This window comes from Gallinula chloropus (genome assembly GCF_964237585.1).
Source record: "Gallinula chloropus genome assembly, chromosome: 1".
Lineage (NCBI taxonomy): Eukaryota > Metazoa > Chordata > Aves > Gruiformes > Rallidae > Gallinula > Gallinula chloropus.
This window is the reverse complement of record NC_140085.1, coordinates 71,564,112-71,672,005: the sequence shown is the minus strand read 5'-3', so window position 1 is coordinate 71,672,005 and position 107,894 is coordinate 71,564,112. Positions and strand designations below refer to the sequence as shown.

The 107,894-nt window shown below is 40.9% G+C and overlaps 1 protein-coding gene across 1 annotated transcript; it reads left to right on the top strand.

Annotated features, from left to right (window-relative positions):
* The first annotated feature begins 21,367 nt into the window (after window positions 1-21,367).
* On the top strand, window positions 21,368-101,447 carry FBLN1 (fibulin 1). The gene is made up of 17 exons (XM_084279559.1): window positions 21,368-21,648; window positions 37,158-37,257; window positions 43,809-43,944; window positions 51,063-51,234; window positions 53,690-53,749; window positions 55,551-55,652; window positions 56,968-57,105; window positions 59,321-59,458; window positions 61,671-61,814; window positions 62,624-62,752; window positions 63,245-63,370; window positions 63,911-64,030; window positions 64,845-64,976; window positions 65,564-65,687; window positions 79,317-79,459; window positions 82,524-82,655; window positions 101,210-101,447. Exons 1-17 carry the CDS (start codon window positions 21,573-21,575, stop codon window positions 101,347-101,349), a joined length of 2,112 nt encoding a protein of 703 aa, XP_084135685.1. The 5' UTR covers window positions 21,368-21,572; the 3' UTR covers window positions 101,350-101,447.
* The last annotated feature ends 6,447 nt before the right edge of the window (window positions 101,448-107,894 follow it).

The following is a 107,894-nucleotide window of genomic DNA, read 5'->3' as shown; positions in this document are numbered from 1 at the left end:
TGTAAAAAGAAATGGCAGTAATGTACTTGGAGTAACAGAGAGCAAGAATCGGCTGCAGGCAGGGAATTTCACTGTGCTGAGGTAAAAATGGTTTTGTGAATTTGCTGAATAGATCAGTCTGATACATTGGCTCCTTACATTATCTCCCTGAGATGTAACACAACCTAAGTGCACCCAGGAAAGCAGCAGTTCACAGTGGGAAGTATTTGCAATTGATTGGCAAGGGGAGTCACTGGTTTTCTATTGTGTAGGGAATAGTCTTTATCTGATGCTGAGGTGCAGTATTTGTACTTTGAGTTACAAGAAAGGAGGGATTCCTAATGGGATTATTCACTTTTAATAAGTTTCTTAAGAAGATTCTTCTCCTCTGGAAAATACTTGAATCTCCCATTATATGGTGTACTGAAGAGACAGGTAAATTGAATTTTAACTTGCACTGGAGATAAGCCTCCCTTATCAGGGACAGGTAAGTATTCCTAATAGATCAGTAACTATAGGTGCAGAATTGTAGCTTAGGCTTTGTGCTCACAGGGTGTTAAAAGCCAAGGACTTCCTTTCCACCACCCAGTGCTTAAATCTAGGTATAAAGAGGTTGTGGGGCGCTGAATGTTAGTTTGGTTTACAGTAGATTAGGTGGAGAACAGACCTTGTCCTGGCTATTTGAATTACTTGAACGAAGTTGAATTGAGAATTGTTGAATTGTTTGTGACTAATTTAAAGTATTTACCTACAACTCATTGCAACCTCACATGATTACAGTATATTGTAAGTTGTTTGGTTTTTTTTTTACAAACAACATTTTTTCCTGTGCAGTGTGTTTAATAGTAACTGTTATTATTATAACCACTAAAGCCCAAAAAGTTCTTCACTCATATGCATAGCTTCTATTGCCAAAGACCCAGAAATTGTCCCTAAAATGTTCTGCTTTTCATGTTCTTGCTGTATCTGCCTCTCTCATCCATGCTGACAAAGGTTATGGTAAGAATGCTGTAATTGTAACATGCCTCTTGCTGTCTTAAGTGGTTTTCACAGCAGTATTTTCAGAGTGTTTGTGAAGCTTACCATATGGTTTCCACACTTCAGCGCTGACCAGTCTGGCTATTACCAACAGACATGAACACCACATCTTCAGAAACTCACGTTCCTTACTCCTTGCTTCTTGCTTCAGTTAATTTTTGCAAAAGATCTGTAATAAACTAGTCCTCATTAAATCAGGAGGAACTGAAATCGACTGTTCTATATAGGTACAGCTGCTGCCCACACCCAGGACATTAATCTGTGGCTGCTTTACTAGTGCTATTTGTCCTTGTACACCTCTTGAATTTAATTTATAGTTACTTTGTTGAATGACTTATTATTTATAAAAGAAAAAAAGATTAAAATATTCACTAAGAGGGTGCTAAGAAGCTCAACTATTATGGCCACTAATTTATGTGGATGCTGCCATCTTTCTATCAGCCTGTCCTCCATTTGTGTGTTCACCTCTTACTGTAGCTTTCTCTTTTTTTCCTACATTTTGATAAGGACTGTTTTGGTACACGTTTGCTTTTCACCTCTAAAAAAACTTCTGTGTCCCATTTTGTGTTACTGGGTGGAGCTTTAAATATATTTAAGTGATAATTCATGTTGAATTCGGAAAGAATTAAATGCCCTAACAAATATCTTTACAACTGTAGCCACCCTTAAAAAAAAAAACTATTTACAAAACTATCCACTAAATTGGGAGTGCCATAATCCAGACAAATTTTTTCCACTCATCTTTCATTTTTCACCATAGATAATTTTCATGGATGGGCCTAAGAGACTAGTTAGTCTTCCTCCAGACAGTAGAAAAATAATAAATAAATCTGTTTAGACTGAACTTTCTAGGGTTTATGAACCAGTGTAATGTATAGAGGGTAGTGGGTAGTACAGCTGGCTGTGAAGCAACGGCTGTGGGTATCGCTTTGAAAGAGTAATTCTAATTAATGCAGTTATTTTTAAATCAAATGCCATCATAGGGAAGGAAAAGATTCACAGTTAAATGCTGTATTTTTCTGTGAAGAATTTCCATGGCACCTTAAGTTAGAAAAGGTTCAAATAATAAATATATGAGTTTGCTTCCTAGACAACTTCAGCTTTCCAGGTTTCTAGTTTTTTCCCAATTCATTATTTAGTTCTTTTCATTCTCATGACTTAAAGAAAAATAATGAATCATCTGACTATATTTTGGTAAAACTTTGGTAAAAAAAAAAAAACTTTGGTAAAGCTTTTGGCTTACAGAATGGTACAGTCCAGTGAAAGTAAAAGACAAGCAATCCTGTTTACCACTGATGTAAATCAGTACAGCTTGATCAGCTGCTGCTTTTGCACATTAAGAAACCTAGTACTTTAGCAGTTTAGAGATTAGAAAGAGCATGGCTTTGTCCACTTCTGAGGCTAGAGTAGCACAGACTGAAGATAGCAGAAACGTTTCTCCACCCTGAAAGATACTAGTGTCTTCTGTTTGAGCTGATTGCAGGTTTCAGAAGCACAGAACGGCCAATTCTGCTTTGTGAACCTGACTCACTGAGTAACAAGGTCTCTTCCATGTGTTCTCAAACCTGAGCAGAAGTTTAGGAGATCATTCTGCATGCATGCATTCAACTGCACGTCTGTGCAAAGAAGTTAAAGGCAGCAAGACCATTCTAGTCTTTCTCAACTTTGGTATCTGACATGTGGATGTGCAGTATACTCATTTCCTCCCCTTCCAGACCAGGCAGCCTGAACATGAATGAAGAGGATTAAATGTAGCTTTGGTGAGCCACTTGCTGAGCTCAGCTACTATTAGCAGATGACTGTGCAAATTTACAGCTGGCACAGCCTGTAAGTCAGTTTGTATTCCTCACAAGTGCAAGATAGCAAGAAGGAATCTTTGATTTGCTGAACTATAATTATTTCCCCAGCAATCTGGCAAGACAAGTCATTACCCCATCCTTTACACCTTGGGCCATTGAAACTATGGCAGGAATGCATTGTCTGACCCTCCTTAGGTCACTGCCTTTCTTTATTTGCTTTATTGCACCCATATTTGTAAAAAAAAATTACCTGTTAGTGTTTGGAAACAGTGTTTCATTAGTGTTTATAAAGTTCAGTAATCTGTTCCATGGAGAATGCTGTTATAAATTCAAAATAAAGATTTAAATGAATGGAAACCTCACTAAATAGGATCTACAAAAGAGACTCAATATGGTTTCTAGAAAGGAAAGTTCTACCTTACGGACCTCTGGGTCATCTCTCAGAGGATCAACACATTTGTGGACAGCGTTGATCCAAGCTATATAGTCTGTGCAGATATGTAATGCTTTCATGAAGCCCTTCACTGAAAGCTTTTAGGAAAATTAATCAGCCATAGAACAAAAATGTAGGTCCTTGTATATCTAAACAGTTGACTGAAATATCAACTAAAGGGATTAAGTGTAAAAAGTCAGTTTTACAATGGACAGTGGTTATTTGCAAAGTTCAGCAGCAACCTATGCAAGGATTTATTCTATTCAACATAATCATAAATCACCTGGAAGCAGAAGTGAACGGTGAGATTAGAAGCTTGTGGATGATACTAGGTTATTCAGGGTACAAAAAAGACTCTGAAGAAGAATTTACAAAACTGAGCGAAAAAATGGGCAAATTTAGTTTCTCATGTAGATAGATATGAAGTGATACACATGGTGAAAACAACTCTAGAGTAGTAAGTAAAATCCAGCCAGCTGTTATAACTCAGGAGCAAGATTCTGAGGTTATGATCTTTAGTTCCATAAAACATCGATTCATTGTTCAGTGACAGTTGAAAAAAACAAATCAGCTGTTAGTCATTTCCAGGACTGAAAACAAAACAGAGACCACCATTGTGCCACACCATTGTGCCACACCATTGTGCCACACCATTGTGCCTCACCATTGTGCCACACCATTGTGTCACACCATCATGCTACACTATTACGCTACCAGGTACATTTCGAGTTTGGCAATGCATTTCTGGTCTTATATGAACCTTATTTCTTTCACTCAGCTGCAGATGCTGAGCAGTCATGCCTGGAATATGAGAAGTGCAACTGATCTGTTTATTTTTTTTTTTTAAAAAAAAGATCTAAGTCACTTAGCTAAATACTGTTGGGCACATAGTGTCTGGTGTTATTGGACTGTTTTGATTACTAAGTCAGAATTTAGAGTTGATATTTTCATTACACATTAAGGGAGCTTGGATTCCAAATCAAACTGAATAGCAGTCAGGTTTAGATATCTCTGTATTTGCTGTCCTTGAAAACTGGGACATAAAATAAGATCCAGGAAATATTAAAGAGTTATGATTCCAGTTAAAATTGTGTTGAGTTTTGAGCTGTAATTAGAAATGAATCTCTTCTCTTGTTCTTTAAGATTATTAGGCTTTCATCCATGCTTTGAATACAGGGTGAGTAGAAATGCATGTTTCTGTTTTAGATTTTCATCCCCAAAGCCTAAAAGGGGAAAAAAAACAGAGTTCAGAACCGAGCTGATGTTAATCATGATTTTCCAGGAAACATGGCTGTTCCATAAACATATTCTGTCATTTGTTCAATCAGAATAGTGTTCTCTGCATTTGCTGATTCACTGAGTCTCCTATAACACCCTGGAATGTGTAACCCTTTAGAATCTCTTTCTGAGGAATCAGATGGGTTGGTTTTTTTCAGCTAAGATTCAACAAAAAATATATGCTTCCTTAACACATATATTTTTAAAAACCTGAAATAAACAGTTTAAGGTCTAGAGGAATATAGTCCAAGATTTTATTAATGCTTTTAAATATTTAATCTGAGAATTTATGTATGAATGGACATTCCCAAAGCACATGCATTAGATTAACATTCAGCCCACCACAGCTACAACACATAACATTTTCTTTAATGAATTCCAGGGATGTAAGAAGAGTATATTTTACATTATTAACTTCAGCTTAATGCTATTACAGCAATTAATCCTCTTTTTTTTTTGTTCAACTTCATAAAGTCTGTACAAGTTTAGGATTTTGAAAATAAAATTGTTATAGTAGTGTAAAACTGCTAATGAAGGGACAAGTAATGAAATCACTATTTATTCATTCTGTCCAGTGAAAATTCACTGTCCATCCAGATGCTGCCATGCTGTCCAAAATTAGCATGCCTACTTTGTTCACAGTTCAGTAAGTCTTCTAGGTAGCACACTAGGACTCTGAATTCCGCTGGAAAGATGATAATCCGCTGCTTACGGATTAGAAAATTCATATTTATATATGTATATAGATGGATGTACTATAGTGATCTAGTACAAAATTTCTGATAAAATTAAGAATTTTCTCTACTACATTAGGGCTTCTGCTTATATTATTTGTTGCTTGTATAACCTTCAATAATCATAATCTTCTGTAAGGTTAGCATATCTCTTTAGTTCTTAATTTCAGATTAATGTACAATAAAACAGCATCAGGTAGTAGACAGCATCTTGTTTCTTGGTCTGTACATCTAGTAAATTACAAAGTGCCAAAATGAAATTTAAAGACATTGAAATAGAAATATTTTTAAAGTTTTGAACAAAGGAGGGAAAAGTCAATAAGAATTTTGTTACCCACATCACTGCATCCATGACTGAAACCTAAGAATACAATTAGTGTGAAAAAGAATTTTGTTATATTTTTTTCTTCCTCTGCTTGTAATATATGCTATTAGCCAGTTTGCTTTATGGGGTTTAGAATTTTTAATACTATAGCACATTACTTAAATCATATGACAGACTGTATCAGTTCCTGAGTGCTGGGCCTTCAGTTGGAAAGATGCTTAATGCACTTTGTCCCTTTAAACATGAGTCTTGTTTGATTAATAGCATTGTTCAGATAGTTATGCTCGTGTTTAAATTCCTTGCTGCATAGGAGGTTTGTTTCTTAAAGTAATGTATGCCACTTTTGACATAACCAAGCAATTTCTACTTTGCCAACAGGTGATATGCATTTGGATTCAGGAAAATTGCCAAAATATCTTTTTCATAGTTGTTAGAAAATTACCCTTAGTACATCAGAGAGCCTAGATCAGGCAAATCTGTTTGAAATTCAGAGTCTAAAGCAGTTGCAAATAGCTAGTTTAGGAGCAATGAAAATTTTCATGTACAATAGAAGTTGCATTGCCTTGTTTTCTTTAGCACTGTAGGACCGATTTGAGATCTATGTCTGTGTGAATGTCTTTTAATATGAACTGAATGTAACCTGAAAATTACACTTCTGATCAGCATAGTAGATTTATTTTTCCTGTTTCTCACTGGGAAGCCAAACTGGCTGTTTGAAAGGAACTGCAGCAGGTACAATCAAAAAGAGTTGTTTTTTAAGTTACTTTGGGATGTTACAGCCTCTTTCTTCTCTCAATACTTCTACAAGGTTGAGAGAATTCTAAAAATGCAGTAACATTGATTTTCATTCTCTAGTACTCTCAGTGTTGGCATGCAATTTCCATCATAAACTTAACGCAGAACTCATAACTACCAGTAATGCTTTGGGCACACCATGGACGTCATAGAAACAGAAGTAGCATTTGTAACTTTTGCCTCCAACAAACTTTTTTCATTCTGATCCCTCTGAGATCCATAATAAAATCATCTTTCACTTCTGCTAGCGCTTCAAACAGAGATCTGATAGACCCTTACAGAGTTGATCCAGACAGTGACAGAGCCAGAAGGGAAGATCTCAAATTGCACTGCAGCAGAGAAAGTACCTCAATGCATTGCTCCTAGCCTTTTGTATACCTGCACTACTTATTGTAAGGCATTGGCCTCTGGCTACGCTTAAGATGTGTGGCTTTCCTGTCAAACAGGGGTACTTCATGTATATCCAGTGTTTGGTCACACTGCTTGGATGTATTTATAACCTGAGAGCTGAGTACCCTGTCAGTGTTCACCTGCTGATGGGAGCTGAGTAAGGTCAGTGTTTGCCTGCTCCAGTTTATAGGGAAACAAAAGAATTGTTGCACTCTGTAGGAATGATGCTCCCTCAGTACATGGCTCCCTCTCTTTCATGAGGACTTAATTAAGTCTTCATGTGAGCTTGTTGCATGCACTGAAGATGTCTACGGCTGTGCTTGCTTCCATCCAAGTCTGGCATGGAAGTGTATGGCTACATAACATAAGGCAGGTATTGCCATTCCTATCAGCTTCCTTTTCTTCCCTCCACAAGTCAAAGTTGCCATGCCTGCTATTGTTCAGGGAGGATACCATTTTGTTTCCTCACTAAATGTTGAAGGAAAGGCATTCTGAGCTTGAAAGAGTAATTTGGATGCTTCCTTCAAGATCCTGAATATCCCCTGAAACACACTGATGAAAACTTATTTGTGGCCTTACTTGCCTGTTTCACCCAATTGTTGTAAGAAGACTGCTCTTTGCTTTTCTCCATTTCACCTACATTGTTAAGCCTCCTCAGCTCCTCTGTTTGAAGATCTAATATGAATGCATTAAAGAAACCAGGGATTAAATGAACAGAAAAACTACAGAACCATTTTATACCATCAGGAAGATGAATGCTTGTTAGAATTCATGTGCAGCTGCCAGTTGCCTTAACTGAAAAATTTGCATTGTTTCCTTTGATGTGGAAACCTCAATTTTAGTTGAAATTCAATTTTTATTTCCATCTCCTCTACTCCTGAGCTCAGGCTTCCAAAGGGTTGTCTGGCACCCGCAATATGTCACAGTATGTCAGTGGGAGCAAACACTAGTTTAAAAGGAAAGAGGGCCAGGCTCCCTAGTGTTGCATATCAGAATGGCTATAATGATCTACGGATCCAGCAATAAAAAGTGAACTTGGAAAAGAAAATGGGATCTCACTATTTAAAGCCTTTCTTTTCAGAACCAGTGTATGTCAACTACAGTATTCAAATGCCGAACTTAATATTCAAAAGACCATGAAATTGAGAGTAAAAAGATTTTATACATTAATAAATGACATCCTAGAATAATAATGTATGATTGCTTGCTATATATGTATATATCAAGTGCCTGCTAGTTTTCATTTTCTTTGAAGGACAGAGTACAACTACAGTCACCTCCACAACATAAAACGTTTTGTGTAACTTAGGTTCAATCCTATTTCCTGTGCGGTCAAGGAGAATTTTGCCATAGATTTCAGTGGACCTAACTCTTGCCAGGATGCTTACATAGTCACTTGAGACAAAGCAAAGAAAATGAAAGAAACACCTCACTGTTATTCTGCCTTACTCGCAATTAGCACCAGTGTTAATGACTAACATGAGACACAGGTCAATGGATAATAAGGCTTACAAAATACAGCAATTTGGAGCATGCCAGAATTTATATATGCAATTACACTGTTACACTATATTGTAGGAAAAAAGCCTCATAAATACTAATTCAATGGCTTTAATTGAGCCCAAATGCTAGTATCTTACTCAATTACGTAATTAGCAGATAGTAAGCTGTATCAGGCAGTTTCAACTAGTAGAAATGTGTTAAGATAGTTGACTTCAGTGGTTTTTGGACCAAGCTTGCCTGTAAACCTACATTGTTTGTAAGTAGGAGGTTTTATTTTTTTTAAAGACTAGATTTCAAAATAAGTATGGCCTATTTTAGCCCTATGTGGAGGCTATGATTTGTTTAGAGCAACTGTAATGTAGTTAGCTTGCTCCTTCTACCCTTGAAATTAATGGCAAAATTCCTGCTGATTCCAGCAGCCAAACCAAGTCTACATCATAACTAACCACAATTCCCTCTACTCCTCCTTCCCTCTCCAAATATCGTTTATTACAGAAAACTAATCTTTAAATGTTCTTTAATAATATGCTGAAAGACATTTAATTTTTTTCAATTTAAATTTACTTTTTAAATGTCAGAAGTTAAGAAACGGGTTGCTTGATATGAGAAACAAAATAATGGATTTCTTTTCCAATCTGTGCATATGCCTTGACCTGTGGATAGAAAGGAGATGTTTACATGGTATATTGTATATTGCAAAAATTAATAGCATTTAGAAAGACCTGTATTAACACAAATTTCCTGCTTGAATTTATCCTCTGTGTTTTGTATGGTACTAGTTAAAGCTTATTATCATACAAACTAAATGAAATAGCCTAGTGAAATAGGCTGTTGTCAGATCCCACATGATGAATTGTAACTTCAGGCATCTCTGTTTAAATCTACTAACCTGTTCCCAATTAGTGACATCTGGGACCAGATTTTCTTTCATTTGAAGCAGAGGCTTTAAGAAGTTTTGACTCTGGGAAAAAAAAAGAGAGAGAGAGAGAGAGAGACATAAAACAAGGAGACGGGAAATGTAATAACAGAAAGAACTTTAAATCCAAGTCCTATATATGATTTTACAAGCAGTGTCAGAATATTTTTAAGTATTACAGCTAAGTGTAGTGCCTTATACCATGATGCATTAAAGGTCTGATTTTACAGTGATTGGTATTTTTCCAAGTCCAAGTTTCAAAACTTTGGCTAGGATTTCTTAAAAGGCTTTTTTTTTTTTTTTTTTTAAATAGATGAACGGGAATATCGTTGAAGAAACTCTAGTAAACTTCCTATCCTACCTTATAGAAATACTGAAAAATTTAGGATACTACACCTTCTTTCTTCCCCCCAAGATTTGGAAATCCTCTTCTGTTGTAAATTGGCACAATTTTGTTGAAATGAGTGGAGCCAGGAGGATTTACACAGTTGAGAATCCTAACGTAACATATATATTTATAAATCCTTTGCATTTTTGGTCATGATATCATTTCTGCTTTTCTTCATGCCATGGATGACTTTTCAGATGTATCTGCTCAGTCTTTCCTGAAATTATGGCTAGAGTGCAGAAGTCCTGAGGCAAAAACATCTGACTTGCTAAAACCTGCAAATGGACTTTTAAACACGAATTCTTCACTTGGAGAGACACTGAACATTAACCTCCCATGCATTTCAGTTGGAACTTGGGATGTCTTCATCCAAAACCCAGAGCAGCATAAAAATGCACGCATATATGCATAAATACATAGACAAGCAAAGAAATACATGCTTAAACTTAGCTTTTTTGTGTTTTATCCACAAATAATTGGGGGGGAGGGGCTTTCCATATGTGTTAGTGTCAAAGAGAAGGTGGTAATTTAAGTAAATGTATGTAATTTTTTGTGTGTGTCCCAGAAAATGCGTCCTTGTGATAACTAAGTGCTTAATTAATTCGTTGTATCAATATAATTATACATGCTATAGTGACACCTCCAATCCCACACTGAAAGGAAATGTCAGCCCTCTGTCCTACGTACAATGGAAAACAGCTATTCCTTTTGTTTTCATTTGGGTCCTCTGAAGTAGAGAGGAGCACCATGAAAATGCCTCCAAACAAAATGCAACCTGGGTGGTAAATAGGAATGCCAAAGCCAAAAGTGGTACAAACTGTGTAAACAGCGAGCCAGACAAATGCACACTGGCTGAGCATTTTCTCATATTCAGGGGGAAAAAAAAAGAAAAAACAGAAAAAACCAAAGAATAAATGTTAAACAGTGTCACATGGGACAGATGGACATAGAAATAATTATGTGAGCATTCTGGTTCTTGAGCAGTATAAGGCCTTTGCAGTTATAACTTGTAACTTGAAATTGCTGCAGGCTGCTGTATATGTTGCTCATTTGTGTCTGTTAAGAAGAAAGATTGTAAACAAAACCCTTTTGTACTACTCTGAACAGAACAAGGAAGGTTTAAAGTGACTTTATTGATCAGTGTGTCACAAAAGTGGAGTAACTGTGGCATACAGGGGTTCTGTGACAACCAAAGCAATCATCCAAATGACCTGTAAATTAAATTAAAATAAAATAAATGCAAAAGCTCAAAAAATAATGGAAACAGCCTGATACTGAAGTACAAATGGCTTGTTCTTCGGTTGTATTCCTAAATGAAAGCTTTATAGATAGTTCTTCAGAGATAGGATAGAAGCTTTCTCTAGGATCTATATTAGTAAAATAAAAATAAACTTTAAGAAGAAGTATTTTGAAGTTCTCCTGCCATCTCATGTTTGGGTATAATGGCCATAGACCTGAGACCATAGGATAATACTGTGAATACTCATAATAAGCTTGAAAGACCCCATGTTGAAAGCAGTGTAAAGGCCGATAGTCTTTCAGATAAGTGCTTTTTAAACTTTTTTTGCTATCCTGCTAGCATAATAGTAAGACTGTATGCAGTCACACAGACAATTAAATTTCACATCCATCCTGGCTGTGCTCTTAAGTGCAGACTTGTCCTTCCAGCAAGAAAGATCTCTAGTTTATCTTCCATCTCTAAAGTCCTCAACCTGGTGAGAAGCTGTTAGCAACTTTGATGACTGAAAGCTCAAGTATTTTGACTGGTACCTAAGGCAAATATTAAGTATATTGTATAAGGAGGAGCCATGGAATGTAAGAAGAGAGAAGCGATGAAGGGTGTTCTTTAGGCTATGAGCGAAAAGAGTCTCCCCCTTTTTTTAATTGAAAGGACATATACCATTAGTACTATTATTAGTTACTCTCAGTATCAAGGCCATATCTATGGGTCTGTCTTACAAATGGGATGCCACAGTGCCAGATACTCTAGCGGCATACAGCTAATTTCTGTGTAATCAAATGAAGGAGTGATTATACCATGTATAACCATGCCTTAAAGAGCTTGCATTTAGCTAACACAATGCACAATTCTCATGGTGATGTGACAGTGTATTTGCTTGTAGTCTACTAAAGTCCCTACTACAGTCTTTCCCCGTGAATATTGGATACACTTCCCTGAGATACAAACACACTCTTGTGTCTGTTCTCCAAGAAAGCAAAGTTCAACGCCAAGTTATCTAGCTCTTTAAAAAGGAATGTCAGAGAAAGAGACCATTCCACCTTTTCAAAATCTAAGGTCAATTTTAGGCATATAAAAGCATTTGCTGACATTATTATTCATGTCCTTGTCCCCAGCATTGAGCTGAACAGAAATCTAGCGGTGAAAACTTTAGGAGCGCCAGCTTGGGTTTTGTCGCTAGGAACAGAACAGCAAAACAGAAGAGAATTTACAAATATTTGTAGTAAGGCTGGCCTTTCTAAAAAAGGAAATAGATCACTGTAAATGAAGCCAAGAGGACCTCAAATTGCATGAGCTGTCAGAAAATACAGAAGGAGGCATGAGTGGTGTGTGTGTGTATGTGAGAAAGATTCTTTTGACCCATGGTGGAGCCTGGCAAATGCTAGCTTTTAAATAGCACTTGAGAAATAGTAGTGAAAAACTACAGTTCCCAACATATGCTTCAGAAAATCAAGAACAAAAGGGAGCTTTTCTGTTTAGGGCACTTTATATAACCCAGTTTGGTAAAGAATTCAAGGATATATATAAATTGAGGTGTGTGAGTAATACAACTAAAGTTAGACTATTAAAAAACAATGAAGTGTTTTACTATATTGAAATCAGACTACATACCATCTCATCAGAACAAGGCTTACAATGCTACAATAGAAATATTAGCATTTACTTCAGTGGCATTTGCTCCCAACCCTAAAACTATTCTTAGCTTTGCTGGTTCAGAGCAAACAGGCAAATCTCTTTCACCTAGGAACAGAACAACAGTACTTTAAGACCTATTGTGAAACTACCAAGAGTTCAAAAGAAAAATGCATCTAAGTGACCAGAAAGGCTTATTAAGGGGACACAGAGATTTGTTCATTCACCACTAACATGTATCTGCATTCAGTAAGATTACCAAAGCGGTTTGAATAGGGAAGATCCTTAGCGTATCATTCTAGAGAACTCTCGATGGTTGGATTTATAGTGGTTTTATTACACTATGACAGTGTTGCTGAATTTTCTGTTACATGTTGGATGTCATTTCTTGCTGTCTGGTGACAGTCAGAATCTGTCTTTCAATCGTTTGTAGCCATCAGGGAACGGGCAGAATTATGTTACACACAATGCGTCATATAAAACATGGTGTGACCAAGCCAGTGGTGTTTGTAATGTACAGCGAAGTAGTAGTCAGTTTAAGGTCAAGTTATGATGGATACTAATGCCCTGACTTCAGTAAATGAAGTCAATTGGCTGACTTTGTTATTTGGCTTTTGGCTTTTGGCTTTTGGCTTTTGGTATTGCTGCCCCTAGGTGGAACTGATCTGTGGAACAAGGCACTTTAAATAAATGTATAAACTTTGGTAGATTACAGAAGTAGATTGCTAAGTGTTTGATGGAAGGTGTGGAGGTGCTATTGGTGTGTCTCCACACTTTGTGCCCATATGTACTTTCAAGTGCTTTTTTTTCCTCTTCACAGTCATCTTTATATTTTGATGGCAACAAGCAAGTATAGTAGTGAATAGTCTGGTGTAAACATATATTTAAATAATTCTTAATTCATATAACTTCAAGAGATACAAAATAATATATCAATATTTTACCAAGTTTGTCTATTTTTGTGTATTTATAGTGAAATGTCAGACCTGAGAGCAAAACATTTCATCAATGTTCATTTAAGAAACATGAGTTTCTTTCTGAAACAATGGTTTGGGTTGGAAAACACTTAAGACCACCTAGTTCCAACCCCCAGCCATGGGCAGGTATACCCTCCACTAGACCAGGCTGCCCAAAGCTCCTTCCAACCTGGCCTTGAGCACTTGCCAGGGAGGGGGCAGCCACAGCTTCTCTGGGCAGCCTGTGCCAGGGCCTCAGTGCCCTCACAGGGAAGAACTTCTCCTCATATCTAATGTAAATCTATCCTACTTCACCTTAAGGCCATCACCCCATGTCCTGTCACTACAGGCTCCTTTAAACAGTCCCTCTCCAACTTTCAATGAAAGAAAAACTATCAGTGAAACCACTGGAAGACACGAGTCTGCATAGGTACTTTCACTTATGAAGTGAGAAGGTATGTTTTACTCCAGGGTAAAAGTTTGGGGATTATTTATGATGCTAGTTTTGTTTTAAGGATTTGGCAAATTCTCAAGAATAACAGCCTTAGTAATTGTACAAGGTCAGTTCAACTTGTAAGCAGTCTGGATCATGGATTTAACAGAGGGAGGGCAGTTTCTTAGGCAATCAGGTTTTTCTTGTAGGGAAGAGTTAACAGCTGAACTGGCCCCACTGAGCCAATTTCACTCATCTTTAGAAGAGATTTCATTCATCTTTACCAGAGCTATTGAATACAGTATATGCATAAATCAAGGGGAAAAGTGAAAGTTACAAATAAAGAAACTTTCTGCTGGATTCATGTTAGTGATTCTGCAAATGCTTTTCTTACTAGCTATCTGAATACATCTATTTACTGGAAAACCTAAAATCTTGAAAGAATCCTGTTTTCTCACTTGCAATGAAGCTATTATTTACATGCACAAGTTAGATTCTGATAATGACTGGCCTGGATGTTTGTGGAACATTCCAGAAGTAAATTATGAATTATGGATTAACCATCAAAGCAAAAGTATATATCTGCTATTCAGCTGGAAGTTGGCCTGTCTGTACATTTCCAAGTTTAGAGAAAAGAATATGAGAGCTATTCTAAACACTGACATTATTCTAACATCGATGTCTACATAGGATGCTGCTTTCAAACACAGAAAACAGAAGTTAAGCTAAAATTTGAGTAAATTACTTCGTACGGCATTCATAGGAAGTTAATGGCTGGAGGTTGCTAGTCTGTAACAGCTAACTGTTAATGCAGCCTGTTTAATTTTATGGACCTCAAAACACTTTACGAATCAGGTTATTCTTGTAGATAAAATGAGGCACAGGGAGGTAAAGCATCTTGCCAAAAGACATCTCCTAAGCCAGAGAGGGAGCTTGAAACAGAACCTCTGTTAAAGTCTGCTCAAGCTTGCTGTTTAGCAGGTCATGTTTCTCCCAGGTAGTTAATTTCTAAATAGATAGGACTTGCAGGGGATGGAGGGTGATTTTTGAGAGATGACTAAGCATGGTTTTTCTACCTCCCTTTGATGTAAGTTGCCGTTGTCTGTATGTCCCATCCCTTCTTTTATATATTGCACTGGGGACTGGTCTTCTCTGTCACAGGGATGTCTCATTGATAGTCCCAAACTCCATGACTAGATCTAAGAATGGCTGTGAGAATACAGCTGAACAGCTGTGAGAATACAGCTGAACAGCTGTAAGAACACAGCCGAAGTAAGAGTGGGAGGAAATAAAATGGCACGTTGGTTTGAGTGGTTGTAGACGGGATGTAAATTCTATTGCCAGTTCTGCTTACAGAGCTCAACCAGGAGCTAAGAAAGGAGTGTCAGAGTAGTCCCTGACAGACAGAAAACTCAGGTTTTATAGAAGAAAATTTCTACAGGTCTTCTCCAAAGACTCTGAGCCAGTATCCTCATCTACATGGGCTGTGGCTAATGATGTGGCATATGCAAATAAAAATGTCTGCCCTGAGACCTGGGAGCCACAGTGTAGATGCAGCATGGAACAGCTTAATGCATTGGTTCATTTAATAGGGCTAATCTGTTTATTTGTTCCTTTTGCAGCTGGCCAAAGATATTCTGATCCATTCAGCCTTCCAATGCAGACCCAGTATCCACCAACTTCATATATCCCAGATGTCAGCCAGTTTCTGTATAATCATGCCAGAAAATTTGGTACGTTTCTGATATTTTTCTTCCAAAGGTTTGCTACACTACAGTAACTTTTAAATTAACTTGTATTAAGATGCCCTCCCATAGCCACTGCTCAGAATTGTCCACATTGTATAAATGCAAGCCCCACTCCCTGCATGTAATATTATTAACATGTGTTTGTAGAATCCGGCCACCAAGGATGATCTTGTGTTCCTGGGACAAAGATATTACAGCCCAAGGCTGTAAAGTCTAACAGTTGTGGTACATGAGTAAATAAAGTTTGGGAACCTCTGTTACAGAAACTGAGACTGAGGGAAAGAAACAGAGGCTTTCTATGAGGCTGAGGGAAAAGGAGTATACATTCATTTCTTGTAGAGTTTTATCAGTGTTCATAGTCTTTCTGCTGACTGTCTGCTTACATTACACTGAGCTTAAATTGTAGTTTCTACTGGTAAGATAAAAGTTTTCTGGCAGGCGAGGACTATTTGCAGATGGACAGGAGAGATTCTCTCTTTATGAGACTCAGTGCAGAAACTTTTTTAAAATAATACAGTAAATCATAAACCAATAATGAAATAGCTCTGAATGAAGCAGATTTTAAGTGATCATGAGGAGACACAGAAAACTGTACTCCTGATTTTAAACTATTACATGCAACAGCTCTGGAATTTTAATTATGCAAACCTGCAATGGCTTTTATTCACTTGTATATTTTCTCTTTCCCAAAGATCATTTGGTCACATACTTGGATATTATTTTTGCTTGACAGGGATGGAGCTCAGATTTATCAGGGATGTCAGGATGGGAAATGGCCTTTTGCCAGAATAGCCATTTACTTTATTGATGGCTTTCCCCCACCCTTTATAATGAGGTTTTTATTTTTGTTTCAACAGTGAAAATAACCATTGGTACAAATGCTAATTGACAACTCGAAGAGTCACCTCTGAGAGACTGCAGCTAAAATAATGACTGATCCCTGCTGCTGTCAGGTTTGGGGAGGCCCCAAGCAGAGTCTAGGGCAGATGCCATTGTCCCCTCCAACCCTTGTGTGCGTGACTCACACTGCTCTTCAACTTACCCAAAGGAGCCCAGCCTCTCTGGGCCTCAGGTCCTGGAAAACGCCTTGCCTGTTCACACATCAGACTAGCTCTGCCTGCAGTGACATGGGAGAGTCTAGAAGGGGAAAGCAAATTTATGGGAAGGGGGAGATCTGAGAGACTGGGAGGATGCATCTCCAGAAGGAGAGGCAGGAAATACCCCATGAATGTCAGATTGAGTTATTCCTGAATTCTACAAGTAATGCCACAAGGGAAATGACATGGATCATCAAAGCATTCCTTTATGCCCCAATAAACTCCTTCTTGTCTTAGAAGCAGACCTTATACATATTAATAGAAAACCAGTGTGTGTTTTGAGTGTCCAAGATAGCTGGATACATTTCTTCTTGATAAGACAGGAAAGAAAAGAAAATGTAGGCCATACTTACAAAATGGACACAAACTCCAAAATGGGTAAAACCTCAAAAATGTTAGAAGCAATGATGCTGAAAAGAGCTCAGTGTTATGACACCCAGTCTGGAACAGTTAAGAACAGCAAAAAAGGTTAAACTCAGCCCTGGTATTCACAGACTGATCCATATGAAGAAGAAAAATATGTTCAGAGATTAGCAGTGAAAGGGTTTTTCTGTACATGGAAAGCTCTATAAAGTAAGCTGGGCCTCTTCTAACAGTCTTTAGCTATTTGAAACATAAAGCCCAGGTGGATACCCTGGTTTCTATACAAGCATCTATATTCCTACCAATATGATAAAGGCAGCTTGGGCTATTGGCATCCATACAATTATATATGCGCATATTATTTATATATGTACTTATATATATATATATGAAATACTATTTTTATGAAGAGAATTCCAAATTTCAGCTAGGTCAACTTCCTTGGTTGGACTAGGGAGGCATAGTTTCATACACACTAGAGAGCAGAAGAGGGCCTCTCTCCTCCCACCTTCCTTTGCTTATCCGTTGCTTATCCTTTTGGTGTGGATAGTCAATAGTTTGGGATTTGAGAATGAAGGTTAGCCTGTGGTGTGGGGAATAAACTAATTTATTTAAAGAGGGGCATTTATTCCAAGCTAATCCCTAACAAGGACATGCTAAAAGCATATGAACTGTCCACCTTATTACCCTGAGGTGCTTTGATGGTCACTGATGATGCACAAAGCACTGAGTACATAATGACAGTAACTTCAGCAGGAATACGAGCCCAGAGATCTACTAAAACCTAAACTAGATTGATTTAGACTCAAAATAAGCAATAATTTGTTATCTGTAATACCATTAACACTTTCAAAAAAACCCCAAGGATTATGGTGCATCTGCCTCTGAAAACTTTGACAAGTTGGTGTTGGTTTTTATTGTAAAGGTGTGTTCTAGTTCAACCAGAAACCTGCCAATCAGAAGGACAGGCAAGATGGTCAGAACGGTGCCCTTAAAAATCCAGTTCCAATATTAAGATGCTAAAACCTAAAAATTTCCCAAATTACAGTATTAAAAAGATTATGTGACACAGTTGTTGTCACATGTCTTTTGGACAGACGTCTTCCTTCTTATTTTAATTAATTTTAAATTCAGCAAAGATTCAGGTAGTGTTATGTCCAGGAAAGAAGCTGAATGCCAATTGTACTTTGCACATATTTGGGGTCATTTGTACCCTGATAACCTACTGTAGAGTTTGGGGTCTTATTTTTACAGTGGGAGATGGTGAGATCCACACAGGGCTTTTCCTAATCCTTCTGCACCCATAGTGGTCAGTGAAATATTCTTTCAATTAAGAAGGAAAGGGGCCTTTTTATGCATCTTTAGTGTGGCACATTACCTCAAAGAGAGCCAAAAAGTAGCTTCAGGTTTTGCTACAGTGGCCAAGGAGTTTCTCTTCAGTAGCTATGAGTAGATTTAATTCCCAGATGAATCTATTATTTGCAACATCCTTCTTGAAAACAGGCAAGATGATACAGCAATTTCTTTAGCCTCTCTTTTGCCCAAATACTGGGACAGATGGGTGAAGGAAAACAAAATCATCAGGATTTGGGAGCTGCAGTCAAAACAGAGGAGCTGGGAGGCACAAAAGCTCGAACTATGGGGCAGCTTTGTTCACCAGGCAGAAGTTGATGTCCTTACATAGGTTTATCTCCAGAATTCCTGTTCCCATGAAAACAAAGTAGCCAAATGACAACTGTGAGCCTGATGCCATAGATGGTAATGGATTTGTTGGAGTAATTCTAAATTCTTCATCAGGCTACTCGCGTGTGTGCCTACTCTCCACAAGACCCTTGGAAGAGACTTGCGCAATGATTTGTTACGCTGTCATTACTCGTTAATCTGAGCTTCTGCAAATTATTTTTATTCTTCTGAAGTAAAACTAAAATCCTCATTAAAGAATTTGTTTGTTTTAAGAGCTACACAAAAGGATTACAGGGCCTTTGCAAACAGATGTAAGAAAAAACGTGGTTATGCAAAATGTTCCCTCTCGTAAGGCCTTTACTTTCCATTGACTTCCAGGAGCTTTGAATCCAGCCTGAAGTGCATGGCTTTGCTCACTACAAAGCTTGGGGTCAGTAATTAGAATCACATGTACTCAAGGCCACTGAATCTGATAGTAGGTGAGAGTGCCAGTTCATTCTGGAAATGTGTTGTTAATATTTTATGCAAAAAACCCCACCCCAAACCAAGGGAAAAAAACTATTATCAGATCTGCAGATGAACACAGCCATGACAGAACTGTTTCTTAAACTGTTACTAGAATTTGTCTCATTTCTGGTAAACAGCTTGTGGTGGCAAACTGAACAGGAAGAAGGAATTCTTACTCTGGAGTAAGATTGTCCACACATGGTGTTAATCAGGATGACTCCATGTGTGGACAGGCTATTATGTATGACTTTACACTGTTTTAGTCAAAATGGTGAACTTTCCTCCCACCTTTAATCAATTAGGAGAGGGTTTCAAGTAAAGTAAACCAAGCCAGTATTGAACTGAATCCAGGGTTTCTATGGGGGGGGGGGGGTTCCACTGGTTCAGTTCAGCTGGTACAAACTTTGGACAAGGTGTGATCTTTGTTTGTTGCCTCCTGCAGCTGTCTAAAACGGGAAAAACAGTAGCTTGGAGGTTGTGATGAAACACTGCCAAGGTCCTGATAGAAGTGATGTAAGATCCTCATAAACTGAGTTTGGGCATTTAACGAAGAGACAGAAATAGACATGTTTGTGCAGAAGAAAGGAAGCAAAAAATACCCCTTCCATTCTTCCTCCCCTTTTTTAGTTGCCTCATCCCAATAAAATAGAGAAAAAGCAACAATAAACAAACAAAAAAGGCATAGCAGTCAAAAACAGACAACCTGGGTAGGATATGACACTGGCATTAAGAGTGTGGAGAGGGGGTCATTTCTTTGATGTCTATTCCTGCAGCAGAGTTGGGAGGCACCTTGAGAAGGTTGGCAGAGTGAGGTTCAAAAGGAACCAAAGGAAATGGCCCTTCACACAGTCAGTGATAGATCCATGAAACCTGGTGCCAAAGGATATGTTGAATGATACAGGTTTACAAGAACTCAGGGGGTGACAGGATAAATACCTGGAATAGAAATTCCCTGGGGACCACTGAGAGTACAGAAACAACATCCCACTGAGGAAATGCTCCAAACTCAAAGCAGCTGGAGGCTGGGAGAGTAGTTGGGAGAATTATCACATGAAGTTTCCTTGTTTGTATTCTTCCCTTGGTGACCACTTCGGATCGTTGATGAAGACAGCTGCTGTAGCCTATTGGGCTAGTTGGACCCTTGGCCATGTGGCCATTTTTATGTTCCTGTGTAAGAAAAGAGCAAGTAACCTGGTGCAGAACAAAACATGCATACTTCTGACTCTTACTGCCTTAAATACTTTTCCCACTTGGACATACTGCAGAAACATGTACAAAGCTTGAGTTATTGAGTAGTTAGATGAATACTCCAATCAGAGTCCATGTGGCACAAGGACCAAATAAACACAAAGTAACTTCCAACTGTTTTTTCTGAGTAAAACCGAGGGCAAAGTATAGAGGGGTGGTGACCTCTCCATTTGTTTCCATGTGACTTTGCCTGCAAACATTATCCCCCACATTATCGTAAAGATCTTGGCGGCAGCATAGCCAACTGGGTGCTTTCAACTCAGGCTCTTCCTTTGACTACTATCAGTGTTTGTGTTCCTGTTTAAATAAGATAAGGAGGGGGTTTTTTTTTGAAAAAAAAAGGGGGGGGGAGGAAGAGGAGAGAGAGCAGAGTAGAAGCTCTTTGGGTTGAAATTCTCATCCTGATTTTTTAGGAGGAGGGGAGGAAAGAAGAGAATTCTTTTCCCCGTTGCATTTCGTTGAATGATTCTAGAATCTCTTTCCCTTTAAAAATCTTTTTATTGACAAAAGTTGTAGTTGTGGAGCAAAATCAACGGAAAGACTAAGAGCAGGGCTTGAAAAATCTCCCCTCCAGAGGTTAAAGGCTTCCTTCTCTGCTAGGTGGTTTCTTTTGTTTTGTTTTTCTTTGCTTTCCCTTTGTTTGTGGCGTTCTCCTACTTGGCACCGAAAGAAGTCGCTGCGTTTCTCCTTCACAGAGTCGGTCACGCCGGCCCTAGGTTCACGCTGAGTATCTGTAAAGTTTTCCGAGCCGAAGGGAGTCACTTTTACAGCGTGTGTGGGGGTGGCGGGGAGAGAGGTAGGGGTATCAGCAGCCACGGGGGCTCTGCCTCCCAGCTCCGTGGCGGCTCCGTTCTGCTAAGCACTTGCGGGCTGTATAATTAACCGGGTAGGCAGTGAATTAAATCTTTGTAAAACCCACTGAGTGGGGGGGTTCCTGCAAGCTCTTTTCCAACCGGTCTCAGGCGGCTGGGATAACAGAAGCAGCAGCAGCAGCAAGCAAAAAGGGGGGAGCCCACTGGACGCTGCTGGAGAGCCAAGCCCCCGCTCCGTGCGAGTGCTCCCGCCGGCTGGGAGCTGCGGGCGGCCGATGGACAACCTCCGCGGGGCCCGGCCGCTGCGGCTGCTCTTGCTCCTGGCGCTGGTGCCTTCGCTCCGGGGCCAAGGTAAGTGCGGGGAGCGGCACCGAGCCGAGCCGCGGGCGTCCGCCGGGCTGCGCTGCGCTCTCCCTCCGGCGCCCAAAGGCCCGGCTCTGCCTCGGGACAGGCGGTGCGGGGGCCCGGCCGCTCCAGCGGGCTGCGGGAGGCTGTTGGCGGCGGGGCGCCTCGCCGGACCCCCGGGGCTGGATGTCCCGGCGCTGCCCGCTCCTGCTTCCCCTCCTGGGGCCGGGGGGAGCGGGCGGCCGCGCTCAGGGCGGTGAGCAGCGTCCCGCGGCTGCAGAGCGGGCCCACGGGGGATGGGGCAGCGAGATGACTGGGCTTCCCATAGTGTGTGTCCCCCTTTCCCGTGCCCCTGGACGTCCCGGGCAGGCTTTAAAGCGCCGCTGCCACGTTCGAGAGAGCAGAAAGGCGTGGCGTGCACCGGCTCCGCCGCAGCTGCTCGTCGCTACCGCCGGCTTCTGCTCGCCCCTCGGGGCCGCTGCCACCCGGGCAGGTTCGCTCCGCTCCGGAGGGTCGGTACGAAGCTGCGCCGGGACAGACTTTGCCGCCGGGACTTGGTGAGTTGGGTCGCCGCGGGGCCGGGCTGCGCTATCCGCCCGGCGCCCCCCACTGACCCCGGGGCCGGGAGTCCCCCCGGGGCTCCTTGAGGCGGAGGCGGCCGGGCCCCCTGGGACGGCTCCGGCGCTTTTGCAGCCCAGTGTCCCGGGAATTGGCGACACGTCGGGGCTGTTGGGGCTGCCGCCCTGCAGCGCAAGGCGCCCCGGTGATGGGCGTCGGGTTAGACTGCACAGCGCGGAGGTGATGTGTCCCGGAACCGGCGGGCGGGAAAGGTGCCAAGTATGATCTTTGGGGACCAGATTATGCCCCATGAAACGCGAACGACAGTTACATGAAACCTCAGTGGCTCAGGGAGAATAGCGAAGCGAAGGGTGCAGGCTTTTTGAAGGCAAAGTGCGAAACGTTTGTGAATGATACTGTGTGATGTGGTTGCTTTTGTGAGGGGGATGGTGTGTCTGGATACGGGCCATGACTCCCTTTCCATACCCTGCGTTTCTTTTCTCTTAATACTGTCTAAAAAGAGGCTATTAATTTGCTTTAACTCCGTGTAGTAATCCAACACAAACATAACCGGTAAGATACGACAAAGAAACTACTTCTCATACGGTGACAATGAATTTATCATAGCTAACAGATAAGGGACGTTTTCTCTCAGAGGAACCCCAAGGGGGCCTTTCAGAGTCGAGGCTTGGTTACGCTATACCCCAGGCAAACACTTACAGACATATGTCCTCAGGCCCGGGCCTAACAGTGGCGGACAAAAGGCAGTGAAGTCAACTATTTGTTACTATCACAGTATTTCGGCTCTTGGAATTTCATATAGTAGAGTACTTGTTGCAGATATCCTTCAAAATACTTGCTTTTGATAGATGTTAGTTGCTCCTTTTAAAGAAAGGGGGGGAACAGAATATGGGTTAGAAAAGCAACATTTAGTGCCAGAGTCCCAAGACAGCTGCTACTTTCTCTCAGGCGACAGGGCACACCAGCAAAACTGTGGCTTTGATGTATCACAGGGAATGGGCATAGGGATTTTAAGCATTCAAAATTACTGTAAAAAGCTGAATAGTTTCATTTTGTGACCTCAGCATACATTTAACCTTAAACACTAGACTAATTTTAAGAAAAACGGTGATGAGATCTCTAAAATCCAGTTTTCTAAGTTTTTGTTAGTGTAAAGTATAGCCAAATTTGTCAGTAAAAGGTGTATCTTTTATTCTCAAAACTCCATGATCTCAGTTTCACCTCGATTTTCTACATCCTCAGAATTTTGAAAACAGTACACTGGACAAAATTAAGGTGTCTAAAAGCAGGTGAAGGATGCTACCTTCTGAGGACTAGACTGCTCAAATACAAAATACAATTAGTAGTAAATGTAATAAATAATTTAATAATTACTACTAGTTGTGCTGTAAGCAAGATTGTTTGTTTTTCTGTGCTATTTCACATGGCCATCTGTGTTTTGCAGGCAAATGAGGTAATTACCATGTGAGATTGTGTTGATTAAGTGGAGACCCCTTGGGGCAGAGCCTGTGTTCCTCCCTGTGACCAGCATGGAGGTGCTTGGGGCAAAGAGAGGCTTCTGAAGTGCTTTAGTGATACAGATGCTACGTTGCTAAGAAACATATTTCCGAAGTGCAGCTTTCTCCTAAGCTTGTTACCAGCAGTTTTCATAACTGACTTTACTAATGAATCTCCAAACTGTTGTTATCTATTAATTAAAGTCCATATTCTGAAAAAAACCAGAAAGGAACTTTCTTCACTGGAACTGCCCAGTGCATGGGAATATAGTTAATGCAGGTCATTATATATATCAATGCAAAGGTAAAGGTCTTCTAAATCCTCTAAATTTTATAATGCAGCTTTGGTTTATTGTATGCATTACAATTTTAATTTTTTTTTTCTTATGATGATGAAAGCTGCCACCTACTGAAGAATACCACATCATTTTGTCCAGTCGGTGTATGAGTAGTTCATCCTCCAGCTGTGCCTTTGGCATGTCCTGGTACTACAGGCACAGAGAGTTTAACTCACTAAACATCTGGAAACATGTCTTTTTCAGGGTGAGCTTACAGTTTGTAATAAAAAAAAATGTTCCACTGACTGTGTGGAATGAGTTTTATTTTAAGATTATGATTTTTACATGTGCTTTTATAGCAGTAAGTTTATAAGAAGTATATGGGTGGAGGTAGGACTTTAAAAAGGCTAAATCTGTGTTTTTGTGTCTGCTGCCATAGATAAAATCTGCCCCAAAATCACATACTACCAAAAAATACAGTTCTAAAATCTGAGTGCAGTCGCTAAATTGGTTTTCAGTTGAGTTTCTTTTTAATAGTTCATTTTCAGACATGACATTTTATTGCAATCAGGGAAGAGCAAGATGTTAAACTCTTGTTTTTCATCTGAGTAATTGAAAGCAGACGTGTTAGTGAAATCCAAGATGAAAATCCATAAGCTAGCTTATCAAGTTACTGCAGTATATTTGTACTATTCTGTCAGATTTCAGGCATTATCTGATAGCAAGTCAGTGCATTTTGAAAAGTTATTTGTTTTTTGTTGCATTTTAACCTGTTCTGCAAGTTTCATACCAGTTTTATACATGTTTTTAATAAATAGTTATGTTCAGACCAACTTATTCTACAAACCTTAGTGTGTTCTGAAATGAAAGATGCTTCTTAGACCTCTGTGACTCGACAGGAGTAGTGTTAGCTGGGACCATAAAGTGAGTTTGGTTTTGTGAGTTGTGGATAGATCTAGAGAAGTCACAAAATCCATTAAGTAAACAGAGAATAGGGGTTTACTAGATGTAGTAAAATATCTGTAGAGAATAAAAGGGGATGAGACAGAGAAGGTCAAGAAAGAGCGAGCTGAAATCCAAATAAGAAAAGAAATCAGGGCACAGGCAAGAATTTTAATGGTAGCATAGAGTGGTTTTGTAGGAAAGAGATAAATGAGCAAAAGCTTTTGTGGAAAAGGTAGCAAAAATTGATGGTTGACCATGACAGGGATTAAGAAAAGTGAGTAAAATTAGGAAAGAACAAAATCAGCAGATAGTTTTTGCCAGAATAGGCAAAGGTTTTTGTAAAGCACTTGTGAAATGTAAGACACAAGTATTTATGTGTGGATTCAATGGAAGTAAACCAGTTAGTAAGATTTTAATAATTCAGTTGTCACATATAATTAAACTAGGAGAGGGGCTAACATTGCTCCAACATAAAATGTAGAAGTGGAGACTGGAGGGTGAGAAAGAATAGAAAAGCTGTCCCCAGAAAAGTCAATGATAGAGTTGTCAGGACCAGGAGGGAAAACAGTGGAAAAAGGGTACAGGATGCAAAAGGACAGAACATGAAGGAGAAGGGACAGTGAAGAGCCCTAGAAGAATGTGAAGCATTACTGGTTGTAATATTTTGTGAGATCAGTTTAGAAATGCTTAATGTCAAGTAAGTGGAGAAGAAATTATCTTCTAGAAGTAGTATTTACAAAGGTGATGTAGTGGGTAATTTGCAGTGGCATGGAGAGTGTGTACAGTAAGGGAAAAATTGACAGTGCTGTTTCTTGTCCTGCTGAAATCATCTCTGGCAAGACACTGGGACAGTCCAGTAAAAGTTCTCTCAGTAATGGCATGCAACAGTTTGGTCAGAGGATCTCCTGTGCTGATGCTTTCCTGAATACACTGGCACATCATTAGCTAACACAGTTGATGAAGCTTCTTACCTCCACTTTTTTCAAATGAGTATCATTTTTTTCCCCCAGCACTCGTGTATCTTGTCATTGTTTTGTCTTTGGTATAATCTCCTTTAGACTTAAAAGTTTTGAGAAATTTGCCATTGGGTTCCAAGTGTGGGCTGTTGGATCTTAAAAAAGACACAGAATTTCTAGATTCTCAGGAATTATCATTCATAAATGTACCAATTCATTTAAAATTTTAATTCACAGAAAGCTGAATGAAGTTTTGAGTACTTACCACACAAGTATAGGAAGTGGGTCATTACTTTCTGGGTTATGGTAGCACCCACAAACAACCCATCCTGCACAAGCGTGTGAGATACTCACTTAGGAGTTTAGTACTGTCAAAATCTGGACTAAGAACTTAAGTACAGTAATAAAGAAAGCTATTTTCTCAGTGTTTTTTTTAATCAATGTTGAAGTAAGGATATTGATATAGAAATACTTTGGTTGGTGTTTCCTAGGATTTAGTAAGCACTGGAAGGATATACTGTACAAATTCTACCAGCAGTACATCTGTTGGAAATACTACAGTCTTCCAGCTTTGAAACTCCTACCACTGACTAAATTCTAAGCTCAGAGTGCTGAGTTCTTTTAACATTAAACACTTAGGCAGAAAATCTGGAAAAGCTAGGTGTATGTTTGCAACTTGGTATCCATAATTTCAATAATGAAGAAAATCTCAGGGAAGAGTTTTAGTAATGTTTTTCTCCAAAAAGAAAACCTTTCCTAAATTATTGCTATATTAATATTTAAAAATAAACCCCAAACCTACCAAAAAACAAAGTATCTTTATTTTCTTTCTGCTCTGTGAAGTCTGAGTTCCTTCTATGTATGTTAGTTACTTGAACCTTGCCCCACTGTGCTATAGATTTTATCCCATCTACATGTTTCCAGACCATCCTTTACATATGGCAGTAGTAGAATATCAGAATCTTTAATAATTGTAAGTATTTTTTAATTCAGCAACAAATATGCCTACGCTGTAGTTGTGTCACTTCAGTGTATGAAAGCAGAGTTATTCCAGTTTTCTGTTCAGCTGAAAATAGAGAAATCCCAGTGTGAAAATATTTTTCCTGTCACCATTTCACATGAGAAGATAGAAAAACGCTTAGTGCATATATATATATATAATTTGAGACATGATGCTCTGTCATATTCTCATATACTTCCTATTTCAATTGCTTTAATTTAAATATATTTTTGGACTAGTTCCAAAGTCCTTTAAGTCTATCTTAAGACTCACTATGGTATATTTTGGATCGTGGTTTTTATACAAAAGAACAGACTAACAATAGATTAGTTGCAAATACTTTTATATAAAACTTTCTAATCACACTTTTTTCAAGATTTGAAAAGAGTCAAGAGAAGATATTTTGTTATATGAGAAAGAAAATGCTCCACTTCAGGCTATCAACACCATGTGAAGTAATTTCATTACTTGAATATTTTTTTTTCATACAGGGAAGGACAAAATTCTTCATGTCTTCTAGAAATCATCAGAATAGCTTTAAGATTTCTTGTTTCAGTATCATTGAAATTCCAGCCTCCTTATATAAGTAAAAATAATATTAATGATAACAAAAAAATCTATCCAGGAATATGAAAAAAAAATCAAGTTAATTTTAAAAGACAGAAAAAAAATCCAGATGAAGTGACAATCTTCAGATATGGGTTGTTGAAGTGTGTAAGAGCCTGTGTGTGAGATGTAGCAACAAAAGAATGGGGTTAAGTGGGGTTTGGAGCAGCCAGGTAACACACATTATTAAAAGTCCTCTCTCATTGGGGATACAAGGGCCCATTGCCTAGAAAGGATGCAGAATCAGCCTCAATATTGTTGTGAACAAAAAAATAGAAACCTGCCTAGGACTGATCAAATTTTAGCAGTTCTTCATGAGAGTAGCAGGTAGGACAATATAACCTCCTGAGGACTCCTATATCCCTATCTTCTGTGGTATTTGATATGGGTCTAGGATGCCTTTTAGTCTTCCTGAGTAACATGCAGCTCTCTTTTCTGATTTTTAGTAGCCTGTTGCTTTTTTTGGAAAGACTTTATTTTTTTTTTAATTAGAACTTAGACAAAATAAAAAAACCCTACCACAATAAAGCCCTTACTGTCCCCACCAAGGAGAATAAGGCACGTTGCAACAGACTGTTGCCTCCTTTAGGCCTGTCCTTATCACCAAATGCTGCAGCTGCCTCCTCACTGGCTCCTGCCATGAATTATTCCAAGGGCTTCTTTCATTAACTGCAAACAGACACCTCATAAAATGAGGTTTGGCCATATCTGAAAAATCCCTCTTGTTGTGTGGTGGCCACTTCTAGTGCTACCAGAGCCACATTCCCCATAAATGAGTGTTCTCCAGACCTAAAAAAGTTTCCAGTAAAATGTTGGCTGCTTTAAAACCAGCCACAAAACACACTGATGTACCAGGCATTTCCTTCAGGGTGCTGCTACTTCGGTGAGTGTGCTAACTGGGTTTCTTCAGTGATTTCAGCTATCCTGAAATAATCATACTCAGCTGAGAATTCCTCTGAAGGTAAAGGTTGAAACCATTTCAGTCTCTTTAGGGAGGATATTGTATTTCTTAGCAACACATGAACTAGGAGTGATTGTCTGTCAAGTCCATAAAGACCTAGTATGACCTCTGCACTTGGGAGGGAGAAGCACCATTGTCATAGGTCCTCCTGAGGACCTACAAGTAGTCTAGGGCAGGTCTGGAGAGGAGTAGCTGGTGATGAATGCAGCCTTGCAGGCTGCAGCAGATATCTTGGAGACTGCCTTCTCTCTTGTGCTGCTGTGGGGATTACAAGAGAGGGCATCCTAGCTCCAAGTGTCATGCATTTGTTAGAGTTCAAGATGGTGTATTCTTTATGGGAACCTGTAAGAACCACCTTGTGGAAGGACTAAGAATAGCTTGATGTCTAAAGGTCACTGATGCCACAGCTCAGCAGTGTCTGTTCATTTTATCCTGTAGGTATATTGGCATATTTCTTGTATGGTCTTGGGGTAAACAAGAATGTCCGCAGAAAAAGAAAAGCTCTTTTGCTGTGTATGAAATGGAGGAGGGACATCTTCATTCCAACTTAAGCCTGAAGAGATCCATCAGATAGTCACATCATCTCAGATGGAGAATGGTGGTGCTTCCTTGCATTGCTCCATTACTCCCAATTCAGAACGTTTGTTTCAGGGAATCACGAGGCCAGATTTTATGTTCTATGTCTTTCTTTTATGATTTTAGCTCTCCTTCACCTTTTCCTCTATTCTGTATGCCTAATCCCTAGGCTTACACACAAGATCAAGACACTGCAAAGCTGTACTTATCATGTTTTTCTATTACCAGGTGGACCTTTGAAGTCAGCTGGCTTCCCTCTTGTCTAAACACGTCTCTGGGTGTATTTGATGCCTTAAGTGGCCAGCCAGAGTGTATTTGCAGTGCCAGAAACAGCATTTACACAGTTTATTGTAAGGACAGCCAAAAAATCAAGACTACAAGTCCCAGCTGCCAGCACTTGACTGCTTCTCCCGCTACAAAGGCAGCTGACTTGTCCACCTAATATTAGCCAGGTGTCACTGTTTCAAGAGCAGTTGGCTTGACATAGCAGCTCAGGCCAAGCACACTTTGTCTGCCCTGAACCTGTAGCACAGTGGAGCCTTGGCCAAGGGGATATGCAGTTGCTCTTCCTTTGTGTCAGGCAAGTACAGATGGAGAGAGGGGGGAGGTTGGAAGACAAAGAATATGACTCTGAATAATGCGGGTGGCCAATCAACAATCTGTTGTTGATCAGATTCTCTAGGTAGACTTCTGGGGGGGATGGTGGTTCAGCTGACAGTTAGATGGATGAGCATCACTACTAAGACAGTTTTCTTGACAGGACAAGAAAGGCTTTGTCAGAAAGGTATGCCATGAAAACTGCAAGTATTTTTCTTACTGGAAACCTAAACCAATGCATGTTGTAAGCTTGAGTTCCAAAAAATGGATGTCATACTGTTACTGAAACACGTTGGACTAGTGTTGAGCTTTCACAGGGTCCATCTGCTGCTTGTATCTGCATGTGCTGAGAAGTGATAATCGTGTTCTGTTTTCTCACATTCCTCAGTGCTGACTTTCTCACAGAGTAAATTGAGTGAAGGGAGAGACCTGCACCACATTTTACAAACCTAAGCAATTAATGTGCTTGAAAACATTTTAACAAGCAGGTGTGACTTTGACCCCTTGACCTGGACTCACTTCCAAATCCATACCTACTTATAACTGGCTATGTGGGCTGGGAAGTCAAGCTCAGAGGGTGGTGATCAGTGGAGCAGAATCTGACTGGAGACCTGTGACTACCAGTGTTCACCAGGGCTCAGTGTTGGGTCCAGTCCTGTTAATATCTTCATAGACAACCTTGATGAGGGAATATCATCCACCCTCAGCAAGTACCTGATGATACAAAGCTGGGAGGAGTGGCTGACACGCAAGAACACTGCGCTGCCATCCAGAGAGACCTGGACAGGCTGGAGAGCTGGGCAGGGAGAAACCAGATGAGGTTCAACAAAAGCAAGTGTAGAGTCTTGCATCTGGGAAGGAATAAATGCTTGTATCAGTACAGGCTGGGGGATGACCTGCTGGAGAAGAGCTCTGTGGAGAAAGACCTGGAGGTCCTGGTTGATGACAGGTTGGCCGTGAGCAAGCAGTGTGCCCTGGTGGCTGAGAGAGCCAATGGGATCCTGGGGTGCATCAGGAGGAGTGTGGCCAGCGGGTCGAAGGAGGTGATCCTCCCCCTCTACTCTGCCCTGGTCAGGCCCCACCTGGAGTATTGTGAACAGTTCTGGGCTCCCTGGTATAAAAAAGACAGGGACCTTCTGGAGAGAGCCCAGAGAAGGGCTACAAAGATGATTAAGGGCCTGGAGCATCTCCCCTATTAGGAAAGGTTGAGTGAGCTGGGGCTGTTCAGCCTAGAGAAAAGAAGACTGAGGGGGCACCTTATTAATGTTCATAAATATCTGAAGCATGGGATGCAGGGGGAAATGGCCAGCCCCTTTTCAGTGGTCTGTGGGGACAGGACAAGGGGCAATGGCTGCGAGTTGGAGCACAGGAAGTTCCGCACCAACATGAGGAAGAACTTTTTCACAGTGAGGGTGACAGAGCCCTGGGACAGGCTGCCCAGGGGGGTGGTGGAGTCTCCATCTCTGGAGATATTCAAGACCCGTCTGGACACCTACCTGTGCAATATGAGCTGGGGAACATGCTCTGGCAGGGGGGTTGGACGCGATGATCTCTCGAGGTCCCTTCCAACCCCTATGATTATATGATTCTATGAATTGACAGTTATGTCACTTACTGCATTGAAGAACTGGAAGGCTTTACTAGGACTAGTTTGATAAGCCCACTAAGGCTCAGGTGTAGCTTTTGGGTTGATATTTTTGTCAGCTTTCTAACTGTTCCATAGATCAGCACTGAGTAATGAACAGCTATCTAATCCTGGATCGTACACAGGTTTTTCCATCATCACCATTCTATACAGGACAGCTGCTATTGTAGATTGTTACTTAAAAGATCACATCCCTTTTTGATCTAGCTGGAATGCTACTGCCATGACAATTATCCAGTTCTTTTTATTTCTGCTTTTTTCTTTGCACAATTCCCAGAAACAATTCAGGGTTTCTCATTCCAGGAATCATGCTTTTGAGTAACATTCTTAAGCTTATCTTTCTTTTGCAGAAAATACTCTCTGTAGCAGCTGAATAAGCAATTATTACATCATAGAAGTCAAAGATTGTACAGTTTTTAACCACATTTCTTGCTTTGAACTCCCACACAGTATGGCAATCCTGTTAAGATTATCAAACTACCTTTTTTTAAAACAACCATATGCTCATACACATTTTGGCTGCATAAGCGTAGTTCATAGCTAGCACATGAATGTGTAGTGCACAAAATGCTTTAATTTGTGTGACCTTTAATCACTTCTTATCTGATAGGTCGTCTTCATGACAGCTTTTGTAAAATTAGAGATCTGAGTTCCAGGTGTCTTTCCACTGTCCTCTTCCTGGAACTCCTGAAGTTCTCCCCCAGAATACTACATATACCATCTTAACATCAGGGCATGCATCCTTGCTGTCATCATACTAACATGACTCAAGTTATTTTTGATGTCTTGCTGCACATACTTTTTTTTACAAAGTACTGATGAAGCTGTGTTTGATTCTATCCAAAACAGACTTGTATATTTCACAATAAGTCAATTAGCATGCAAAATTACTACATCTGAGTGAAAAGGAAGTCAACGTGCTGCCATCTTATCAGATCTCAGGTTTATCTTCGTATTTTTCTGTCTCATGATACCAAAAAGCTGAACAATTGCTTCACAAACTTACAAAATGAACCAGACAGCATATCCCTGCATGCTACAGCTTTCCTGCAGAGTTTCTTCCTCTAAATAAAGGAGCACAGACAGTGTCATCGGCCTTTCCCAGAAGTGTTTTGTATCTTAGACACCTGAGATTTCTCAGGCTGATTTCCATGGAGCGTTGCGCACTTGGCAAAGCAGTTGAAGATGCACCAGGTTCAGAAGAGTGGTACTGTGATTCCTGCTTGATGATCTTTGGCCATGCAGCTCTGAGGGGTACTGTGAGCCCATTGGCCATGGTAAAAGACACACAGCTACATTCAGAGAAAAAAAGAACCATTGTTTTCTGTGCAGTATGTGAGATTCTTCAGGATGATGCAATCAGAGTAGGTTCTGCTGTCTGCTTTCCGCTACCCCTTCCTTTCAGACGCCCTGCATTGCAAACTTCTAGTTATGAGAAACTGAGGAGAGGCCATAGACCACCCTGCCCCCCCACACCTTGCTGTTGGTCTCCTGAAGAGGGTGTATGGAGGCACAAATGGCCTCAGCACGAACTGCTTGTGCAGAGATTGCCACCTGGGAGCCGCATGAACGGGCACATGGACTGTTGAATCCACACCACTGGAAAAATACAGTGAGGAGACAATACGTCTGTCCTATTTCTGAATACTCATTAAAAAACTCTCCATGCCAAAACAGTCAGAATAGATTCCAGCGCAATCAGGCGTTGACACCCAAAGATTTGTCCACAAACTGCCACTTGGAAAAGCAAGCTGCAAAGCCAAGCTAGAGCAAATGTTTTTCACTGTTTTATTGTGATATTTTAGAAGAATGGCCTTGAGGGTGGAGTTCTTCTTTTACTGCTTGTTTTTCACTTCCCTCTATTCTCAAGAGATTTTTGGCAGGATCTTTGGAGGATATGAATTGTGATGTCACTGAAAAAATGAGTCTGGACCACAGTTCTCCCTCAACAAACTATCCGAAATCCTTCTTTGTCTGCTGCACTCCTACAGATGAGCTTGCTTAGCTTGGCCTGCTTTAAATTCTTGAGTTATTTGGTTGGAGTAGAGGTGTGTTGCCAGAGCTGGGAGGGAAGAACTGGTGTCCAGGGCCAGGGATTGTCCTTCTGGGGAGGAACTTGGCTGAAGACCCATTTTGTATAAAGCCCTGCAAAAACCTGCAGCCAGCTCTGCACTTCAGTTAAATGTGTATCATTTTTCAACACGGTTAAGATTAATTGCAGTCAACAGCACTAAAAGTCCAGTTATTTGTAACACATTGTATGAAACTTGATGCATATAATGTTTGTTAGCAGTATGCTGGCAGGCAGCAAGCACCAGACAAGGTCTCTATTCCCAAAGAAGAGATCAGATGCAAATTCATGTCTTTCACCACAGGCAGATATTTATTTACAAGACTGATTTTCTCTGTAGTATTATAAACTACAACTAAGTTTCAGATACTGGCATGAATTCTGGACACACTGTGGAATACAAGAGAATTATTGTCTTGACTTCATATTGACAGAATTTTGACCATTATTTTGGGTAAGTAAGACTAGAAGGATGACCTGGGTCATAGAGTACAGAGCTCCGTTATAAACGAACACTTAGTGTAATGCCATTTATAAGTATAATGATTTTCTTATTAAAAAAAAATTAGTTTACTTGATCCCATAATTTTGATTATTGTTTACTGCGGTAGTATTTGTTGACAGGAACCACATCCTTTCACAATCTTTACTTATGTAGGCTTAAAATGGTCTATTTCTTCCAGTTTTTCCTTCCACAATAGGGCTTTGATTCTCTGGTGCATCATCCTAGCCTTTCTTTACACATTTGCCATTTTGATGTGTCCCTTCCTGAAGAGGAGTAACCAGAATCATACTCAGTACTCTAGAGCTTTGCACAGTAGAATTGGTAACTATCTTAACAGTACCTACCTTAAGATGTAGCTCTTTACTTTTTGCTTGAACTTGTTGGATTGTAATCAGGAGTTGGGAATGTAGGTTGTTCCCTGCAAACAACCAAGTTACTGGTGGGGGTTATCTTCTCTAGTTGCTTTCAGCTGCTTTCTAACTTTCCAACACATGAAGGTCTGCTGGTTGAGGTACTTATATAAACTCTGTCCAATGCATGTCAAAACAAGTGTGATCACAGAGTAGATAGTATTTCCACTTCTTTCAATAACTGCAGTAGGGTAGGAGGAAGATACATGGACAAATGAAAGGAGGTAGCTGTGACACCTGCATATAAGGAGCACTTGGGAAATGACAGCTTTTTAACAGGTATAGGAAAAGCCAGAGGAAGCAGATACTTGTCCTTTGTAGACTCTGCAGGAAATCATTTGAGAAAATGGATAGTCTTGAATATAATGCTGCTACTAACTGATTTTTTTCACATTTTAGAGTGCTTGGAGCAAAACTAAGGATGAGACAAACATGTAAGGCATTTTATGATCCAGCGGAGAGAGATGGTCTGGGAATGACCTGCTGTGCTCTCCCTGTTCTGCCACCAGTTTGCTGTGTAATTTGGGCAAGTCATTTCATTCTTTTGTATTTTAGCTTCTCCATCAAAAAGAAAGAAATGAGATTTGCCTTCCTCTGTGTAGCGCAGCAGCCTTCAAGTGAAAGGGTCTTACTTCTTTTTCATTAAGCAATCAGTCACAGAATGATTTAGGTTGGAAGGGACCTCTTGAGGTCATGCAGTGTTTGAACACTTTCTGTAAAGAACTGTTATCCTGCGTTCGGATGGAACTTCATATGGTGTAATTTGTGTCAGTTGTCTTATCCCCTCAGTGGACACTGTTGAGAGAAAGAGTCTACCTCCCTCTTCTTCATCCCCTCTCTTCAGGTATTTATAAACATCAGTCAGTTCCCTCCAAGCCTTCTTTTTTCCAGGCTAAACAGCCCCAGCTCTCTCTGTCTGTCCTCATGTGAATGATATTCCAGTCCATACATCATGTTGGAAACCCTGCATGGATTCGCTGCAGTAAGTCCCTATCTTTCTTGAACTGGGGAGCCCAGGGCTGAGCACAGCTCTCCAGATGTGGCTTCATTGGTACTGAGCAGAGGGGAAGGATCACATGCCATGACCTGCTGCCAGTGCTCTGTCTAATGTAGCCCAAGATGGCACTGGCTGCCTTTGCTGCAGAAATACAGAGCTGTCTTATGACTAGCTTGGTGTCCACCAGGACACCTTGGTCCTTCTTTGCAGAGCTATTTTCCAACTGATAAGGCCTCAGTGTCTACTTCTGTATAGGCCCTCATCCTCTCCAGTTGCAGGACTTTTCATTTCCCTTTGTTGAAATTTGGGAGGCTCGTTTCTACATCCTATTGGGATTCCTCTGGATGGTGGCACAACCATCTGGTGCATAAGTGACTCCTCCCAGATTTGTATCATCTCTGAATCTGTTGAGCGTGTACTCCTTCCAATGTCCACCTCACTGCCTACTTACCTAACCTGTACATTGTCAGCTTGCCAGTGGGGGTGTTATGGGGGACAGTGTTGAAAGCCTTACTGATGTCAAGGTAAACAAGATCCACTGCTCTCCCCTCATCCGTCAAGCTAGCCACCTCACTTGTAGAAGGCTGTGAGGTTAGTTAAGCGTGGTACCACTTCATAAATCCAAGCTGACTTCTCCCGATCGCCTTCTTGTCCTTCATGTGTTTGGACATTGCTTCCAGGAGGATTTTCTCCACCACCTCCCCAGACAGTGAGAAGAGGTTGACTAGCCTGTAGTTTCCCAGATCTCTCTTGTCCTTGAAGACAAGGAGGCATGTGTTCTCTTCCATTCTTCAGTAACTTCTCTCATTCACCATGACCTCTCAAAGAAAATTCTGAGTAGCCTGGCAAGGGCATCAGCCAGGTCCCTCAACTCTCGTGGGTGCAGTCTGTCAGGGCCATCAGTCAAAAAACGTGGGAAGCTAATAGAAAACATTATAAATCTGTCCTTGATAATCAGATTTTTTTTTTACACAGGTTGCGTATTTGTTACACAAGTGGCTGTTCAGTGTCTGAAGTATGAGATAATTAATAGGAAAATGTGACTCATGTTTTATTCCAAGTTCTGATACACCTGCTGTGCAGTGAACTTTTGCACTTCGAATATGATGCAAACCTGTAGTGCTTGTCAGTTCATTAACAGTATTTAATTTTATTAAATTAGAGACTTGCAAAAATCATACTCAGTACAAATAATAATCTTCAGTATGCTTTTCCCCTTAGTTTCAGGGTTCGTATTAGTTGCTATCATATGAAAAAGCAATAATTTCATATGTTAGAGTCATCAAAACTGGTATATCTTTTGATATATATATTTTGATATGTATTTTGATATACCTTTCAGGCTTTTTGTACAATACTTTTGTACTTACAGACATACTTCTGAGGAAAACAGATTAATTGGATAATAACCTCAGGGAAAATAGTTCTGCAAATTAAAATGTAATGAGATTCATCTGTCTCTTGTATTAGACAGTGATTTATCCTGTATTCAACAGGATTTCAAAAGGCTGGCTATTGCTGCTGCCCCATTTGATAAGAAAGGAGTGCAATCCAATAGATACTTCTATTGTGCAGGCCCTGATCTATCTGAATGGTTTTCTGCTGGAGTGCCAGGCCCTAGACTTTGTCTTTATGTGAAGGATTACGGGAAACTGCAGTTTGCCTCACTGAGGAAGGAATAGCTCCAGCACTTGGGCTGATTGCAAGGTGCTAACAGATGCTTCATGTGACCATGGCTGCCCTTGGGATGGGTGCACCATTCTGTGTGTAGATCAGGGAGGGGAAAATTAACTGACTCTGTTCTGGTTTTGTTTTTTGAACTGGGAGATGAAATACTATTTGCTAAGATTGTATTAAATATATTTTTGTGCTTCTCTTTCCTCATTTCTGCAGATCTTACAATAGAAGAATGCTGTGACAAGGGTATCGAATGGGCAAATCAAAACAGAATATGTCCTCCTTTGACATTAATCTCCGAGTCCAGAGAATGCAGGTATATTGTTATATATTAAACCATAGGTTGTATTTACATGTAAAACCACAGGAATGTCAGGTATGAAAGCTCATTTTGAAGATGAAGCACCCAGCTCTTAAATCCATTTTTCAAATGCACACCTAGCCTTGGGGAGTACCTACTAAGCACCTTCCTTTCTTCCTTTAAGTCCTTTAAATTTTTCTGTTGGTCTAGTGTAAAGTCACACTGCTCTCATCTGTTTGACGTGTGCTGTCTCTTAATCAGAAGCTTTTCCACTGTACTCTGCCCATGGGGCTTGGACTGTGCCTACAGTCAGTAGATCTCAGCGTGGCTCCCCTGATGTCAGCAAAGCTTCTTCAGTTTATACTGATCGTGGATCTATCCCAACGAAGGCCTAAATTCTTTTGTAGCTGTTTATCAAGAAATGCAACAGAACCTGTACCATGAATAATCTATAGATTACTTATGTACATAGCAAATGAAATAATGGCATTAAATGTTAAAATCATTTGCACAGTAGTATTTTGGTTATACTGAATCTCTTATGTGGTTGGGGCATTAGTAAGTTTATGCCAATGACAGTTTGTGGTTTTTTGCTGTTAAAGGCACTTTTTACATTTAATTTGTGGAGGTAACAGTTTGTGATTGGTAGTTTGAGGGGGAAATTCACAGAGGACTTTGTATCTAAAACACTAAATTGCTCTCTTCTGTCTTTTCAAAATGATTGCAAAGTGATTTAAACTTGGTAAATGTCGAAGTGTTGGATTGATCTTTATTACAGAAAGAATGTCTCACAGGCAAGTCTGTCCATGTTTTCTGACTTTTGCATTTATATTGGCATTGAAAGCAGTCTCTTACGCAGAGGAATTGACAGATAGGACTTACATCCTAATTTAGGAAATACTTGAAGAGTCAGAAGAGAGAGACAAAACAGACGCAGGAAAATCAGGAAGCCAAGTTTATTGAACAATCTGGGGGAGAGAATCTTTATGATTTAATGATAATTTCATTAGCATGAGTTGTGCTTGAGTTGTAAATGTAGCTCTTTTAAAGACTGCTGTTTTAGAGAGTCCTTAGGACTTTGTAGGAACTGAAAAATGTTTAATAATACTTTGTCTAGCTTTCGTGCTTAACTGATGTGTAACTAAGAAAATTAGAATGATGTAATGGTAAAGCACAAACAGGTAAACTCACATATTCTGCAAGAGGTGTGAGCACTTACTGACAAAAAAAAGAAGTGGATAGATGCAGTTCACGTAGAATCATAGAATCATGGAATGGTCTGGGTTGGAAGGGACCCCAAGGATCATAGAGCTCCAACCCCTCTGCCACAGGCAGGGCCACCAACCTCCAGGCCTGGATCTACACAACGCTGCCCAGGGCCCCATCCAACCTGGCCTTGAACACCTCCAGGGACGGGGACGTGCATGTGTTCATGAACAATAAAGAAACAGCATCCACTGAAGCTTGGCTTCATTTTAAAAACATTTAAGTAAAAGTGGCACCTTTAATTACTTTCTTTAATGAGAGTATTATTTTGCTCCACTTAACAGTTGCAGACTGGAATATCTGCGAGAGATCACTTTATAATCACTTTAGAATACCACTTCAGACACAACAGTAAGGGCCGAATTCTGCCTCTAATTGCTAGTGAAACTGGAGCCAAATGAAGAGTAAGGGAGCATGGTTCCCTTTGCAGGCATGCAAGGGTAATGACACTGATTTTGTGTGCTTCCTCCTACCACTCAGAGCTGCAAGCAAAACCAGGTTCCACTTGTGTCTGCAGTCTCTTACGGTGGTTGCCTGTCCCACAGAGGAGTATATACCTCGTTGTAGTATCACTCTGGACAATGACAGTATCTGTCCCTTCATGACTTGGTAAACGTGAGCATAGAGTTTTAATGAATGGTATATTTGGCTGTCATAATGGCAGCTTTTTGCCTGTTAATTTCTTGTGATGTGGTTGAACTCACAGCAGCTGGAAACAGCTGCCATTTATTTTTGGAACTAAACCTGACCAGTAAATCTTCTTCCTTTCAAAATGAAGACTTTCACCTGCCCAGAGCTCCTAGCAATTGAACTTAATTCCTGGGCCAGAAACAGTGTATCTCCATATGAGAACTGCATGCCTTTAGCACTGTGTAAAGTCTTTTTGGGAGGTACATTGGGAATAATGTTGTTTATTATAGTGTTGCAAAAATGCATAGGAGAAGCAGCTACAGAAGGATAGGTGCTGTCCTAAAACAGGACAAAGAGGTCATCTGTATTCCCATGCAGAGATAAGTGGCAGCACTTGAATACAGATTCAGCTGGGAACACAAGGAAATAATAAGACAAGAGTATTTGAAGTGATAGGCAGCAGATGCTTAACCACTGATAGATGTTTATTGATTTATGCCATTGTAAGCCTGGAAGAGCTTGAGATTTTGGACATCAAAGTTGTGACAGATTTATGTTTGAAAAAGCTGTTTGAAGTTATTTTTTTGAGAAGTTGTCTTTATTAGTTGGTATCTCTTCTCTGTAGCCTGCTAAGTGTGCCTCACAGTCACCAAGATTATTGGCTTCGCAGTCAGAGGGATAGAACAGTCTGCTATGTTGTCGGGGTTTTACTGCCACTCATTTAGGATAACTTACACAGTTCACTTAATGAATAATGTCAAACTCAGTCCTTTTTCTGCCACAATATTATCAGTGTTGTTTCTGTACATAATATATAATATCAATATAATGTTACTATTTACCTTCAAGAGAACATATTAAGTAAACTACAAAGCTGTTTATGGTTTGCAGCAGATTGATTCTGAGGTTTATTGAATCAGTTGTCCCTTGCTAATTTATAACACGTGTTCAAATACACATTTTTTCACTGTTAAGGCACTAATTATTTTAATTTGTCATATTGCTAAACTCATAATACCAGGTCTTGCTCTTAGTTTTCCTTAGTTCATTTCTGTTGCATGTTAAGCTGCAAACTGAAAGGACAAAGGGTGAATGATTCAGTTTGTTTTTATAAAAGAACTCTGGAGTGGAATAATACCCTTTTTAATTTTTTTAAATATTTTTTGTCAAAGCCCTTCCATTATGCACATGAACAGCAACAAAATAGTTTGAAGGCAGGCTAATAAGTAGAAGGAGAGAGACAGAGGTTACTGAAATTAGGAGGACAACAGAGATGTTTTCAGAGCAAAGTTAAATTTTAATGCTTTCATGGAAAGAAATGAAAGGAAAAATAGGTGATTACAAAATCTGTGCTGGTTTAGAAGCCTGGCCTCTGGGAAGGAGAATAATAAATGTGAAACGATTGTGGAGGTAAATGGACATGTAGCTTCTCGGCTGGAAATGTATTCCATGAAAATCTGTAACATTGGTTAAACTTTAACAGAAAGCAAAAGTAAGAATATAAAACATTATTTCTTAATTTGATTTATAATCAACTCACCTAGAAGTTAAATAACTTCAGCATCTGTAACAAAGAATAAGGATTTTTTAAATGGCTGAGTGATTTCTCTCCACTGTGAGCCATGAATAAAACTCATCTTTTAGAGAAACCAGAAAAGGCATGATTTTACCTGAAATATCCTGAGTGAATGTCAGTTATGAGACCTCACGCTGCTAGAGATTCAGTATTTAATGTTTTAAGATTTCAGCCATATTGTGAATACCTTATTTATTTGAATAAACAGTTTTAGCTGAATATGGCAGATAAGGGGGAAGTAGCCTTTGGATTTTTTAGTTATTAGGATTAATTAAAAACCCAAAACCACGGTAAAGAACTCCTCTACTTTATTGGTTTATTTTTGAGACTGATATTGGAAGCCCTCCTTAGACATGAAGCTAATATTGACGCTACCCAGGAAGAGTTGAAAGGTTTTACATGAAGAGACAAATCTAGATGTCCTGTTAGCTGTTAGAGATGGGTCCTTTACTCTGCTGTGAAGTAGGAAGCAGGTATGTATTATAGTAGGGTCTAAGCCAGGGAGATGCACATATCTTAGTGAGGATGGGGAGAGCTGCTCTTGATCTCAAAAGTCTTGGGGTCTGAAGTAAGTCTTAGAGTCTGGTGTGTAAAGGGAAAAGGATGGTCAGCTGCACAGGTGAAGCTGGAGCTGGAAGGCCAGTACTGTGTAGATTTTTCAAGCATTTTTCTCTGCCATCTTTCAAGGATTTCTACCTCTGTTACAGCCACACAAGTGTTTACAGTCTTAAACAATAATTGGCTACCAGTGCAACTTCTCTGTAGGATCTGGGCAATGAAGTGTGATATTATTGTTGTTGTTCTGAGAATGAACAAATGGTATTTTAATCTAGTATTCAATTGATGCTTAATTCCTTATTACAGTTGGGATGGGCCACATGACTTGTGAATACAGCTGTGGGAAACATTTTAGGAAACTTTTTTGTTTTGGTTGACATTGCCAATTTGTCAGGATTAAAGAGGTGACTTGTATTTGGAAAAATAATAATAATAATTTTAAAAAGGCCACACTGGAAATCAAACAGATCTACTGAAAGAAGGCTGCTGTTTGTTTGTTTGTCTGTGGCTAATGTATCTAGCTCCTCAACAGGACTTGGAGTGCTAAAGGAGCTGGAAAGTCTCAGCTCCCACACTCTTGGGCTTGAAGTTCAGATTTTACAGGCTTCTAAAGTCCTGACAGTCAGACCACCCCAGAGCTGGGCAGGGAATGGAAATTTTGCTTCAGAGGGAATTTCAGCAACAAAAAAGCTACATATTTTTCCAAACTGGAACTAAATCAAATATCAAAACCTTCAAATATTCTGCCAAATAAAGTTACTGTCCTGGGCTTAACTTCTAGCTATGACTTTACATTCTATTTTTGAATATTTTGCTCATGAACGTATCCTGGTTTTTGTTTCTATGCATTGAAATCTCAGAGCTGTTTTTGTCCAAGTGAGATCTGCACAGTCAGACCATTACAAAATCCCATAAATAAGAATAGGGAATCTATAGGAGTGTAACTTGACAACCTCACCTCCAGTATGCACAGAGATGCAGAATCTGAGCCCAGTACCCATGTGTGCCCTGCTTTTAGGTGAGCTGCACTGGATGGCCCCAGCCTTAGAGCTGAGGAGAGCTTGGGGAGCTGAAAGCTTGTCCTCTGGTCAACAAGAGCAGGGAAGCTCCTCCAGAGGTGATGCATGGGAATCCATTTATCTCAGGTGACAGTAGGAAAAGCCTGCAGATTAGTGGTGCAACTAACTCACTCCTCTTCTTTACACTGGCAAAATTTCCAACAGTGCAAATAAAGGATTTCTAAGAGTAAAAGGTATTGGCTTGCTGAATACCTTTACATAGTTTTATGTATTTCTAGGTAACCTTTGAAAATCAGTTCAAATAACTAGCATTGAGGCAGAAAGAAGGTGAATACTCTAAACAGCAAACATTGAGCATTCGATATTGGTCTGATTTCTCATGCTGATGGGTATAAAGGTGCATTTATAGGGTTTTTCTTTGTGTTTCTTACAAAGTTCTAACATATCAGAGTATGACTTTTGGGTACACCTATTCTACTATAAATGGAATTTACCGGTTTGGATTGCCTTTGAGATAGTTTCCTTTTACCATGGTAACTCAGGTAACATAATTCTTAGTGAAATTGGGTTATCATAAAGCACATGGATAAGATAATATCACTACATTTGTAATATGATTTGCTATTCCTCCTTAACTTTGCTCTCTGTTTCCCAGTGTCTGTTACAGTAGATAGTGGTGGAAGAACTTTGAACTGCAAGCTCCACCCACAGTGCTGCCCAGCAAGGCATAGCTGCACATAAAAACAGGGGGGAGATATCTCCTTGAATGAGTTTTCCATGCAAGTGGCAGTAGCTACAGAAGTGGAGGAGATAAAACTTCCTTACACAGATTATTTTTATTTTCCACAGGAAGGAGTTTTCAGTTTATTCACTGAAACCAAGATAAAAAAGAATGATTTTATGAGCAGTGGAACTAAAAAAGCAGATCCCTGCAGACTTTTATCCTGTCTCCTTTCCACGTCTTCCTGCCCTATAATACTTTTATCTCCCTTGTCTGTCTTCACCTCTGGCTTGCAATACACCATTTCTTGCTGTGACTTTTCCTGGTATCTTCATTTCTCCCCTTATCTCCAGTTGTCCCACAGAGCAACACTCTGAGCTTCCTTCAACACACCACATCTGTTTGTTTCAGCAAGGGGCAGCAGGTGCAGAGGTAGACTGGCCATGGGATTGCAGACTTTCACAATGTCCAGGGCCTGACTTCTCCCTTCCATCAGCTGGAGCAGTGATTTGGTTCTCACCATCTTCAGCTACCAGCAAGCCCTGGGGCAAATGTGTTTCACTTAAAAAAATTGTTACAACAGACTGCAAGGTAGACCAGCAGTTAAACTGTATTAAACACATCACCTACACATTCTGCCTCCTTCTAGAGAATAGTTTTGCTTTGCAATTAAAAGGTGTGCCCTCAAGAACCGCTTCCCATCAGCCTGGTACGAGTGCTAATTGTCAAAGCTTGCACTGTCTGCTCTTGACCTACGTATGACGTTCTTCTCCCGTTGCTTCCGCCCTCTTGTCAGCATGACTCAGGTACAGTGCTGCCGCAGCCAGTTGGAGAAGCAGTACTGTTCGGATGGGATCGAATTTGCCAACGTGCGTGAAGAGTGTGACTCACATATTGGTGACAACTCCACCTGTGAAGCTGAATACTTCAAGGTAAGACGTGGGACCTGCTCTGGCTCATCTTTAAGGAATGGTATTACCTGTCTAGATTGGTGTAAAGGGTTGACTGAAGTTCGCCCTACTCTGTTTGATGCACATAAACAGCTTTTTCACACCTACACTGTGTGTGTCTCTGTTAAAGAAACACAAAGTAGACAGCCGTGAGAGAAGCAGCTCCTTGTTGAGTGAAGCAGACCATCTGATATTTTAGCAGAGGTAGAGGGTAGAATGCAAAAAGGTGGAAAGTGTTGAAAAGGTAATTGGCTAGGAAACCGCTTTTGTGCGAGGAAAAGTCATCAATGCTGTAAGAAGGGATGGGTGAAGAACTCAGATGCATTTCAGACTTCAGTTTTCATTAGACCTTCATGGCCTCAGGTCAAATTCGGTGGTTTTCAGTATTGGTGATCCAAAGGCATAGGACTGAAGTTAATCCTCTCAGTGTACTTATAATTCCAGCTTGTGTACATGTTCTTAGTTAACTAACATGACTTTGGTTTACTGCTGAATGAAGATATCTGTAAGCGTGTGATAATGGTGTTTGGTATTAGAATGAAAATGCCTGTTGTTGGCATCTTTAGTTAATTTGTGCCCTGCTCTCCACCTTCATTACCATCTTTGTCTCTCCTTTCTTGAAAGGGAGCATATTCATACAGCTCTGTGGAGTGTTTTGGGAAGAAAATTCCACCAGTAAGATCATGACCTCAACCATGACCCAGTCATGAACAGTTCTGATCCTGTTACGGATTTCTTTTAGTGGTGATAAAAATTGATAAGAGTGCTTTTAGTTCTTCCCACTGCTCAGAGATGGTGAATGTTTTGGTTCATTCATTTAAAAAAAATCTATGATATAGAAGATGAGAGACAATGTCTGACTCACAAGTTCCCTATCTCTTCAAAATGATGGCTTGATCACATTCCTGGCAGTACGATGCCGCTGAGGAAGTAATGTGCATTGTGGCTGTGAGTGGAAGAAAGGTAACAAATGCTGGTGAAGCTGGCATTGTCAAGTTGTCACAGACTGGTCTGCACATGGAGCATGTTTTTTTTTTTCCCATGGTGTAGTGTCTTCTAGAGAGGGGATCTGTCACCTGTTGACCATGTCCAGGGTATGCCTTGCTCTGGTGTCATACCTTAACTCCAGCTGATACTATGTACCACGCAGCTACTTGCTTATCCTTCCCCCCAGAGAGGATGGGCAGGGGAATAGAAAAAGAGCTCATGGGTTGAGATAAAGACAGTTCAGTACAGTAATAAAGGAAGAAAATTGTAATAACAATAATGACAATAAGAACAAGTGCTGCACAAATGTAATTGGTTTATTTTCCTTTTGCGTGTGGTAAGCAATCCGGTGCCCAGTCTATTTCTGAGCAGCAAATCTGCCTCCCAGCCAACCCCCAGTTATTATGGGAACATGACACTCTATTGATGGTTAGGAATATCCCTTTGGCCAGTCTGGGTCAGCTGTCCTGGCTGTGCTCTCCCAGCTGCTTCTGCACCTGGTAGGGCATCTGATGCTGAAGAGTCATTGACTTAGTATAAGCACTCCAACCACCTAGCTACAACTAAAAACATCTGTGTGTTATCAACACCATTCTCACACTAAATCCAAAACACAGCTCTATACCAGCTACTAGAAAGAAAAATTGTCTCACCTGAAACCAGGACATCCTGGCAGAGAGATTCCTCTGTTGCAGCTTTTAGTGTTAGGAAGCCTGACCACCCCAATCTGAATATGGCATGGAAAAGTATTTGTGTCAGTACTTTGGAGAGCTGTGAAATGATGAACAAAGACTGAAGATGAGTACTCTGCAGATTCAAGTGCTTGCTGCCAGAGATGGGTTTATAACAGCAGCACTATTTTAAACACACGGCATGAGACAACCTTAAAACAGAACACAACTGTTGAAGGAAACCCACTTTCCCATCAGTTGACTGATCTTTCCTTATGTGTGCTTGTCAGCCTGAGGAAGAAGAGTTAATGATGTTGTTTTTTTTAAATGTCCAGACTTTATAAAGATGGCAGGTTTTCATGGTGACAGCTATATTAAAGAAGATGGACTGGGCCTTGATCTCTAGCCCTGGGAATAAACAACTCAGCACAGCTCATGTCACATAACTGTCACTTTCCCCTGGAAAACATAGTGCATGAGGGCTGTTGGGAACACTTGCTTGCCTGTGCTAACCCCAAAATAGGCTTCAGCACTGTTTGAGAGGATCTTAGTTGACATTAGAGCTGGCTGATATTTAAACATTAAATACGATTGTGGGATAATGCCTGAGCCCATATTCTGTCCCTGTTTAATTTACTGGAATAGACATAGTCAGTGTATTTAATCTTTGTGAACCATGTTCTGCCCACCCCCACCCATCCCCAGTAGGAATATCCTACACTTAATAACTCTACTGAGGTAGCTGTAGGAGTATCTTTGTAGATAGTCTCTTAGATCCATGATGGACATAGACAATTTATGATCGGCCAACAATTCATCATTTATTTTGTTGAATGCATTTTGAATTTGATGACCTGGAGACATACAATGTACCTGGCAACTGGGCCCTGCTGTGGTAAACAAAAACTACATTCACACCAAGCCAGTATCATGTGGACCTAAATCTCATTTTGCCTGAGTTGGTCTGGTTTTCTTTATCTTAGGTACCAGAAGAAATCTTTTAGATCTTTGTATCCTTCAAGGCAGCAGGAAGAGTGATTTGGTATTTCAGTTAGTGGGATTAATTGCAGCATTTAGCAGCAAATGAGGCAGCTGTTCTTGCTTTTGCATCCAAAACATACAATTAGAAAGAAAATAAGACAACTGTATTTTGAAAACACTTGCCTCAGCTTTTACACTACACTAAAAGCAGCATGCATAGGTAATGATGGGCAGGATTTTACTCCTCCATTTTTTTGGAAGCATAGCTTTTCTTTCCTTGAAAAAAAGGTTGCAAAATTAATCATTAATACTTAAAATCTTCATCAAAAGTCAGTAATAAATTTCTAGATTTGTTGCTGATATGGGAGATGTAGAAATGGTTTTACAAGAGTTTCTACCACAACAGCCCTGCAGAAAGGAGTGAAGCTTGTAGAAATTCTACCTTTAAGGTGCTGGGGCATTTTCACAAAAATTGTTCATAGGTACTTTCTTTTTCCAAAGATCAAGATACAGCTTTGTCTTCACAGTTTTGTTAAGAATACTTTGGTTGTTCGTGTCAGGTGAGCAGAAAAATTATCACAGAATCTCCTGAGTTTGGAGCGACCCATAAGGATCATCAAGTCCAACTCTCTGCTCCACACAGGGCCAGACAAGTCAGAGCATGGGACTGAGTACATTGTCCAGATGCTTCTTGACCTCAGCCAAGCTCAATGCTGTGACCACTTCCCTGGGGAGCCTGTCCAAGTGCCCAACCACCTTCTCAGGAAAGAACCTCTTCCTAATACCCAACCTAAACCTCCCCTTGGTGCAGCTTCATACTGTTCCCTCAGGTCTATCACTGCGCACTAAAGAGAGGAGATCGGCGCCTGTCCCTTCACTCCCCCTCGTCAGGAAGCCACTGACTGTGATAAGGTCTCCCCTCAATCTCCCTTTCTCTGGGATGAACAAACCAAGGGACTTTGACCTCTCCTCATATGTCCCCTCCAGACCCTTCGTCATAGTTGTTGCCCTCCTTTGGACACTCTCCAGTATTTATGTTTGTCTTGTACTGTGGCACCCAAAACTGCACACATTACTCAATTTTCATTGCTTTGGACTATTGAACATATTTTTTATTATTCAGATCTCCAAAAGTTCTGAAAAATTCCACGGAGTTACTTGTATTTTATCAGTCTGTTCATCTGCTATTTAGTCTGGATTTCAGCAAGGGAGAGACCTCTTGTGGACAGATGCACAAAAGTAGTGGTTCCTCCTTCCAGATCTGGTAATTAAACAGTCACATAAATATCAAGGAACTGTTACAAAATTTAACTAAATAAGAGACTTTACTGGTGAAAACAATTTCAGTTGTTTCCTGATCACGCCAAAAATAAATCTTCAGACTTGTCACATGTAACTCTTTTTTCTTTTATTCCTTCTACCTTTATGCCTTTCTGTGGGAAGGCAAGGTATGAGAGCATTCAAAAGATCATAGGCCTTCGGGTAGGACAGAGCTCTCTATCCCAACATGAAGATCAAGGCATAGTTTGAAGCTGCGTGGGATTTTGCTTGTAACATGGGAGAAGCAAAGGGAAAAAATGTTTGAGATTTGTTATTGGTATGGCTTCAGAAGCAAAGGCTCACAGGCAGCGAAGGTGTGTAATAACAACAACAACTCGGTTGCTAGGTTGTACCGTCCACGAAGGAAGCGGTGGTTCTGGCAGTGGGTGAATGGCCATCGTGGTGTCCCTCCGGGCAACTGGTGACCTTTGGAAAATGGCTGCAGACACATCAAGAACTGAACTGATACGGAGTCGAGACTGCACTCCAGACTAGAGGATTAAAGCTGTTCAGAACAGGCTAACAGCCCTGAAAAAATTAGTGTGGGAAAGGAAATGTTGAGAGTAATCTTACCAGGGTAGCGACACAGAGTTGAGGCCTTTTCTGGCTTCTCATATAACTCCACCAGCAAGGAGGCTGAGGGTGCACAAGGAGTTGTGAGGGGGCACAGGTGGGACAGATTACCAAAGGAATATTCCATACAATGTGATGTCATGCTCAGCACAGAAGGCTGGGGAAGAAAAGGAAGAGAGGGACACATACACGTTTCAAGTCTTCCAAAGTAACCATTGTGCATGATGGAGCCTTGCTTTCCTGGGGATGGCTGCCTGTCCATGGGAGGGGGTGAATCAATTCCTTGCCTTGCTTTGCTTGCACACCTGGCTTTTGGTTTCCCTATTAAACTGTCTTTATCTCAACCCACAAGTTTTCTCACTTTCACTCTTTGGATTCTCTCCCCCATCCCGATGCAGGGGGAGGGAGCGAGCCACTGCGTGGTGCTTAGTTTCTGGCCGGGGTTAAACCACAACACTTAGAAAGCTCAGTACTTGAAGATTTACATTAGCTGGGGACAGAGGTCTTTCAAGTGGTGGCTCAACCCGGAAGAAATAAAGGACGTAAGGTTATTCAACACTTCAAGAATGGCAAGATGAATGAATGATCACTCTACAAAAAAATTCCAAGAAACTCTGTAACTCCCAATTCGAGCATTGTTGACAAGACAAAGACATTGATTGAGTCAATTCATACACCTTAGAGTAGAAACCAGTGAGGATGTCCAGAAGTATCCAATGTCAAAATCTGGCAAGGCATCAGCTGTGTTCAGTAACTCAAAATTTGATTATCAAAAATATGCAAGTTTAAGTCAAACAGTGAATCTTTAGCTCAGTTTTCATTTCTGTCTTCTAATTTATGGTTATTAAAATTGGAAATCCAAAAAAAATTACAGACAGATATTAAAAACTTTGAGAAGAATGCCACAGGAAAATGTTAGATATGTTAGAATAATTACTCTGCAATCCAAAATCCCTGGAATATATGATTATTTATTTCTAAAGTCACCCAGAAAAGCCAGAAATCACAGATGTGTTAGTGATGGAACCAGCTGGAAATAGGTGGAGAATCAAATGAAAAAAGTAGATATTGAGGAGCCATCCCACCAAACAGTTTTTAATAAGGGAAGACGTTTCAGTGTTACGGTGAGGATGAAAGAAAAACACCCCAGCACTGGCCAGGAGGGGAGAGTTGGTGCCATACAGCGTTCTGCAGCAAGGAAAAGATTGAGTTGTGTATGTAAAAGGCAAAATACAAAATATCATGCTTACATACAGTGTGGACATCAAAACGCTGCAAGGTAAAAAAAAAAAATATAGAAGAAACAATGAAAAAGGACTTTATTTTATTTCCATGCTGCTCTAGGTTTTAAAAGAACCTCTCTGCAGTACAGAGAGAAAAATGTATATAATATCTTATGAGGGAAAACTTGGACTATAGGCAAGGGTATACATCTCAAAGCAGTGAAAGAAATTTAATAGTTACTTTCTTTTCAGTAGTTGTAGTGCTTAAAGCACCAAATTACAGAAATTTAGTTCAATATTTATTCTGCCTTCTCTCTCTAATGGCACAGACTGTTTTCTTCAAGCAAAAAAGGTCTGCAGGCATAATAAAATTAACAATAAAAGCATAAATCTGCTTTTATGTGTCAGTAGCAATTGGTAGACACCAGTTCTGGAGAATCAAACATCTTTACTGCTTTCTAACAGTGAGGAAGAAAATGCAATAAATTTGCAGTGCCCCCTCAATTTAAAATAAGAAGGGAACTTCCACAGGATTAACCTGTCCTGTGTTCGCTTCTGTGATGTGTTCCTCGGCCGTAGTTCAGCAGGTCTGGAAGAGGCAGATCATTTTTCATTGCTGGAAGCTGTGTCAGGACTGTGATGATTTTAAATAATGTCTGACCATGCAGTTTCTTTTTCAAAACAGAATAGCTTCTCCTTCTGACCGATTAACACTAACCTTGGATGAATCATGTTTGTTCTCTTGCTTGTCTGTTAGTTCAGAGAGGGATATTCTTTGCTGGGAAGTTGAGTAGGCAGTTTAATTATAAACTGAGTCATGCACTTCATTGATCATGTCCCAGTTTAATTGAACTGGACACAAAAGGGAAGCAGAAGTGTTAGGAGTTCCCGCTGTTCGCTGGTGGTTGAATTTGGGCTATGCAAGCAGGGAGCAATGATGTTCCATGTACATAAGCCCCGACTTGTTCAGCCCTTTGTGGAGCCTGGAGTTGGACTTGATGATCCTTATGTGTCCCTTCCAACTCAGGAGATTCTATGGTACCTGGACCATTCTGGCCTTCCACATCACACATTGACACGTACACGGTATTTGTAAGAACTGGATCCAGGGTTTGTGCTTGGCTTTATGTAGGCCAGATGTAGAGCTCACTGAACTCAGCTACAGATTAGAATGTCTGAGCCTGAGTGTACCAAGAGGTCTTAAAGAGTTTCCAGAAAATTTCCATCACTTTGTTACAGTGAGATAATGCTGTTGACACTACTAAGAAAATTTGCATTGATTTGTTTAAGAGCCAGGATTTGACTCCTTTTTCTTTTTCTTTTCTTTATCTTTTCTTTTCAGCAGATATGTTGTTACTGTTGCTTGCTGGGAAAGACTGCCCAAGTTCAAGGTCAGAGTTGTGAACCCAACCCAAAGATAGGATACCAGTGTGGAATTGTCTTCAGAGCTTGCTGTATGAAGGGTCAAGAAGGCATTGATATGTCCATCAGCGATGATGTTCCTAAAAAGGAGCAAGGTATTTTATGTTCCACATGATAAAAGAGTGAGACACAAAATGATATGGGGTACAAGCAGTGTTTTTACTTTAAATTATTTCTGTTAGAATTTTTCTAACGAGGTCTTCTCTGAGTAATTTAATGATGCATGTTTATTGGAGCTCATTTTTCTGGCTAGTGATATTTGAAATGCTGTATGCTACAGGAGGCCAAAGAAGCTCAATAGTGGTCACTCAGTCCATGGTGTCAGAACTGAACTATAAAACAGATTATTGTGGCCATTAATGATTCTTATCTTGGAATCTGAGTATGAGCTATTACTTCTTAATAGCACTTTTCCCACTGATAAATTCCTAATTAAAAAGAAAATTGACAACTGATTCTTTAAATTGGATTTAAAAGCCGGATGGCCTTTGCCAGCTCTGCAGAATTCAAATGTTTGATTTTGTGTGAGAGGCAAATGCCCACAAACTGGGAGTGCTAGACCTGCCTGGACCATCTGGGAGAACTGAGCTTTTCCAGGAAACACAGTATCTGCATTTCTCTCAACATTATAGGAAGAGAGGGGCATCTGGATGCCTCAGCAGCAGCTCCTGACACCCTTCTCCATACCTAGTCCACAGCACAGAAAAGAATGAGTTTGGATGTGCTGACCCTTACAGACCTGGAGTGTTGTGTTTGGGTTTTTTTGCCTCTTTCACTTAGCAGAAACCTGCATCCTTCATGAGCAGCTGAGCACTGAAAACATGCACGGTGACAGATTTTGTGAGACATCATCCTAATCTATCACTTAAACCCAAACCCTACACCACAAAAGCTTGTATGGTATGCTTGAGGCAGGGTGTAATCAGACTTGTTTCAGGTTTTTGGAACCTGGCTTGTGTCAATGTACATCCTTACCAAGTAACATTTAGAAATGCCTTGCCAGTTTCTTTGTGTACTGCTGTCTCAGCGGGTGAATTAGCACTGGTTGAAGTGGCCAGACTGGTAGATATCTTGTACTTAGACCACTCTGCTAATAACAAACATTTGCAGACTCAGAGTACTGGCTTGACATAAGAAATATATCAGTACTTTAAAATCCAGAGCTGTGAGAACAGTGTGCAGTATTTCCCCACTTACCCCTCTGGGCAGGTGGCACGCATAATAACCATTATGCATATGGCTGGTATGGTTATTATGGCACACATAAGAACTATTATGTATTGCAAAGATGGGTCTGTCAACAAGCAGGGCAGGACAATATTCTCATCATTAAAATAAGAAGCAAGCAGGTGGTTGCACATACATCACATATCCCTATCAACAATTAAAATTGCCCGTAGAAAGGCAGGGCAAGCAACACAAATAGATATTTTTGTCAGTCCTGAAGGGGAGATCCGTCTCCATTTTTTAAGGCAGCTTCTTGGACTAGCACCTTGTGTTTGTGTTATGCAATAGCAGGGCATGCAGGGCACTCTGCCACAGAGGATAAGGCAAGCTAACTCCCTGTATGATGCTGTATTAGTCACATAAAGAGTACTTTCTGGTACTGTGTCCCCCAAGACTGCTACAAAATCAGACCAGGCTTGGGCATACTGATTTCATTAGCTTCTGTGTGACCGAAATATACCCCTATGAATTGAGTCTATCCACCAGCCTCAGTGTACCCACCTGGCCTTGTGCCAGTGCACAAAATCTTGCTTTCACATCCATGATGCTTGCGGGTGACCGCTGGTTGAGTAGGCTTATTGACAGTCACTGAAATGAGACTAAGCTTCCTCTTCAATGATCAGAATATTTTGAGATCATGTTTTTACACATCTCACTGCCTACTGTTTCCCCTGCATTCAGAGTGGTGGGATTGGAAGAAGTGTATTAGCTAGTCCTTTGGGCTTGCATGGAGCTCAGGCAGTGGATGAATTCAGCCCTTTTATATCAACTGTTGGGAGGGAAAGAAGTCTCAGGACACAAGCACGTAGCAGAAGTACTGCTCATCAAAACTCTCTGAGTTAAGGCATATGAAGTACATCTGAAAGAATGCCCTAAGTAGGTGCCCAAAAGTTGGGTGTGGAGTTCTTTTTGGAATAAAGTCTAAATAAATAACTGAGGTTAATCTGATTTTCATTAAAACCGTGAGTACTCCAAGCTACTGTAAAGTCAGTGGAAGCCAAGCATGCCTCAACAACATGTTTTATGAAAATGAGTTTAAGCTCTGGTTAAAAGCCTAATGTTAAGAACCTGCATTTGAAAATCTCAGCCCATGTGTAATCTATGATCACAGCATGGCTTTCTTATTGAATGAGTCAGAGGTAAAATGCCCCATGGCCATGTGCATTTGAATGTCAAATTTAACTATGAAACATGTAAATAATTCTCTTTAATTTTGTCCTGGTTTATCCAAAACCATGGTCTGAGCCCCGTCCCAAGCAGGCAGCTTTGTACAGTGAGAAGAAAAGAGTTTTCTCCTCTAATGCCTGTCTCTTCTCTTTTTAGTTGAAATTTCAAAGGAGGAACTAGACCAAGAAGATCCTTATCTGCATGATGGCTGCAGAGGTAAGTCAGGTGACTAGTCCTGTTAGCCAGCTCTTTTGTGATTGCTTCCAATAAAAGTAAAGCAAACTTAGATCTAGAGATTAGCCAAAAATTTTGCCTAGGCTAGTTATGGGTAAAAATAACAGAATGAAGATCCTTTCTAAGAAACAGGTCATTATGTGATGTCTCAGTAGTTCTTGAATATAAGGGAGGCTTTGTCTCCCATAGTGGAGTTTGTCTTACCCAACTGAAGCGCAGAGTGTGCGTTTAACTTGTATTTAGCTTCTGGTGGGTAATACCTCAGAGGTGTTACCTGCTGAATCCGTGGAGAACTCTTTGGAACATGGGGATCCTATGTCAAATATGTGTATTCTTTCATTCTTCTTTTAGGATGGTCAGATTGATTCAATATGAAATGAAACTTGTTTCCTTTTGAGATGCATCACCCGAGAAAAAAAAATAAAAAAAGGAAGAAAAGCAGCTATTGTCCTCATTAGTCAGGCTGTTCTGCCTTCTGGGAAGAATGTGTTATTGGGATATTGTTCTGCTAAGTATTCTGATTTATTGCTTGTCACATGTGATTTACATGTCTATACACTTAGACCAGCAGTGATTTATTATTTTCTACAAGCATTTCAGAGCTAAGTAATGTATTTAGGACAAAATCAATTTAATAGACTTATATTCCAGTTGAGAGATGATTTACTGTGCTGCATGCTGTATAGCTATTACACTCTAGAGAAGATGGAAACGTCTGCTAGGTCATTAGCTAGTCAAAGCCAACACTGGCTCTCCTCCTTGTCTCCAGCTGCTAATTACAAGAGATGACATAGAAAAATGTGTTATATATTTTCCTAGCATTATTTCTTTATGTAATCTGTTGTTGTGTTTGTCAGTTAATCAGCTGCCTGCAAGAGATGGATTGGTATGACTAATTGCAAATTAGATTTTCTGTCTACAGTATATTTTCTGATAAACTTGGCATGCCAAAATTACTTGTGATTTTCCAAACTTCACCAGGGGAACCTTAAATTTCCTAGGCAGTGGGACTTCCAGCAGTTTGTTTTGGAGAACCTTTGTGACATATGAGGAAAATAATACTGTTTTCTACCACCTCCACATTAGGTTTTGCTGTGGCTGACAAGAACTCAGTATTATTAGAGGTTCAGATAGCAGTAGCTGTCCACCTCAACCACAGGACTACATCTCCTAATGTCCTTGCCTTTTCCAGTATGGTGTACAGACCTAAGTTTCTGTGGTGTATTAATGGCCTCATTAGAAATTTTTGCACTTAAAAAAATATTTTAAATCACTCAAAAGTTTATTAGAGCTGCATTTTCCCACATTGATTGTGTTTATCTCAAACCTTTTGTTTAATGCCTCTCCAGCCACTCTGAAAAACGGACAAAGACAGGTTTTATTTGTGCTTACAGTATCAATACTCTTAGAACAAATAGTTGGAAGTATATAACCTTTTGTCTATTGTGAGAATATTAAATTATTTTAATATTTATTTCTTTTTAACAGGTAAGTTTTCTTAATGGTGAACTAAATTTTGCATAAATTTCCTATAGTGTCATATCTTTCCTTCTACCAGAATAACCCTCTATCGCATCCTTTGAGACTCCTGCACACACCTCACTAGGGGCAGTGATTACAAACACTTCTTCCAGAGTTTATCCCTTCCCTTCTTTTGTATATGTGTGTCTTCAGTTATCTGCTTTTCTAAATAAATCAAAAAGCATCCTGTAAATTAATGGTTTGTTTCAGTTCCTGCACAGAACCTCTTAATTATATAAGACTTCTTAAAATACTCAACTAGGTGGTGGTCCCTGCTCTCAGCAGTGCAGAGACACAGGATCCAGTTACGTCTGTTCCTGCTTTGTTGGTTATCAGCTTCAAGCAGATGGTGTCAACTGTGAAGGTAAAAGCAATAAAGCCATTGTCTCCATTACCAGCATCCTTGCTTTAAAAGAGCAAGAATAGATAGAAAAAGATCCAGACAGAAGAGATCAGAATATGCTTATGCCAACTGGCAAAAGAGGTGAGATCATAAAAAGCTGATTTAAACAGAGTGTTGAAATAAGAGTTGTGGGAAGATGGAGTTAAGAAAGAATCAGTAAAAGAGATGGAGGATTTAAAGTGAGAAGAGACAGAAGATGTTGAATATATTATTGTGAATAAAACCCAAATAAAATACATGTTTTCTTTTATAATAATAGTAATTGATAAGACAGATAAAATAGAGTAGGATTCTTCAGCTTGTTAAGGACACAACTGTCAGAAAGGATGAAGATTTTGGATATCATATAAGTGGCATATGAATAGTCAAAGGGGAAGGATAGTTAGTTTCTCCCCGAAGAAGAATTAAAGGGACATAAAATGGAATGGTCTGGGATAGAGCTCACCACACCTGACTTCAGACATGTTCTGTGCTTCTGAGCAAGTCAGCCTAGGCTCCTTTTGTTGCTAACTGAAAGAAAAAAGCACTTCCAGAGCACACTTCATGTTGCCTGTTCCGTGTAGTTATTCTAGGATGAAAAGCGTTCCTCATCAGAGTGCCTCTTTCTGTCATTGGCTGAAAAGGGAGTCTAGGTAAGCAGCTCAGGTGCAAACTTCAGAATATAAAATAGATATTGATGATTGGTCAGATTAACACTAGCCTAGTATGAAATATGAAGAGGAGGACAGAACTTTTACATTTGATACAATTGGACGCCAGATGTTCTTAGGCATTCAAAGAGAAAATGAAACAAATAACAAAAGAGATGTCTATTAGTAGCTATAAAGTGGGAGGTTGCAAGTTGTGGCTCAGGGAGCCCCTAAGCCATGTGTTGGTGAGTGGCAGAGCAAGGGAAGGGTTTCTGAAAGCTTGCATCATTCACACAGTCGCTATAATCACGTGTTCCTGTAATCAGTTACGTGGTTCTGGCCCTTCACTCTCACTCAGTACATCTTCCTCTCTTAACTACAGTGAATCAGCCGTTGTAAGTCATGTTACCAGCAGGGTCAAAATGCCTTTACTGGCTAATGCTCTAACAGCAGAGATGAGTATCCACATAGTGGGTGTGTGAGAGGCCAATTTCACACTGTTCGCTGTGTCCTGATGTTCAAAGTAGTGGCTGGTCGGAGGTGTGCCCACAGCTAGCCTTTGATCTCATATCTTCCCAGTGATTTCATGGTTCTTACTTACTCTCTCTTTTATTCCTTTTGTTTTTTAATAATTTTTCATATTCCAGATATCAATGAATGTATCACTGGCACACACAGCTGTGGGATTGGACAAACCTGTGTCAATACATTAGGATCATTTCGCTGCCAGCGGGACACGAGCTGTGGAACGGGTTATGAACTAACGGATGACAGTCGCTGCAAAGGTACAACCTGTGCAAAGAAACTCAAATCTTCCAGATCTAAGTAAAAAAAAATAAGTACATCATCATGTCGTGCTCGTTTGCTTTCAGAAAATGTCTGTGTAAGCCGAGGTTATATAGGGACATGACGACAGTGCTAGTTCATCTGGGACAGTAGTTTTCCACCTGTCGCCTTGCAGATACCAGATCAGGCCTGTGGGTTACTACAAAGACTTCCAGGAGACAGGACTGCGTTTATTTTACATTGGCAATTTGTGTTGTGTGACAGGAGTTGGCCTGAGGACTGAAACATTTGATTTTGAAGGCCCAGCACTCACAGTATACACATTTTTCTGGTGTTTACCTGTGGCTAGCTCTAGTCTGGTCTCATGAATTGGTCACTCAGTAGTGAGTGGAGTGCCCAAGCCCTGCTCCTGGAGCACATCTAATGGTTTAGTTTCACCTGAAAGAATTAGGTTTGCACACTTCAGAGTGTGAAACAAAGTGTGGCAAGTGGAGTAACCAGGTGTTAACAATTTGAAAATGCTAAGGCATCTTTTAAAAAAAGCGAGCCTTTATCCTCAGGAGGTTTAGGTTTGTTACAAATTTAAGATCATTTCTGAATCACAACAACCTTAAGGATTTACAGGTGAAAAAAGGTTAAAAGCACTGTTCGTGACTAGCTATGTTTGAACACAGGGGTGATAGCCTTTTATTTTTTTACTAAAAAAATGACTGATTTCAGGTTGCATCTAACTCAAAGCATGCTGTTATGTGCATCCGTAACTTCACATGACATTCTTCCTCCAGAGACACAAATTAGCAGCAAACTAGTTGCTGTGGAATTGTTTTCCACTATGATAAAGTCTGTTCCCCCAGAAGTCAGAACTGTTTATAAACGTACTAATTTCACTCTGCTGAGCAAATTAACTCTACCCAAATTCTGGGTAAGGATTTATTGTTTATCACTGATTAGTGATAAATAACAGAGTAAATAAAAACCTGACGAACAAACTCCCAACACAAAACCTGCAGAACATACAGTATTTTTTAAAGTACGATGGTCTAACTTTGATCCCTTCGAAGTAAAATTTCTGCTCATTTGAATGACATGAGATTTAGGCCAACAAATAGCTTCTGAGCAAGTATTAACAATCTTCTCTGGTGGAAATAAAGGAGTACAGACAGTTAATTATGCAGAATGTTAATGTTGGAAATGTCTTATCTGGATAAGGTATGCTAATACTTTTAGTTATTAATGTTATGTTAATAGCAATGAAAATAGAAAATTAATATTATTCCTGTACGATTTTTAAATGCCAAGTAAAATGACTGAGTTGCGCCACATTTAGAGTCCTGCTGATCCCAATTCAGCATTAACCCATCCTAAACTTCATACAGGCTCCACAATCATTATTGAAGTCTCACAAAGCTCTAGGGATAAACAGTTGCATCTGCTGTTGTGTCAGCTGCGTAAATGGGAAATCTGCAGCATCCTATTATTAGAAAGTTTCTGTATTTTTATAGCTTTTCTAGGTGGGAAACATTAAATTTTAGTTGCTTGTATGTGGACAGGGTTATGTTCATGAATGGAGCCTCCTCAGCCCTTCTCTGCTTTACCTGAACCACAGTTTATTCACTGATAGTGTCCATTCTGAACTGGAATGGAATATTAAAGTGAGCAGAAATCATGCTTATGTGCATTTTAAAGCACAGTAATATAAGTATACTGCAAGCCTTAATATGGATGAGAATCAAGGCCAGTCAGTTTAACTTATGAAAGAAATTTACAATGTGTGCATTGGATCTAAGGTTAAAATTAAAATGGTACTTGGACATACAATGAAATCTTACTGACTTCAGAGCTGAGCCCATTGAGAAGTACACTGCCGAGTCAAGGCTGAGCAGAGCTGAACACGGTGCTTCAAGTGCTATATAGTAATTTTGAATCATTTCGTTTTGAGAACTACATATGTAAAGCATAGTAAATAGACACACCCCACCTGTATGTAAAGTTAATAATTAAATAATTAATCCTCCTAATTTATTCTACCTGGTTTTACTGAGTTTGACTCTGTTTGAGGCAGTAAGCCAGATTGATCCCGGGTCACTGCAGTGAATTCCTTGATAGTATGCTGAAGATTAATGTCTGACATTTTTAACTATGTCTTATGTTTTAAATATGATGAAAAAGTTTCTGTCAAACTTCTGCTAACAATTTTTTTTTGTGATGTACCAGATATTGACGAATGTGAGACTGGTACTCATAACTGCCCCCCCGATTTTATCTGTCAGAATACTCCAGGATCTTTCCGTTGCCGACCCAAGCTACAGTGCATGAATGGGTTTATACAAGATGCGCTAGGCAACTGTATTGGTAAGACATATTCTTATCTCAGTGAATACTTAAGGTATATTTGCCTGTGAGATAAGTTGTAGTTTCACTGGCTGGGTTTTGAGCTTCTCAAGTCATTCTTTGTGTGTGTACGTATTGCTCTGCTTTGTGTTTTTTCTGCTCCCTAAAGGCAGGCTTGGTCTCTCAGGTAAGACTCACAGACAAAAAGCATTTAAATAAAAGACTTAACTCTCTGGTTTTAATGAGGTTTGGTTACCTAAGAAACTTAGCTGCATTCGAACATTTTCCTTTGGTCTTTGGGGATTTTATCCGAAACAAAATTTGTAAAAAACTTGCTATAAGTTTTATCTCTCCGTATCCAAAAGGTTTTAGTTAAAGCTTAGTATAAAAAGCTGTAATCTACGATGCCCTCTGTATGACACTTTGTTGATTGTAATAGGTGTGCTTTTACAGCATACATCTATAGGTATATAGATCTTTCCAGACCTGTCCCTGTTACTTATAGCCTATCCATGGATGGCTATATGGATGAGAAGGATGGACAGTCGATGCATTGTGGAGAGGAATTTTAGTTTAAAGACTGATTACCATCTGTTGGGCTAATGCTTTGTTTCCAAGACTCCTACAAAAAAAGAATTATAACCTTTATATAAATATGTTAGAATGACTGGTTTCTAGCAGATCCTAAATGGAATTGTCTAATGTGACCTACAAATCTATCAGTTACTCCCTTGAGTAGTATTTTCAAGTCTCAACTTCACTTTGAATTCCCCCAGCGGCGTAGCGTGCCTTGGACTTGTGGAACTGGCTGAGCGGCAGCAGCTGCCAAGTCTAGCTCATTGTCAGCCCCTCGTTCTCCTGACCATATCACCCTGTAGTGCCGAAATCTGACACTGGAAACACTGAGACTGAAAACACAATTTCAGCCTTTAAAATGAAGGGGGCCAGTGCTTGTGCACAGCAAACCCTTTGAAGGTGTGTGTCTGCCATAGCTAGCACCAGGTCCATGGCAGTTAGTAGTTAGCTTGCCTTCACTGACATCAGTAAAGCCACATCGATTTGCAGCAGCAGTAGTTAGGTGCCCTAAAAAGCATTTGCTCAAAATACCTGCCAAAACAATTTCACAGGCTGATTTTAAACACTGTGAATCAAGTGCTGTCCTGTGTGGTGCTGAGGGAAAAAAGTATGAAATCTCTCTTTTCAGTGTCTTTGTAAGTTGAAAGTTTTAAGCTCTGCTGAGCTGGGATCCCGGTACTGCTGTATGACATTATAATACCCCAGAGAAACAGTTATGGAGAATTTTTAGGCAGAGAAGTGAAGCAGACTTCGCTGGTTTATGGGATGCAAGCCCATGCACAGACAATCAGTGCTGCTCCTATGAACTGTTAGGTCATGGTTGCATTAACGCATCCAGGTGGCAAAGGCTGCCTCAGTACCTCCTGTAGCCACTGGTTCCTGACTCCAAAACTCCTTTCCCCGATACTAACAGCAAATGCTAACCTTGTGTAACAGTGTGTTCCTTACCTTCTCAGCTAGATACACCACATCAGATCATGCTCTGAGACAGCTTAGCCTCATCTCATTACAGTTTCTGAGATTTTACTTTATAGTGGGTTCTGACCAGGCAAAGGATATCTTTGTCACAAAGTGATACGACGTCCAGTTTGTAAAAAACCATACATTTAACGTATCGTAGGGGGCTGCATAGTCTCGTGAATACATACTTCACATTCTTAGGTGTTTACATGGACAGTTTACCACAAGACAAAGGAAGGTATTCCTGGTAAATATCTGTGAGCAGTAGTTTATCCCTTTGTGAAAATGGAATCACCTACTACCTCTGATCACGTATTACCAAATAGCTTTCACCATGAGCCACAACCCACAGGCTGCAGCATAACTGGTTGAGCGGGTGAACTGAATTGTTGGTCACCTCTTGTATGTTTAGGGAAGACTTTCAAAGGCTCTAAGACAAATGCAAGTTCTGTACCTAATTTCATCTGCTTTTCAGTGGGATCTGGTTCTCTCAGACCTCTCCCAATCATCACCTTGGAAATGTTGAATTGGTGAAGCTAAATAGCATGAATAGTTGTATTCTCCCATGGGCAGAACTTTTCAAACTCTGTAGGATTGCATCAGGATGTAAGCCGATGGAGGATTATGCAAGGAAAGCATCTTTCCTTAAACATCTCCAGGCAACTGATAGTTACACTGACTTCTTGTGCTTTTGTAGATATCAATGAATGCCTGAGCACCAACATGCCATGCCCATCTGGGCAGATATGTATTAACACTGATGGCTCATATACCTGCCAGCGAATGTCACCCAGCTGTGGCAGAGGTTATCACCTCAATGAAGATGGGACAAGATGCGTAGGTAAGTAACAGTTTAGGAGAAAAAAAAAACCAACAACCCTAAGTCACATCTGTTGCCTATGTTTACCAGTTTCTTGCACTTTGCCCAATTTTTTCTCATTCCCACAGTCAGTTCTTGATGCTGTTCTTTCCCCCATGGCAGTCCCAACAATCAAAGAATGACAAGGATCCGCTCTCTGTCCTTCACGTAACCCATGAAACCCAATATTGTGAGGAGAAATTATAGTCACTCCCTAAAAATGACATTGTCTGTGACTGTATTAGCGTGTTGGAACAATGCTGAGTGGTTTCAAATCTCCCCAAAACAGAGGTATAACATAAGGCCCACTTAATGTCCCACAGAAGCCATTCAAGTAATGTTGAAGGGCGTATCTGCCTTCGGCTGGCTTTTAACTGAGGTTTTTTTTTGCAGAGAGTGCTACTTTTGCCCATGTTTTAATGGTATTGTAAAGCACCACTGGCTCTGGGTCTCTGGCATCTAATGCTAGCTGGAGATCTGGTCCATGACTATTGAGTATGCATAATAAAACAGTTTTGTACCTGGTATCCTCCAAAGATTGTCCGATTTCCTGATTTCTTTTGCCTCCCAAGTTCATCAGCATAAACAGGACACCTGAGAGAAAGCCTCTTTCAGTAACAGTATTTGTGACTCTGATCTTCTAGTGGAAGCTGAGAGCTAGACCAAAACCTTGCTTTGTGTTTAAAAACTCTTTATGACTACTAGGGGACGCAGAAATACGTTAACATGTTGTTCTCTCTCAGCTTGCATGCTCAGGAGAGTACTTGCAATCACTCCTCTCTGTTTTTTAGATGTGGATGAGTGCTCATCCTCTAATCAGCCCTGTGGAGAAGGACATGTTTGTATAAATGCCCCAGGCAATTACCGTTGTGAGTGCAAATCTGGCTATTCTTTTGATGTCATCAGTAGAACTTGTATCGGTAAGTTGCACCTCTTAAGTACACGCAGCCACGGCATTTAAAAATGATCCTGTGTAAAGAATGTTACTGCTCTCTGCCTAACCTCTTTCATCTGAATGCAAAATTGACTACCATATTATTTGTATAAATCTAATTCCATATTAAAGAGATGCTGATACTTCAAAGGAAGCCGTATTAGTACTGTCAACATGTTATCTGTTATCCTGTTAAAAGGTAAGATTATGAGAGTGTGTGTAATTGTTTTCTGTGATACTTTTATATGCACCTACAGCAAAACATTCCTTTCAAACATCAAAGCAGCTTTCTTCTTTATAGATCTAATTCAATTATGCACTGGGGTGCTTCTAAATGGCCATTTTGAGCAAGTCCTACCCTCTGTAGTATGGAATGTAGAAAATAAAACTCAAACTTTTATGACCATGTTCTTGTCTGGACTACTGCTGCAGTGAAACCAGCCAGGACACAGACCACTGTCAACATTTATCATTGCAGATATCAATGAATGCAGACGCTATCCAGGACGCCTTTGTGCTCACAAGTGTGAGAATACTCCTGGTTCCTATTACTGCACTTGTACCATGGGATTCAAACTTTCAACTGATGGCAGGTCATGTGAAGGTATGTCTGTCATATGCTTTGGCATACAGTGTGAGGTACAGCTCACTGCTGTTTAGCTGTTTCCATTTTAGCTTGTAAGACTGCACTGCTTGTAAGACTGCACTGGAATAGCATGAGAAGTCAACACAGTTATGATTAATCAAGGCCACTGTATCCCACCGTTCCAAAATAGTGCCCTTTGGTGGGATTAGGCAGAGATGTATGGGTCTGCATTTGCTGTATTTTGAAGGGAAATACAAATAGATTGGGTTTGAGACCTTCAAAACCAGCCTTGCTGATAGCCAGATATAAAAATGCAAACATGTTCCCAAAGGCTCCGTCCAAGTCGCACATCTTGAAGGACAGTGGGAAATAATAGCACAGTGCAGATTACTTATCCTGCCAGACCCAAAGCTCTTTATTTCCAGTTTACTCAGCAACATGCATGCTGTCCTTTTTTAATTTAAAAATTTGTTTTACAAAGTTTTGTCTTAGTCCTGTAAGAGGAATGATGAATATAGCAAGAAATATGGGGTTCAGGTATATAATTTTGCATTTCAGATTTAAATGAGTGTGAGAGCAGCCCTTGTAGTCAAGAGTGTGCTAATGTGTATGGCTCCTACCAGTGTTACTGCCGTCGTGGCTTTCAACTTAGTGACATAGATGGGATTTCATGTGAAGGTAAGCAATATCCTTTGCAGGTGGAGGATGAGCGAGCATTTCACTGTAACACACATGAACACTTCTGTGTACCTGTAATTGCTTCCTTTTAACATTTGATTCTCTTTGGTATTTTCCTGTGAAACTATGAAACTTTATTTAACAGAGGTCTTCCACCCATGTCCACCCCATCCATGTCCAGAAACAGCTCTGCTTGTGTAATGTCAGTTTTGCTGTTTAGCTTGGCATACTATTCTGTCTGCCATACTATTTTTTTTTCCAAGAAACAAAATTTCTAGTCTTCTGGAAGTGAAGATACAAATGCATTTATATGTTACGTATGGAATACATAATATTACTAGGTAGTATTTTATATCTCCTCTTTTGGTGGCTGCTTCTGAACTGACGTTTAAGTAGGTTTTCCTCAAATAGAAGGAGGGTGTGGGTGCAACCTCGTGAATTTGGACATAGGTCTCCAGATCTTACTAGATGATAGGATCTTGGACAGAACATTTCATCTTGATTTCATTTTTGTAAGAACAGAGATCAATCTATTTTTCTCCCTCCCTTTTGTTAATTACAACTATGCACATGACTAAAGGACTTGCTCTTATCTGTTTCCTTTGTCTCTTGAGCCCAAAACTTTTAATTTTCTTCTCACTTCCATATATTCCTAACAGCCTTTATTGACTAGAGCCACCTCAGTCTGATCTTTCTCCTTGTTCAGCAATTAGAATCATGAAACTGTTTGAAACTCACAGCGGGAACACTATACCTGTGCACTTGGTTGAATGTCATGAACATGTAGTAAATCAGTGATGTTTTCTTCTTGCAGATATTGATGAATGTGCTTTACCCACTGGAGGGCATATCTGTTCCTTTCGGTGTATTAATATTCCTGGGAGCTTTCAGTGTACTTGTCCCTCCACTGGTTACAGGTTGGCCCCCAATGCACGTAACTGCCAAGGTGAGTTCAGTAACTGCAGGGAGACCTAACTGGATCATGGACTTCTGAAAAGTCCTAGCAAGTTTTTATGTTTTAAAAAAATGCCTTTCTTAAAGCACTATAGCTAAAGCAGTAAACATCAGGTTGAAATCTGAACAAAAACATCCCAGTATTTTACAGTAAACATAGAGAAAATTTCTCACATAAGCTATAGAATGCAGTAGATAGTACTTTTTATAAAATTATTGAATAATCATAAGGAATTCTGAAGAGGAAGATTCCCACTGTAAAGTTGTAGAAGTTACTTTAGCCTTAAGTTAAAGTTTAATTTTAGTTAAAGGGATATGTCATACTGTAAATATTTCAGCAAATATTTAGGTATTGTCCACTTAGTGGCACTGCTGCTCTTCCTTCTCCTGTTCTTGCCTGTTGTTTGTGTTAGTTTTCTTCTTTTTTATTCTCCTGCCCTCCCCTTCCAATCCTGTAATAATGTTTAATTGCACCCCATGTTCTGTCTGTTGTACCTGATGTGATACTTTCATCACCTGGCACCTGCAAGGTAGAGGAAAGGCATGTGTTTAATCCACTCACCTTTCTCCACTTGGCAGATATTGATGAGTGTGTTGCAGAAAGCCACAACTGCTCTTTCAATGAGACCTGCTTTAACATCCAGGGGGGCTTTCGCTGCCTGTCTTTGGAATGTCCAGAGAATTACCGCAAGTCGGGCGATACGTAAGTACTTTCTGCTTCGTGAGGCTGAGCAGTTTTTCAGCGACATGATCTCCTTCCTTTATGTCACGCCACGTCGTGACGGATTCAGGCAAATACGTACTTTGTTGGTAGGTTTTGCACACACAGGTCTGGTCCCTTTCTCATGCTCCTTAAGAAAAAGGTATTCCCTTTTAAAATGGCATCTGTCTGGTTTGCATTGTAATGATCTCTAGAGCCATAAATTGGCGTTCTCTCTCTGGCTACCTTGCAGGCAACCTGATAGGAGGGTTACATTCAGCTTCAGAATTCTGACTTTTATTTCTTCCCCCATGCAGTCTTTTCTTGTATGGCATTCCAATGAAAGGGTTATTTTTAGTTCCCTCTCTGAAGTTTTACCAGACCTGCTGCAAAGCATTGCATGAGTGTCTTAATTTTAGCACCCTTTCACCTTTGTTAAAAAAGCTGGGAGTCCCAGCAGGGGTGGTATGTTACCTTCTGCCCATATTTTGGTGTCTCTTAACCTAGCTCAGAGAAAGTCTGTGTGTTCTGGTGTTGAAAATATGAGACATAGGTATGGGAGGAGGAGCAGCTAGGAGCTGATTAATACCCATCAAATGGTGCTAGAAATATGGAGCAATTGTTCCAGAGTTTCAGTGGCATCACTAGAGTTTATGGCTGATGGGGATGAGTGCTTTTCCTCCCATCTGGGGCATTATGGCCACACTGCACTCCAGCGGTTCTTCTGAAGGCTGCTCCATGGTCCCTCCCATGTGCCCCATGTCAGGTAAGCCTATGCTCCACCAGCTAGGGAGGAAAGCTGATAAATTACATTTGTCATCAGCCTGTTGTTGTTTTTCACAGTCAGTGTTCACATGCCCACCATCGTTTAGATAAAATTGAGTACCTTGTGCCTCAGTTAATGCTGATCTTCATTGGAGGGACTCTGTGGGGATTAGTTTCCATTTAAACCTTAAGATGTGAAATGCCATGTAAGTGACACCACAGATGTATTTGATCAGACTGGTGTAGAGGGACTTTTTATAATATAAAACCAGATATTTATGAAATAAGCTTGTATTCTGAAAAGTCAATAGTGGTTATCAGTACACAGGCAGTGCATCATGATGCAGATGTTCTCTTTATTTGTAATATTGTGGGTTCATTTGTATCCTAATTCAAATAAAGCCATTTGCAGTGGGCCACTGAGCAGAATTACCAGATTTCCACTCTTACAGACATCCCCAAGTTGCACAGTTCAGTTTGTAAAACACACGTTGTGCGCACACATTCCATTTAATCCTCTGTCTTATCTCTATTTTTATGCACATGTTGAAATCGATGGCTATTGGAGACATAAGGGATCTTTTGGGGAAATAGTAGAATGAAATTGTTTTTATGTGTCTGGATTGTTGGGGCCCTGTAATGGCTTACTCTGCCTAACGTGAACAGACTCTAGGGAGAGATTCTTCTGATGTGCGAGGGCTATAATTAGGCTATGAGTCAGACACAAATCCTCTAACTGCTCAGTGAAGTTCCAATTATTTTAATTCCTTGAGTTACTACCTTGTTGGATTTATTAGGTTTTCCCCTCTCAACAGCCACAGACACGGTTACTAATTTTATTGTCGAAAACGTGTTTGCATAAATCAAAGAGAATATGAGTTCATTATCTTTACTGTAAAAAGCCCAAGTTAGTTCAATGGGGAGATAGGTACACTCACACTTAGCCAGCATACAAGGATATCAGGCTTTATGTATTCATTTACCTTGTGCCCATTAGGGAACAGTTTTTTGAGACAGCTCTTTAGCACCCTTTTAACAGCCAAACTAATTTGCATATTCTCAAGTAATTTATTTTCAGTATATACAACCCAACATAGCTGATAGCTAGTATATTTTTTGTTAGCTTCTGCATGATAAACGACATTAAGTCACTTTTCCAACCAACCTTATGCCAGGAATCTAAAATTAAAATAGTTGGCTTTTCATAACTTCGTATCTGTTACAGATACCATTTTCCTGCCCTTTTTATTCAAAACACATTCTAGTTTCACCAACTTGGCACATCATAAGAAAGACAACACATTTTTCCATTCCCATCAAGTTGGCATCTCATGTAATTTTTTTATCCTAATCTCCAGTATTTTCTTTGGAACAGCTATAATTTAATTTGCCTCAGTCCTACAAATCCAAGTTTGTTCATTCTTATTTTTCCTTAAAAACATTATGTACAGGCAACGGCCCTCAGTGATCCTGAAGCTTCCTTGCCTAATACCTTTGAACTAGAGATTTTTGCTTGGTGGCTGTTGTGATGATTGTCACCAGGTAAAGTAATTGCAGGATCTTCCCATGCTACAGGCTGGAAGCTCAGGGTGTGTAGATACTCTGCGCTTCAGGAGCGAACAGCCTGTGTAACCTTCACCTGAGACCAGCAAAGTGCCTGGCATGGTCCAGTCCTTAATGGTAACAATTTTACTGAAGGTTTTATCTCTTTTGCTGAAATTTTGTATTATTTTTTTAACTTGATCAGCCTATAGGCTTGGTATTTTTCCCAACGATAATTAAGATCTACTGCTACTAACAATAGGAGTTAACTCGCTGTACAGCCTTGCCAAACACTTTTTGTTTTCAAATTGCATAACAATTAAGTTCTCTTTATGCGACAGATGAAGTCAAACATTTGTAATATTTAAGCCAAGAAAAATAGTAGAGAAGATAAAGCAGTGGTTATGGCGGCGTGTCAGCAATGTGTGCCACGCTGAGCCAGATTGGGAAATATTTTTACATTCTAGACATGTCTGCCTATTATTAAGGTTGCCTGTCGCTTCTCATTATTAGGACCTGTTTTTAACTGCTTAGAATTTTGCAAAAACATAACCAACGGCTGAAATTTTACATGCCAGGTGGCTGACTCAGGCTCAAGTTTTGGCAAATTTCAGCCAGAGCAGTTCACTGATTTCCAAGAGCAAGGGGGGAGGGAGGAGCATATTCTTTTGTGAGTTTAAGATGTTTCAGTGATTTTGTGTTTGGGTTGTTGGGTGTGGGGTTTTGTCCTTTTAACAGTTTGCTGTGATGTTTTGGAGCAGAAATCTGAAAATTTTTAGGGGGTTACTTTTGTGCTTGTTGTTATCCTTAACAAAACACCTCTGAAATGTCTGAAATTGGGAACTTTATAAAATTGCATTTAGCCTTTTTTTATAAACCATCGGAAATTAGGACCTTGATGGGTGATCTTAATCCACCCCAGTATGCCAAAGAGAATCAGGCCTACCTGGAGCACTTCTGAGAGTTGTTTAACTTTTTGCTGCAAGTCCCTGAATGATAGGGATTTCATAGCCTCAGCAACAATCTGTCTTTTACTGTGTTCCTCAGTGCAATTTAAGTTTCTCTTCAGATATAGCAGACCTGAGCTTCTTGCAGTGGTCTTTAAAGCAGTCTAAAATGTGCAGGTACCGTACCAACTCCACAGCCTGCTCCCTCGTAGGAAAGAAGCCTGATCTTCCCCATAGTGTCAGCTCCTATCTGACAACTGCAGACCCTCTTTCTTCTGTGTTTTCAACGACCACCCAGACTCCAGGGGTGAGAAAGCTGCTTCTAGCATGGGTAAGAGAAGGGCTGACTTGGAAAGAAGGAAAAATGTACTTAGGGATAAGGAGGCTGATCCTTCCTTAGGAAAGGATCTGAAGTTACGACCAGGGGAGGAGAAAGAACCTGGCAGATGCTTGAGGAGTAGAAGGTAAAATTGGGTAAAACAATTTAGAAGCAAGTAGGAGACCAGGGACAGGAGTCAGGAGCCTATAGGTAGGGGTGATTGGTGCCAGATTTGGGTGAAAACCATCAGAGCAAGGAATAAATTTGGGATGGCTGCACAAAGATACCAAAGGAAGGGATGTACGCTTTGGGACTAGGGCTGAGAGAAAGAAACTGAAAGAACCAAGTGTCAGCTAGGAAGGGATGGAGTAAGAAGAGGAGGATTGGCACTGGCTGAATAGACGTTCCTGTTTGAGTGAGCAGGAAGGGCATTAGGCAAGGAAAGCAGATAAGAAGAAGGAGACAGGTTGGGAAAGTCGAATGAAGGTGACAAGGATAGGACCTAAAGGCTTGGTGCTGAGGTCAAAATGAAGATGGGTCTGTCTCTTCTATAGCTTGAAAACTCCTTGAGACTCTCCAGCTCCAGAGAAGAGGGACATGCAGAGTATTTGCCTGTCCTATTTACTGTACTGCTGTTTGTTGTATTCCCAACTGAGCCTGAAGTGGGACTCTCCTCTGGTTAAGAAGTATCTGTGAAAACCAACCACCAGTTGGTTTCATTCCCTTTAAGTTCTGGTCTGTTTAAGACAAAAAAAATCCTTCCCTACACTGCTGCTTTATTAACATAAATGTAGAGATGCACATTATGGTGATACAGCCCAGCTGATCGTTCATCTGGGCTTCAAGATGTGGTGCAACCTGCTGGAAAGAAACACACACCGATGATAGCATGTGTGAGTACCTTTGTAGTGAAGCATATTTTAGGACTTCTGAAAGATTGTTACAGCTCTGGAAATTTCAGAAATGCGTAATGTATAGTTCAAGCATGTTGAGATGGTTTCCCTGTGTGAAGTAAATTACAAAGCCAGAAATCCTGTTCTTTTCCTGTCAGCTCACAGAAACATAGAATCATAGAATGCTTTGGGTTGGAAAGGACTCAAAGATCATCTAGCCTCAACACCCCCAGCCATGGGCAGGGATACCCTTCCCTAGACCAGGTTGCCAAAAGCCCCATCCAAGCTGGCCTTGAACACTGCCAGGGAGGGAGCAGCCACAGCTTCTTTGGGCAGCCTGTGCCAGAGCCTCACCGCTCTCATAGTAAAGAATTTCTTTCTAACATCTAGCCTAAACCTACTCAATTTCAGCTTGAAGCCATTATCCTTTTCCTATCACTCCAACAAGGAGTAGTTGTATACCTCACAAGTCCTTCACGGAAAGTGGAGTGAAAACCAGGCTCAGAAAGTAACAAGAAGGAAGGCATAAAATATTTTCTCCTCATTTCTCCATTAGGGAATGTTGTATTCTTTATCTAAAATGCAGTCTGTCTAGTTTTGGTAGTATTGTTTTCCTTCATTACTAACCAGTGATTGGTATATGAACTTCAAACTCTGAGTAACTCTTTGACACCAGTCTTTGAGCCACATATATAAACCTCAGAGAACAGAGTGGTAAGTCAGCTAAAATAATCAGGAACAAATTCAGGAATAAGCATGTGGCAGCAGTACACGTTTATTTTTCTAGCCCACACACCTCATTGTAGAGGTTTGCAAAGATGTGTATAAAACTGCCTCACTGCAAAGCAGTGTACCTGGGCTCTGTGTTGGGTTTCTCTGGTAGCCTCATGCTGCCTCCCCTTCACCCACTGTGTGCCCCCTGGCTCCGTGCTGTCTTCCACAGCAACACGGTGCCCCGGTAGCTGTACAGTCAGCTCCTCCATCCTGGAATGCCACGGAGCTGGAGCAGCACCCTGGGGTCTTGGGCTGCTCACTTGCTAGCAGCAGGTTGTTGGGTTCCCCACCATAGGATCTTCTTCTGCCCACTGAAGGGGAGCATTTAAATAAGGTCTGGGGAGAGCACTGGGATTTGAATGCTCGTTGCTCGTTGCCTTTGTGGTGCGTGACCCCAGAATGAACTCAGGTTCTCAAAAGCCATAGTATTTGCTATCTTTCCTTTGTGGTTATTTGATGGAACAATTAGTGCAAATTAACTGAACCTGTAGCGAAGTGTGTAGTGTGAACCACCAAAGAGTAAGATAAAAGATGATGAATTTTGAATAATTCTAGTTCCTAGCCATAGGCCCATCTGCCTCAACAAACATCTGAGTCAGCGGAATTGTCCCTTTTCAAATCTTAGGAACTGGGAGCTTTGGTTTTTTCTTCTCTTTAAAAATTGTGGCTGTTATTTATTATAAAATTTATTAAACTTGTATAAAAGAATAAATCAGGGCATCTTTATGAGCATGGAAGTGCTCATGAGCATGTGCATAGCTCCAAGGAGATTTACGTGAGGAAACATTTCCAGCTGAGAAATTAACTGTCTTGACTTGCTTTGTGATTTCAGCAAAATCAAGTAGCCTCATGATTTCCACAAAGCCAAGTAATTCTCTTTAGTGGAGTTATTGATGACATTTCAGAAAAGAATGCAGAACTCACTATACCTGAAAATATTCCAAGAGTATCCACATCTTAATTAGCTGGTCATCCTGCGAAGACTTGTGCGTGCTCTTTGCACACATTAATAAAATTAAGAATGTAGTTAAGTCTTCAAATAATTGCTTTGTACTTTTGTTTGCAAGTGGTATTAAAAGAAAATGTAGCAAACAGTAACTGAAGAACTGAGGCTGCTTTTAATGACTCTTCCTGAAAATGCTTATCTTGCATATAATAAGTTTCTGGAATTCAGGTCACCATGCATTGGCAACAAAGTGAGGCTTGCTAATGAGCCACAGTTCTGTTGATACCAGATACTCCTGATCAGAGCTCAATTTTCTATGGCAAAAGAAAATAAATGAAAGGGAGACTTAAATTTCCTTGAGGTAGTAAGGAGTAAACTGTGCTTTCATGCTTAGTAAAGAAACAAATAGTTTAGGTTCCAACACCTCAGCCTGTGGACTGAATGTTGCTTTTGAGTGAAGAAGACTTGTACATAATGTAATTGATTCATAGTTGTGCATGAGGCAAGTTTGGAGCTAAAGGCACAACCTGATCATCCTCAAATTTTGCAAAGTCAACATCCAGCTGAGATTGTCGTGTCTACCTCTACTTCCACACACCTCTTTGAGAGGATGTTCAGATGCCAACTTGAATGTGGTGATTTGGGCATATCTTTAATCTGAGATTCATATAAGCTTGCCATGTATGCAATTCTTTAAACACCCTTCAAACCCACCAGGTATCGTGACATGTCAGATCTTCACTAATGTGCTGGTAAACTACATTCCTCTGTATGCTGTCAGATAAGGAGTGTACATAGTGCAGTATCTAAAGTGCTTCTCATCTCTCAGAAAGGCCAACTCCTTGTACATTTACGGTTTTCAGAATACTTTCCTTAGTCTTAAAATCCAAGCAGACATCCCAAATAAGACACAGTCAGCTCAGTAACCACTTAAGATCTCTTCCTTTATTTAACCTATGTCCAATCAACAAAATAATTGGGGGTTGGGGAAGCAAGCCAGTGTTTTCCTTAGGAAGAACTTACGTGACCTAAATGAAAATAAACTCTCACCCATACTGAGGTGCCAGACTCAGTCCATCTGTGTGTGCAAAGAAAGGGCAACAATTCAGAAAATGACAACACTTCTCCAAAAGCACCAGCTACCCAGAAATTCATCCTTATTTAATAAATGTCCATTTGCAATATGACTGAGGTGCCAGGCTGAAGAATGGATACAGTATGCAAGTAAACATATCTTTTCCCACCCCCACTGCCCTTGCTGTCCTATCACGCTTGCTGAATGTACGCTAACCCTCCTCTTGTCTTGTGTTCTCACTTTTCTTGCAGTCGCTGTGAGCGCTTGCCTTGTAATGAAAATAAGGAGTGCCAGAGCCTGCCTCTGAGAATAACCTACTATCACCTCTCTTTTCCTACCAACATTCAAGTACCCACCGACATTTTCCGCATGGGCCCTTCCAATGCTGTCCCTGGGGATAAAATTCTGCTGTCCATCATCAGCGGGAACCAGGAGGGGTTTTTCACCATTAAAAAAATGAACAACCACAGTGGCATTGTGGTCATGCAGCGGGAAATCACAGAGCCCAGAGACCTTCTGCTGACAATTCAAATGCAACTTTCCCGCCACGGAACTGTCAACACATTTATTGCCAAACTTTTTATCTTTGTCTCTGCACAGCTTTGATCCCTAACCTACAGGCATCATTGGCTACTTTTTTCTCTTCTAAGACTAGCTTTTTTTTTTTCCCCAATTTTAATAAAGTTTTAGTTCATCTGTTGCATGCTGCACTTGCATTTTATTTGCCATCATCGTTACAATTCTCCACTTTCCCTTATCACTGAATGTCTCAATCTGGAGAGGTTCTGATGTGTACTCTGCATCATTACAAAAACCAGAGGTCGGTGTCCAAACGTTTATTACCTGGATATACCAAGGACTGAAAGCTATCAGTTTGCTTCACACAGCAGTGCAGTTGGTCTCATTTGATGATACACAATCGCAGATGTTTCAGTCTAAACTTTTCAAAAGAAAATAGGTACATAATTAGAGCTCTCTCAACTGTGACATCTTTTGAGAGTTTCATCGCTTACGGGGCAAATAGTGTGCATTTTCTGAAAATCTATGAGAAAGGCACAGCTTAGGCCCTTAGGACCTCAGCACACAAGTCACTGTGAAAGTGGAGAGAGATTCTCAAGCTGCGCTAGTTATCATTGCTTTGTTACAGTCAGTGACCTCATAGGCACAGATCCCACTGCATACAGGTTCCAGTTCTCACTTGTAAGGATGTTACAAAAGAGAATTGCCTCTAAAGAACATTTATTTTAGAGATTTTTCATCTTCCTTTCTGTGGAATTTTCACTGAATTGAAAAACTAATGATGGGAAAAAGAGCAATGAACTTCCTGACAGTATTTATCTAGGAGAAGAGACCTCCTTGCTGTTTCACAGGCTGTATCCTGAGATGTGTCTACAGGAACATTTGAAAAAGATATTTAATCTGTCTCACGCTTTTGTCTCTCCATCTTCCATATCAAAGATGATAAAAGACATTGCCCACTACCACCACCAGAAAATTCCCAAGCAAACCGTAGCAGCCTAGAAAGATCAGCTAGAATTCCAATATCCAAATATTTCTTCCTTTGCTTCATGACTTTCTTCCTTTACATTTATTCAGTCAACAACAATGTAGACAATACAACTGGAATTTCTTTGGAATTCATTTGTGAGCTGGAAAAGGATTTCCTTTACTTTTCATCCTTGTATTGCTGAATATTAAATGCTGAGTTCCAGAGGTAGGATCTAAAAATTAATGCTCTTTCACACCATCCTGGGCTCAGACACCTCTACTGCCCCCTACACAGGCTGAATAGTCAGTTCATCGATGAATGGGGAATAATCCATGTGAATGCACACACACACATACACACACAAAAGATGCTTCACTATGTAAATAGCGTCCGGCAAGGTACAAGGTTAGAAACCAGGAACCTTCTAAACCAAGATCACAAGCCTTAATCACCTGAACATGAGGAATTACTCCATTAGCTGAAAGCTGTGGGCTCTCAGGCTCATCATCAGCCAAGGACTAGATTGGGGCATGATCTCAGCACTCTGCCAGAGTATTACATGTTCCCTAAGGCAAAGTTTATCCCAGCTGGCTGACAGAAGTTCAAGTCTCACTAGGAATGCCAGTGTTTAATAAGTCTGTTGACACATACTTATAAAGCTGCCAGAAGTTGCCAGTGGGGATAGAGTCCCAGCTTTAAATATTGAAAGCACAAGCCCGTGCTACTTGAGCTAATGGGGTTTCTTACCACCACAGAAGATGCTTGTATATAACTGCCCTCTGGCTACCAGTTCATTATGAGGCCATAATTAAGTAGGATCAAGATTCAGAAATAAACTTCATTTTTGCAAGCATTAATATATATTTCTTTGGCAGGAAAAGAAGGGAGTGTGAGAATTTGGCCCTCTCTGTTGTAAAATGCTGCCTTATTAATTGCATTCAGGAAGCATTTCAAGAACACAGAGCTCAGTCTGCTGTGATAGATGCTTTAGTGCTGCTGTGTAGCTGCAACTTTCAAGAACATGTATGTAATTATATGGTGCCACTTATGTATGAGGCTCTCTCCAAATGAAAAAGAAGTTATGGCTCCCATTCCAAATAACTTAGTAATTAAGTCCAACAGATAATATGAAAAGGAATGACACTAGGACCCAAGAAGAAAGAAAAAATTGCATTCAGGAAAGGACTATTTGCAAAATAATCAGAGCAACTAAGCTGTTTTTTAACTTTTTTCTCTTTTGAATTGAAACACTCTGGAGGAGGTACCACCTCCAAAGCTGCAATTTTTGTTAAGTGTGACAAAACTAGGAGGAAAAATTTGAATAAAGAAAATTCCCAGCACTTAGGAAGAAACTTCTGACAGTTACACGCCCCACTATAGGAGGACATGAACAAAAAGGGAAGTGTCAGCAAATTACAAGGTCAAATGCAAAGATGATGTGCAAGGATAAAATTTAAAAGTATTCTGAGATTAGAGCACATCATTAATAGCAAATACCCAGATTTTAAATAGATGCTAGTTCTCAAAGAAATTACTCCAGAAGATGTACTGTCGAAGCAGTGAGAGAACAGTGTTACCAACTGGACTTTGGATATGCTGAAGCAATTAGCAGGGACATCAAAAGAAAGGAAATCAGACAGCGAATATTTAGGCATAAATGGTATAAAAGGACAGGGATGTCCTTGAGAGAGTCCAAAGAAGATCTACAAAGATGACTAAGGGCCTGGAGCATCTCCCCTGTGAGGAGAGGCTGAATAAACTGGGGCTGTTCAGTCTTGAGAAGAGAAGACTAAGGGGGGATCTAATTAATAAGTATCTTAAGCATGGAATGCAGGGGGAAATGGCCAGCCCCTTTTCAGTGGTCTGTGGGGACAGGACAAGGGGCAATGGCTGCAAGCTGGAGCACAGGAAGTTCTGCACGAACATGAGGAAGAACTTTTTCACAGTGAGGGTGACAGAGCCCTGGGACAGGCTGCCCAGGGGGGTGGTGGAGTCTCCTTCTCTGGAGATATTCAAGACCCATCTGGATGTCTATCTGTGCAGTATGAGCCAGGGAGCTGCTTTGGCAGGGGGGTTGGACCCGATGATCTCTGGAGGTCCCTTCCAACCCCTACAATTCTGTGATTCTGTGAAAAGGAAAGCATAACATCAAGTTTAGCAGTGGAGAAGGAGCACGCAGGAAAACAAAGGTGGTGGGATTCAGGAGAGGAGAGATAAATGGTGCAAAGAAATAGAGCTGACATGAGGGTTTTTCTGTCATGTGTGTGACTATGAGCTGGATGGATCTAGAAACTATTTTATGTTAGGAACTAACTCAGATCACTGGTGATCATTGTGATTGTCCATTTCTGTATGCAGGGTGCCTCATTCATATCAGAATGCTTTACTCCAGTGAATCAGAAGTGAGCATTATGAAAGTAAGCCTTACTTAGGATTTCACCTTAAACAGATTCATGGCGTTATTGGATGAGAATTTCAGAAAGGCTTGTAGTTTTGTTCCAAAGTAGTTTGACAAGTTTTGTTCCAGATGAAGTGAAAAGCTTCCTTTTCTTCCCAGGAGGGAGGAAAAGCAGACCAATACTGAATGCTTCAGACAATCCCACCGTGATGCTCTTGCATACAAATTATATTATCTAAGTACAGATATGAAAATTTAGGATGCTGTCTGTATTGTACCAGTACTTCATTAGTGATAATGTCCCAAAATGAGTTACGCATGCTGCTGTTCATTGGTGTCCCTAAAACCTTTAGATGACAGTACAGTGTCCTGGTTTAGCTGAAACCAGGACATATAGTTATGATTTATGTGTTATATGGTACAAAAGAGAAAAACTTCTGAAGAACTTATTCAGAATTTGTAAACACATTATTGGAAGTAAAACCAGTCTGACTTGGCTGTTGTGATCCCAGTTCTGGAGGATCCTCAGGAAAGATGCAGTGTTTATATGTATGGCTGTACAGATACAGATCTCTACTAAATTCCTCTATATGCAATAAGGAGAAAAAAAAAGCAAGAGAGTGAAGCAAACACAAATTATGTACATTTTGTTTCAATTCTATTTGTTACGTATTTTGAAATAGACTATTTTACTCTGGAACTAGACCATGTAATTTAGCTGATGGTGATATCCCAAATGTGGGGGAAGTACTTTCTTAATTTGGCAGCTGAGATTTAAAATAAGGGGATGTAATCTGTTATCCAGAATTAATTTGTTCTAGAATAACCAGCATGAGGCATTTCTGCAGAAAGCCTTACTCCGTTCCCTGTGAGATTTCTAGGGAATGAAAACCTTTTGTACCCAGGTAACAGTGGAAAGTAAAAGGTTTGTCCTGGCCTGTATCTCCTGGCCAGTCTGAAAACGTCAACTACAGAGTGAGAATAACAAGCCAGACTCAGCCAGTATAATTTACCCCAGCTTCATTGCCTTCCTGTGGACTATGCCAGTTCACATCTGTTGGAGCATGATTTCCTTAACGTTGATGCATGTTTTCTCATACATATTTATTTTAGCTTCATGCAGTATCGGCTTGTTTGGCTTTGTTTACTTTGACATACAAAAGCAGGTTGCATGTAATAAGAAGTGCCTGATGTATTTATTATTAATAGACCCATAAAGTCTTGTTGAATGTCTGAAAAAAAGATGACTTTTAGGTGTGGACTTGGGTAACACATTCTGAAAAGAGCAAGAGCCATTTGTTTCTAGAAGTATCTGACAAACTAAAGCTTCCATTTTTGGTCCCTTTTTACTCAGTGAATTTTTCTTCCTTTTAATCTTTTAATTCCCCCCCCCCCCCCCCCCCCCCCCCCCGACACGGCAGTCTTTTCTTTTTTCCACTTAGAAATATGAAGAAATGGGCAGGTCAAAGTTGAGATCATTTGTGGGGCTTAATCACATTGTAAGTCCCAGCATAGCCCTTTCATCTCTCATGAACACAGACTGGGTATTGTGTGAAGTTCTTGAACTGTAAGTGACTTTAAATTCACTCTAGTGGACAAGGGTGAGAAGAAGTCATTTAACTTTTAATAGACTTTCAAGGACGAATGAGCAGCTGGTTGAGATGGAATATGAAATGACCCTTACCATTTCCCCATACTCAGAATTCAATCTTTGAGGTTTGAATAATATGGTTAGCTTTTTTCCTCCCCCAGTTTCCACTCCTCTCTGTTTTCTCACTCGGGATGGAAAGGGGGGATGTGAAAAAAGAAAAGGCCCAAGAGAGGCTTTTCTGACTCTTGCTGCGCTGAACATTGTGAAAGAAAGTTGGCCCTTCCGATATTTCCTGCCAGATTTCCCAAATGGAAACAATTGTTTCTGCTTCATATGACTCATATCACATGGAGTGCAGAAAGGCTTGTGCAAATGAGTGTACCGAAATTGGTGAGACCCTGCCAGTGCACTGCTGCTGAGGACCGAGGCCTAGTTGTTCGGTCCCATTTATATTCAAAAGCAACTTTACATGGCAACTTACACACTACAGTTCTCCCTGCTTTTCCACACATGGCTTGAAGAACTGGCTTTGAGGGATCTTCATAGAATCACAGAATAGGATGGGTTGGAAGGGACCCAAAGGATCATATTGCTCCAACCCCCCTGCCACAGGCAGGGCCACCAACCTCCAGGCCTGGATCTACACAAGGTTGCCCAGGGCCCCATCCAACCTGGCCTTGAACACTTCCAGGGATGGAGCATCCAGCACCTCATGTTTCACTGCAACTCTTAGCCCAGCCAGAGGCCCAGGAGTTTTCATGATCTGCATTTCTCTAAGTTTCTGAGGTGGAGAATGAAAATGAAGGTCAATTGTAATTTTAGCTCCCCAGTTTGTAAAACACAAAGCAATTAATTTTCAGGATACATACACATCTCTCTCTGGTTTCTCTTAGTGTCAGACTTGAAAAGACAGATACTATCCGTTGCATTAAGTCTTGTCGACCAAACGATGTCAGCTGCGTGCTGGATCCAGTCCACACAATTTCCCACACTGTCATTTCACTGCCCACGTTCAGAGAATTTACAAGACCTGAAGGTAAGTGGCTTGTTCCTTGTTCTGTTTAATAGACTACAACATATAAAACCTCCACCGGAAATCCTTGCCTAAAGCCAGACTAGCTACCGGTGCAGTAAAATGTTTGCACAGTTCCAAATTACAGTGTACTATTCATTTAATTAAAACCTTCGATATCCAGGAGTTTTAATTTTATGAGGCAAAGAAAGTCATTTCAACCTCTAACTCACAGAGCTTCCCAGTCCAAGGAAATACTGAGTTGGAATTCCCATTTACCACATTTACTCATAGAATAACCATGTGTCCCATGACTTTTTTTCTTCTCTGTTTTGCAGAATTTGCCATAGGAAATAGGTGCTCATTATATTTCTCTGTTTATAGTCTGTTGGTCACTATGGACAGGTGCCTTGTTCCAAGAACATAACTTTTATCTACATGCAAACATTAATTGCTAAATACATTATGCTGAATATACTATCTAGTAGTGTGATTTGGCTTGTTTTGACCTATGAACAAAATAAGCTGAACAGCAAGTTTTTAAGCTAAAATTTTTCAAAAAGCATCCAAGTGAGTGGCTGTCTGGTCATCCAGAGTGAACCTTCCAGCCCCAGGTCCTGCACTCTTACAGGCACTCTGATAATTCTTTAGTTTCTCAAGTCCTGCAGTTTCATAAGGATCACACACACCTTGCTTAGTTCACACACAGACGTACAGATCAGGGGCCAATTTTTGCTCCTTAGCATTTGTATTCATCTTCTGGCAGCTTCATTGAGGATTGCTTGCACATCCAGAGGTGGGGTGACTGCCTTCAGCCCTGCATCTCTGTAGGATAAGCCACTCAGCAACTTACTGTGGGGCACAGACAGAGAGAGAGAAGGGGATGGAGGAAAGGAAGATTATTTTGGAGGGTTTTTTAAAGATCTTAAATCCCTATTTCTGATGCATGCAGAGTCTCAGCCTTGCTATCTCAGAAAGTTGTCATAAATGAAGACCAAAGCTGATTCTTTACTTCTGTACCAGTGTGGTGGTTTGACCCTGTCTGGAAGCCAGATGCCCCCCAGGGCATTCCCTTTTCAGCTGGACAGGGGAGAAAATATATATTGAGAGGCTCAGGAATCAAGATAAGGACAGGGAGAGATCATTCCACGATCAGCATCATGGGCAAAACAGATTCGACACAGAATAAAGGAAAGAAAACTTTCTAATTTATTACCTTGCACTGCACACCCAGTGACACCAGAGTTGGGTTAATGAGAAGTGTGGCCAGAACTTACAGCATTTTCCCCCACCCCTCCCTTCTTAGCAGACTTCACTTTAGCCATGATTTCTCTCCCTTCTACCCCCGGATTGTGGCACAGGGAGGGGCAGGGACTGGGGGAACGGGGGTTTCAGTCTATTCCTCACCAGCTGTTTCCTTCTTAGCTGGGGAGAAGGGGGCATTCCTCACACCCTTCCCCTGCTCCAGCATGGGGTCCCACCTACAGGAGACAGTCCTTCATGAACTTCTCCAACTTGAGTCCTTTCCCCACGGGGCTTCAGCTCTTTACCAGCTGCCCCAGCATGGGTCACTGCTACGGGGTACAGTCATAAAATCATGGAATGTCTCTCCAGTCTCTCGGGCCCAGACTGCTCCAGTCTGGTCCCCCACGGGATCACAAACCACCCCCCCTCCCCCTGTTAACCTGCTCCATCATGGATCTTTCTCTCGCTCATCTCTGTGTCTCTGTCTCTCTCCATGGGCTGCAAGTGCTGGCAGAGGCTTGCTCAAATGTAGGTCACAGCATCTTCTGTATGTCTCCACTTGCTCCAGCATGGGGCCTCTCCACAGCCTGCAGGTGGGGTCTCAGCCTTTTCCATGGACTGCAGGGGGACACCCGCCCCACCATGGGTTTCTCCACAGGCTACAGGGGGTCCTGCAGTTTCTTACATCTTCTCACTCCCTTCTCTGGTGGTCAAATGCAGCTGCTTGTGGTTTTTTTTCTCATAAATGTGATTCCCAGAGGTGCTGTGACCATTGCTGATGAGCTCAGCCTTGGTCAACAACGACTCCGGCCTTGAGCCGGACGATGTTTGCTCTGTGGGGCCTGCAGAGAGCTTCTAGCTGCTTCTTGCAGCAGCCACCCCTACAGCCCACCTCCTCCACCAGAATCCAGCCACACAAAACTACAACAACCAAGCAGAAAGAGTAGGGCAACAAATTTGGGTTTATATATGAGTGATTTAGCCACTAGTAACTTTGCTGTGTAGGCCTGTTTCAGGCCGTGGCCTGCTCTGCTTCACTGGGAGCAAAGGAACGCCCCATAGCCACTTCTACTCCATAAATACCCCTTCAGCTTCACCAGGTGTACTGAGCTAAGGATTTGGCCCAGGATGCTTCCCAAACCATTCCATCATTAGTCCATCCCCATGATTTAATAGAAGGAGATGAGACCTAGCCACCTGAAAGTACTGCCAAAGCCCTAAAGATCTTAAACTGTAATTCACTGTATGGCCTTGGGTGAATTCTTAGAGCCCTGTGGTTTAGTTTCATCATCTGTAGAACAAGTATAATAAGGAAGATAATAATACTTATCTCCCTCACAAGGAGCTTAAAAAATAATCTTTTTCTAAAACAACAACAACAAAACCCCCCAAAAAACTTAACCCCTCCTCCAGTGCTCAGAAGGACTCTATAATTTGTAATGGCAATACTTTGTGTAACTGCCTAAGGGAATCGGAGTTCAAAGGGTTTATCTGCTTCGGCCCCCTCCACTCCCCACCCTGTGGATCATCGCTGTTGTCCTCTTTGGGTGCATGCTGGGAGTTTGACTGATTTCTAAGAGTGGACTTTCTGGACTCTAAAAGTTATAGTGTTTTGGCTTCAGGGCTTCTTGGATGGTGCAGGCGTAGAAAATAAATCTATCTGAATCCTCCACGCCCCAGTTCTTCTTTCTTAACAGTTTAAAGGGCAAACTGGGAGCGGTAGGGGATGGGGGTGCCCTCCACCAGCTTTGAGAACAAGTCATTTTGGATCAAATTTTGTGAGGTTCTTCAATGATGTTTTCAAATACTTCTCAGTACATTCAGTAATGCTCTTTCTCTGCAGAGATTATTTTTCTTCGTGCCATCACACCTACATATCCAGCCAACCAGGCAGATATCATATTTGACATAACAGAAGGAAATTTAAGAGATTCCTTTGATATCATCAAGCGTTACATGGACGGTATGACAGTGGGTGAGTATAGTGTTTTCTGCTTACTTTCCTCTCAATAATATTGTAGAACAAGGTTAAGGAAATTAACTGAAGTAATTCATTCGCACCTTGATTTTCAAGCCTGTATTGATTTAATATTCCCCAGTCCAATATATATACTTTGAACTAATATCACAGGTTTTTTTTTTTTTATTCAAAATACCAGAGGCCTAAACTTTAATTTGAGAAGTATGTTAACTTTTTTCAGAACTGGCTGTAATTACAAATGCAAACGGCTTAGCTTTAAAACAATGAGGTTTGCCCATTACAGTCAAACCAAATATAAAATATGTAGTATGTCAGCAAAGAGAATGTAATTTTAATTAACTGTTCTTTCTTCTTTAAACAGCATTGCACCAATTTGTGGATAATAATGAGATTTTTAAGGCAGGACTGAATTTACTGAAACTTTTACCTGTTTTAATATTTAATGACAGGCTGGTTCAGTTTTAACTAAATACTTCTCTTGAGGGTAAAAGGGATCTGCCAAATACTGTAGGTTGGATGAAACTTCAGGATGGAACCTACATGTTTGAGTTACAGTCTGAGCTTGGCAGGGAGGAGACGTGGCAGGAGGTATACCTGTGTATAAGGGTCATGCATGAGACCTGCATCTCCTCTTATTGCAGGAGGGGCTGCAACACAACCTGGGGTTGTACTTTCTGGTAGGTTTCTTTCAGAGCAGGGCCCTTTTGGGGGATATAATGTGTACTGTGTCCAGCATGAATGCATATAGTGTATCCAGTATATATACATACATGTGTACAGATGTATATTTCCAATGTGTAATGTAGTTTGGCTCTCACTGTGGGACCCAACATACCCAGGAGTAGTTGGCAAATGATGTGAAGGTTGCAAAGCAGGAACAGGCCCCAGATGATGTGCTGCTTTGCCCAGTGTGAGTTGCCAGTGCTGTGGCAGGGGAATATGCTGTGATTCTTCTCATGGTTAAAGAATAAATTCACCATGTATTAAAAAATAGTATTCGACCGTTCTTTATTAATGTTTATTTATGAAAATAAAGGACTGCTGTTTCCAGTGACTGTGCAGGTTCTGCTCAGGTTTATACATGTGCTACTGGGATTTCTAGCAGGACTTGTTTGGATGAAAAGAAAAATCACCGTTGTGCTTCTTCCATACATTGATGGTCTGTGAAAAAGTCATATTTAGCATGATCTGAAGGTGGCACTGTTGCATTTCAGAAGGAAGATAGTACAAGCTTCAGCTGTGCAAAGGTTTTATGAGCTGTAGATAAAACTCCTAAGTCATTAGGTTTGTATTTCTTTCTTTGTCAAACAGAAGTACACATGTAAGCACTGAGAAAAAGGGAAAGTCTGTTAAAGCGGGGTGATAAGATTACCGATTCCAGGTATTGGGTTGATTCTTTAGAAGAGTATAAATGTTATCAGATCCCACAGTAGTTGCAGTAGTTTGCTTTTCATGCTGTGTTCTTCTTTCTGTCTGAACTGAGAAAGAAGGACGTGTTTAGAAATTTGACTGGCCAAGGTATTCGCCCGAGGGAAGTGTTTCCATTTTGAAGGACAGGACTGCGTGTCAGTGGTATTTTACTTGGTAAACTGGATATCTGCCTCACAACATTAGGAGAGAGGGGATATTCTTCACCAGCTAGCTTGCAAAGATATGATACATGCCTTAGTACATTTCCAGCTCTGCAAAAGAATTGGGCTACTATTTCTTCACCTCAGTTCCCCCATGTGCAACGTGGAGATGATAAAACATGCCTACCACTGTCTTAATTAATTCTTGTATGTAAGAGTTTTAATTAATCCCTCTTTGTAAAAGTACTTTGAGATTAATGGGTGGAAGCTGCAAAGTAAACTGCCTGCAGCAGAATTGGAAAAGGAGAAACAGAACCCAAGCTGATATTACCTGGAGGGGCAGAGGTTCAGGACAGCATGTTGCATGTGTGAAATTAGGATTGCAAATAATTCTGCCAACAGCAGTTCTGCTACTCTCATCATAATATCATTTTTCTTATTATTAATAATCAGAACATTAGGTGTTCCCATAAAGTGCTGGGAAGTTTTCAAGACGGATAAATCAGATGGAATCTTAGTCCATGGGAGTTCACAAAAGGAGTCCCCTCCTTGTAAAGAAGAGGAAGGGTTTGCATAAGGGTGGAAAAAGACAAAGGGCATAGACAATACCAGGAAGATTTACTGGATATCCTATTAAGTTATAGGAACATAAGAACTGTGGTGCTGCAGCGTAGGGACTCTAGCAGTCCAAATGCTCAACTGGCCCAGTAACCTGCATCCAACGTATGGGCCAGTAAGAGGCAGGTATACAGGAATCATCAGTTTATATGCTTCTAGGAAAGCACACCTGGACCAACATGCTTGATGGCCACCAATGGACATATACTTCTTGAATCGGTGTATCTCTTTTTTGCTGCTTATATTGTAGAGGAAGTAATATATTTATTAGAATCATAGAACCATAGACTCTCCTGAGTTGGGAGGGACCCACGAGGAGCATCGAGTCCAACTCCCAGCTCCACACAGGGCCAGACAAGTCAGAGCATGGGACTGAGTGCATCATCCTGACACTTCTTGAACTCAGCCAAGCTCGATGCTGTGACCCCTTCCCTGGGGAGCCTGTGCCAGTGCCCAACCACCCTCTCAGTAGAGAACCTCTTCCTAATATGCAATCTAATATCCTATTCTGATAATAAATCATAGATGCATTGTTAAAAGGAATAGTAAACATGTTTAATTCTGTCGTAATATTTCAGGAGAAATGACAAGAGTATCAAAACTATTTTATCTGCTAATGGAAATTAAATCACCAAATATCTCTTCTCTACAAGAGAAAAGACAGAAAACCTCTCCAGGAGGGTGGAGAAAAGACATGGATGGTCTAGCTCATAGAGAGATGAAGTGATTAAGAGCATGTGTGAAAAAAGCTATAAAATAGTTACTAATGTTACAGAAAGAGTTGAATGTCATAGAGCTTGACTAGATGTCAGCAGAGGAAACCAATGAAGGGATTCAAAGAAAGGAGAGAGGACTGGGGAAGGAGGGGAAGAAAGGACAGATCAATGAAGATGCTTTTGCAGGAAGTCCTCCATTAATAAAACAGGTTTTTGCTAGGTTGTCACAAACAAGAAGAGAGATGATGCTTTAAGAAGAATCTGCATTTAAACTGTGTTTGTATGAATGCTCTCAAAAGTGCAATACTAAAAAAACAAAAAAGTACAAGTTTCTTTTGGTAAAGGTTTCGAGAGTGGGAGGAGATGCTACAGATGGAGTTACAGAAGAAAAGTGAGAACTGGAACACTGACAGAGAATTGGGACTGAAGAGAGGCAGGTCATCAGTTTTAACCGTTACCCTTTAAGTTGACACTCAGATGTAAAGAAGACGTTAGTGAAGCTGAGAAATGTGTAGGATTGGATAGAGAGTGGCCTGGTTTGTGGTTTGTTGGTGAAGAGATAGAGCTGAGGTCACAGGAAGAGATGAGAGTGTGTAGGAGCAGGTTGTCAGGAAGGAAAATGAAGAAACTAGAGGAAAGAGCTGTCCCAGGGAATGCTACATAATAAAACCCCAACAGGCTCTCCCAAAGAAGATGTAGGAGAAGCAGCTACAAAGGTAGGAGAAGAAAGAGGCAAGGATAGTATTGCAAAATCTAGGAAAGAAAATGTATCAAATGGGAATCAATGGAGAGCAGTATCAGGCATGGAGGAACCAGAAGAATTAAGAACAGACTCCAAAATGAGCTATCCTGACCTATAGAAAGTATCTTCCAGTGGAAGAGAAGGAATGAAAGCCAGCCTACTGGAGTTGCAGAGCATAGACCTCATGCAAGCTGAAGAAAAAGAATTGTTTAAAAGGTTATCTCCAATATTTCTACCCTATTGCATTAAAAAGAGACGTGAAACCCCATTCTTTCCTGGTTCGAGAAGAGCTGTAGACTCTCTGTTGTCTGTTGTGGTTACAGGTCAAGGAGGCATTGTATCCAAACAATACTGTTAACAACTTCACATCACTTATTAGCACGGGTGGGAGAAAAACAGAAGCACAGACCTATCCAGGTTGGGTTTTTTTAAAGCTTTTATAGACTTTTCACTGCATTCCTCCTTTAACCAGCTGTCAGAGAAAAATGAAGAATGCATTTTCAACCTGTACAAAAATGTCCTATCAACGCCTCAGGTATTATCAGTTACTATAAAACATTTCCCCCCTCAGCTATGCATTCATTTCCTTAGGTGACTGTAATACCACCTTGCAGTCTGGTAAACTTCAGGAAGGTTTTTCAATTCCTTAACACATCTAAAAGTAGTTTTGATAGACAGAAATCTTCCATATCCTATTTAGAACTAACCTAAGCATATATTCTTCTGTATTAAGCAGAATAGTTCTGTTCTTAGCAAGAAGGTTCAAAGCCAACACAATTACAAAATTTCACTTGAACCTATAGAGCTTCTCAGGGGTATCGTGCTGGACCCTGAATACACTGACATCAAAGGTTGCTTATAGTTTTACAGATATGTACTACTGCTGTCCACTGTTATTTGTGAGGATTTCACTGCTATCTCTGTCCTGACTCTCCAGCCTCTTCTACACGTGTGGTAATTCATTATGTTGCTTTTGAACATTTACAGAAAGTGTCTCAACTACTGATGGCACAAGATTGGATTCATTAGTAGTCTAATTTCTACCATGCTATCATGATTGTTTAGTATGTTCCAGAGGCTGTGCAGAGACTTTTAAAAAATGTCCAGAAGGTAAACAAAACAAGAAAGTGTGCTCCTGGGATCCCATACTGGGGTTGGGGGCAGGAGAAGGAAACTGGAGGTTTATTTTACTTTTTGGGAAACCCATTCATAGCACAGGGGAAGTAGTTCTGCATCTCATAAATAGTTTCGCCATTCCCAGTGTGGCAAAGTCTTTTCACAGTCCACCATAGAAATGTTTCTGTGGCCTGACTTTAAATTTAGAGTCATTGGATTGCAGAAAGTTTTGTTCTGAGCTTTATCCCCGGACCCACTCTGCAGTGCTGGGCAAGTACCTTCACATTCCTCTCCCTTACCTCCAAACTCTTTATCTTTGGGCCAGAGGCTGGCTGGCTCTTACCGTGCATTTGTTAAGGTGTTGAATATAATGAGATCCCAGGACTGATTTGGGCTTCCTGGCACAGCTGTGATGCTGAAAGTAGCAGTTCTCCTCCAGTTGCTTTTCTCCAGGGAAGGGAGTCTAGGTGTAGGCAGAGATCTGCGGTTCACGGGGGACGAGGACATACATTATCTCCCCTTGTGGATACTCTTACTAGAAAGTAAGAGACAATAGCCACCTTTTGTGGTGACTATAATGTCATTAGCATGAAATGACAATGGTGTCTGGCGATACAAAACCTGTGCTGTCCAGTCATTCATAGCGAGCGCACAGAGACGGGGCATAATTCATCAGGTTTTTGGACAGGCTCTTGCAGCCTTACATTAAAAATGACAGAGCCCCTTTCAGTACCTTTCTTCTGCTTTCATCTAGGCCTGCCCCTTTCACAAGAGGAGCCCCTCAGCAAAGAATATTTTGTGAGTTTTTCTCTGTGCCAGGTTGCCCTGTCGAAATTAGTAGCTATGCATTTGGGATGAGGGTGCCCAGAAGCCATTTGCTAAACGGGATCCTAGATTTATTGCCTGGACCTGCCCTTTTGGGATGCTGACTGCACTGTTCAGTAGTCAAATCTCTCAACACCCTCCCTCCCCTCCAGAAAAAATGTCAGGCTGGAGAACTCTTCTGGAGGCAAACAGGCAGCTCGAGCGGGAGGTGGATTTTCATTTCGTAGCTGAGAAATGCTGAAGGTCTTTTCTGGTGAGAGTAAGTCTCACGCTCGAGGGGAACAACCTTCCTAATGCCAAATTTCACTCTAACACATTGCAAGTATCTAATTAATCAAACACTCCTCCTTGATCAATATTCATCTCACCTCTCGGGTAGGAAGGCGTAACGTAATACAGAAGCTTGCGTACAGACCACCTTCAGCTAGAGTTTCCATGAAGCCAGCAGACAGATAAATCACACTGCAGCTCTGACGAAGGTTTGTGGCGTGAAGTCTAAAACCTGCCAACTTCGGAAAGAAATGGACTGAGTCAGGGAACAGCTGAGGGGACCGCCAAAGGTCCTTGGTTCAGATTACATACATAGCGTGCATTTTTCGGTATTAACTTTAAACAGTGGGCTGAGAAATTACATAAATGAGCACATAAAGCCAGATTTGGAATCCAGTACACCGAGAAACATACGGCAGTGATTCCTGTGAGAGATGTCTGTGTGAATTCAGCCTCCTGAGGTGCTTTGCCCTGGTTTAGACTAGTCAGAGATCTGCTTTTCTGAGGATCTCCAAGTGTCAAATGTGTGTGCGAGTGATTCAGCTGCTTCTGCTGCTGCTTCCCAGTTTGTGGTCGATAGCAAGCATCTCAGTCCTGCAGTAGCACCTACACACCCCATAAAAATGGACATGGAAGACAAGAGGCTCAAGGTATAGCATAAATCTTTCCCAGTATGATGCAGAGATGCACGGCTCACTTAGACACCCAAAGCCCTAACTTTTATTTTTAAAGGGGTCAAATGTGGTGAGGTGACCCCTTACTTCAGCCTTATTTTGAGAATTTGGTCAGGGATTAGCACACATTAAGATTCAGAAAGCTTCCCTCCTCAGAAGGTCTGCTAACAATACCAGTGGAGCTGTCGCCTCTAGGTGATGACTGAGCAGCTATATAAGGGCTTTCATGTCAAATCCTCAGGATTAGGTACTTTTTTCTTCCATGGTAAATTGAATCACAGAGCTATGCTGTGCTGCGTGCCATAATGTGGCTCCTTGCCAAGAAATGCTTAGGGTTACAATAATTAATTGCCCAGGTGTCATGGATATGCTACTGTATCAAAGCTTGGCTGAAGTGGAATAATATGGCTGTGGGATAGGTAGGGTAAGCTAAGCCTCTCTCAGTAAATCGAGAGATTGCATGTAGGTGATGATGTACCATGATGGACACTGTAAATAAGACAGTGGGAATAAAGTCCCAGGAGGCTTGCATGTGTGGTTTTGAGTGTTTTGGACATTCAGCCTTGACATTTTCCCACCTGTTTTTGTAGTACGTAAGATACTGCATAAAGCATGTCACGTTCCCCAAGGTGGAACAGGAAGGATTAAAAAATATATGGTGGAAACTATTTTTTAATGAGGCTACTTCAAGTACAGTTATTGCTTTTTAGGCATGAGTGATTTCGCAGCATTGTCAACATTAAAACCCATTGCGAGGTTTGGCTGGAAGGCAAACCAGAGATCTAAAAGCACTTCAAGTTTGCCAAACCAAGATAAGAGCACATCCCTCTGAAGTTATTTGGTATCCTTAATAAAGATCATAGTATTTGTAAACTAGCCAAACCTCGGTAAAATCAAAGGTTGTTTTTAATTCTTTCATAATACCAAGGCTCCATATGATCCAACATGACAGATAATAGCTTTGAAAACATTTACCATTTTTTTCTGGCCAAAAAATGTATTAATACCATGAGGGCTCTTTATTGCCTCTTTATTTGATGCATTTCAGCAATCAAAGCTTTCTAGAGAAGCCCAAGTGTTAATGAAATTAAACTTTGTTGAGTGGTTGAAGGATAGCATTTATAATAAATTGAATCCCAAACTTCTGATCTGTTGAATAAGGCAGAAAGATCCTTTTTCACGCTGAAATGTAATTCTCTACTGTAATTTCCCTTTCTTGTTTTTTTTTTTCTTTCTTTAGAGGTGAAACGAAAGGCAAAAAGAGAAGCAGATTTAGTTTAAGCTAAATTTAAACTAAGGCTTGTACCCCAAGTGGAAACTTCAAAGGCTATGAGTACCTGCAGAGTTTTAGACACAATTACTTGGACAGCCTTTAAAGGAAAGCTTTGGCTTTACGCAGCTTATAAATGTTTACTGTGGTCGATAGATGCTTAGAGCTTGGGAGAGATCTGAGCAATAGATGTTGTTTATGGGTGCAGGCCCACCTTGTTACACTGCTCTTTTTCTCTGAGGGACATCTTGCCCTACTCCTGATCCTCTTTTACACCTCCCAGAAAAGGATACAGTACAGCTTTGAGCTGTGCTGTTGGGCAGCGGTTACTGAATAGCTGCAGGGACCCAGGCTTTTTCCCTGTCCCTAAGATAACATGCCATTGCCATCAGCACTGCATGAACTGCTCCAAGTCATGAGGAGCCCTGTGTATGCCACCATTGCAGTACCTAAATCGATGCCATCTTTCTGTTACCTCACAAGGAACACTGGGGTTGTGTTAAGTGATCTGGAACTTGGTTGGTGCTCAGAAGGGAAGCCCCCCTCTCCTCTTTACCTCTGAACTAACACTCCATCCTCTTCCCTGTTGTCAGCATAAGTATTTGTGTGGTAAACTACATTTTTAGTTCTCTTCTTTCCAGTGTTAATCCAAGGGAAGGGTTGGAGGATATAGCAGGACCACTATTTTTGATCACCTTAAAACAACAGTGAAATTGCCCATAGTGCCCTGTAGTTTACGAAAGTGTGATTTTATGTGTCCAAACCGGCTTCTGAAGCATTTTATAAGCACTTGGTTGCTCAACAGTTGAAAATCAGGCCATTTTCTTAAGAATTTGGATAAAGATCTGGGAGGTCCATGTTTGAAAAGTACGTGTTTTTTAAAATCTTATCCCCGGGTACTTGAGCAAAGATACGCATAGCAACCCACATGCCTGTGAAGCAGTCCTCCACGAGCATGGAAACCTCCTTAACATCCAACTCTAACTTTGTTCTCTGAATCTATTCTTTTGTGAAGTGTTCACCATCAAACTTGAATGAAGTTCTAATTCGCAGTATTATGAGGGCAATATACTTCAAAGCAAGAGGAAATCTATTTCAGTGCTGGTATTTTGATTAATGAGTTTTCTGAATCCTTTAACGATATTTATGTTTGTCAGGTGTGGCAGCTCAAGGATTAATGATATCTTCAGAGCTATTTTTCTGTATATGATTTGATGCCTGCAGTGATGATTACCAAGAAATATTTCATTTTCCACAGAGCAGCCACTTATTAATAAAACAGATTGTATCAGAAACTATAGAGCACCACATAGAAGGAGCCTACATTGTTATTGTCACAAATAATTGAGAGAAATAGAGATAGCTTTCACAAAAAAAAAAAAGAGTAAATGAAAAGGACTATTTAGCTTTTGAGAGATGGAGGAATCTAAGGTGTGCATTAACTTTCTGAAGTCAGCAGACATCTGGTGGTCTGGGAAATGCCTGCAGTTTGACAGCTAGATTGTGCCTTTAGGCACAGTCGTGAACTAGAGAGGACTGGAGGAACATAATGCCTGTGAGACTCCCTGTGAAGGTACAGCCCACTGCTGCGAAGGGCAACAAGAAGGGCTTCTACAAGTACAATAGCAAAAGGAAGACTAGGAAAAATGTGGGCCTGCTTCTAAACAGAGTGGGAAATCTGGTGACAAAAAACATAGACAAAGCTGAGTCAATCAGTGTCACCTTTGCCTCATTCTTTACTGATAAGATTGGCCTTCAGGAGTCCTGGGGCCCTCAGAGCAATAGGAAGGTCTGGAGCAAGAAATACTCACCCTTCATGGAGGAGGGTCAGGTTAGGGAACATTTAAACAACCTGGACATATCCAAGTCCATGGAAGCTGATGCACACAAATGCTGAGGGAACTGATGCTATTGAGAGGCCACTCTCAATTATCTCTGAAAGATAATAAGAGGTCCCATGAACTGGAAGATGGAAAATGTCACTGCAAATTTCAAGAAGGAGGATCTAGGGAACAAACAAGCTGGTCAGCCTCGCCTCAATCCAAAAGTTGATGGAGAAAATCCACATGAAAACCATTTCCAAACTTATTAAGGACAAGAAGGTGACTGGGAGTACCCAGCAAGGATTTATGAAGGGGAAATCATGCCTGACCAACCTGACAGTCTTCTACAAAGAGATGACTGGATTAGTACAGAAGACAGAGACAAAACTCTTCTCAGTGCTGTGGACAGGACAAGAATCAACGTGCGCAAATTGAAACGCAGGACATTCCATTTACACATACAAAAAACCTTCTGTTCTTTACTGCAAAGTTTGTTGAGCACTGGAACAGGTTGCTTAGAGCTGTGTGTGGAGTCTCCATCCTTAGAGATACTTAAAGCCATTCTGAACACAACCCAGAGCAACAAGGGGACTCTGCTTTGAGCAAGGGGTTGTACTGATGGTCTTCAGAGGTGCTTCCTGCCTCAACTATTCTGTGACTCTGATTTTGGGTTGCAGTGATGTTGAAAACAAGATGGTTGGATAGCTATGAAAGGGAAAACTTTGCAGATTTTGCTCTACCAAAAGCAGTAAGACATTCCCTAATGTGCAATGTTTGAAGCACTGTATTTTCACAGTTAGGATACATTAGGCAATTACCCGACAGTTGATTTATTTCCCTTCTCCTCTGGCACAGTACAGGTCAGTAAGTACTGTAGTAACTATGTTGGCAGAGCAATTTAAGCACCAAATATCATTACTTTGGCATAACTTTTTGGAATAAAGAGCAGCCTTTAGGAAAGGAATTTAATTAAACTTTAACGTATGCAGAGCCCCAAAGCCTTTTACTGATGGGGAAAAAAAAGAAAAGAAAAGAAAAAAGACCCAAAAAAAGGCTTAAAATAGCCTAAAATATGTACTTTCTGTTTGTGACCAGGATGTGAATTATTTTTCAACCTTACTGATGAACTTCATATATTTTCAATGAATACTGAATAAAAACTAACTTTTCTTACAAATCTTAACACGACTTCTTTGAGTTGAGGCCTGCAGAGCCAAAAACCAACTTGGCTACACAGCTTTGGCTTCACACTATAGGTAAGTATTTACATGTTGTAGGCAGAGATAGTCTGGTATTCAAGCCTAACCTTTCTATGGTTTGGTCCAAGGAAGCATTTTTTCATGGCTGGATTTCTTTTCTGTAGCTTGTTTCTGGAATGATCCTATCTACTCTGCCTTTCCAAATAGCCACTGCAGTGATGGCTTCCCTAGTTCTAAGCTTCCTAATTGTCTGAACATCTCTTTTGAAACTTATGACCAGGCTCTTAAATAACACTGATGCAGCTGAGATGTTTACTCTTAACTTTGAAAATCTTGGCCAGCAGTATAAAGCGAGAGGCCTTGAGGAGAGAAAGCAAACTTGAAATTATAGTCCAGGATCTTGCATTAACATGAGGAGACCAGTCGTCTTGTATTGCTTAAGGGAAACTCAGAAAGGTGGTTTTCCCCTACAAAAGGTTGCTCACCACACATTTACCACTGGCGTGCTGGTGATTTGGGCTACTTTCTTTAATAGCCACACAATGGCTTTAGGTTCCAGACAGCAGAGATGATAACCTCTTGGCTTTGTTGCTGCAACATCCACATGGGATTAAAGAAGTTTTCTAACATCCTTTTTACGTAATCATACATACCCAGGGGCTGACACAGACTAGCAGACTATTTAAAGGCTACTTTTGTGATTCACAAAGATCCATTGCTAAATAAAAAATAAAGAGTAGGTACTCTTGCATTGTGAGGGCTAGTACTATAGGACTGTTCATTTCTGATGAGGCTTTAAAAAGGACCAGAGTGGTTTTTGTGGGGAAACAGAGGTCCAGGAACAGCCAAATGAAGGCCTTCAGAACATAGGTTGAGATTATCTGGAAGTTAGTAGAAAGCCCAGTAAATTACCTGAGCTTCAGTTGAGTTTGGGCTGTAGCTCCACAGCTCTCACCACATTGTCTGCCACTTGAATTTTTCCAGATTAATAATTTCAGGTTCCAAGTATCCATTTAAAGCACAAGGAAAATAGCTAGAGGAAAAATTATAAGGTGTTTTTTTGTGTGTCAATGAAATCTCTGTCTGGTAGCTGTCGCTAGCAGCTCATCCCAAATACATCCAGAAACAGACAGCACCGTCTCTCTCCATGTAATAGCACATTCTCTTGACAAGCCTTCCTGTAGTTTTTTTTCAAAGGGGGGCACATTTTGTGATGGACAACCAGACCTGTAGCCTCATAGCCTGAGGGTTAGGAAATCTGGGGGCAAGAACTGTTTTGCTTGGGGCTCCTACACGTCTCTTACAGGATTTTAGTAATTTCATGAGGAATAGAAATTAATCTGTTTCTACCAGAAGGTCATGAATTCTGCATGAACAAACTTAACATGAATTTTTCAGCCCTAGTATGCATTCCAGACTGTCACCTGTTAAACCTCATACCCTGCTTAGCTTTGGGACAAACAGTAAAATATTTAAAATTTCAGTAGCAGTGTGTGCTTATTTTGAAGGAAAAGCGAACAATGAGCTATGCTCAGACTTGTTTGTCTGCCTTTGGTATTTCAAATACATGTCCTATTCTTACTATTTTATTTAGTCCTATTATTACTATTTTAGATTCTTTCTACAAAGTATTTAATTGAAAAATATCAGAATGAATAAAAAGATGTGTTTTGTTCTATTTAGGACTGGATGAATATGTCAACTATAGATTAAAGATTCAAAAAGGTGCATTGTTCTTTTCACCAGGTCACGCTCTCTCGGTAACTCCTCACCATCCCTCTGAGATTAGGCAGTCTATGGTCAGTTTCTAGCTGACCACAGATCATACAATGGCATTTAAAAAAAAAAAAAAAGGCAAATTTTCTTAAATAATTTGTTTATTCCCAAGAAAACTGGCTAAATTAGTACCTGCAGATAATGTCAAGTGTGAAGTCTTGCATGAAAAAGGGGCAATACTTGAATACTTACTGGCTTCAACTGATAGTAACTAAGTCGCATGTCTCTGTTAACTTGCCCCCTGAGAAGAATCCTAGAAAAGAGACTGTTGTGCTAGTTGGGAGCACAGAGGAAAAAGGCTATTTTGCTACTATCCTTTGGCAGGTGATGACTGGAACAAAACAATAAACCTGTAACCCCGTGTTGGGGGAGAAAGATGAGAAGGTGGTAAGAGGAAAAGAACTCTTGTGCCTGTTCCTTAACACTAAGTTTGAAATGTGGTTGAGGGAATCGATCACATTTTTGATAACTGTGTTTACTGTATTTTCCTGAGCGTAGCCCACGGGTTATTTGGAAGAACAGCTTTGGATCTGGCAGTAGTTCGAATCGTTTATATATACACATATCCACAGGCCTGCATATGAATATGCAGGTAAGGCAAAAGGGGGTTTACTTCAGCACATCCCCTCTTCCCACAGTCATCAGATACAGGTCCCCAGCAATCGACAGTCCCTATTGCCTCTTCCTTTAGCCTCTGATTCCCTGTCTGATCCATTAGCACTTCTCAGCTTGATTTTGTGTGGGGTCCTTAAAAGTTTAGTTTATCTGAGGCTTCCTTTTTGAGGAATGGGTGCAGCTTCTCTCTGCTCCGTGTTCTTGCAATGATGATGCAGATTTAAATATTTTACTAAATCCAAGAATCAATCCCTGTTGAAAATCCTGTGGCCTTTGTCTCTGGAACAGAAAACATACCATAATGCATGCTCTCTACCAAACCAAAACACCCTTTCCTAGTGGCAGTGTGAAAATAATCTTCTTTGGTTGTGCTTTGCTTTCTGGCAAATCGTGGAGAACCCTTTTAGGGGAACTTTCTCTAGAGGAAATGCAAATACAGCGCTCAGCAATAGGTGTAAGCAACACAAGGATGCAGAATCATTGCAAGTGTAGAATTTCTGGTTAGCAGTGGGGGGAAAAAAGATTTTTTTTTTTTAACTATTTTTAAAAGTTTTGCAAGTCCACCTTCAAATACTGGGCAGTGAGCTTAGCACAGGAGCCAGAATCAGGAGTCTGGATTTCTGGAGACAAGATGTTAATGCATGGTAACGTGGGGACTTGTGACCCAGAGACTGTTAGTGTGGTAACAAAACAGCAGTGTTTCTCCCAAGTTCAAAATGGAGCTTCTTAGAAAATCAGCTGCCTAATGCAAAACTACAAGCAGAAACCAGACACAGAGGTGAATTGCCTGAGGGCCTCACATATTTCAAAGCAGAGAAATGTAATGATATCTTAAAGAGGTATAGACAAGCCAGGGAATACCTGTGGCATCTGATTACAATAATAGAAATTCTGCTGAAAGGCTTAGGAAGATTAACAATATTAACCTTGCTATCTTATTTATCCTATCTTCTTTGATAAGAAAAGCCTCAGTAATCCGCTGACAGTGCCTCTGAGATTGTTGGTTGTTGTCATTACTCTCACTATAAAATAAGTATTATATATTATTTAGGTGAACATCTTCACTACACTTCACCTTAGAGAAAACCGAAATACGAAACATTAAAGAAGAAGCAGCAGAGCAAGAGAGCAGCTCAGTGTATTAATTATATTAATTACAGAGCTGTAAAAGCTCCGGGCCATGGTCAGACTATCGCTGCAGAAATAACTGTGATACCCAAAAACTTGCTGCCTCTCAACCCCAGGCTGTTTGCTTACACAGGTCAGCAGATGGAAGGGATTGGCGTAGATCCTGTTTACAAGAAGGGCAAAGTGTGCAAGGGAAAGAAGTCTTACCCGTTGTTTTCTAAAAGGAGGTCAGCAAACCATGAAGATACCCAAGCAGATTTGGGACGTGTAGTAACATCTGTGCTCAGTTAACAAAAAAAGCAAAACCAAACAAAGCTGAGCTGATGGAAAGCAGTCTGCCTGGCCTGTGACACTGGGTTTTCTGTAGGTTGAGCCTGGGTTCGGGTCACGGATTATGAAGCGATGAGTATAAACAGCAACAGCAGCTTGTCAGACTGGAGAGAAACAGCGCGTGCTTGCATAGGTGTGCCTGTAGGCAAGACAACACAGATGCTCAAGATTGCTTGGCACATGGGATTCAGCAGCAGCAGCAGCACAAATCTCCTTGTTCATTGCTTATCAGTTATTCACCCTGTTTTAATATAGGCAAATATCCTCCCGGCGTCTTTTTTTTTCTTTTGGTACAAAATGCTAACCTTGCTGAAATCTAATTTTGTTAGGAAAGGATTTGGATGAACTTGCTTAAATAAACTCACCCCACTTACCAGCTGCAGCTGGAGTCTGCAGCTTTGATCCCAGATAGCATCAGATGATGGTGGCATTGGAGAGCACTCTGTTTACAGGTCACATAACAAGCGACACTGTTGCTCTTCCGGCATCCTCTGGGCTAGGGCCAAGACCCAGTCTGCACTTATCCCCATGTCAAATCTGAGTGGCTCCATCCAGCTACTTTGGATTTAGACTGGTAAAAAAGAGATCAAAAAGCAGCTGCTTAATGTTACATTTCCTGACTTTTCAGTACATTTAAAAATGGTAAGCTTCCTATTACTATAAAGTATGTTTTTATACTTAATATTCAGCTATAAGTGCTGAAGGATGCCAGACCACAAATCTGGACCCGGCATTAGTCTGCCAAAAGACACAGTGGAACAACATGTTTATGCGAACGTTGTAGTAACTGATGAGTCCATGTCACTTAAAACCATCTAAAATTGTTACACATGGCATCTTCGAATGTGTCCTGTGCTAAATGCCCTCGAGATCCTGGCTGATTCCTTGAGCCATGATTGAACTACATGCACCAGACCTGAGCCTTAAAGCAGCTTCTTTAGACACCTGCTTATGATGGTGAGCACAAGGCACTGCTGGGCGTGTTTGGGTCTCGAATAGCTGCGCCTCCCTCATACCTGACATGAGAGGCACAAGACATTAGAGAATCAGACACAGGGAGCATCAGAAAGCAACAACACGTTACATCAGGTAGCCTCTAACAGCATTTCTGAGACAAGTCCTTGGACTTCTGTGGCAGGATCACTGGGAACTGGATAGATGTGTAGCCAGGTCTCAGGCTCTGAGCAGCTTTGCTATTATGTGGCTTCCACCTGCATTTGTCCTTGGGTTTGATGGAGAAAAATGCTCAGGTTTTACATTTTAGCACTCGATGAGTGAATCTACCAAGAGCTGAAAACCTCTCATATTATTTTGTCCAGTAGAACATTTCAAGGGCTTTTTTTCGTTCTTTTTTAAAATTCTGCTAGAATAGCAGCATCCTTGTACACATGCTGTAGCACAAACCCATCTGACTGCATCATCCTACTTATTTAATAGGAGGGAAAAGGAAATCATTCTTTTGCAGTGGTGGTCTTTTCAGGACCATCTAGGGCATCGGCACAACAATCTGGAAAAATAAATACAGTAAGAGCATTGTGTTTCTTTGTACATTGCTTCAATATAGCTGTCTCATCATGTGCAGCTTTCACTTCTCAGACCACTATTAAGCTCAATTTTAAAACTGCAGCAAGAGAACTGTGTGGAAAAGTACATGGCCACAACGGATCACAGTGTGTTTGCCTGTTCCACCTGGAAAATAATGCTTTTCTCCTGCCTGTTAGCAGAGTGCATCCAAACAAGTATGGGAAAGTTACTAATTGCTTTGAATGCTACATCAATAATGTATGGCTACATGCCATAGTGTGGCATAAACCATCTTGATTGGAATCACATCACACCAGAAAAACACACAATTTTGCACTCACATGCCTAGAAGAGAGCAGGCTCTACTAGAGCAGAGGGAGAAGGTGTAGAACACCATGAAAAGACTGCTGAATGGAAACAGCAACCTTTGCCATCTGAGGCTTGGTGATCACTGCATGAGCTGCTCACAGGGTGGGTTAAACAAGCTTGCCAGTACTGAGTGATTCCAACACTGTGTGTTTCCATGGCTGTCAGTTAAAGCCATGCCTGCAATAATGCGATGTGCTGTTAGTAGAATGCTTTAAGTGCTACCTTAAAGGGAGGGCAATTTTAGGAAGGTTTTTCTTTTTCAATATATCATCTACCAAGCCCAGTCATTTTTATAAGGTGCAGGAAAGTAGCCAAGAAAGCTAAAAAATAAAATAAGTGTGTATATATATATATATGTATGTAGGTAGGTACATATAAATTGTTGGGGGAAGGATGCTTAATAAGCATATTCATCAAATATGGCAAGCAAAGTGAATGTGGTGAAAAGTTTGCAATTTTTCTGCACGCTGAAGATATTAGTCGGTATTTAACCAGGACAAAACTGTAATGTCATCACTGCCTTAGAGAAAGGTGCTGACAGCCTGCATAAGCAAATGTTTATCTCTCCCATCAGATCTCAAGCCAATGTGTTCGTAGGGGACTTCTGTAGGAGTTTGGCCTGGACTCCAGCAAGGTGCTGGTGTGCTGCCTGCTTTTGAAACATAACCCCCAGCGTGCAGAAGGCATATGTCTTAAATAATCCTTTCTTAAGCTGTGTATTTCCTGCTGAATGCAATGCCCTGTCAGATAAGTCAGTCTTCAGGAGGAGGGGTCTGAGGCAGGGGTCTCTGCCAGACTCCCTGTGCCTGCTGTCTGACCTCAGGTTTAAGTGATTTTGACCTTTTGGATGCATCCATTCGGATGCAAGCAGTTTGGTTGCTCCCTACTCTCACCACCGGGCCTAGAAAATAGTTGGGAAGAGAGAAGGTGTTTGCCGATTCGTCCTGAGTCTTTAAAAGGAGTCAGTGGGAAAGCTGCTGTTGACTTCTGTTCTGTGCAGGTCAGAAGTTGCAACACTATTCCGTTTGGCCACATTTTGTTGAGGCACCCACGAGGCCTTATGGTCCAGTTGGGCCTCCCTGGGGTCCTCCCCCACGCGCTACCTGAGAGCCAGGAGCCCCATTTCAGCTTCAGTCCTTACCACTCAGCCCCCAGCAGGCCCTGTCCCGCTGCACCCTGGTACTGAGGCTCCCCTGTGTAAAACAAACCTGAAGACTTGAGCCCTGAAAGACACAGCTCACTGTTCCCTTACCACCTCCTTTCTCATTATCAACCCACAGTGTTGGTGAGGGAATGGCCCCCACCCATGTGAGGAACAAGGCAGGGAGAGGGGCTGTGCTAGGCCTCCCTTTCCTCATTAAGCTCACCTGCTTTGATTTCAGTTCCTTCCAGTGGGCTTATGCATCCACAATGCAACACACCATCAATTTACAAACTAGTGTTACTAGATATTTATAGGGAGAGTGTTGATTTTATTGCTGCACAATAATTGCCTTTACAAATAATTTCTACTGTTCCAAATTAAGTGTGGCTTTCAGCACAGTACCAGAAATGACATGGCATTCCCAGGTGTCTGTGCTTATGTACTCCTCAGGGCAACGTATGTGCTGACTTACCTAGGGAAAGTCTCCTAATGCCCTACTTAAAAAGCAGTGTCTCAGACTTTGTAAAGAGTTTATTGCTCTGAATGAAAGGTAAGAAAAAAACCACCCCTCACTTCAGAATAGATAGGTTTTCTGCCTTTAGCAACACTTCAGTGCTCTTTCTAGATCTTCTGCGAGATAATTTGATTCAAATGTTGTACTTTATTCTTATTTTGAAAACTTTCTTCAAGCCATTTATGGATCCAACAGATAAAATGACGTCCTGTGGGTGATACTGAGCAGGGAGTTTTTTCTCTTGCTGAAATGGAGGAAGGTGTAGCTCATACAGATCCTGCAGATTCCCCCATTAATCTCAGCAACCTGTTTCTATCCCAACAGGTGTAGTTCGCCAGGTGAGGCCCATTGTTGGACCTTTCCATGCCATCCTGAAACTGGAGATGAACTACGTCATGGGCGGAGTGGTATCTCATCGGAACATTGTCAACGTTCACATCTTTGTCTCCGAGTACTGGTTCTGAGAGAGCTTCTAAAATCCCAGATCAAGCAAGCCACTCCAACCTAAATCATTACTGCAAACTATTATGTCATATACTTGTTTGTAAAACCCAATAGTGGGGTGGGGTTTTTTTGTTGTTTTATTTTTAAATATTTGGTTTATAGTTTAAGACAAATAACAGGCTATTATGTTGGTTAGACATAGGGTGGAACAAATTAAGTGAGTCTGATGTAGTAGCTGTCTGTATAAATAAGTAGTGTGTAAAAATGCTCAGCTGCCATGGGAAGTGTAAAACTTTTCTAAATGTTTGGGCAGATCTTTATTGCTCCTTGGCCAGATAACCGGAGCGACTGAGGATGTGGAAGAAGAGATGTCAGAGTTCATTGGGATGACTACATGGTATTTTTGGATGGAAGAAGCGTGGGAAGGATTAGTCATGTCACCTCCAGAGTAACTACCTTGAAGGAGTCAGGTTGTCAGAAAGTGCCAAACCCTCGCTTTTGGGCCCCTGTAGATTCACTGGCACCCAGAGGCGCTAATCCTTTCTGAAGAGTTTAGCCTAGGCATTTAAAAAGCACCATTCAGCCACGGCTACAAGAGGAAGTCCAAAAGGAACTAGAAATAGTAAGAAACTAACAAGCTATTGCACATATTAAAAAATACTCCTTGTTTTTTGGTACTTACTATTTGATTGTGAAATTACGTTTGATTCTAATTAAACAAATAACTGTCATTGAGATCAACCTCTTACAAGGAGAAGGCATACTGTTTGAATTCCAATCCCACCTGTGCTCAGCAATACCTGGGAAACCCAGGCCTGTATTCTCCTACTATTGAGTGAAGCTCTGTACCTTTTTACAATCGGTAATAAGTCAGCATGTTAAACTGTATATTTCCTATGCACCAAACCAAGACGTATGTAATAATATAACGAAACTCTCATAAATAAATGAATGTTTAATGTATTTTCTGGGCATCAAAGTAATGTATCTTTCTTTTTTTTTGTTTGTTTAATTACAGAACAGAAAATAAAGAGTTCCGTGTTTCAGTTTGCTATGTTTGTTAAGCTATGAGGAAATAAAGAAAGTCCAATGGGAAACACTCAGATGTATGCTATGGTTTCTGCTTACCAGAAAAATTGTATAATACACAAAAATACATCTCCTGCAAGCAAATTAATTATACATATATATTACACATTGCCCACTTAAAACAGTCCACTACTTCATCGGTCGTTATTGGCACTAGGCATTTGTTTCTTTCTTCTATACAAAAGCCCCTGAAGCTGGCAGGAATCTTTCCATTGACCCAAATGATCACAGAATTGTAGGGGTTGGAAGGGACCTCAAGAGATCATCAAGTCCAACCCCCCTGCCAAAGCAGGTTCCCTAGGACATATCACACAGGGAGGCATCCAGACAGGTCTTGAATATCTCCAGAGATGGAGGCTCCACAAATCCTCTGGGCAGCCAATTCTTCAAATAAGACTAGTAGAGACCTTCCTCTCTGATCCATTGCAAACAAAAGACCATGACACCTCTACTGTGTGCACGCGCAAGTCTTCATTTCATTCTCTGTGGCAGGGAAGCTGCTCTGCCTGCATCATTCCTCAGATGAAGATGTGATGGTAACATAGTCTCAAAAATAGAATTTGACTAAAGGATGCTCTCTTGATGGTATTTGTTAACCCACACACACTTTGAGAGCATCCTAGCCCCACACTGGTTTTCAGGATGCCATCAGCTTAAAACATGTTCAGTGTTGTTAGTGGCCACATCTACAGTCCTTATGATTTCAATAAATAGTTACGCATTTGCATAGAAAAATGCTACACAGCAGATATATTTATAGCAGGTGACCTTCAACATTCCGCAACTAGCAGAGATTTTGGGAAATTCCAAAGTGTAAGACAGACTGTTGACTTGAGGGATTTACTTTCTGATTTACATTGGAAAGTAAAACGTTTTATTATGCTAACAGAGTCCAAGAAAAGGAGGATGGAGGACTCTCCTTAAATCATCCAGTTCTTTTTCTTGCCAATGTAGGAAAAGTAAGTAGCCTTAGTACCACAAATACAAAAAACTGCTTCCATCTGATTTTCTGGACTGTAATTTTTGATTGTTTATTTCCTCCATAAACGGTATTTAGTTGCAGTGGAAGGAACTTTGGGACAACATAAATCTAATTTTAGGATCCAATGATGAACAAATGAATTTGCAAACTTCTTTTCTTGTGAAGGAGGAACTACATGCTGCCACACCCACCCACCCCTCTCCCCTTTCTCTTGTCTGCATTTTTGTGTAAAAATAGGTGCAAAGGTGTTTTCCAACTCTGTCCCAAATAATGTCGGAAAATTGCAAGCAGCTTTTTTAATAATCCTGATGTCATATGCAAATGTTGATCCAGTAGATGATTCTATGTTTTGTCTGTAATAAAATTAAAGAGTACTTAGTGCCACGGTCACTGCGACGTGTCTTAACTTTTAATAGATCAGCCTAGAAAAGCGAGGTAGTTCAGTAATGACAGGAAAGATCAAATATTTCTTTCATGCAAAGCTGGGACAATAAAGATCAACTTTTGCCTCCATTGTTGCAAATGGGACAATGCAAAGCTATTTGTAATTTTTATTGGCCAATACTTAAAGCTGTTCAAGTGGGAGAATGTGCTCATGAAACTGTTGGTGAGGTTCTCTCACATTGAGGGCTTTTCTTTTGCTGTGCTCCCCTGGGATTGCTTAGATCTAGGTTCAAATCCTTTTAATTGCAGGGAAACAGAACTGGAAGTAAATAAGCATTCAGAACAAAACAAGGAGGGCAAGTGCAGGCTGCTGAGCCTTTGTTAACTTGCTTCATAGGAGTCATCTCCTCAGTCATATGTAGAGTGATACCATGTCCCTTGGGAAAGCAACCCAGCACACAATTATGGAAAACACACGGGAGAAAATTACCTGGTAAACCATCTTCTGTGACACCAGAGGAGTGTGGCCAGACAATATTCACTTGAACGAACAGAGGCTCAGGGGTGCTAGGCAGATCCCTGATGCAAGTAGCGGTGGGGTCTCATCTTGTTCTGCCAAAACTCAGGTGTCCTGCAGAGACGGGAAGAATTCTTGTGTGCTACCTCAGCGGCTGCTTCCAGGACAAGTCTTAGGGCAGGAAAAAATGCCTTATTTATTTATGGTGGGATTAGGATGGTTTGTCTGAGTAAGCACTCAGTGTATGTGGATGACAGGTTGGCCATGAGCCAGCAGTGTGCCCTGGTGGCTAAGAGAGCCAATGGGATCCTGGGAGTGTGGCCAGCAGGTCAAAGGAGGTGATCCTGCCCCTCTACTCTGCCCTGGTCAAGCCCCACCTGGAGTATTGTGTCCAGTTCTGGGCTCCCTGGTATAAAAAGGACAGGGATGTCCTTGAGAGCGTCCAAAGAAGGGCTACAAAGATGATTAAGGGCCTGGAGCATCTCCCCTGTGAGGAGAGGCTGAATAAGCTGGGGCTGTTCAGCCTAGAGAAAAGAAGACTGAGGGGGCACCTTATTAATGTTCATAAATATCTGAAGTATGGGATGCAGGGGGAAATGGCCAGCCCCTTCTCAGTGGTCTGTGGAGACAGGACAAGGGGCAATGGCTGCGAGTTGGAGCACAGGAAGTTCCGCACCGACATGTGGAAGAACTTTTTCACAGTGAGGGTGACAGAGCCCTGGGACAGGCTGCCCAGGGAGGTGGTGGAGTCCCCTTATCTGAAGATATTCAAGACCTGTCTGGATGCCTATCTGAGTGATATGTCCTAGGGAGCTGCTTTGGCAGGGGGGTTGGACCTGATGATCTCTCGAGGTCCCTTCCAACCCCTACAATTCTGTGATTCTGTGATTCTGTATGTAGACAGTTCTGAGTTTTGGGAGCCAAAGGCTTAGTCAAGTAAAATAGTAACAAACTAGGAGCATTTCAGATCAATTTGCTTGTGGTCAGATCTACTTTCTACTTCTTTATTTGTAAAAATCATTTACTGCTGGATCTGCAATTTGTTAGGAGACAGTGAAGGCGAAGCAGCGCAGCCCATGCAATCCCAGCACAGCCACTGCTTTTACAGAGGGAGGGCACAGCAGCTGAGGACAACAGCATGAAGAACAAACACGCTTCCTAGCAGTGTTCAAATCAGTGTGTTCCACATCCGACAGCTGGATAAGCTTGTGCAGCGGTGACAAAAGTTGTTTCATGATCTGGAGAGGAATACCATGTGCCTCCCCAGGGTAGCTGTCCTGACCACAGTGTGGGGTAGCTCTTGGAAGCCGCTGGTGACTGACGGTAACGCTCCGACGCGGCAAATTGCTTGTCAGCACCGTGAGCACGACTGTTATTTGGAGCTCAAGCGGCAGTGACGTGTTCCCGTCTCAGTCACAGAATCACACAATGCCTGAAGCTGGCCCATGAAAAATGTTACAGCCTCCCCCTTTGCCCACCCAATTCTTGATGGCTTCGGTGGCTGGACACGTGCATCGATCAGTCAGGGCCACAAACAAGGCCCTGGTGAGATCTCCTGCCTCCTGCCATGTGGGGTGGGGTGAAAAGCATGGCCCAAGCTGACTTTTGGAGCAGAGCGAGTTACACCAGTGTCACTAACAAATCACCAACAGCAGCAGGTTCAGTCCAGTTGTGTTCCCACATCCACACCAGTATAAAGGAATGAAAATGGAGACAGTTTCCAGATTAAATACAGTGACTCTTTGTAATGATCTTAGAAAAAAAAAGTCACTGAAAGAGTTGCCAGGGCCTGGAGCAGGCTGCCCAGGGAGGGGGTTGAGTCACCATCCCTGGATGTGTTTAAAAAAAGGGTAGATCAAGTACTTTGTGATATGGTTTAGCATAAGACAGGAACGGTTGGACTCGATGATCTTAAAGGTCTTTTCCAACCTTGTAATTGTGTGATTCTGTGATCTGTAGCTCAATTAATAAGGGTATGTGGATGACAGCCCATATTTCAAGCCAGCTAAAAACGTGCTTACTGGCAACGGCAGTGAATGTGATTATTGTTTAATATCTAATTCTGAAGAGTGGCCCAAAGCCTCCAATTCAACCTGGGCTGCCTTGTATCAACTTGGTGTGCAGGTACCTCCGTGAAGACAACTCCTTTCAGGAGCAAGTGTCAGATGTTTAAATATGCTGTTTGTTCCACTGAGAACAGAGAATATGCTCTGCTCATCAGTGGGTGGGATTTGGGTACCTTTATTTTTTCAACAAGTATTTCTATTTTTGGTCTGTTTGTGAAAATCATAGAATCAAAATGACATTGATGTAGAAAATAGGTGCCAGTTGTAGCAGGAAAAAGAGGGCACAGGCCCTTAGAAACATGGTCTGTGAGCAATAGCCTCTAGTAATCCCCTTGCAATGGTTCAGCAGGATTTAGTATTTCATAAAAGGTGTTTACAGGGATGCCGACACACAACTTCTCTATATTCTGTGTTGGTGGAAATCTCTATTGCCAGACAATTGTCTATATGTATGTGCTAGCTCTATAGAACAAGATATCTTGATGCCTGGGGAGAAATCCACACTTGCTGGGGTGGAGATGTTCATGCAGTGCCCATATTGCCTTTTTCTTACCCAGCTGAGCTTGATGACTTGTCTCCCAGATGTCTCGCTTTTGATACTAGCAAGGTCACTAATGCAACTGGACAAGAAACCCACCCCAGGGATGCTGTCTATGGTTTGGGCATTCCCAGGTAGGTAGTCCTTCACAGAAGTTAGAGGATCAACCCTTTGCAATCAGGTATGATACATACAGGGAAGTTTTAATGCCATGTAAATTCCAAACTTCCCATGAACCTGCAACAAAGTGTAGTCTGTGTCCCATGAGGAGTAATTGCTCTTAACAGATAAGCCAGGGGAAGGTCACTCTGAGATTTCCCTGTTAAATTCAAGGTTTAGAGGCAGTTGTGTATAAATGTATCTAATCAGAAATAAGACTGATGCATCCAGTACTGTCCCTATTAAATATGCTGCCAGAAGATATAACTTTTCAACGAGACAATAACCTTAGGTGACAGCTTGATGCATTTATTGGGCAGCTGAATCCGAGACCTTAAAACACGGCTTGGAAAACACATTACTGCTGCTGCTGGAAGTGCCAAGGCCAAGCCCAGGCTATGGGGAGGGCTGGTGGTGGTTGGCCATGGTTGATGTTGTTGGGTATATCACACATGCAGAATATCTCAGCAAGGCCCAAGGTGGAGGGCCCCAGTGCAGCTCCCAAGCAGATGAGTGTAGGTCCCAGCTGAGGCTTCTGGCCTCACACCACTTTCTCCACAGCTCAGCATCACCCGGCCACCCCACGTCAGAGAGAGTCTGGAGCACTGGTGGCCAAGCCCCAGGAGGAGCAGGGGAAGCAGATGCGAGGAAGGGTTACAGAGAAAGCCTGTTACAGGTTTGTCATGCTAGCTAGAGCTTTTGGGAACATGCAGGGCTGTGACAGGACTTGACACTCTCATAGCTGCCATTATGGGCAAATAAATCTGGTGGCAACAGAGAAGTTGAAGACCAAGGAACATGTGGAGGAGGTGAGAGACCCAGCAAGTTAG

Coding starts and splice junctions, on each gene's coding strand:
- FBLN1 (XM_084279559.1), top strand. CDS start 21,573: ATGGACAACCTCCGCGGGGCCCGGCCGCTGCGGCTGCTCTTGCTCCTG. Junction 64,031..64,844: donor AGATGGGATTTCATGTGAAG/GTAAGCAATATC, acceptor TTCTTCTTGCAG/ATATTGATGAATGTGCTTTA. Junction 82,656..101,209: donor CATGGACGGTATGACAGTGG/GTGAGTATAGTG, acceptor CTATCCCAACAG/GTGTAGTTCGCCAGGTGAGG.